Here is a 142,782-nt window from a genome sequence, read left to right as displayed (position 1 = left end):
GGTTCCTCTGAGATCAGGAACAAGACAAGGATGTCTGCTCTCACCACTACTCTTCAACATAGTTTTAGGAGTCCTATCCATGGCAATCAGAGAAGAAAAAGAAATAAAAGGAATCCAAATTGGAAAGGAAGAAGTAAAACTATCACTATTTGCAGATGACATGATACTATACCTAGAGAATCCTAAAGACGCTACCAGAAAACTTTTAGAGCTCCTCAGTGAATTTGGCAGTCAAGCATACAAAATTAATACACAGAAATCGACTGCATTTCTATGTACTAACAACAAAGGATCAGAAAGAGAAATTAGGGAAACAATTGCATATACCATCATATCAAAAAGAATAAAATACCTAGGGATAAACCTAACTAAAGAGACAAAAGACCTGTACTCTGAAAACTCTAAGATGCTGATGAAAGAAATCAAAGATGACAGAAACAGATGGAATGACATACCATGCTCTTGGATTGGAACAATCAACACTGTCAAAAGGACTATACCACCCAAGGCAATCTACAGATTCAATGCAATCCCTATCAAATTACCAAGGACATTTTTCACAGAACTCGAACAAAATATTTTAAAGTTTGTTTGGAAGCACAAAAGACCCAGGATAGCCAAAGCCATCCTGAGAAAGAAAAATGGAGTTGGAGGAATCAGGCTCCCTGACTTCAGACTATACTATAAAGCTACAGTCATCTGGAGTTCCCATCATGGCACAGTGGTTAACGAATCCAACTAAGAACCATGAGGTTGTGGCTTCGATCCCTGGCCTTGTTCAGTGGGTTAAGGATCTGACGTTGCTGTGAGCTGTGGTATAGGTTGCAGATGTGGCTCAGATCCCACGCTGCTGTGGCTCTGGTGTAGGCCGGTGGCTACAGCTCCGATTAGACCCCTATCCTGGGAACCCCCATATGCCGCAGGAGCGACCCTAGAAATGGCAAAAAAGACAAAAAAAAAAAAAAAGCTACAGTCATCAAAACCATGTGGTACCGGCACAAAGACAGAAATATAGATCAGTGGAACAGGATAGAAAGCCCAGAATTAAACCCATGCACCTACATCCAACTAATCTATGACAAAAGAGGCAAGTATATACAATGGAGAAAAGACAGCCCTTTCAATAAGTGGTGCTGGGAAAACTGGATAGCCACATGTTAAAGAATGAAATTAGAACACTTCCTAAGACCATACACAAAAATAAACTCAAAACGGATTAAAGACCTAAATATAAGGCCAGATACTATAAAAACTCTTAGAGGAAAACATAAGCCAAACACTCTGACAAAACCACAGCAAGAATCTTCTCAGATCCACCTCCTAGAGTAATGACAATAAAAACAAAAAAAGACAAATGGGACTTAATTAAAAGTTTATGCACAGCAAAGGAAACCCTAAACAAAACAAAAAGACAACCCACAGAATGGGAGAAAATATTTGCAAATGAAGTGACTGACAAGGGATTAATCTCCAAAATATATAAACAGCTTCTGCAGTTCAATACCAAAAAAACAAACAACCCCATCAAAAAATGGGCAGAAGATCTACATAGACAATTCTCCAAAGAAGACATACACACAGCCAAAAAACACATGAAAAGATGTTCAACATCACTCATTATTAGAGAAATGCAAATCAAAACTACTATGAGCTACCACCTTACACTGGCCAGAATGGCCATCATCAAAAAGTCTACAAATAACAAATGCTAGAGAGAGTGTGGAGAAAATGGAATCCTATTACACTGTTGGTGGTAATGTAAATTGGTGCAACCACTGTGGAAAACAGTATGGAGACTACTTAGAAAACTAAAAGTAGAATTACCATTTGATCCAGCAATCCCACTCCTGGACATATCCAGAGAAAAACATGACTCAAAATGATACATGTACTCCAATGTTCATTGCAGCACTATATACAACAGCCAAGACATGGAAACAATCTAAGTGCCTGTCGACAGAGGAGTGGATCAAGAAGATGTGGTACATATACACAATGGAATATTACTCAGCCATTAAAAGGAAGGAAATAGCAGCATTTGTAGCAATATGGATGGACCTAGAAATTATCATGCTAAGTGAAGTCAGTCAGACAGTGAGACACCATCATATGCTATCACTTACATGTGGAATATAAAAAAAAGACCCAATGAACTTCTTTGCAGAACAGATACTGACTCATAGACTTTGAAAAACTTATGGTTTCCAAATGAGACAGGTTGTGGGGTGGGGAGGATGAGCTGGGGGTTGGGGATGGAAATGCTATAATTTGGTTGTGATGACCATTGTACAACTATAAATGTAATAAAATTCATTGAGTAACAAAAAGATCATAAATGGGTATTGAGGAGTTCCCGTCGTGGTGCAGTGGTTAACGAATCTGACTAGGAACCATGAGGTTGCGGGTTCGGTCCCTGCCCTTGCTCAGTGGGTTAACGATCCGGTGTTGCCGTGAGCTGTGGTGTAGGTTGCAGATGCGGCTCAGATCCCGTGTTGATGTGGCTCTGGCGTAGGCCGGTGGCTACAGCTCCGATTCGACCCCTAGCCTGGGAACCTCCATATGCCGCGGGAGCGGCCCAAGAAATAGCAACAACAACAACAAAAATAAATAAAATAAAAAAAATATATAAAGAAATGGACAATAAAAAGTGAAGAAATCTTTAAAAAAATAAATAAATGGGTATTGAATTTTGTCAAATGATTTTTATGCACCAACTAACATGTTCATTTGATTGTTCTTCTTTAGCCTGTAAATAGAGTAGAATACATTGACTGATTTTAAAATATTTAACCAGCATCTCATGCCTGGAACTCCAATTGGTCAGGGCATGTAATTTTTTTTATACACTGCTATATTTTCTTTGCTAGTATTTTGTCAAGGACTTTTGCATATATTCATGAGGGATATTGGTTTGTAGTTTCCTCTTTTTTGGATACTATCTTTGTCTGGTGTTATTCAGGTAATATTAGCTTTACAAAACTAATTTGGAATTGTTCCCTCCTCTTTATTCTTTAAACATTTGGTAGAATTCTACAGTGAAAATCTTTGGGCCTGGAGATTTCTTTTATAGAAGTTTTAAAATTATTTTTAAAAGTCATTTCAACTAGTTTATTTAGGGCTTCCACTTTTACTTCCCAATAGATTTTACGAATTATATGCTTCTTCACTCATCAGTTCTTCAAGTTCTGAAGGGTTACTGATTAACATCTTTTTAAAAATGGTTTTTATTTTTTCATTATAGTTGGTTTACCGCATTCTGTCAATTTCTACTGTACAGCAAAATGACCCAGTTACACACACACATATATATTCTGTGAGTACCATCTTGATCAGCCAACCATCTTCATAACAAGATTTGTTGAAAAATCCTGGATTTTCTGCTAGAGTTTCATTAATTTCAGTTGCTTTTCCTGATAGAGGAACACAGGTAGTTCACTAACAGCTTTCACACTTTCCAAAGCATCAAACTCCTCGGTGTTCAATTTTGTTCCAACTTCAAGCAGATTACAGTAAACATCTCCCAAAGCTTCCTGTGCAAAATTGCTAAATCAACACTTCCCAAGGTTCCAACACCGTTTTCTGTTCATGTTTGTCTGAATTTGTGCATGGAGAGTAGAGTGGGGCCAATGCACTGCACCTAGAAGATGTCAGCTTGCAGCCCCCAGGGCCATGGCACACACAGAGACTGTGCATGGACTGTGACCTGCAAGCTCCACACTGCTCACATGCCATGTTCGCAAAGGCTAGGAGTTTTAATATTTTTAATTCAATTTCCTTAATAGCAAGAATGCTATTAGAAATTATCTATTCCATAGTTAGTGAGTTGAGGTAGTTTGTGTTTTTCAATATATGTAGAATTGTTCATATTATTCCCTTATCTATTTGATGTCTGCAGGGTCTGTAGTGATATCTCCTGTTCATTCTTGATATTGATAATTTGTGTCTTCTCTCCCCCCTCCTTTTTTTGTTGGTCTTGCTAAATGTTTGTCAATTTTATTGATCTCTTCAAAGAACCAGATCTTTGTTTTACTGATTTTACTGTTTCCAATTTCATTGATTTCTGCTTTTGTATTTATTATTTCCTTCTCCTGCTTGTCTTATGTTTATTTTGCTATTCTTTCTCTAGATTCTGGAAGTGGGAGCTTATATTTTTCTTTTTATAGCCGCACCTATAGCATATGGAAGTTCCCGGGCTAGGGGTCAAATCAGAGCTGTAGCTGCTGGCCTGCACCACGGTCACAGCAATGTGGGATCTGAGCCATGTGTGCCACCTACACCACAGCTCATGGCAATGCCAGATCCTTAACCCACTGAGTGAGGCCCGGATCGAATACCCTCAATGTATTTTTAAAGTTTCCATTGAGATTTCCTTTTTAAAAAATTTTACTGAAGTATAATTTATTTACAACGTTGTATTAATTTCTGCCATACAGCAAAGTGACTCAGTTATACACATATATATTCTTCTTCATATTCTTTTCCATCATCGTTTATCAAATGATATTGAATATAACTCCTGTGCCATACAGTAGGACTTTGTTGTTTATCCATCCTACACATGGCTAGTTTGGAGGCTTCCTTTTTGACCTATGGATTATATACAGTGTGTTGTTTTGTTTCTAAATGTTTGAAGAATTTCTTAGCTTTATGTTATCAGTTCCATTTTTATAAAATTCCATTTGTGTTTAGTGAATACACCGTGTACGATTTCGATTCTTTTATATCTGTTGAGGTTTGTTTTATGCCCCAGGATATGGTCTACCTTGGTGTATGTCCCAGGTACACTTGAAAATAATGTGTATTCTGCTGTTGTTGGATAGAGTGTTTTGTAAACATTAGTCAGATTCTGTTGGTTGGTGCTGGTGTTGAGTTCCGATTTTCTTTCTAGTTGTTCTATCAGTTATTGTGAGAGAGGATGTTGAAGTGTTGGACAATAGTTTCAATTACAACTATAGGTTTGTATTTGTCTATTTCTCCTTTCGGTTCTACCAGTTTTTGCCTTCACATATTTTGTAGCTCTGTTGCTTGGTGCACACACACACATCTTCTTGATGAATTGACTCTTTTATCATTATATTACCTCCCTGTCCCAGGTAATTTTATTTACTCCGAAGTCTACTTCATCTGATATTAATATGGCACATGGACTGATATACATATGAACTTCTGCTTTTAATTTTTTTTATTTTTTGCTTTTTAGGGCTGCACTTGCGGCATATGGAAGATCCCAAGCTAGGGGCTGAATTGGAGCTGCTGCTGCTGGTCTACACCACAGCCACAGCCACATGGGATCTGAGTCACATCTGCAACCTATACCATAGCTCACAGCAACACTGAATCCTTAACCTACTGAGCAAGGCCAGGGATAGAACCTGCATCCTCATGGATACTTGTCAGGTTCACCACCTGGTGAGCCACCATGGGAACTCCTGCTTTTTAATGTTTTTATGACATACCTTTTCCCAGCCTTTTGCTTTCAATCTACCTCTATATGTATGAGATACACTTGAAGTGAATTCCTTGTAGACAGCTAGTATATAATTAAGTCATGATTTTTAATCATTCTGCCAATCTGTCTTCTTTCTTTCTTTCTTTTTTTTGGGTGGGGGGGGTGCTGCACCTGAGGCATATGGAAGTTCCCAGGTTAGGGGTCGAATCAGAGCTGCAGCTGCTGGTCTACACCAGAGGTCATGGCAATGCCAGATCCTTACCCCACTGAACGAGGCCAGGGATTGAGCCTACATCCTCACGGATACTAGTTGGGTTCGTTTCCACTGAGCCACAATGGGAACTCCCCAATCTGTCTTTTAATTTGTCTATTTATACCATTTACATCTAGTGAAATTATATATTAAAGCCTATCTACCTTTTTATTTTCTGTTTTGTTTGTTCTGTTTTTCTTTCCTGTTTTCATTTCTGAATTCTGCTTTTTTTCTTTCTTCTTTTTTTGGTCTTTTTAGGGCCTCACCAGTGGCATGTGGAGGTTCCCAGCCTAGGGGTCAAATTGTAGCTGTAGCTGCTGGCCTACATCACAGCCATAGCAACATGGATTCCAAGCCATATCTGTGGCCTACACCACAACTCATGACAACGCCAGATCCTTAACCCACTGAGCAAGGCCAGGGATTGAACTTGCATCCTCATGGATGCTAGTCAGATTTGTTTCCACTGAGCCACGAGGGGAACTCCCTATTTTCTTTTCTTTTCTTTAGGGCTGTACCCAAAGCATATGGAAGTTCCCAGGCTAAGGGTCAAATTGGAGCTGTAGCTGGCCTACACCACGGCCACAGCAACACCAGATATGAGCAGTGTCTGCAATCTACATCATAGCTCATGGCAATGCTGGATCCTTAACCCACTGAGCAGGGCCAGGGATTGAACCCATGTCCTCATGGATAATAGTCAGGTTCCTTACTGCTGGACCACAATGGGAACTCCTTGGCTTTTATTTTTCTATGGTGTTTTTCAGGGTATCTCTTTGTACAGCTTTTTTAAAAGTGGTTTCTTTAGGTATTGGACTATATATGCATAACTTATCACAGTCTACTGGTGTCATTATTTTACCAGTTCAAATAAACTATAGAAACTTTACTTCATTCAACATCCCTTTATCCTCTCTCACTTATATCACAGACTTAAATATTTCCTTTACATACATCAGACAGTGTTATTACATTTTTTTTTCTTCAAAAGACATAATTTAGAAAATTCAAGAGGAGGAGTTCCCGTCATGGCGCAGTGGTTAGCGAATCCGACTAGGAACCATGAGGTTGAGGGTTCGATCCTGCCCTTGCTCAGTGGGTTAACGATCCAGCGTTGCCGTGAGCTGTGGTGTAGATTGCAGACGCGGCTCGGATCCTGTGTGCTGTGGCTCTGGCGTAGGCTGGTGGCCACAGCTCTGATTAGACCCTAGCCTGGAACCTCCATATGCCGCGGGAGCGGCCAAAAGAAATAGCAAAAAGACAAAAAAAAAAAAAAAAAAAAAATTCAAGAGGAGAAGGAAAATCTATTGTATTTGTCCCTTTTTTATCCTTCCTCCACCCCAACATGCCAGCCGCTTGATATGGGATTTCAGTTCTCAGACCAGGGATTGAACCCGGGTCTTTCCATACCTTTGCTGAAACTTGCAGTGGTAAAAGTGCCAAGACCTAACCACTAGATCACCAGGGGACTCCCATTTATTCATATTTTTGCTTAGCATGTTCTTTCTTCCTTCCTGATATTCCAGGGATTCCTTCTTTTATCAGTTTCTATTTTGAGTATTTCCTGTAGCCATTCTTTTAGCACAGGTCTGCTAGTAGTGATGCATTCTCTTAGTTTTCCTTCATCTGAAAATATCTTCATTTCCCCTTCATTTCTAAAAGATATTTTCACTGGGTATTATAGGTTGACAGTTCTTTTCTTTCAGCACTTAAAAAAATGTTTTGCCACTTGTTTCTCGCCTGTATATTTTCTGATGTGAAATCCATTGCTTTTGAATTGATTTTCCTCTATAGGTACCATTTCTAACTTCTTTCAAGAGTTTTGTCTTCAGTGTTTAGAAGTCTGACTATGATGTCTTGGTGTGGATTTCTTCGGGTTTATGTTGTTTGGAATTCACTCAGCTTCTTATATCTGTATATTTATATCTTTTGCCAAATTTGGGGGAGTTTCTGCCACTTTGAGTATTTTTTCAGCCTTGCTCTTTCTTTTCTCTGTCAGAAAATCCAATGACAAAAATGTGCAACTTTTTGTTATAGTCCTGCAGTCTATTTTCTTTGTTGTTCAGATTGGGTAATTTCTACCATTCTTTCATCCAGTTAACTGATTCTTTCCTCTATTCTCTCCATTCTGTGTTTGCATTTTTGAGCCTATACACTGAGGTCTTTAGTTTCAAAGTATTTCAAAGACCTTTAGTTTAATAGTATTTTTGAATTCTAAAATTTCCATTTGTTTCTCCTTTATGTTTTTTATTTCTTTGCTAAAGCTTTCCATACCTTTGCTGAAACTTTCTATTTTTTCATTTGTTTCAAGTGTGTTCCTAATGGTTCCCTGAGGCATTTTTGTAATGGTTGCTTTAAAATTTTTTGTTGGATAATTCTAACATTTTTTTCATCTTAGTACTGGCATTATTTAATGTCTTTTTTCATTTTGTTTGGGATTTTCCTTATTCTTGGCATTATGAATGATTTTTTAATTGAAACTTAAACGTTTTGGGTATTATAAGACTTGATTTTATTTAAATCTTTGGTTTTTGCTGGCTTCCTTTGACACTTCTCTAGCCAAAGAAGGGGGAGAGCACAGCTTTCTAATTGCAATGCAGAGCAGAAGTTCAGGTTCCCCACTTGGCTTCTCTCTTTGTTAGTGCTGGATGGAGGTGAAGGCTCCAGCTCTCCACTAGGCCTCCTCTGATACCTCCCTGGCTGCAAGGTAGGGTAGGAGTGCTTTGTTACTGCTACCTACATGGCTTCCACTGACACCACGGAGGCATAAAAGTCCTTACTCTCTACTAGGCCTCTTCTAATACCACCCCAGTGTTGTGGGGCGGACGTGTTGCTTCACTGCTGCTGGGTGTGGATGGAAGTCCAGCCTCTACATGTGGTCTCTGAGGACACTATGCAGTGAGGGTAGGGAGCTTGTTACCACTAGTGGGTATGAACATCCAGGCTCCCTTCTTAGCCTTCTCTGACACCATCCTGCAGGTGGGGGGGATGCCTCTTTACAGACTGGTGAAAGTAGAAGTCTACTTGCAGGCATGGGTGGGAGTGGGGTCACAGGTTTTTCTGTGGCACTCAGCTGGAGTTGAGCAGGTATTGTCTAAAAGCTGTGTTGCTAGTCTGCTCCTTTCCCAGTCCTTTGATGAAAGAGCAGGCTTTCACTGAACTTTTTTTTTTTAAATCCATACTTTCTTTTTTTTTGGTCTTTGTGTCTATTTTCTAGGGCCGCACCCACAGCATATGGAGGTTCCCAGGCTAGGGGTCCAGTCGGAGCTGTAGCTGCTGGCCTAGGCCACAGCCACAGCAATGCCAGATCTGAGCCACGTCTGCCACCTACGCCACAGCTCATGGCAACGCCAGATCCTTAACCCACTGAGCGAGGCCAGGGATCAAACCCGCAACCTCATGGTTCCTAGTCAGATTCCTTAACCACTGAGCCACGATGGGAACTCCGAGAATCCATACTTATTGATGCTTCTGGGTTGCTGGCTTCTCTATCTCCAGGTCTGAGATATGTGAGGTGAAACAAAAAGAAAACACTAGGAACTCACCACCATGTTGTTCCTTGGGTTTCAAATTCCATAGCTGGTCTGCCTTCTTCCCTCTACCTTCCAGAGTTTTCTGATGTTTCTTTTATGCATTGTGTCCAGGGTTTTTAGTTGTAATTAATGGAAGAAATAGGGGAAAGTATTTCTCGGATAGAAACCTCCTTTTTTTTTTTTTTTTTTTATAACTTTGGGGTTTTTTTTGCCATGTCAATGGCACTCAGAAGTTTCCATACCACAGATCAAACCCAGGCCACAGCACTGACTCAGGCTACAGCAGAGATGATGCCAGATCCTTAACCTGCTAGGCTACCAGGGAACTCCAATAGTTTTGATGCCAATCAATTAGCTAAGCCTTCAGGACATAGCAGACACTGCATAGACACTGTAGGGTGGCAGAAATACATAAATCCTGGCTCCTATATACCAGCACCTTACCACTTAGTAGGATAGACAACCATGTCCTGTTTAGTCTGGAACATAGTTAGAAGCATGGTTTGGAATTAGATAGGACTGATCCCAATTCCAGCTCTGCCACTTCTAAGCTCTGTGACCCTGAATAAATGAGTTAACCTCTCTGAACCTCAGTCTCCACACTTGTAAAATATGGCATAGATTAGCACTGATCTCATAGGCTCTTAGTGGATTAAATGAAATAGTACATGTAAATCACTTTGCGTAGTGTCAACACATAGCAAGTACTTAGTAAATATTAGTTGGTGTTGTTGTCATTATTACAAGGCAGACTGGGCCAAGTGTAATAATTCTCCCTTAGCCTTGTCCTCTCTAGACAGAGGAGGCCTTCTGGCTTACTTCATGCCCACTGCCTATCTCCTTGATCAATTGTGGGAACATTTTCAACCTCATGAAGGGAATGAGATGGATGTTGCATGGAATGAAGAGGGAATATAATATTTACTATTTGTTTTCACTCATTCATTGCTTTATTTATTCATGAATTTCCTCAGCAAATCTTTGTTGAATAATAACCCTGTGCTTAGAACCATGTGGGAGCTTATAATCTAGCATGATAGCCATCTAAGTAATGATAATTTGGGGCAAACTCGAAGTGCCAAGAAGGATACAATTAGAATATTCTGAGAGTTCAGAAGAGAGAGAAATCACATTTGGATGGAAGAATGAAGAAGGGATTTCGGAGTTCCCGTCATGGCGCAGTGGTTAACAAATCCGACTAGGAACCATGAGGTTACGGGTTCGGTCCCTGCCCTTGCTCAGTGGGTTAAGGATCTGGCGTTACCGTGAGCTGCGGTGTAGGTTGCAGATGCGGCTCGGATCCCGCGTTGATGTGGCTCTGGCGTAGGCCAGTGGCTACAGCTCCGATTCGACCCCTAGCCTGGGAACCTCCATATGCCTCGGGAGTGGCCCAAAGAAATAGCAAAAAGACAAAAAAAAAAAAAAAAAAAAAAAAAAAAAAGAAGGGATTTCATGGAGGAGGGCATATCTGAGCTTGACTTCAATAAGCAGACATGGAGGAAGAGCATAAGATGAGCAGAGGAACAGAGAAGGAAGGTACAAACTACCCTTAAAAAAAAGAAAATAGTATGGTTTGACTAGAACGTGGTGTATTTGTAGGGGTTAGAAAGAGAGGTGACTGGAAAGTATGTTGGGGCTAATATTTGGAGAGCTTTGAACATCAGGTATATCAGTCAGGGTTAGGGTTGACCACAAGCAGTCAAATTATAGTAGTTTAAACTCATAAGGCCTTATTTTTTTCTTAGTTAAATAACTTCAGAGTTTGGTGATCTGAGATTGGTATGGCAGCTCTACTGCCACCAGGGACCCTGTCTCCTTCTATCATAAGCAAGTGTTTTCATCTTTAAAGTTGTCTCATGGTCCAAGATGGCTCCTGAAGCTCTAGCATTCCAGACATGGGGAAAAAAGTAAGGGATGACATAGACTCTGTCCAGCTATCTTCCCTCTTTATGGAACCTTTCTGGAAGTGGCACCAACAATTTGCATTCACATCTTTTTGGTCAGAATTTAATCACATGACCATTTATTTGCAAGGATACCAAGAAATATAAGTTTTAAAACTCTGGGCATATTGCTCTCCTGGATAAGATGTGGTTTCTACTGCTAGAGGTAAAAGGAGAATGAATATCAAATAGGCAACTGGAAGTCTCTGCAACATCAGAGTAAGGGGTTTGGACTTAATTCATCTGGCAATGAAACCCTATAGGGGATTATTTAGCAGGAGCCTGGCATAATTCTAGTTGCTGACTTCAAAGATTGGTCTGGGAGTATGTAGAACAGACTGTAGTAAAATAAGACTAGAGAAAGAGAGATCCAGTTAGAAGGCGACTTCACTGGGCAAGGAGGAAAGTGATGAAGATATGAAAGGAAAAGTGAAGATGACAGAGCAGAGACATATTTCAGGAGTATATTATGGCAGTTGATTGGATGTGAGAGTTAAAATAAACCACAGATTACTTTTGCAGAGGGAAATTCAAACCGTTGACAATGGACTTGGAATTGGATGTGGGGCCAATTCCGCATCCAAGAGGGAGGTCAGAAGAAGAACTTAACTGGGTCCAGGTGATGAGCTTGGTTTGGAACAATAGGTTCAGGCATAAAACTTATGTCAACAGTTCTCAGAGTGTGGTCCCCAGACAAACAGCATTAGCATCACCTTGGAACTTGTTAGAAATGCAAATTCTGGGACCATATACCAGACCTACTGAATCAGAAACTGTGGAGCTGAGGCCTACCAATCTGTTTTAACAAACATATATTGTATTTCTATAAACTAGCAATAAACAACAGGAAATAGAAAATCTTATAGTACCATCAAAAATATTACTTAGGGCCTAAGTTGACCAAAGATATGCAAGGCTATACTCTGAAAACTATAAAATATTGCTCAGCGAAATTAAAGAAAACCCAAATAAATAAATATTAGGTCCATAATGGAAGACTCAATATTGTTAAGCTGTCAATACTCACCAAATTGATCTATAGACAAAAAGCATTTCAATATCCCAGCAGGTTTTTTATTTGCAGATATTGACAAATGGATCTAAAATGCATATGGAAACATAACAGTCCTAGAAAAGTGAAAACACCTTTGAAAAAGAACAAAGATGGAAGGCTTACATTACCTGATTTCAAGACTTATCAAGATACAGCAATACAGTGTGCCACTGGTATAAAGATAGAAAAATAGATCAATGAAGCAGAATACAGAGTCCAGAAATAAGCCCATGCATTAATGCTCAATTGATTTTGGGCAAAAACACCAAAATTCAATGGAGGAAAACAGAATCTTTTCAACAAATGATGCTTGAATATTTGGATAGCCATATGCAATAAATAAAAAATACATACATACATACATAACCAACCTTGATCTTTACCTCACACCACATAATTAAGTCTCACAGACCTAATAAAAGAGCTAAAACCTTTAAATTTCTATAAGAAGATGCAGGGGAAAATATTAGTGATCTTGGGTTTGGCAAAGCTTTCTTCAAAAAAGTGCAAATAATTTTTAAAAACAAAAAATAAGACTTCATCAAGTTTGCTCTTCAAAAGATATTGTTTAAAGAATGAAAAAGAAATATATATATATATGAGAGAAATTATTTGTAAAACATACAGTGACAAAGCACATGTGTTCTAGAATATATAAAGAATAACTAATGGCCCAACAGTAAAAAGACAACAATTTAATGTTTAAGATAAGCAAAAGAGGAGTTCCCGTTGTAGCTCAGTGGTTAACAAATCCAACTAGGAACCATGAGGTTGCAGGTTCGATTCCTGGCCTTGCTCAGTGGGTTAAGGATCCTGCGTTGCTGTGAGCTGTGGTGTAGGATGCAGATTCAGCTCAGATCACGCATTGCTGTGGTTCTGGCACAGGCTGGTGGCTACAGCTCTGATTGGACCCCTAGCCTAGGAACCTCCATATGCCGCAGATGCAGCCCTAGAAAAGACAAAAAACAAAACAAACAAAATAAGCAAAAGAGGGAGTTCCCTTGTGGCTCAGTGGATTAAGGATCTGGCGTCATCACTGCTACAGCTTGGGTTGCTGTGGCATGAGTTTGATCCCTAGCCTGGGAACTTCCACATGCCTTAGGTGCAGCCAAAGAGAAGGAAAAAAAGAAAAAGATCCAAACATTTAACCCAAGAAGATAAATAGATGGAAAACATGCACCTGAAATGCTGCTCAATATCATTAGTTATTAAAGAAATACAAATTAAAACTACAGTGAGGTACCACTACATACCCACTGGAAGACTAAGATTAAAAAGACTGATCATACCAGACACTGACAAAGATGTGGATCAAATGAAATTCTCATACACCGCATGTAGCTGTGTAAAACAGTGTGACCAATTTGAAAAATAGTCTGGCAGTTCCTTAAAAAGTCAAACATACACTTACCATATGACCCAGCCATTTCACTTCCAAGAGAAATAAATGCACAAAGATTTTTATGCAAATATTCTCAGCAGCTTTATTTGTAATAGCCCCAAACTAGAAAACCAAATGTCTATCAACTAGTGAATGGAGAGACAAACTGCTATACATTCATACAGCAGACTACTACTCAGTAAGAAAAAGGAATGAGCTCCTGATACATGCAACAAAATAATTATGATGAGTGAAATAAGCCAGAAATAAAAAAGAGTACATATTTTATGATTCTATTTACGCAAAACTCTAGAAAATGCAAACTAATCTATAGTGACACAAATAGGTTAACGGTTGCCTGGGGATGAGAATAGAGATTGAGGAGAGAGAAAGAAGGGATTATAAAGGGAAACAAGGAGCCTTTTGCAGATAGAGATATGGTCATTATCTTGGTTGTGGTGCTGGTTTCATGAGGGTATTCACCTGTCAAAACTTATCCAATTGTTCACTTTAGGTTTGTGCAGTTTATTGTATGTCAAATATACCTTGAATAGTGCTGTAAAAAACATTCTCAGACTCCACCCCAGGCCTGCCGAATCAGAAACAGTGGGAGTGTGCCCCGAAATTTGTGTTTCAACAAATACTGCAGGCGATTCTGATGCATGGCAATGTCTGAGACACATGACTTAGGTGATAAACTTTCCATCAGGTGGTTGAAATAAGGCTCTGGACTGGAGTATAGATTTGAGAGTCACCCGCTCGAAGGTCATCGCTGAAATTGTAGGATGACAGGATTTAGGGTGTAAAAAACAGAAAGCAAGAGGTGGGGACTAGAAAAAACCTATCCTCAGGAAACAGAAGGAAAAGGAGAAGCAGGTGAAAGAAGCAAGGAAGGACTAACAGATGCCAAGGAAGGTATTTTGAGATAGGGGGTGATCAATACCGAGGATACCATTGAGGTTAACATATCTGCATAAGTGCTGTCCAGAAATTAGTGCATTAATCATGCCAGGACTGGGCAGGCAGACATTAATAATAGTACACCTGGAAGGCAGCACAGTTGCAGGGAGGAGCCCAGGATTTGGAGTTGAACAGGTCTGGGTAGAATCTAGCTCCTTCGATTACTCATGTGTCTATTTTGCTAAGTTTCTTGCAGTGAGTCTCTATTTTCTTGTTTTCAAAATGGAGATCATTCTACCCACTAACAGGATGGAATATGTGTGGTATGTAAAATACTCAAACCGAATGACTTGCAAAGTTGTTCGTTTCTTTATGTTCTTCACCTCCTTCTCATGATTCCTCATCTTACATAAAAAGAAACGGAGGTCCAGAGCGAGGGAGTGATATACCTCAGGTCGCAGGACTCAATTTGGAAGCACATTCCTGAACTGAAACCCATGGGAGCACTGGACAGATCCACAGATGTGCCAGGTGTGAGACTCCTGAGATTATACGCAGACTGGATATGAATGCATGATGCATGTTTTTCCTGGAGCAAATGTTCATTATTTTCATTGGCATCTCCAAGGGATCCAGTATCTGGAAAGGTTAAGAACTGCTGCCTCCTCATATTCTCAGCCATCCTTCTTTCCATCACACATCTTCCAGAGCATAGTTTTACTATTTCTCTGTGACTGACCAGTCTGCACATCAGGAAACTTGCTTCATGGTCTCGCCTCAGATCATTCATTCACTCCGTAAACAGCTGCTGATCACCTGCAGGTCCAGTCGGCACCATATATCTGGTACAGGGAAGGACCCCAACATGGAAGAGGATCCCAGCTTGAAGGAGCTTGCAGTAGGTAGAGGAGGAGGCCAGGGACAGAGATAACTATGAGAGGTAGAGTCAGTCTATGATGGAAACATGAGAGAAGGGGCACAAGCAAAGGTCATCTGGGAAGACTGCATTTGGACTGTCCCGGCATGCACTTTGGTGGCTCTCTCCATCCATAGGTCTGTCCACTCAGAGATGTACAGCCCTCAGCTTCATTTTTATTCTTCAAACCATCACAATTTGCCTTCCACCTACCACTTTGATGAAATGCTCTCTTCAAGGTCAACCTCCAGGAAACCCTTGCTCTCTTCAACAGACCTTGCCACTTTGGAGCTCTGAGACACTGACCTGTATTGGCTGATACATGTGGGGTCTCCTTCCTCCCTTGGCTTTCATGAAGCAGCATCTGCTTCTTTCTCCTGCTCCTCTGGGATCACTTCTGTCTCACTCCCAAGCTCCCTTTAATGATGGTGTTTGCCCTACTTCATCCACAGCCCACAACTCATCCCTTTCCATGTGCTCACCCCAGTGACCTCATCCAGGGCCATGGCTCCCCTGACCACATTCACACAGTCCCCACAATTTTTTTCTCATCCAGCCTTTCTCAAAGCTCAATTCTGAACACCTTATCAGCATCTCCAGCTGAATTCCTTAAGAATCTCCATTTCGACTCATCCACCATGAGCTTACCACTTCCCCCAAATGCATTTGTGTTTCCCAGAATCTTTCACCCAACCAGAAACCTTGGAGTCATTGTGAATGCCATCTTTTTCATCACCTCGTTCCTCCAAGCAATCACTAAGTCCTATGACTTTTACCTCTCAGAAGCTTTTAAACTGGTTTCTCCTTTTACACCTCTGCGGCCTGTCCTAGTTATGGCCTTACCATATCTTTTTTGAATATCTGCAGTAGCCAGCTCTTTCTCCTGGCCTCTGCTCATCCCAATCCAGCCTGTAACAGCTAATAACAGCAGCTAATCTTCACCAGGGGTTGCCACATGCCAGTTCTCTCCATGTTATGTCACTTCATTCTTAACAACTCAAAGAGACAGGTACTATTATTATCCCCTTTTACAGATGAATAAATTGAGGCACTGAGAGGTTAAGTCATTTTTTAGTACCATAGATAGTACGTTGCATGCCAAGATTATTCTAAAATGCAAATTTATTTATTTAGGGCCACATGTGCAGCATATGGAAGTTCCCAGGCTAGGGTCAAATTGGAGCCACAGCCACAGTCACAGCTACGCTGGATCCAAGCCACGTCTGTGACCTACACTGTAGCTCTCAGTAATACCACATCCTTAACCCACTGAGTGGGGCCAGGGATCGAACCTGCATCCTCATGGATACCAGTCTGTTCATTTCCACTGATCAACAATGAGAACTCCCCTAAAACACAAATTTTAATTATGCTATACATTGTTCTAAAACCCTTAAAGACTCCCCATCCTCTTAATACAAAAACTCAAATTCTTTAGCACAGTGGTACAGATCATAAGATCCAAGTTCCCTGTGCCAGCTTTGCCTCTGGGTTTTTGTACATGCTGTTTTTTCAGCCAGAAGCTCCCCTTCCCCTACATGTTTCCCCTCCTGACTTTTCTCTATGCCTTATAACCCCTATTCATTCTTCTAAAAGAATTGTCTCATAGGTGGATGCCTTGCTCTGCCCTCTGCAGCTCAGGTAGCTGCCTGTGGTAGACACTGTGTGCTGCCCGATCCCCTTTGATGAAGGACTTAGCCCAGTTACTGGGGGTGCTAGCAGACAGTCCTCAGCTATCAGCTCTGTGGGAGAATGGCTTCAGCTGAAGAAAGCTGTCCAACCCAAAGTCATTCCCACTTCTGGGGCTACTCTTGTCCCAAGATGCAACAAATAGGGGTGTAAAAGCTGAGACCCCTGGCCCCAACCTGGGGAAAAGTTGAACGGCCATTCCAGGCCCTGAGTTACCCAAAGGGTCAGCCTTTGACCAGTCCCAATTCCTCCCTCTTCTTCCCTAAGTTTTGATCCCAAGATCTTCTGAACACCCTGCACATTAATCTCTATCTCTGAATCTGCTTCCTAGGGAAGCCCTCAGTGCTCATGTCTCCCCAGCTAGGCTCCCTGAGGACTCAGTGACCCAGGGCTGGGGCACTACTGGAAAAAGGCACCAGTTCCCAGGAGCCCCAACCCCAGGGGTGCAGCTCTTTAAATGCAGGGCAGTAAGTGACAAAACCTTCTGCCTCCATTGATCCACCTGGTCATGGCTTCTTAACCAGATAATTCATCTCCAGGTGGCCCTGGACTTCCTGACCCCAGGCAGGCCATTAATTTGGTGACTCTTGCTGACCTCCAGTACTCACCTGCCCCCTAACCCCCACCCCGGAAACCCCGTACTGTGAGGCCAGAGCATTCATTTCAGAAGGCAGAGGGTGGGGATATATGGCAGTGGGTTGTAATCCCAATCACACACTGTGACGTCTCTGAAAAAAAGTTACTCATACTCCAACTGCTCTCAGTCAAGATAATGTGGACCCCCTCCCTCAGACCTCACATCCTTGAATTGTTAACTTCAAATCCTGAACTCTTGATCCTCGAATTAAAGAAATAGCACAGTGTCTTGAAAAGGCACAGCTTTGGAATCAACTAAATCTGAGTTCAACTCCTAAGTCTTCCCTGTATGAGTCACTTCAGCTACCTAAAGCCTCATTTCCTTGTTCATGGAACAGATGTGGTGACAATCCTATCTCACAAGGTTGTTGTTTGTTCATTTCTTTGTTTTGCTTAAGGGCCATAACCGTGGCATAGGAGTTCCCAGGCTAGGGGTTGAATCAGAGCTACAGTTGCCAGCCTACACTACAGCAATGCCAGATCCAAGCTGTGCCTGCAATCTATACCATAGCTCATGGCAATGCCAGATCCTTAACCCATGAGTGAGGCCAGGGATCGAACCTGCATCCTCATGGATACTGGGTGGGTTCCAAACTTGCCGAGCCACAACAAGAACTCCCATTGTTTTGTTTTTAATCGAGGCACCACATGTAAGACACTCAGCACACAGGGGCTGCTCAGTAGCTGATAGATCTTGTCTTCTAAACTTGAGAATTCTGTATCCCTAAAGCCGGAAGCATAATAAAGTCAGAAGCAGAACTCTCACTTTCATAGAGTTGTGAAACTATGTATCAGGCACTGTTCTAAGCACCCTACTAATTCCAAGTCAATCCTATCAACAATCCTGTGAGGTAGGTACCACTATTAATCTCATCTTGTCGATGAGGAAATGTGGCACAGAGAAATTAAGGAATTTGCCTGAGGTCACACAGCTAGGATGAGGTGGAGCCAGAATTATAACCGAGGCAGTTGGCTCTGGATCAATGCACTGAGGGTGGAAGGAGCACATTCTACACCCAGTAGGCTCTCAAGGAAGCTTGTTGATGTTGAGAAGGAAGAGGAGGAGGAAGGAAGGGTCACTGGGCAGATAAGAAGGGAAGTTGAGGGAACAGGTGAAGGGCTATCAACCAAAAAATATACTTGGCAAGAGTGGGACTGAGAATATGAAAGGTCTTGGGGATGGGCCATCTCTGGGCCTGGAGGAGCTGGGACTCTGACCAGAGCAGGGCAGAGAGCACAAGGCATTGTGGTGGAATGTCTTGGTGATATAATCAACATTTGTAAGTTGGAGGTCAGTATGCATGCATGTATTTAGTGCCTGTGGTCTCAACTGGAGCCTCTTGCAGGGGGAAATCAGGGAAGGCTTCCTGGAAGAGGCAGCATCTGAATGTGGCTTTAAAAGATATAGAATGTGTTTGGTGGGAAAGCAGGAAACTGCAGACCTGTCAAGGAAGGTGGCCAGTCCTGAAAGGCTTGTGGGGGGTGGGAGTGAGAGTGGTGGAAGGGGTAAGTTGCAGCCCACTGTGGAGAGTTCTGAATGCCATGCTGAATTGTCTTGGTCAATAGAGCACTTGCTCAGAGTAATGCTTCAGAAAGAATAATCAGGCAGCAGCAGATGAAGGGCAAAGATGAGGAGGAGGGGCTCTGACAGGGGAATACCCTGAGGACCACCCACTCCCTGCATCTGTATGAAGTCCTCTCCCCCCCTTCCCTGGTCCTCTGACTGAATGGTTATCCTGGGGGAAAGGAGAAGGGGGCACCACAGAGTCAGTCTCCTGGGTCTCCTATTCTTGGAAAGTGCCTGCCACACTGGCTGCAGCCCAAGTGGGAACTGGAGCCTGAGAGTGCAGGTGGGACGGGTGTGGAAAGACGGGAGTAGAGAGAGCCTAAGTGTGGCATATAGTGGCCACATTGTATCTTGATCCATTAACTAACAGACAGAGATACTCAGAGAGATGCAGAAAGGGAAGAAGAAGAAAAGGTGCCTCCAGGAGAGGGAGTTGTCTTATTCCCCATTTGGTTCCTGCAGCACCAGGCAGTACCTTATACACCATAGCAGCTCAAGAATTATTTGTGTGTGTATGTTTGCTTTTTTGTTTGTTTGTTTTGTTTTTTGGCCACCCTGTGGAATATGGAAATTCCTCGTCCAGGGATTGACCTATGCCACAGCTGCAGCAACACCAGATCCCTAACCCACTGCACTGGGCTGGGGATTGAGCTAGTGCCTCCACAGAGATGAGCCAGGTAAGAATTATTTGTTGAGGGAGATCCTGTCATGGCTAATGACATGGTGGTTAATGAACCAGCTTAGTATCCATAAAGATGAGGGTTCGACCCCTGGCCTTGCTCAGTGAGTTGAGGATCTAGCGTTGCCATGAGCTGTGGTGTAGGTTGCAGATGCAGCTCAGATCCCGAGGTGCTGTGGCTCTGGTGTAGGCCAGCACCTATAGTTCTGATTTGACCCCTAGCCTGGGAACCTCCATATGCCACAGGTGTGGCCCCCAAAAGACAAAAAAAAAAAAAAAAAAGAAAGAAGAGACTAAAAGGAGACTCAGAAAGGGGCCAATACCTGAGATGGACACAAAAGGTGGAAAGAAGGAGGTTTGGGGTAGAGGAGCCTGGTGGATCTCCCTTCCCTGCGGCCATTTATATTTGCCACTATTTCCCTGCCTTAACAAAAAAGTAAGTCCTGAGTCTGCTCCCTTTCCTCAAACCTGGAAAGTGAAGAGATCTCAGAGGAAGACTTCAAAGGCCTAACCCCAGGTTCTTGGACTCAGGGAGCGGGCAGGGATGGGGAGGGACAGTCAGGAAAAGAACCCTAAGCCAGGACTTCGTTGTCAGATTTTGGAGAGATCCTACCTGGGGTGGCCGAGGGTGGGGTGGGAGTGAAAACTGGCTCTCTGCCTTCCATGGTTCCCATGCTTCTTCACCATCCCAAATCCTAGCCCAGCTCAGAGGCAGCCTCTGTCACACAGGTAACGTGACTTCTCATGGGAGGCAGAGGGTCAGCTATGAGTATGGGGACTTTTAAGGACAGAAGCAGGTGAGGTGGGGGAAGAAAGCAGAGGTGGGAGGACATGGGGGAACAAGAAAAAGAGTGGAAAAGAGGGAATAGGGACAAGATGGGAGAGAGTATGGGGAAAAAGGGAGATAAGGGAGGGAGGGGGGTGGGCAGAAAGACAGAATTTTCCCCCAGAAATAAAATTACATAGTTAATGGAAGTAGGTAGGTAACTAACAGGTGATAAACACTGGGGTCACTGAGCCTGATGGCCGTTCAAACTGTCTGCTGCCCACTTTATCTGTTTACTTCTGTCCATCTCTATCTATCCATTAATGTACTCATTTCTCTCTTTTTACTCTTACATTTGTCTAGCCAGATATCTACATGTCCTAGGTTTGACTACCTGTCTGTCTTTGTTCATCTGCCCATTTGTTTTTCTACCTGTTTTTGAGCTACCTAACCATTTGTCTGCCAGCTTGTCAATTGATTTGTGAAACAATTAGGATGCTTTTGGCTGCAAGTGACAGATGACCCTATCAAAAGTGGCTTTGATGATAAGAAAAATATTATCTCACATAACAAGAAGTTTGGGAGCAGAGAGATTCCAAAATTGGTTAATGTGGCCCAGGGGCATCATTTGGCACCCAGATTTTCCCAGCTGTCCTCTGTCATCCCTGGCAATCAGCTTTTGACTCAAGAGGAAGCTCAGTGTTTCAAAAAGGCTGTTTCAACTCAGTACATGACAACTTCACATAGCAAAGTCCAAAATCGTAAAGGAGAGAAGTGGGCACAGCTCATCCATGAGTCTTTATATAAGTTGGAGGTGAATTTTCCCCAAAGTCTCCTTAAGACTTTCAATGATAAGAATTGTATCATATATCCATTCCTAAATCAATTCTCCAAGGATTTTCCTGGAGAAACTGAGATTTACCTCTAGGGCAAGGAAGAGGTTCAACCTTCCCCAAAGCGCTCGGTCTCCTAACACCAAACAAAAGAGTGGTTCCACCAGAAAGGAGGGAGGACGAGTGTGGGGCATGGCTGTTGGGTAGGCCCGTTCTATATGCTGAGGTACACATCCATCTGCTCTGTGCAATCAGCTGTCCATCCGGCTGTCTATCGATTGGTCTGCCTGTCTGTTGGTCTGCCAGTCATTCCTCGAGACTGTCTGCCTGCCAGACGATCCACATCAGTCTGTGTGTCTATCTGTACATCTATTTATCTGTGTCTCTATTTGTCTTTTGGTCTATAAATAAATCGTTTATTGAGTTTATGTTTAGTCAGTATGTCTACCTGTCTCTGTCCATCCATCCATCTTGAATTTCTGTCCACCACTGCCCTTCTCTCCCTTACTCGTCCCATATTTTTTAAATGGATAGCGCATTCCTTTTTTTCACCACAGAACAGTGTGAAGTAAGTCTTGAAACTCATCACTCTGGACAAAGCACAGCCCACTGGGCCGACATCTCCTAGCAAGAGACATGGCAGCAGGGAAAGATGACCAGAGCTCCCACCTCTCCACCCATGGAGCACCTCCCCTCTTCCCAGGTCCTGCCGGAAGCTGGGCTGCTCATGGTCTCTATCTGTGATGATCAGGCCTTCCTAAGCTCCCCGAGTTCCCAAAGTGACTTTGTTCATTCATTCCTTCTTGAATATCTATTGAGTATCTACTGTGTGCCAGGCCTTTCTTAGTGATGGGGATCCAGAGGGGATACACAGTTCCCGCCTCTGTGGGGCTTACTGTCTATGCATAGACACAGCCATACTTACACAGGATTATATACCAAATGGACATTCCCCTGCCTGTGCACACACAGGTTCTCAAACACATATTTGAAGACAAACACAGACATGCCCAGGCCCTGCCAGCCTCTGCAAACATGCGTTGAGCCTAATATGTATATGGTACTTAAGTTAGTATTGTTTAAAAGCACGTCTCACACACACATGAGTGCACATGCCCAGAGTTTACTGCCCTGGGATCCCAAAGGCAGGGCACAGGATTCTTATTTCTGTCCCCACATCTAGGCTTGACTTCCTTCGTGACTTTGAGTAATCACTTCTTGACCTCACAGTATCCCCTTGTACAAAATGGGCAACGCCTGGCCCAGAGATGATCAACTTCGCCTCATTCCCTTGAACTACTCACGTTCCTTTGTGGCACGAAAGTTGCTTCTGATCTGTCTGTCACTGGCAGTATGTCTCTCTCCTGCCTCCCCTCTCTGCTTGTCTGGTTCCCTTCATGTCTCCAGAGGGTATCCCCTGACAGTGCCCCTGCTTTTTTGTTTCCCTTCAGAGTGTGACTGTTTCTGGGTCTCTGTCTTTGTGTGGTGTTTGAGTGTTAGGATAGAGTGTTTGAATTCCTGTCTGAGTATATGGTTGGGCGTGTGTATTCCGATGTGTGTCTGCTGTGGGTCTCTGTGTTTTTATCCAAGTGTGTGTGTGTATGTGTGTGTGTGCGTGAGACACACACACACAGGCACGCGCTTGGCTCCCCTAATATGCTGAACGGGCCATTACACCTCTTGCATGTGGGGCTGGGGGTGGATGGGGACGGGGGACAGAGGGAGGCAGCAGGATTCTGTAAGAACATTAAATCCCAAATAAAGTAGAAAATATTTTTTAAAATTACCGACTTCCCGTTTTCTCCGAAATGGAGTGAAACGAGGCTGGTCCCGAGGCGGGGGCTCCGCAGGGCCAGCCACTGGAAAGGGGCAGCGCTTTATTTTTTATTTTTGTAATAAGAGGAACTGAATTAGAAAAAACGGGGAAGGAAGAGCAGAGTCAGATTGTTAAAGGATTCAATGAGCTGTGGCCAATGTATTCGAAAGGTGCTTAAGGCAGCAGAGCCGCTCACCAAACACACGCTCGCACGCATGCACACACACACACTGTCACACACAGCCACACCAAGGCACCACATACCGCCATCACACTCACACGACTGAGACAAAGGCACATTCAACCACACTTGCATTGGGACACACACCCAGAGAAAGACACACAAACCCATCCCCACACGTCCCCCATTCAGCCAGGGTACACTCCAAGACACACATATCCATTTCGGGTGCCAGGGAAACTCGGATACACCCCGAGACCCCGAATCACCTCGTGCAAACAGATGCATGCAATGATGCAGATACCCAAAGACAAACACACATTCACACAAAAACACTCGCAATCCCACTCTTGGATCCGCACAGATATTACTGCAACTACCAAATACACTTCAAACACCTGTATGCTCACTCCCGCCACAAACTCGTCGCTAATAAAGTTCCCATTTCTGAACACACCTGTTCTCTCACCCACACACCCACGATGACTGATACACAAAGACACTCAGGCCTCCAGACACACCCACACCTTCACACACAGCCACCCAACATGCCCCCTGTGCAATTATTAACAATGATTCTGAGCGTTTATAGAGAGGTTTACAGTTGAACGTTTATTTCACTCTATTTAAGGCCCACAATCATCCTGTGAAAGATACCCTTATCCCTACTTTAGAGATGCAGTAACAGAGCTCAGGGAGGTTAATGACCTGCCCAAAGCCACACACCCGCAAGAGGCTAAGCCAGGACAAGAGCCCCCTGTTTAAAAATTTAAATTGCCACCCGCAGAGAGCTGAACAAACACAAACACACAGGGTCTTGGTCTTGTTCACACGTTCTCATGAACTCAGCCTCACACTCATTTACATACTCAGGTTCCATTTCACACACACAAAACACAGTAAACTGCACGTGCTGTGCCCACTGTCACCCCCTTCTCTACTCCCTTTCTGGTTTTCTGTTTCTCCAGCTACTCCCTAATCCTGTCGCCCCTGGAAAGCCTGAGCTAAGATAAGGTTTTAGGGGACAGAGATGGGGCAAGAGCCAGGCTCTTCCTCTCTGTTACACCTATGACCACATTCCTCCCATCCCACTGAGAGCAACCCCACCTCCTGGCTGCCCCAGCCCCCCTCCAGGGCCTGGGAAAGGTGAGCTCCAGCTTCCCTCGCCCCATTCCTCCCACACACTCTAACCAAGGGGACATTAAAAAGTGCTGACAGGGCAGGGGAGAGGCCACCTGCCTGCTTGCCAGTCTGGCCACTTTCATCTCAGCCGCCTCCTGCCTTAGCCACTGCCCTGCCCTTCCCTCCCCCAGGTCCCTCTTTATTAATCTGGCCCTGTCTAGTCAGCCTCACCCCACCCAGTTGCCCCCATCACCCCTCTTCCCTCCAGCACCAGTGGGGGAGGCTCTGGCTCCCCAGCATCCCAGGGCTGCACCAGGCGGAGTCTCTGTTCCTTGCATCAATCATCCCAGAGGCCACAGAGAGTGCCTCCAACAATCCAGGGAAGCTTGTTCTCCTCCAGATTTACGGCAGGAGATGGGGGGTCTCCCATGCCCCCCGCCGACACACAGACACATCACACACTAAGCCACATACCGACAGACTTACATTCACACAGCACAGCAACACACCCACACCCTCAGCCATACCCTGCTGCTGTTACATTGAGTTACACACAACACCCACAGTGACAGTCACACACAAGGTCACCAAGAGGAGATGGACACCGGTAGCCATATGATAACACAGCCAGCTGCAGTGGCTATCATTTGGAGTACAGGGTTCAAGACAATCACACACAGGCACCCACACATAATGACACAATGCACCAACATCACACACTAGAACACAGGATCACCCAGTCTGTTGGTTGCCCATAGCAATAATCAAATGGTACCTGGCCCCATAGTTGCACTTAAAAACTTAACATTTATTGAATGAACAAATGATACAGTAGCAGCACATTCACACACGACAATGTACACATATACCTTAGAGCCAAAAAATGTCATAAAAAGTGGAAACAAGCCCTGCTAAGAACACCCCAAGCAGCATGTGACTGATGTCAGAAAAGCAGACAGAAGGAGGAGATGGAATAAAAGGAATCCAGCTGGGACAGGGTTTGGGATGGGGCATTCAGTTACCCTTTGCAACTGGAGACAGCTTTTCAAAACACAAAATCTAGGGAGTTCTCGTCGTGGCTCAGTGGTTAACAGCTCCGACTAAGAACCATGAGGTTGTGGGTTCAATCCCTGGCCTAGCTCAGTGAGTTAAGGATCTGGCGCTGCCGTGAGTTGCGGTGTAGGTCACAGATGTGGCTAAGATCCTGAGTTGCTGGTGGCCCTGGCGTAGGCCGGTGACTACAGCTCCAATTAGAACCCTAGCCTGGGAACCTCCATATGCCACAGGAAACAGCCCTAGAAAAGGCAAAAAGCCAAAAAAAAAAAAAAAAAAAAAAAAAAAAGAAAAACCCACAAATCTAAAGAATAAACCTAGACTAAAGCCCCAGCACTTGGCAACAGTCTGTGCAGCCCTGTCTTGAACAGTCTGTGCAGCCTGCCAGGCCAAGGCTTCCCTGCCTGCATTCCAGCCACACCTGCCTCTTCTCATCCTCTCGTTTCTCATCCCACCTTGATCCCTCCTGCCACAGGGCTTTGTGTACACCACTCCCTCCACCAGGAACACCCTTCTCTCCTCGGTTCTCCTAGTTTGCCTTTAGCTCTTGGTTGCAAGTCACTTCCTAAGTTGAGTCCCCCGTGCTATGGACTGAAGGTGTGCATTCCCCTCAAACCCATCTGTTGAAACCTAATCCCTAACATGATGGTATTTTGAGGTGGGGCCTTTGCAAGGCAATTAGTGCCTGTATGAGAGGGACTCAAGTGAGCTCCCTTGCCCCTTCTGCTATGAGAGGACCAGGTGAGAAGATGGTCATCTATGAATGAGGAAATGGGCCTTCACCAGACACCAAATCTCTCAAAGCTAGATCTTGAACTTCCCAGCCTCTGGAACTATGAGAAATTTGTTGTTTAAAAGCCACTCAGCCTATGTTTTGTTTGTTTGTTCTAACAGCCCCAAAGGACCCCACTTATAAGCCCACCTTATCACACCATTGATCTCTTCTTTACGGCACTTTTCACAGATACAGCTGTTCTGCCCCCAATACTAGACTGACATCCCTCTAAGGGCAGACAAGTTCTACTTTTGCTTCCATTGATTTCCAAGACTGGTACCTAATAGTCCTGAGGGCCTACCCAGTACCCAAAGCATAGTAGGTATTCAATAAATATCTAAATGAGTGAATGACAAACACAACGTACCTAAAAGAACACTAGAGAGACAGATTGGCTAGAAGTTAATAAGTCCTAGATGCTAGAACAGGGAGGAATATGGGGAAATCCTGAGATTTTGCTCCTGCTATGTGGCTCTAGGCAAGTCTCTCCATCTCTCTGGGCCTCAGTTTCCTCACCTGTAAGTGAAGGTATCAGACTTTCAGAATGTGCTCTGTGGAGCTCTAGGGGTTCAGGAGCGTTCAAGCTGCTATACAAGGGTGGGAGTGAAGATGAGCAAGCTTCAGTCACAGCATTTCTGCTTTTATCTGTATATGTGTGTGTTTTCAGAATTAAATAGAAAGATATGAAGTTTAAAATATTCTTTGAGGAGTTCCCGTCATGGCGCAGTAGTTAACAAACCCGACTAGGAACCATGAGGTTGCGGGTTCCAGCCCTGGCCTCACTCAGTGGATTAAGGATCTAGCGTTCCCTGAGCTGTGGTGTAGGTTGCAGACGTGGCTTGGATCCTGCGTTGCTGTGGCTGTGGCGTAGGTTGGAGGTTACAGCTCCGATTAGACCCCTAGCCTGGGAACCTCCGTATGCCACTGGTGCGGCCCTAAAAAGACAAAAATAAATAAAATATTCTTTGAAATCCCTGAACTAGGTGATCTCTAGGTGCCTTTCAGAATGTTACAATGCAACAGAAGCAGAAGGATTCCAAGACAGGAAAATGCCAGAGCACACGCTGTTTTATCTGCAAAGTTATCTAAGTGGACCCCCATCTGCAGAATCGGCAGAGGAAAGGAGCAATAAGAATTGAATGAGCCCAATTGGAGGAGGATTCCTTGAGGAGAGGAGTTTTCAACATCCTCTGCTGATTCCTAACTCTGGTGACAGACTCAAAGGGACCAGGGAGTTGGTGGGGGAGGGATCAGGGAACCACTTCCCCAAAGGGACTGTGATCAAAGCAACTGAGAAAAAACAGGCAAGTCTTGCCTGAATAGGAGGAGCAGAAGACAATGGAGGGAGGGGGAGAAGGGCACAGGGTGGTCTTCAAGCTTTCTGAAAAGCCCACATGCACTGAGGATGGCAAACAGGAAAAAACCTCTACAGTCAAGTCTCCTTATAGGAGCTGAACTTTATCCTGGGAAGGGAAGGCTGAAGGCACAGGAGTTAAGAATCGCTGAGTGTGGAAGGCAGGATAGGAAAGCCAGATAAATCAGGATAGCTCAGGATGTGAGCTGTTTTTCTGTGTTCCCTGAGCCTGGGGCAGATGAAAGAGCCTAAACTGGGGGCTGAGAAAGGGGAGCAGAAAAAAGCCAGAGAATGGAACCTGGAGAAATCCCCTGCCTTATGCGAAAGGGAGGCGTGGTTCCTTGGGAACCCCTCAGCTCAGAGAAGAACCTCTCCTCCTGCTCCACCCCTTCTGCAGCCTCAGGGTTTCCTCTCTATCACACACACCCTCTTCCATCTACCTTGGGAACCTCGGTTCTCTCCCTCGCTCCTGGAACTCCCAAATTTCCTCAGCCCACCAGCCATCTTCACCCACTGCCTCCTTCCTTCAGAAGCTCCATTGCCTGTCTCGGGCCCCACTGGCTGCTGTCCTGAAGTCACCAGCTCCTCAGCTTCTCTCTGGGGTACCTGGTGCCAGCAATACCCTCCTGGAAGCTCTCTGCCCTCTCCTAGTTCTCCAACCTCTGAGACTCTCCCCCAACAACTCTTCTTCTCCGTTAGCTACAGAAGGGGCCCAGGCTCAGCCTGAAGGTTTTTAGTGCTTTCCCCTCCACACTCTTTCCCATGACGAACTTAAAAGCAGGACTTGATTCAACTAGCAACCCCAGAGGAATGACCCTCAAAGGGGTCCTATTTCATATGTGTATTGAGTATCATGAGGACTCAATAGACATGGATTAATGACTCCCAAATTGGCACTTCAGCCCTGACCTCCAAGCAGCATCTCTAGTTCCTTGCCAGACATCTCCCAGTCTCCCTATCATTACATTATATTTGCTGTGATCACCTTGAGTCTCAAACCAACCGATCTCTCCCAGAATTCTCCACCCAGGTCATGTAGCTGCTAGATCAGGCCCAGCCCACTCTCCATTCATAAATCTTCACAATGGAAATTTCCTTTCAAACATGCCTTAGTGTTACCCTCATGTGTACACTTCCACCCCAAACCCAGTTCAACTCATGTGCCTTTCCTCCAGGGTTTGGCCCAGATTCTCCTCCTCTCACCCAGTGTCTTCCGACTGCATTTGTGGTCTTCCTAAATATGCTGTGTCCTTGTCCAGAACCACACATGTCGCCGTTTCTCTGCTTAGTGTCCAGAGCCCTCAGCCTGGCCTTCTGGGATGTGCTCCTGTCTCCTTTGCAGCCCTAACCCTGCCTTTCCCTCTAGGGAAGCTTGCCTCCAACAAGGTCTAATTCTTCCCAGCCCAACAGATCTTCAAGCTGCTCCCATCCCTGTAATTGCTACTCTTCTGAGGAGTCAAATTCCAAACATCCTTCCTGAGTTTCTCCTGCACATTCTCAACTGGGACATTACTGATCGCTGTTAACACCCCTGGTTCCTGCCCACCAAAGCCCAGTAGCTCCTCCAGGCCACATCAACGAAAATATCCCTCATTGAGAACCACTGGTCAGATCCTATTCTTTTACCTTCCCCCAATTAGCTGTCCCTCTCTAAATTTCCAGGATGCTCCAGGACCTTCTTTCACCTTCCTCGAAGTGCCTGGCTTCTGACTGGAGGCTATGAGGAGTAATGACAATAATAATGATGATAATAAAAATAATGGCCCCTTAAGTAGCACCATGTACCAGACACTGTTTTAAGTCCTTTACTTAAATTAGTTTATTTAATTGTCACAAAAATCTATAACATTATTATTATACCCACTTTTCAGATGAGGAGAGTGAAGAAAAAATTAGGTATCTGTTCAAGGTCACTGACTAGTTAGTAGCTAATTAAAAGGCATAGCAGAAAGCATACACTTTGGAGTCAGAAAAACAATTCAAATACTAACTCTGACACCAACTGGCTGTGTGATCTCAGCCAAGCTACTTCTCTTCTCTGGACCTCAACTTCCTCCTTTGTAAAATGTTAATAGTACCTATCTAATTCATGGACGGTCTTGTGAGGGTTAAACGAGTTAATCTAGAACGGTGTTTGGCACACAGCAGTGCTCCCTTTCTGCATCTCCTTGTGTTCATCTCTCCACTCAGACTCATCTCAGATACTTAAAAATAGTAACAATGATAATGCCTCACATCTGAACTCAGGCTCTTCCCCCGTCCACTGGCTGCCCCTGTTCCATCAAGCCCTCCCAGGCCTGTTCTGGCAGCTGTCCCTCCCTTCCCCAGTGAGGCCCCTCTTAGATTTCATGCCAGCCTGGCCTCTAGGCCCCTGAGACTGTTGTAATTTGTCACACCATGGATTGCTTGCTCTACCCTGCCCCCAGAAGCACAGCATCAGACCTGATCCAAGGCAAAACCCCAACCTGCCCACCATTACTTGAAGGAAAAGACTTCAACCTTGGCTCCTACTTCCAAGGGGTCAAAGTCTAGGTCCAACTGGAGTGCCACAACTTCACCCCTTTCTTCCCACCTGCAGCTTTGACCCTTTCCAGGACCTGGCGTCCTGTCCTTTCCTTCCTGTCTGTAACTTGGCCCTTCCCAGTGTCTGCTCAATCTCTTCCTCTCCAACAGCTCCTTCTGCCCTGTCCATAAGTTTGTTCCTCTCCCCCTGGCTAATAAAGTTTTGCTGCAGTTTCTTTTTTTCAAAATACTGCTCTTCTCCAGTCCTCTGTGTATTTCTCAAAGGATAACCTAGAGTAGTAGTCTACATTGGTTCCCATTTCTTCTCCACCAACTCACTCCTTAACCCTTACTGTCCTGCTGACCTCTTAATCACAAACTCTAATGGCCTTCACTGGGTCCTCACTCTCACCTCCTACCCCAAAGTACTCTCCCTAGTTTAAGCCTGCAACCCCCTCTCCTGTGATCCCCTCTATTTCAATGACCTCCACTCTCTGGGTTCCACTCCTGCACACTTGGGCAGTGCTTCTCTGACACGCATGTTCACGCCTGCCTCTGGAACCCTCTTCTCTGTCTCTTTGGATGTTCTCATCTGCTCCTCAAGCCTCAATCCTGTGTCCCTACTCTGAGTCCAACCCTGAGTTTCTTTCCTCTGGCTTCCAGCCTCGTTCCTCGCCACAGCCAGACTTCTCTGACCTTCTCTCTTACTTTGCCCTGACAGGGGTTCCAGCCCTCTAACCAAGCTGGTCTCCCTACTGGCTCGAAACCTGAGATGGTTTCAGACCTCTGTAGCTTTCCTTCCCTACAGATGGAGGAAGATGCCTCACCCTCTCATTGCAGTATTTTTCGTTTCCTTCATTTTTCATAAAATCATAGTAAAAACAAAAGTTAACTAAAAATAACTTCTACACATTTTAATGTGCAGCTCCAGCTGCCCTGCTCTAGGGAGACTTCTGTAGGCGCTCACCCACCTCTGACTTCCTGGCGTTCACCAGCAGAACACAGAGCCCTACCTGACTCTGCTGTCTCCCTTTCCCTAGATGATGCATGAGTCTTGTCTCCCACACCAGACTCTGGGATGCCCAAAGGCTCAGAAAGCAGGGTGTCCTCACAAGGTGTCGATTCCCTAGGAACAAGTTGAGGGAGATGGCATCAGATGGCATCTAAGTTCTCTCCAATTCCATTGTTCAAGGAGTTGAAATTTGAAGATTCTTTCTAGAATGTTCCTCTAGGAAGGTCTTCAGAGTTTCTGGAAGGTGTTTTCAGTTAGCAGACACCCACATGTTCATGAACTGCCAACAAGAGTGCCCCCTTTTGGAGAGTTGAGCCCCAAGAGAAACCAGGCATGTCCAACATTATTTTGTATGTGAAGGTAGAGGGGAGGAGAGTGTCCTGGAGACTGACTTCCTCTCCTCAAGTCAGTCAGGAAATCCAGAAAAGGACTTTTGAAAATCTCATTGCATAAGCTCACCTTCCCCTCCCCATTCTCATTCTCTCTCTTTCTCTCTCACACACACACATACACAAATGCACACTTGACCTATACACCCTGGGGGCAGGAAAGTTCTCCCAGAAGCTTACGGAGCATCTTCCTTCCCTCTTATGCCAGAAAACAGAAGCCTGGGCTCAATGTCTCACCATAAATCACAAAGCATGGCTGCCCCCGTGGGGTTTCAATGAGCATCACAGTCTCCGCCACTTTGTCTTCTTGGCGCCATCATGATACAAAAAACCTTCTCTAGCCTCTCAAGAAAACCCCAAAGGACACCTTCCCATCTTTCAGCTCCCTCCCCTCCCAGTACACTCTCACCCCAATCCCTTCAACAGCACATTACGCTCAGCACACCAATACACTGTCACGGTCCCATCACCCCACCACTGTGCCCCTATCCCTGGGGCCAGCGCCCCAACTCCTCTATGGCCTGTAGTACACCCAACCTCCCCAAGTATCAAACATCCGTTTGGAGCTTAAATAATTGTCCCCATCTCCAGACCCATCCTTCTCCCCCCGCCATCTGGCTACAGTCATCTGGAGAGCAAATCAGTGTATTCTGTCCTTCTATGGGCTCTGAGAAAGAGAATTAATGCATACTAGGTAGCTTCATATGACCTAGGTCAGTTTCTCAGAATGTGGCCAGAGAGCCACGGACATCAGAAACACCGGGGCAGCTGGTTAAAATAGATTACTGAGCTCCCTCTAGAACTACTAAATGACTGGTAGTGGAACCCCAAACTTGCACTTCCTACAGCAGTTCAGAGTCATTGCCCTAGATACCGGAATCATTCATTTCTACAATTCTATGAACTTGGCAGTGTTATTCTACTTCAAACAGTTAAGAAACCCAAGAAAAACGGAATTCAGTTTAGGTAAACTGGTGACAGCCATTCAGCCAGCCAGTAGCAGTGGATTCTCGCTGGACCATGACTCCACAGAGATGGCATTTAGAGCCAGGGAATCCTCTTGCCATAGGAGTAGGCCTGTGCACTGTGGGCTCTGTGCCAAGGCAGACAATAGGCATGTGTAGTGTTACTCAGGCCTGAATGTGTGGCCCTAACAGGAGCTACACTGGGCTCCATGTGCCTTTGTGCCAAGAACAAGCTCTTCCAGGGATCGAACCTGCACCACAGCAGCGACCTGTGCTGCTGCAGTGACAGGCGGGATCCTTAACTTGCTGCACTGCAGGGGAACCCCCCCCCCCCACGCCCAGTCTTCTTGCTGCACAGGAGACCCAGGCCAGGTGGGCCTAAGAAGAATGGCCCCTCGGGCTCCCCGCAGTGGGGAGTGCGGGAAGCGCACCTGCGGCCTCGCTACCCACTCTGCTCCCGCCATTGACTCAGGATCCCCGCATGGAGCGAGGGCGCCACACTGTGACCGAAGTGAGGACTGCACGTCCCGGGGGAGGGCACTGGAAGTGCTTGAGGTCCAAATTTGCAGGTTTCTTCCTACTATACTGCCCGGTTTTCTACCCACTCCCACACTGATCCCCATCTTTAGACCCCTTCTAAGAAACCCCTAATCTTGACTTCAGGAAAGCCTGGGATGAAATTCACAGACCAATACCTCTGGGTGCCCATGGGAAGTAAGGAAAAGCAGGCCCTGTATTTTCTCCCAAATAACAGAATAGTGCTCCAGATACAACTGATTTTGCCTGGGGTCAGACCATACCCTCCTGCTCTTCATCCCAGACCCTTCAGCACCACAGAATTTCTGGTAGTATTCAGGGCCAAGGCCATACTGGCTGCTTGTCCAAAATATTCTCTCATTTGTCACTGAAATCCTTTTGAAAAAGAACCACAGAATTGGACCCAGTAGTCCAGAGGTGGCCTATCAATCTCAGAAAGCAGTAGGGTAAGCGCCTCCCTTGATCTGGCTGCTCCTTTTTGGTTAATGCAATTCGTGATTGTATTAGAGGTTTTAGCAGTCACATCACACATCTGACCCATATTGAGCTTGCAGTCAACTAAACCCCCCAGGTCTTTTCTTCATGAACTGCTGTCAAGTGGGTCCACCACCCACCCGGTACTTATGTCATTGATTTTGTTTTAACCTAAGTGCAGGACTCTACATTTATCCCTGTTAAATTTAATCTTGTTGGTTCCAGCCCAGTGTTCCAGCCTGTTGAAATCATTTTGAATCCTGACTCTTTCATGCAAAGTATTAGCTGCCCCTTCCTTGCTCTATCACCTGCAAATTTGATGAGCCTGCCACCTTGGTCAGTTGTCAATAAAAATGTCAGACAGGACACAGGCCCAGATTGAGCCCGAAGGCATAGTGCTGGAGATATCCCTCTAGTCTAGGCTGACATGGATGTATTAATCAGCCCTCACTGGGTCTTGTTTCTCACCAAGCTTCATGACCATTTGGTTCAGATTGTTTGTGTGTGTCTACAGATACTGTGAGAGACTGTCAGCAGCATTGCTGGAAATCTCTCCTGCCCCAAGCTATGGTCCATGGTCCATCATGGCCATGCCCTCTTCCTACTCCCCAAACCCCTAGCATCATTTACGTAACCCGAACTCCAGGGAATTAAAGACTTCCAACAGTGCCCACTCCTGCGTCTCTGGAGGTGTTGTTTCTGAACTTTGAATCCTGACTCAGGAATTCAGAAACCTCTCTCCTGCTGCCTTCTCCTCTGCCTACAAATATGTGCAGTGGCCTCTCTCAACTAAAAAGCCTTCTACTGGCTGCCTCCTTAAACTGTGGTTGGTTTCTGCCTCTGCCCTTCTCTTGAATATGCAAACACTTCCAACCTTACTTCCCATATCTCCTGAACCTTCGACAATCTTCTATCCCTCAGCCAGTAACCAGATTACCCAGAGAGTGAGCAGTGATGGTGGAGATGGGGTTGGTTTTGGGAGTCTGAGTCAGAAGGTTCACAACCAAGCCTGACAGACCAGGTATAATCAGGTATGAGAGCTTCACAAAGCAGAGCCTGGGAGCCCTCACACTCCAAAGTGAGGCTGCAGTCAAATAATGAAAGTAAGCAGGAAGTTCGTAGGAACTGAGACATGAAGTTAGAGCCCAAATTGTCTGGGCAAGAGAAGATCTGGAACCAGTCTGGTTACAGACAAGAGCAGCACATAGAAGTCTGAGCCTAGGAACTTCCTGCATATTTCCCCTGGGACCAGGTGGATGGGAAAAGATCGCCACCTGAAATGGGGATGATGAGAAGTGGGGGCCAGGGGGGTTGGAGTGCTGCACTTTTCCTGAGCTCTTATCCCAGGCTATAAATCAGCTGTTAGGATCCTCAGAAAAACTCCAGTTCAAGGGTCACATGCAAAAACCTATGTGGGTCAGACAAGCCACAAAAGTGAGATAAACCAGGTATTAAGTACCAAAATGAAGAGAGGTGACTGTGGCAAACTGGAAGGAACATGCCCAAAGGGATGGTAGCTACTCGGCTTGAGAAAACTGTTGTCATATGGGAAATGTGATTTTCTCATTGCCAGAGCTTCTAATTTTCTAGAGAAGCGAAAAGCTTTTGAACTTTTTTTTTCCAAAGAAAATTTAATCCAATAAAAAAAATTCAAAAACATGTCTGTAGTTATGATTTGACCCATGGTGGCCATCTTGACTGCTGCCAGTTGCCTTGAGAACAACTGACTTGGGTTTTTTTTTTGCTTTTTTTTTCCGCCTTTTTGTCTTCTAGGGCCACATCCACAGCATATGGCGGTTCCCAGGCTAGGGGTCTAATTGGAGCTGTAGCTGCCGCCCTACACCACAGCCACAGCAACGCCAGATCCGAGCCACATCTGTAACCCTCACCACAGCTCACTGAAATGCTGATCCTTAACCCACTGAGAGAGGCCAGGGATAGAACCTGCAACCTCATGGTTCCTAGTCGGATTCATTTCCACTGCACCACAAAGGGAACTCCTGACTTGGGTTTGTGATAACACTACATGTAGAGTTTCTCTGAATGAAAGACCTGTTTTTGATATCCGTGAGGAATCCTTTTGTGTATAGAAATAATTATCCAGAAATTACTTTGATTTTTAGAGCTACACTCAATTTTCAAACTTACATATTCAAAATTCTAGTTCTTGTCTAAGCTTTTAAAAAGTTCAGATTATAAATCTTATTGTTTATAAAACAAAGGAGCTTAAAGTTCATATCTTTAAGTATTTCATTTATCTGACTAAAACAAACCCTCCGAAGTACTTATTACACCTCCAATAAATTAGGTTCACAAATACAGCAAATCTCAAATCATTTTAAATGTTCCAAAATATATATAGAAACTTTGCAAGATTTCAACTTAAAATTCATGTCTAGACAAATTATTCAACACTCTTTAGTTGGTATTACTAGGTAAACTTATCAAACTAAAAGGCAAATGCTCCTCCATGTCAAGGATTTAAGAAAAAAAACAAAAACAAAAAAACACTGCAGGAGTTCCCACGGTGGCACAGCAGAAACGAATCCGACTAGTAACCATGAGGTTGTGGGCTCGACCCCCGGCCTCGCTCAGTGGGTTAAGGATCGGGCATTGCTATGAGCTGTGTTGTAGGCAGGCAGCTACAGCTCCGATTTGACCTCTAGCCCGGGAACCTCCATATGCTGTGGGTGCAGCCCTAAAAAGCAAAACAATAAAAAAATAAAAACAAACTGTGTTGATTCCTTAGTGAAAACACAGTAATGCTATAGGTTCCAGGTTCTTAAACATGACTATCCTTCATTCAAAGTTCTCCAGGGTTAAAAGATGCTTAATAACAACTGATGCTGCCCCATGTATTTTGGTGGTTGCCTCCTCAGATGGCTGAGGTGGCAAAATAACCAGGAACATTGATTGGGCTCCTGGCTGGATTCTAAGAAGGGACCCAGAAATTCCTATTTGTGGTCTCTGAAACCCCTATCACAGGGCCTCCATTACCTAAGAAGATGGTCACCCAGCCCACATCCCTGAGATTGATGCACTTTGTACCTAACTGCATTTTCTCAGACATCCCCTCCTAGGCTGCCATATACCCTGACTGGGTGGTACATTTCCTTGGCTCCATCTTGAAGATCTCTGCTTTCTTTTTACATTTTTCCTTTCTGGGAGGAGCCCAACTCTTAGAGACAACAGTTGGTTGAATGTAGGACTTTTCTATCAACTTTGACTTACAGTCATACTTCCTAAGGTTCTCCTGGCAGAACTCTGGTTTCATCTGTTCTATCCACTCTGCCCCTCCTTGACTGGTTCTTCCCTCTATCACTCGGCACCTACTTCTTGCTTCAAACTCACTTCTCAACATCATGCTTCTTCAACCACCTCCATGCCAACTAGATGACCAGAGGACCTCTGCTCCATCTCCAACATAGTGGAGTCCTGCCCCCTTATCCCATGACTTTTCCATACTCACACTCTCACTCCTTTAGGGCAACTGAGCTCACCCTAGAAAAGGGAATTTTTTTTTTTTTCTTTTTCTTTTTGCCTTTTCGAGGGCTGCTTCCCACGCATGTGGAGGTTCCCAGGCTAGCGGTTGAATCAGAGCCGTAGTCACTGGCCTACGCCAGAGCCACAGCAACGCGGGATCCAAGCCTCGTCTGCAACCTACACCACAGCCCACGGCAACGCCGGATCCTTAACTCGCTGAGCAAGGCCAGGGATCGAACCTGCAACCTCATGGTTCCTAGTCAGATTCGTTAACCGCTGCACCACGACAGGAACTCTGGGAATTCTGATATTATTTGTTCACACTGAGGCACAGACAACTGAGTCTCTTTTATGCTGCATAAAATAGATGCTTCCTAAGGGAAAAAGAAAGCAAACCCGTATTTATTGGGCAATAGGCACTCAGTTTCACTTGTAATGTCTCATCCATTCCCAACAGCCACATGAAAGGGCCTGTTAAGAAAGCAAAGCTCAGAGACATTACGTAATCTGACAGTCTCAATGTTGGCTATGGTGAAACCAACATCCATAGAACTCCACAACCTATGCTCTTTCTCAGCACACTGCTTTTCCTTCTTAAATCAAAATAAAATCCTTATCAGTAAAATGTTGGCAGAATGAAAGGACAATGTCTGGGTGGGAAATGCTGCTTTACTATTTCCTGCTGGAAATGTAGGAGGCTCTTATCTGCGAACTTCAGTAATTCTATGACCCACTCACTCTGGAAAAGCTTCCCTAAACCCTCATCCCAACCACCTCTCAACATACAGTGCTCAATTTACAAAGCATTTTCACATATATTGTCCCATCCACCCTGCAAGGAAGGCAGTAGTAGTATAACCACCTTTAAAGATGAGGGGACTGAAGCACAGAGACAAATGTCACCCAGCCTGTAAAAAGGACATCTAAGATTTACACACAGGTTCATGCCCCTGAACCCTGCGTCCTTTCCACTTAGCAGCACAGTGTCCTTCCCAGATACCCTCCTGCCCTATTCCCTTTGTTCTTATGGGGATCAGGTGTAACCCAGAGCCTAGGTCTCTGCTTCTGCTCCTCCAGACCCCACCTGAGCAAAAGCATCTCTGTGCTCAGCCCTGCCTTCCACAGACTTCCAGTCTCTTCCACAAGCTGGTGATCTTTTCCATTTTGCACCCTCCACCCCCACAGAAGTCATCTCTTCTGTGATTCCACTTCAAGCATCATTATCTTGAGAGAGTAGGACCAAAAAAGCCCAGCTCTCCAAGCAGTAGATACTGGGTCTTCATAACAAACCATTTCCTGAGTGCGCCCACTGAATTTGGTGCTTTAGAATCATCACAAGTACTCATTAAAAACGAAAAAAAAAAAAAAAAGAGAGAGAGAGAGAGAAACCAAATTCTCATAGCAGTGCTGCAAGCCATGTGCCATTTTCCACCCAACATGGTGAGTGGCAGAGACCTAGGGACTAAATTTAGGATATGAGGTTACAGTTAGAAAGTGGCCAATAGGAATTCAAACCCAGGAATCACACTTATACTTCCATTCTTGCCAAGACATCATATAAACCCTTGTAGGAACAATGACCACACTGATTGTAAAGTGGGTGCGGTTTTGCTCAAACATAATCAAAAGCTCAATTCAAAAACATGGAGGGAAGCTTTGCAAGCCTATGGTCCTGCTGCCTCTAGACTAGCACGATAGCTCTTTGCTCCTCTCATCTCCTGTGTCTCTGCTTACTGCAACCCCTTCACGACTGCTGTACCATCAGCTCGTACACACTTCTAGTGCCTTTTATCCCCTTGGTGGCAGCAGGTCTGATGTCTTCTACGTTCCCTGACAACATGTTTCTTTTTTCTTTCTTTGTCTTTTTTTTTTTGGGCCACACCTGTGGCATATGGAAGTTCCCAAGCTAGGGGTCAAATCAGCTGCAGCTGCCGGCCTATGCCACAGCCACGCCAGATTCAAGCCACATCTGTGACCTACACCACAGCTCACAGTAACATAGGATCCTGAACCCACTGAATGAGGACAGGGATAGAACCCTCATCCTCATGTATACTAATGGAGTTCGTTAACACTGAGCCACAACTGGAAGTTCTATTTCAGGTATTTTTAATACCATAAAAAATTTAGGAAGATTACTCCCTAGTGATGGCAGTATGAGAGTCCTTGTGAGCTGGTGTCACTGAGCAGGGGTAGAGACTGCTAACACGAGCAGAAAATCTATGCTCATACCTCTGCTCTGCCTATGACTTGACAACAAGACTTGCTCTGGGAGTAGAAGCAGTACTTTTTTCAGAAAGCTGGATGGGGAAGAGAAGTAAACGGTCTGGAAGCAAGGGCTGGACCGCCAGAAGCCAATGACAACCGAGCCTTTGCTCAGAACAGTCACCCTGCTCAGTCTTTCTTTACATACCTTACGTCATATAACCCTGGCAAGATAGGGTTATCCCCACATATATGAAATTGAGTTTCAGGCAGTTTGTCATTTGCCCAAGGTCACACAGGATGAAGGTCTAAGATTCAAAGCTAAATAAAAGCCTTCATTCTTAACCATTACTCCATACTGCACCCTTCACTATACATTCAGGAAGTAATAAAAACCTAGCCCCGAAGCAGCTTGGATTTGGAATCATGAATCAGAGCTTCCCTGAAGCGCAGGATTGACCTCAATGACCAAGTGATTAAGCTTTAAGCAAACTGAATAAACACAGTAACATTCTCTGGGGGAAAAGAGAAAGCTTCCAAGCCCAGAGCCCAAGAGATGACTGCAAAGTGACTACAGAATGGCCTGCAGTCCAGAGATGGTGTAGCACTAGCTAGAGAGGGGTCTTCTTCACCCAAGGGGCTGGAGACCACAGCCAGAGGCAAGAGGACATGAGTGGTTAGAGGGAAGCCGAAGAGAGGCATGGCTCACATGGGGGTGAGGGGAGCAACTAGGGGTAGACTATCAGTGTGGAAGAGGCTGAGAATTTCAGGCAGTCACCTCGGGCTGGTGACTGAGAAACTGGATCTAGCACTCTTCCAAGCAGGGTGGCAGGGTGAGACTTCAGAGGCCAGAATGTAGTCTTCCGAGGAAGCAGTGAAGGGGTTACAAATGAGCAAGTCCAATCTATCTGTACTCCAGGACAAAAGGGCTGACAACCAAAATGATTTTCAAAAGTTTCTGTGGCTAACCTAAGGGTTGTGTGTGTGTGTGTGGGGGGGGGGTGTCTGGCTCTTTCCTAGGAGTGATTTGTGAAAACCTTAAACATGGAGGAATAGAGTGCTTGCTTTGGGATTGGGAGAGAGACAGAAGCTAGAGGAGAACCATGTCTTTTACTACTCACCAATTCCTGGTTATCTTCCAGATACCAGCTTAGACCTTGTGACTTCTTGCAGGAAGCCTATCGTGAACGCCTGAGCTTTCAGATGCTTCTCCTCCGCCGACCTTGTAACAGATTGTCTGTTCGACACCCCAGTGAACTGGGAGCACATGGGTAGAGACCAGCACTGGCTCTAGAACAGAAATGCTCAAGGCTCCACAAATGATAGCTCTTAAGACCTCACCTTTAAATTTTTCAGAATTCTCTTCTGAATGCCCCTCTCACATAGAATAGTCTCAACCCATATATAACTTGAATACACAGAAGGGCATGAAATAAAACTGAACCATAGGGGCCTGATTTGTTTCACAGTATATGAGGCTGGCAACAGCTTCTCCAGGTGTAATGGGCACATTCAGCTGCCTTCACCCACCTCACAGTGTAAGAAGGGCTCACACCTGCCAGCTTCTCATGGTGGCCCTGGGCTGGTGTGGACAGTGGGAAAGGCTGGCTGACCAAGCACAAGGCATCAGACTCTTCCCTGTTTCCCTCCCTCTCAGGGGGGTTTAAGTACGAAGGCTCTTCTGTTTGCCCCCAACTCAATATGAGTTTCTCCAGCATAATTTCCTTATTTCCCCCTATGCTTCAGAGGGAAGGAATCACTGAGATCAGGTTTCTGAATAAGCCATATAATAAATGTAACAACCACCACCACAGCCATTTATTAAGTGCTTTCCAGGCACTGTGCTAAAGCTTTACAAACATTGTTTCAATCAATTCATCAGCCCTGAGGTAGACATTTTCAACACCCCCCTTCCCCTATACACATAGCATTACAGTTGAGGAAACTTGAGGCTCAGAGAGGTCAAGTCAATCAACAAGGTCAAACCCAGCTGGTAAGTAGCAAAGCTAGAAATCTGAACCAAATACATCTAACTCCCAAATCCATGGTATAAACACTATAGACTGTTTCTCAGTGAAGTTAAAGACACAGGCTCCTTCTCAAAATACTCCTGAGGAACAGATTTTAGGTGGCGAAGAAGTTAAGGCCCAGTTTTTTTAAACGTCTTTAATCAGCTATTGTACTGAACATTGGAGGAGTGAAGCAAGTCTGAGTAAATAAGCTAAGCACTGGGTCCCTTTCTCCTGCTACCACACCTTCCAAGGCCTTTTTCATCTAAGACCTCCACTCCTGACACATGACTACTCGATATGCTATTTTCCTTCCATCAAACAGTGAAATGCAGAAGTCAGCCAAATTTGGTGACTTGGAGCATCACCAAAGACACCTGAGAAAAATTAGGCGACATTCACAAAACACCCACCATCCCTGAACTGTTGGACGCTAAGGCACACAGATGCATTAGACAGAAACACAAAATTCAGTTCTCCCCTGCTCCTGGCTTCCCAGGCCCAGCCTCCCTCCCAGGGAGTCTCCTGCTCAATCTCCCCTTACTGGTTCTCCACTGCCTACAACTCTCTACGTTCCCCCCCTCACTCATCTCTGGAGGCCCAACCACAGATTTCTGGGCCTCAAGGCTGCTGGTATTTGAGGCTTCACTTCCCAGAAATGCATCAAATGTGCTCATCAGGGTTCCACTGAGGATCCTAAGCCCTATGAGGATTAAACAAACTGGCTGAAGACTAGCAGAAAGGGCCCCCAGAGTGAGAAAAGCTAAAGCAGGATGTACAGAAGTGACAAAAGAATAGCAACAGAGCAGACACAGAACAGATGGACTAACCCAGAGTAAATAAAATATTGCCGATCAGAAAAGGAAGATGAGAGTTCCCTTGTGGCACTGCAGGTTAAGGATCCAGCATTGCCACTATAGTGGCATGCATCACTGCTGTGGCGTGGGTTTGATCCCTGGCCCAGGAAATTCTACATAAATGCAGGTGCAACCAAAAAAAAAAAAGATGAATGGATCCTAAAGAAAATATTTAACCACTTGCACCCATGGAACTTCTGAGGAAAAATGACCTTGGTGAAGGGGCTGCTGGAGAGACCAGGCAGAAGTAGGAAAAACTGGGGTGCCCTGGAAAAGGAAAATGGTACATCTCTTCAGAGCAGGCAACTTGAGAGGATACCAGAGAACTGGGCAGGGATTTGTGGGTGGGGGGAGCATTGGAGGTCCCAGAAAAAGGGAAGACAACATGGACAGAAAACCATGGCCTCTGGAACCTCATGATCACTTCTGGGTGCATCCCAGTATTCACCCTGTTTGGGTAAAACTGGTCAGAGGGCCATGCCCTGCAGTCCCACCAAACCCTGCACTGTATCTGAAGGGGAGAAGACCCACAGGTACGGAACTTCCCAGGAGAAGACACAGCCCTGTCCACAGAAGTTCACATTCTGAGAGGAGACAAAGTACCGCCACTGCTGCCTCCAATCCTTGAGGGAGCCCAACAAGTCACAAAGCTGAGAAACAAATAATTGATGCAAATACTGTCCTTGATGTTTGAAGAGATGGATGAGAGGTGGGGTGACACGGAGACCTAGGAAGATCCAAGTTGGGCCTCTCCACACCGTAACGCTCAGCCTGTTCATCTCATCACCTGCTCACACATTTGGGAAGGGGTGGGGAGTGTAAGAACAACGTTGCTGGGAGGCCTAGGATGGAGAGTCCTTCCTGGAGGGCCCAGGGGCTTGGGGGGTGGGAGTGGAAGCTGAGCTCTGCTCCCTCCTGACCTTCCTCCTCTCTCAACAGTCTCTAATCTTGTCCTCACAGGATACACAATACATGGCTTCATAACCTCTGCCTGTTTTGTGTGGTTTCCTCTCCAATTAAGCAGAAGCTCCTAGAGGATAAAGAGCAGGTTGTCTCCACACCCTGCAGTGTTGGAAAGTAACAAATACTTGCCACAGGTGGGGTATTTAGTGTTGATTATAAAAATATTTTCCACAAACATCAAACACATGTCAAAACCATTCTACTGTCATTCTTTGCCCTATCACCTGCATTTGACACCTTTCTGTTTTTGTTGGTTCGGGCCTCTAGATGTCTGTTCCATCAACCACCTCAAACCGGAGACTGGGCCCACCTAATCTTTGTTAAGAAGCATCAGTTCAGCCTGCTGTGGGGACAAAGAGAGGGTTTATGGCCCCAAAGTCTCTGAAGGGCAGGAAGGTCTCCTCACGTTGGGCTGGCCCATTGATAAGGATCCTTCCCCTGTCTCCTAACAGATTCAGATTAATGATTGCTCATTCCTAATTGTCAAATTTCTTTTCCTTCATCCTGTGTCTAATCACCAGTGACAGAAACCATTACGCAAATGAGAGCAGACGACTTCCCCCAACTGTTCGCGTTGGTAAAAACCTTGTAATTTAGAGCTCTGATTTGTAGGGGAAGCTGGTCTCCCCCAGGCATCCTGGGCATCTGCTCAACTGATGCCCAGAACAGCCCCTCCTCCACCACCCAAATTCCAACCCCCCAACAAATATTTGACTTCACAAGACAGTAGCTTCTTCTGTACCTGCTGGTGTAACAAACAGGCGCTTGCAACATGGCTAACCCTCATCCAGGCCCATCTTCCCTTGGTATGTCTGCCTTCCCACTGCCAGATAGGACTAAGCAACAGAGGAAATGTTTCCCCCGCTATGAGCAGTTTGAGCTTGAACAGCCCTAACCTAGGTATGTGAAGGAAAGAGCCTCAATCACTTTCATTTGGAGAAATGGAGGCAGAACATGCATCAAAAGTTCTTAGTATCTAGATCCACATCTTCAATCCTATAGATGCAGAAGCCTACTGGGAGCAATTATGGGACCTATTCAAGGACACACAAGTAATTCAGTGGGATCCAGAACTCAGTTTCCCCAAGAAGTCTTTAGCTGGAGCCCAGAAGAGCATTCGTCTTGAGCTATACCTTCTATATTGTTTTGGCCTAAGTCTATCTGCACTAGATACTGCTCAGTAGGTGAGACCTGAGAACAGCCTATAGTCCAAAGGAGGTAAGGTAGGAGAATCAACATAGTTTGGTGGAAAAGAGCAGCAGGGGGGTTTGTAGCCAAACAGTACTAGGAGTGAATCCTGACTGACACTCATCACTTATTTTTCAGCTGTAAAATGAGAATACCTACCTTGCAGCATAGTGAAGGATAAAGATAAAAGCACTAGGTACGTATGAAGTGTCTATTAAGTTGGGGTCGCTATTATACTATCCAAGGATCAGGACCCATTTGTGAAGGACCCTCCCCTTCGGTGTGGCTAGCATAGCACCCAGAGAGGACCAGCTGAGTAGCACATGCTTCCCTGCCACCCAACACCCACATCTTTAAGGAATAAGCCAGGAATGCAGCAGACCTGCTGAGGAGAAAGAAATAATCTGCTATCTTTCCAAGTGTGATTGTGGTCAAGTTTACCGTCTGCCTTGTTTTCTGTGCTGCGGTCCTTTCGCAAAAGAGATGTAGGGAGGGATGGAGATCACTGCAATCACATTTTCCAGCATTGGCTATATTTGAAAGAACTACACTTGAGAAGGTACCGTGTTTGCACACCCACACTGCATCAGAGACCCCCAGGATGGGGTACTAAAAATAAACACCCCTCCCCAAAATACACACAGGTGCACACATGCACACACACGTATCCTCTCAGTCGGTCAGTGCACTGTAACTGTAAACTGAGCTGTGGGGGTAAGGGCCAAAGCTCAGACACTGGAAGTAAACCTTTGGCCAAAAAAAAAAAAAAAAAAGGAGAAAAATGAACCCAGACACTTCCAATTCCTTTTTCTTTCCAGAGAGTAGGGGCATGGAGATGGGGATGGAGGTGAGGAGACGCAGGGCCACCACACTGCCCAATTCCAGGGGACCCACTTTCACTGAACAGCTGTGACAAATGGCCCTTTGAGTTGCGCAGTGCACAGCTGCCTCGCTGTAAGCTGCAGCCCTGAGAGGGGTTCCCGTGAGTAGCGATTAACAGAAAAGGAAGTTCAACTCCATGCTCCACAAGTTGCCCTGACTTCTGAGGGTGTTGTTGGAACACTGCAGTGGGGTCTGACGGAGGCGCTGGCTTTAAGACGCAAGGCTACATTTTTGCCCTTGCCATGAGGTGGATGACAGGGTGGTGAGTTAGATGCCCAGGCTTGACCCCATTTTGTCTACTCGGCCAAGAAGCTCGGCAGACGTAGAGGACGTGGCCTGGCCCGAAAGGGTCATAGGACCTGCAGGCTCTAGCCAGTCAGCCTCAGGCAGGTTGTAGTGAGACCTGACCAACACCCAATGGCTAAAAATGAGTTTAAAAGCTTTAGATCAGGCCAGGCAGTACTGCCTTGGGGCTCCCGTTGTATGTCCCACTGCACGAGGTGAAGTAGTACAAACATGGTAAGGAGAAGAGGCAGGCCAGTGTGGACACACATGAACACACACAGGCACACACATCCACACAGAGGCTTGCACTCCTAGAACCTAGAGAAGCCACTGCTAGGAGGGCTCTCCTGACACCCAGGACAGAGAGCAAGAGCTGGTGCTGGAAGAGAGAAGCTTATGTGTCTGTAATCTGGAAGCTATGCACAATCCTTGGTTCCTGTGTCCCAAGGCGCTTTTCTGTGTATGGCTTGAGTTTGAAGGTCCAAGTTGGAACCCAGTCTGATTCGCTCTCCTAGGACACTATCTAGGCTCTCAAAAGCAAGCCACCCTCCCGCTCCTCAATGGAGTCCCAGCAACCATCCTCACCAGCCTGGAACCTCACTCTGGGAAACCTGGGAGGGGGGCAGACTGACTGCATGGTTACGGTACTGTGGCCCTGCAGCCCAGATGTAGTGGGTGTACAAGAGGCTCTCCTCTCTCTCAGGCTGAGGCACTGAGGTTGCAGGAGACAGAGCTGAGAGCCAGAAGTGGCATCCTGACCCAGAGGGGGAGACCAAGGAACAAATACATCCACGCGTGTGCACGCACACACACCCCGAGGTCGACAGACTGAAACACAGACATGATGACAACCGGAAGCTGGGGACTCCACACACTGAATGCAGGACTTTAGGGGGCAGAGGGGGAAGGTGCTGGGGCACAGGGGCAAGGGTAAGAAGTCCCTCCGAATGGGAGTGGAGTGCCAACCACCCTGCCTTGCCCCGAACACCTGCCTCCAGGGCCATGGCAAGAGTCCAGTCCATTAAGTGCAGCGTGCAATACTAGCGCTTGGAGTCTCCTGTCCTCATCAATGAAGCGGTGTGGACGGGCTAGCAGTCACCTGGCAGGAGGCCTCGACTCCTGGCAGGCTAGTTGTATCGGCCCTTGATCATTGTGTTCAACAAGGGCCCCACCTGTGAAAAGACATGAGGAGCCAGTCAGAACTGCCTGTCCCCTGGCCCCTGGCCCCAGAGCCGGATGGGGTGCATCTGGAGGCATAGATGTCCAGCCAAGGTCAAGGACAAGGCTTTCATTTAATCTTGTAAAGCCTCCAACCAACTCTCTTCCTGGAGGTCAACTCAGTTCTGTGGGGCATGGCCCTCTCCTCTGGGTCCATCTCTCTTACCTTCCCTCTCACAACACCCAACATCTGTAAGCAGCACCAAACTGACAGAAAGTCAGAGGAGCTAATAATCCCCAAACAGCCCAGACTGTTTGTCTGCATGTTTCATTAATGTGCCTTAAGAATGTTAAATGGCTCTACATCCTGGAAAGGTCACTTGGAATGGGGGCTGATGCTATCGCCCACCCCCACGGGTGCTCTGGATGCTGAGGCTGTCCCCAGGACGGAGGCAAGAGCACTACAAACACAAAACCTCCCTCATTTACCCAATGGGCCACTGGCTCACCTGCATGGGAAGCAGGTCTAACCATTATCTAGAGCAGCCTTGGCACAGCTGAGAGAATGTGAGGAGATGTGTTACTGTACGCTTCCCGTTCCAGAAGAATCCCCTCAGGGGTCCCCAGCTGGCACACAAGCCCCATGGGGAACATTACTACTAGCATGGAACAGATTATAATTGATCCGCCAGTCAAACCCAGCTCTCACCAGAAAATAAGGGTTTTCTAAACATACCCATAACCTCTAATGGAGAGAGAGGACAGCAAATACTGAAATAGAAGAGCTACAGACAATGTGACACCAATCCTGACTTTTCCTGGTCACTCTGCCCAATGAGCCACAGGAGTGCAACCTTGGGGCAGCCACATACCTCTTGTGGGTTCCCCAAGGCCTCTCCAAGCATCTTCTCAATGTTCCTCATTATGGCCACTTTCTGATGGGCTTTGAGAGGATATTCAATTCTCTTAGGGGTGGGGGCCCCCTGCAAAGGAAGCAGCAGCTCAGGAAATGTCTTTAGCAGGCTTCAGTGTCACCCACTGTTCCTAGCACCATCTTCCCTTAAGAAACCCAGTTTAACCCCATCCCTATTCATCTCCCCAAAGACCTTGGGATCCTTCCAGAGATATCCAACCTCCCTGCCCTGCCCCAAATAATTTATTATATCTACCTCACACCAGTCCCATCTAGTAAAAAAAAAAAAAAAAAAAAAACCCATATTCACCTTATACCAGAAGTTCACAGTGATGGTAATCCCCCCATTTAGTAATGACTCTATGTGATGCCACCTGCAAGAAAATAAACAAGCTCCTGTTTGCCACCAGTACTTTTCAGAGGGAGGGAACCTCTGAAACTGGGTAGAGTCCAGTTAAGGGAAATAATTAAGATAGTATCTTCACACTCATCCTATCAAACACACCCTGGGCTAAAGGCAATCACGTTCAGTCTCCAAATACCAAAGAGCCAGTAACAGTTTTTCCAGCTTCAAATCTGGGAACCTCTTTGGACTTGAGGAACTGTCATGTCTAGAGACATGGCTGTCATTTCCCCCACATCCAGTATGCTTACCATCTGGATATGCCAACCTGCCTGTCTATTGCCTAAGACCAATCCTGCCATAACTCAAAAGAAAAGATACGGATAAGGCTTTCCAGGGCATGCAAAAGAAAGCTCCCCAGAAAGCCCCAGTCCTAGCCCCATCCTCACCAGTACATTGGGATGTAAAGAACATCACCAGGGCCAACCACTGTCTCGTAACCAACCACGTTCTGGAAATTGGGGAACCTCTCGTAGTCAGGATTGTCAAAGTCCACCTGAGAGGTTCAAGAGAAGAAAAAAAAAAAAAAAAAAAAAAAATCAGTCAATCACCAAATTTTTAATCAGTTACTTTGGTAATCAAGAAAGATGCCTTAAAAAGTCTTTAGAATTTATATCTGGCAAAGACACAACATACAATAAACATACACAAACTCCTTCTCCCTCTCTCAGACAATGTTAGAAGGCAGACATTGCTGAATGTTAAATGATAAAGAATTCCAGGCCTCAGTGCTCCTGAGGTCAGAAGATCATCATCGGTTTGCAAGACCAAGGTACACCTGCTCATGGCATGTAGAGCTGAGCAATTAGGACTCACCTTTCACCCAAACCTTCAGAAACGTGCTCCCAAACACATATTCTAACCAGCAAGGACTCCGACAATGAGGTAGCTAAGCAGTCCTCTCCTCAAGAAAGGAGAAGAGGAGTTCCCGTCGTGGCGCAGTGGTTAACGAATCCAACTAGGAACCATGAGGTTGCGGGTTCAATCCCTGCCCTTGCTCAGTGGGTTAACGATCTGGCGTTGCCGTGAGCTGTGGTGTAGGTCGCAGACGCGGCTCGGATCCTGCGTTGCTCTGGCTCTGGCTCTGGCTGGCAGCTACAGCTCCGATTAGACCCCTAGCCTGGGAACCTCCATATGCCGCAGGAGCGGCCCAAGAAATGGCAAAAAAGACAAAAAAAAAAAAAAAAAAGAAAGAAAGGAGAAGAGCTCTCTGGTTGGCCACAAAGTCAACACATACCTCACTGAGATCCAGAAAAGACACTGACATACCCCAATTCTATTTATCCTTCTGTAATCAAAAAGAAGCACCCATGACAAATGAAAACATTATTAAATCCAATGGAGATGTACACATTTTGTTCCATAAATTTATAATATAATCAAACAGAGTGACCACAGTCCACCAACATCAGTGATGGGGTCTGCCCTAAACATCTGGGGTCCACCACAGGGAGCTGGAATTTGCAAGCCATACAGTGAAATTATCTTCTGAGTTTGTTTAAATCTGGCATGCCACCACAGAGAAGGGGAGACAGTCCTGCCTTTGATCCCAAAGGAGTTCGACACCTTCCTCAGACCACATGAACTCACCTGGCTCTGTCTGTCACACGGGTGATGAACAGGATACGGGTAGAGGCATTCAAACTGATCCGGAGGGAACAAAATGCATCGCTTGTAGCCTTTTATCTGAGCAAAGAAGTTCTGTTGCTCATCATAGTGAGCAGGTGTCACATTTCCTAAGGGAAGAAAAACATTTTCTAATTAGGAGTGGTAGCTCTATTGCACAGGCTGGAAGACAGGCCCCAATGCTGAAGAGAAACCCAACCTGCCCTCTAAGCAAAGGGTTCCAAATCAAAATTTCAAGCAAAATCAGGGAGACTGTCATTATGACTCTGAGCAAATTAGGTATCATACTTTTAATGGGTGATATAAGTCTAGCAGCAAACAACACTGGCAAAGCGTTTACCATCAATTAGCAAAGTAAACTTAAATGATGCCTGTGCCCTTAATGGAAGCAACTGCACATCAAATGACACAAATGCAGAGTTCCCGTCGTGGCTCAGTGGTTAATGAATCCGACTAGGAACCATGAAGTTGCGGGTTCGATCCCTGGCCTTGCTCAGTGGGTTAAGGATCTGGTGTTGCCATGAGCTATGGTGTAGGTCGCAGAGGAAGCTGGGATCTGGCATTGCTGTGGCTGTGGTGTAGGCTGGTGGCTACAGCTCCAATTGGACCCCTAGCCTGGGAGCAGCCCTAGAAAAGGCAAACAAACAAACAAAAAAACCAAAATGACACAAATATGACAAAATAATACACTCTGCATACAGGTATGCCCTGCTTTTCAAAAGTTCACTTTATTCCACTTTGCTTTTACAAAGACTTACATTAGTACCTGTCTTTGCTAACAATAACAACAAGAAACCAAATGGGATTTTCATTTTTACCAAAAAAAAAAAAAAAAAAAAAAAAAAGCACAAACATCACTCAGTGCTTTGCAGCAAGCCATTATATTAGCACTGCCGATCTCCTTCCCTGGCAACTACACTCAGCATCTCAGCATCAAGCCAGCATCTCTCAGTATCAAGGCACCATAGCTTTGAACTGTGTCTGTGAGCATCTGTGCTTATCTCAATTTACACTGTGCATCCATTAGCGAGATGCGTCCTAAAGTAATTGCTTCTTTTACACCATCTCAACTTACAGAAGGTTTCGCAGGAATGCTCTACTTTTGGGTAGCGGGGGGAGTCTGTACTTGCACTTTTCTTGACTATGGGAAGCAAAACAAGCTAGAACCAACTGAAATGACTGATATCAATAATGCATGCACAATCTTCTTTGATAGAGTGAACTAGTCATTTTAAGTTGAATGAGTATGTACTCGCTTTGGGTAGCTCTTCTACAGCTCAAAGATACTCAAACTTTGCTCCACTTCAACACACCTATAGGATGCACTCCTTTAGATCAGCACCAGAGTTGTTGACTCTCATCAAGGGGAAGCATATCAGATTCCTGAAGAATGTTGTATACTTTCAATAAGGCAAATTATTTAAAATGCCATCTTGAAATAGTTCTGCCCAAGTGTATGTATGCTCCATCCACTATAACTGGAACTGCATCTGATGTTTATCCTTTGCATAATCCTTGAGAGCTCAAGGGCCCTCTGCAGGGCATGGGGTTTAGGAAACATTCCCAGGTCTGCCTGGGCGAGCCAAGACGCTGCCTTCCCGAATGCAGAGAGTCCAGGCATATCCTCAAAGGAGATGTGTTCTCTCACCTCTACCTGAGGGATCTGCTTCCCTGTCCTCTACCACAGGACAGAAAGGGAACATAAAAATTCAGAGTCAAGTGGAGTTCCCGCTGTGGCACAAAAGCATGCCACCATGCTTTTGGTGGTGTCTCTTCAGTGCTAGGATGCAGGTTCGATCCCTGGCCTGGCACAGTGGGTTAAGGATCTAGCATTGCCGCAGCTGCAACACAGTTTGCAACTGTGCCTTGGATCTGATCCCTGGCCCAAGAACTCCATATGCTGCAGGTAAGGAAAGGGAAGGGAAGGAGAGGGGAGGGAAGAAGGAAGGAGGGAGGAGGAAGGGAAAGGGAAGAAATTCAGTCAAGTAAACAAGAACCGGCTCTCGGCAAGTCAACCAGGAGTTTCAAAATGGCAGGTTAAGGGTCAGTTCATAAGCCGCAACGCTGAAAATGTTTATTAATACTGGCAGCAAAGGATATAAATGTGAAGAATCAAAGAAGAAGAGACTTCAGAGCCCAGTGATGAATAACAATCAATAATTATTCTGCTACCTTGTTCAATCCAATTTACTCACCATTTACTAAATACAGACTATGGGCGGGGCACTGAGCTAGGGACAGAAATAAAAATAAGAATAAGACGATGACACTGGCTGGTAAAGCCAATGACAATGGAGTTTAAAGGCTTCTCTTTTTACTCAAAAGAAATAGTAGTCACGTATTTGCTTATGTATGCATTAACTCCTCTAGCAAGGTACAAAAGCAACTAATAACATACAGTGCCTCCAGGGAGGGAAGAAAACTGGAAGGCTGGAAAACAGAAGTGGAAAAGAGACTTATCACTATTTACCTATTCATACCTTTTGAATATAACCCCATGAATGTATCATCTGTTCAAAAGATAAGGTTCCTGGAGTTCCCGTGGTGGCGCAGTGGTTAACGAATCCGACTAGGAACCATGAGGTTGCGGGTTCAGTCCCTGCCCTTCCTCAGTGGGTTAACGATCCGGCCTTGCCGTGAGCTGTGGTGTAGGTTCCCGTGTTGCTGTGGCTCTGGCGTAGGCCGGCAGCTACAGCTCCGATCGGACCCCTAGCCTGGGAACCGCCATATGCCTCGGGAGCAGCCCAAGAAATAGCAAAAAGACAAAAAAAAAAAAAAAAAAAAAAGATAAGGTTCAACTTATACTGGAAAAAATGTTCCCTCTTCTACTAGGATTAAAAAAAAAAAAAAAATCTTCTGAATACAGACAGCTCCAATAGAAAAACAGCAGGATTTTAGAGCTCCTTAATATCTGTGTATATGCACTCACACAGCAGCTGAGGAAGGAAAAAGGAAACCTTCTTTTTAGAGTGCCTGAAACCAGCTTAAAGATGTAACATTTGTTACATCTCACTGAATCTTCATAGTTCATTATATCACTGTGTTCCTTTTATATTCAGGAGGCTGAGACTTAAAGTTACACGACTCGGAGTTCCCACTGTGACTCAGTGATAATGAACCCGACTAGTATTCATGAGGACTCAGGTTTGATCCCTGGCCTTGCTCAATGGATTAAGAATCTGGCGTTGCTGAGAGCTGTGGTGTAGGTCACAGATGCAGCATGGATCCTGTGTTGCTGTGGCCGTGGTGTAGGCCGGCAGCTACAGCTCTGATTCGACCCCTAGTCTGGGAACTTCCATGTGCCGCAGGTGTGGTCCTTAAAAAAAAAAAAATTACATGACTTGTTCAAAGTCATGGAGCAAATAAGTGGTGGAGAAAGGATTAGAAATCTGTTCATAGGACTCCAAGCCATGCTGCTTTCTGAAAGATTTCTTACCTTCCATGCCAATGAGCAGCAGGTTAGAGGTCAGCTGTCCCCAGCCACGCTTTCCCTGTTGCTTATTAATCCAGTTCCAGTTAAAACCCAAGAAGTCCATGACAATCTTCCTGCCCACAGTGTCATTGAGTGTTTGCTGCAGATACAACCTATGTTCCCCAAGAAAAAAAAATCCCATTAGCGCATATACACTGTCCCTGGCATGGCCTCCCTACCCCTGGAAATCCAAACCCAAGCCCACACCAGCATTTCCTACAGAGAAGAGCTGCAGTCATGGGAACCTCACAGAACTGAATCCTTAGCTATCCTTCTCTGAGCTCTGTTCAACCCCAAATTTTGTATTTTCAAGAAGTGATTCTTAACCTTTTCTAGGTCACAGCATGAATCCTTTCAAGAATCGGGGGCGGGGCAGGGGGGGCAGAATCCAAGGAAGGTTCCCCATAAAAATGCACACACACATGAAACTTTCATTTAATTTCACAGGCCTTAAGGCCTGCCCATAGACCCTAGAATGAAGGGACTCTGCCTTGTTCCAGAAACTCTCAGAGCCCAAGACATCCTCTTCAACCCTTGACAGCTACTGTGGCAGATTGTTATCACTGTTTACCAAGAGCTAGTTCTCTCCCTGTGGAGTCATTCTTCTGTACCCCCTTGAAGCCAGGCTTGCTTATTTAACTTGCTTTGCCAATAAAATGTCCACAGAAGTGACTGGTGCTGCTTCCAAACCGTAATTTTAAGAACCAGTACAAACTACCACATCACTTTCCCTCTGCCACAGCCACTTCAAAGTTTCAGTCAGCAACTACTGGAGCAATCTGGGTCCCAAACTAGAGAAGATATAAAAATAGAGTCTCCAGGTCATCTGAGATGGACATGTAGCATGAGTGAGAAATAAACCTTTGTTGCTTCAAGTCACCAAGCTCTGGCCCGAACCCTAGTTTATCTTAACTGATTCAGCCACCTATCTACAGCAGCCATCTATAGCAGGATATCTCACCCAGATTTCTGCAGACCTAAAGCTCCTAACATGTCTGAGGAAGGGCAGAAGCTACTTGAGGGATGTGAAGACCCAGACACACCTGGTCAAGCCCTTGATCAAGAAACATTGATTAGGAGACAAACATGAAGAAAAGTAACAGAAACACTCCCTCCTGGTCCTGAGAACATTACTTCAAAAGGCTCAAAGGTGGACTTCCCGATGTGGTACAGGGGGTTAAGAATCTAACCACAGCTGCTGAGGTCACTACAGAGGCACAGGTTTGATCCCTGGCCTGGCACAGTGGGTTAAAGGATCCAGCATTGCTGTAGCAGTGGCAAAGGATTCAATCCCTGGCCCAGGAACTTCCATATGCTGAGGGTGTGGCCATTTAAAAAAAAAAAGGCTCAAAGGTATCTCACTGCCTGAAATTATGATGTTTAAAGCAACATTAATTAAAAATCTTGCTAATTTGGAAACAGCTGTCTGTCTGGGGACAAGAAACCCTCAAGACTCAAATGCAATCTTGCAACTCTCCTTAGAAATTATGATGTATGTATGTTCATACAAATATTTTTCAAGTAACTTTGAAAGAGTCAGGAATACCCCCCAAAAATGAATCTAAGCAATCCTATTAAAACTTAACAGTCAATGCTCAAAATAACATAAAGAGGATCCTAATACTCTTTACCCCAGAATCATAACAACCTGTTCGTAGTTATATAATGGAGTTGGCTGGTGCTAAAGTCAGCTGGTAGAGCAAAACTTTTACACAGTAAAAAAAAAAAAAAAAAAAAAAGTTTCCTTAAATCAGTCATAAAGTACAGATTACATCCATAGCTCATACTTAGGCAAAATGCTCACTATGGAAAGCAAGAAACTTAAAGTGACTGAGTAACCAAAGGATTCATGCGTCTCATCTCATGCTCATTCCAGTGCATACATTCATTCAATAAATAGATTTACACTGCACCAGCACCATTTAAATCAATCTCTCTTCTTAATTGGGTGCATGTGCATAAATGCACATGTATGCTATGGTAAACTTGAGGACATTAATAATGTCTGAGATGGGTCAACAGAACCAGTCTCTATAAAACATAAAGAAACAAATCAATCATAGTTCAGATCCTAGAAACTATTTTGGTCAAAGTCCTATCAAGACAACTGCTAAGGAGTTCCTGTTGTGAAGCAGTGGTTAACAAATCCAACTAGGAACCATGAGGTTGCAGGTTCAATCCCTGGCTTTGCTCAGAGGGTTAAGGATCTGGCGTTGCAGCAAGCTGTGGTGTAGGTCACAGACGAGGCTCAGATCTCACGTTGCTGTGGCTCTGGCGTAAGCTGGTACTACAGCTCCGATTCGACCCCTAGCCTGGGAACCTCCATGTGCCACGGGAGCGGCCCTAGAAAAGGCAAAGGAAAAAAAAAAAAAAAAAAAAAAAAGACAACTGCTAAGAGTCAAGAAGCTAGGGGGGAAAAAAAAGGGAGTTCCCGTCATGGTACAGCAGAAATGAATCTGAACAGGAACACAGGAACCATGAGGTTGCAGGTTAGATCCCTGGCCTCACTCAGTGGGTTCAGGATCCGGCATTGCCATGAGCTGTGGTGTAGGTTACAGACGTGGCTCCAATTAGACCCCTAGCCTGGGAACCTCCATATGCCACAGGTGTGGCTCCCAAAAGACAAAAGACGGGGGGGGGGTAATTTCAAATCCTCTCACTCTGCCACATTTTGCTAACAGGGTTAGGAAAAAAACTGAGGCAGGAAAATGAAGAAAAGCCCAGGGTTGGGCACCAAAAGTGACAAGGAGCTGGTTATTCACCATGAAGTACTCAGTGACTGCCAATTTCCCAGAGACAATGTTATAGTGTGGGACTGAATGCTGTCTGGGACCTACAAAAGAGGCAGCCCTCATAAAGAGATCAAGAGGGAGTTAAGGAATCAGCCCTGTGTGTGGGTGTTCTGTTTACTATCAATAAAATGCAGGATATCAATATTCCTCACCCTCACCTGTACAACTTTCCAGCCTACACTGCCTCCAGTGCCTTAGGACAAAAGCTACAAACCCGCAATCTCAAAAAACCCAACGACAAACATTTTTAATTGCCCCCTTGTAGCATTTTAGAAAAACCTGAATTAGTTGCCCATATTTAGACGTCAAAAAGACTTTAAATAAACATCCTGACTTCTGACTTCTTATGAAAAATCAAACTATCTGGCAACACTGGACTGCACTCCCAAATGAGAGTCAAGTAATGATTTCTCACTCTGAATAGGACATGTGCCTTAAGCTTCATCATGGTTTTCACCCCAACGACTTCACTCATTCCATTCACCCCCGCCCCCACCCAGATTCTGCTAGGTAATTCCTGACTCTCATTGTATGGATACGATAAATTTGAGAATCGAAACTCACGTCTAACCATTCCCTCATTCCTCAAGCTAGAGAACACATCCTCAAATAAGTACAAGAAAGGAAAATGGATGCCCCACATCCAATGGAAAACCATGATCTGGGAACTTACCTCTCTTCACCTCCTCGCCGCTGAATATCCTGCAATTTCTCAACAAACTCATGAAATTTCATTTCTTCCCTGTTGGACCTTGGCTTAAAGTTCTGGAAATTAGCCATCTTCTTCTCATCGTAGTACAAGAATTTGTGGGTGCTGGCACTGTACACAGAGAAGTCTCCGTTGCCAATATTCTCTTGCAGGTATTCCAGGTCCCATTTTAGGGCAGGATATACAAGATTTGTGTCGGTCAGCACCACAGGCTCCTAAGAAGGAAAAAAAAAAACAAGTGAAGTCGTGCCAAAGAGTTGATGGGTTTTGGTCCAAGATTCCAACAACTTCCCAACTTCAAAATAATTTCTCCTGTTAACAAGCACGAACCCCGCAAGTCCCATTTCTCCTCGCTTCCCTCTCCATCTCCCTTTAGGCCCTACTCCTCAGCCCGGCTAGTCCCACGCTTCCAGCACCGCTCGCCTTTGACCTCTCCTCCCATCCTGGTCCCTTCCCCCTCCTTGTTCGGACACGGCCCCGCCCCCTACCTCATTCTCGATAAGCTCCTCCGCCCGGGGGTCGCTATGACTCAGACGCGGGATAGGCCGGGTCGGGAAGCTGTAACTGCGCAGCTGGGACTCATCCCAGGCGGGGCCGGGGGCTTCAGCCTCTTCCCGGGGTTCTCCTGAGCCCGAGGCCGCGAGCTCCGCCGCCGTCGCCGCCATCTCCGCCGCTGGGGCCGGCCCCACCGGAACCGGAAGCTCCGCCCATTCCGAAGAAAAACAACGGAAACCATAGAGATAGGCTGCGCGCGCGCGCGCGCGCGAGAGAGAGGCCCAGAGACACTAAGAACGCGGCGCCGAGTCCTGGGGAGCGCCTCCTAATGGTGACCTACAGCTCTACACCCTACAATCGGCCCCGGAAGACGGGGACTAAATATTATTCCCACTGATTAGGGGTGATCATTGGGTTAACCAACTCACAATTTTTTTTTTTTTTTTTTTTTTTTTTTTTTGCTGCAAGGCATACACAACAGGCAAAGAAGGAGGCAAGTTTAGTGAGGCATTAAATTTTACACTCATGGATGGGGAGAGACACAAACTTGACCTACCTAAGTCAGAAGGAAAAGCAAAGAAGAATGGAAAAGCGATGGATAGACGTTGGGCAAAGAAAGGTTGCTCTGAAGGCCTCAGCAAAAGATATATGGCAAGAGCCCAGGAGTCACTGGTGAATTCCATCAAACATTTAAAAAAGTATTCTTTTTTTGTTTGGTTGGTTGGTTTGTTCGCCTTTTAGGGCCGCACCCACAGCATATGGAGGTTCCCAGGCTAGAGGTCTAATCAGAGCTACAGTTGCCAGCCTACACCACAGCCACAGCAACGGCAGATCCAAGCGGGTCTTCCACCTACATCACAGCTCACAGCAATGCCGGATCCTTAACCCACTGAGCAAGGCCAGGGATGGAACCCACAATCTCATGGTTCCTAGTTGGATTCGTGTCTGCTGCACCAAGACGGGAACTACTAAAAAAGTATTCTAAAAAAAAAAATTGGAGTTCCCATCATGGCTCAGCAGAAACAAATCTGAATAGTATTCATGAGGACGCACGTTTGATCCCTGGCCTGGCTTAGTGGGCTAAGGATCCAGTATTGCTGTGAGCTGTGGTGTAGGTTGCAGATGCTACTCGGATCCCATGTTGCTGTGGCTGTGGTATAGGGCAGCAGCTATAGCTCTGATTTGACCCCTAGCCTGGGAACCTCCATACGCTGCAGGTGCAGCCCTAAAAAAAACAAAAACAAAAAAACAAAAAAAGCACGTGAATAGATGCTCAATATCTTTAATCACCAGGGTAATGCAAATCAAAACCACAATGAGAAACCATTTATACTCACTAGAATGGCTATGATAACAAAGACAGATTAATAACAAATGTTGGTGAGAATGTAGAGAAGTTTGAACTCTCATACACTGCTAATGGAAATGTAAAATGGTGCAACTTCTTTGAAAAATAGTTTTTATAGTTTTGCACAAAGTTAAACACAGAATTACCCTATGACCCAGCAATTCCACTACTGGGTTTATACCCAAGAGAATTAAGAAAATACATCCACACAAAAACTTCTACAAGAATGTTCATAGCAGCATTGTTCATAATAGCCAAAAAGTTGAAAGAACCCAATGTCCATCAACTAATGAACATATAAACAAAATGTTATATATCCATATAATGGAATATTATTTGGCCATAAAAAGTAATGAAGAAATGAAACATGCTACAACATGAACAAACCCTGAAAACACTAAGTAAAATAAGTCAGACACAAAAAGCCACATATTGTATGATTCCATTTATATAAAATGTCCAGAACAAGCAAGTCCTCAGAGATAAAAGGTAAGTTAGTGGTTGCCAGGGGGTGGAAGAAGGAAGAATACTCTATGTGTATATAGGGTTTCTTTTGGGGGTTGAAAAAAAAGTCTTAGAATTAGAGAGTAGTGGTAATTGTGCAACTTTGTAAACATATTAAAAATCACTTTATTGTCCACTTTAAAGGGATGAATTTTTTGGTATGTGAATTATATATTAATAAAAATAAACAATTTAGACCAACTCTGTTTCTTTACCAAATTAGTCAGAAATTGCTATTGATTGAATACAAATGTCATCCAACCATTCCGAACTTTTAATTAGATGCTCATTTACAAGAGGGCAAGTTGCTGTGAAGCAGTTCTTCCTCCAAATTCATATACCGAATACTACATAACAGTTCTTATTGCGCTGATAAATATGAGAATGTCTTTAATTTTGGGCTCTGCTCCAAATAAAAATCACCCTAAAAGTTCCTGGAAATATCAGCATATTTATACTGTGTAAATTAAATCCCATTTAAGTACATAAAAACATTCATATGCAAACCATAATGCCCCCTATTCTTTTGTTAGGCTAGTGTTTGTTAATTGTGGTTTGGCTTTAAGTGAAAGCCAAGTCCTAGCAAATCTGAGGCAGGTTCAGATGATAGGAAAGGTTGAGGTAAACATGGACTGAAACTGAAGAACCAGTTCGGCGCCGATTTTTGTGTTGCACTGTACATCTAACAGAAGGAGGTAACTAATCTAGAAAGCCGAACAAGAACAAACGAGACCAAGGGCTGAATTTCAATAATGATCATGTTGGGAAATGGAAGGAGAAACGGCCAGTGAAGGAGAGGAAAAAGGCAAGCAGCTAGAGATTAAGGAAGGGTCATTTTACTTGTAGAGCTCCTGGGAAAGGTGGGTCAGCCGTCCACCTGTGATGCCCCGGTTCTGAGTTCCTGTTATCCCTGGATGCCTCTGATTTCAACTGAGGGAGAAAAAGGACACAACAATCTTAAATGTCAAAGCAATGGTTGGCTTGTTTTTCTCTCCTTCCTGCCCTCCCTCTCTGCCTCAATCCATCCGCTCACCTTCCCCCGGGCTTCCCAGCACCATTTAAGCCACGCCCTTATGGAACCTTTGAGATGTTTCTCCTTTATCGTGTTTGGCCCAGCTCAGCCGCCGTGACAGGCCTTTGCGCATGTGCGGGGTGAAACTGGAAGAAGGTGAAGATGGCGGCGGCCAAGGCGGGGGTACTGGGAGTACGATGGCTGCAAAGGGCAGCCCGGAAAGTGGTGCCGTTGGGTGCACGTACAGGTCCGCGAGAATCACCGAGGTCTCAGTGTGGGGAGGGGTCGCCTGAGGTTTGGTGTGTCGAATGGAGGGTGCCTATCGTGGATACTGAGGCGGCTGAGTCCGGGCGGGGGCGGAGGTGGAGTTGGTACTTTTAAGAAAAACAGGTAGCGGGTCTGCTGGTCCTCTGAAGTCTCGGGCTTCGACCTCTGCAGCCACTGCACCTCGAAGCCTTCACAGCGGCAGGAGGAATGGGGGCGCTTCTGACTTACCCTCTTTTGCTCTCTAGCCTCCCATGTTACCAAGGACATGTTCCCAGGACCCTATCCCAAGACCCCGGAAGAACGGGCTGCCGCCGCCAAGAAGTATAATATGCGGGTAGAAGACTACGAGCCTTACCCAGATGATGGCATGGGGTGAGACAGGGTCTCCTCGCCCTTGGGCAGTTGTGGAAGAAGGTCGGCTGGGTTGGGTGGCTCTACTCTGACCCTTTTCCCCCGAACCTTCTCTTGATCCCTCAAAGTCAGTGGTGTGGGTGCCTTTCTCTATCTGTCGGGAGGTGGGAGGGGATGGGTGAGCAGCTGCAGCCGAGAGGACTTTAATTTTCTCCTTGGCTCAGGCAGTTTCCTCAAATGAGGAAGCCGAGGTTTTAATAGCTCCCTTGAGGGCCCCTGAATAGCAGGAACCTTCCTTGGCTCCATCCAGAGCGCAAGGTTTCATTTAGATTGAGCATCTGCTGGGCTCAGGTGCTGTCATCCAAGCACTTGACCAGGCTGGAGCTGGACTCCTGTCATGAGAGCTTTATTTATAGATGGAATACGCTACATTTATGTGTATATCTTTTTTTTTTTAACAATATCTTTGCCATAAGGCCGTGGAAATCATAACGACTTTAAAGCAGATTAAATAGCCAATCCCTTACTACAGTTGATAGTATTCCCCTGAACCCCATAATATCCCTATGGTTAATTATCTGAGGTGATTACCAGCACCGTCCTCTTCTGTCCTAGAATCACTCTTTTCAGTCGTGGTTTTAGCAGCTCCTATTCATCTTGTTGTTTTCCAATCACTTTCTGTGACACATATCTAGTTGTCATCATTTCCTATGTATTTTATTGTGCTGTGGAGAAGACTAGCCTCTTGATCAGTCTGTATAAGTTGAACCTGGAATTATTGGGGGGAAAACCCATCTTATCAAGAAATCCCATGAAGTGTTTGAGATATGGAGATGTATGCCAACTCCGTGGTTGAGGAACATAGTTGTAATGAAATGAGTGTTCTTCTTATCTGTATTATTTATTCTGATTAGCTGGGTGAACTTATGTTTAGACTCTAAACTTCAGTTTTATTTTATAATGACGGAAACAGTGATTTCGCACTAAATTTCCTTCCAGTGCTAACATTACAACATTGTGTTCCTTTTGTTCTTTTTATTGAACGAGGTAAGAAAAGCTTATGTAGGGGGTTCCCCTTGTGGCTCAGCAGTAATGAATCTGACTAGCATCCATGTGGATCGAGTTCGGTCCCTGGTCCTGCTCAGTGGGTTAAGGATCGGTGCTGCTGTGAGCTGTGGTGTAGGTCATAGACAAGGCTGGCCTGGGAAATTTCATATGCCACAGGTGCAGCCCCACAAAGCAAAAAAAAAAAAAAAGGCTCATGTACATTAAAATGTTTCAGAGTTTGACATGAATTCTTTTTTTTTTTTTTCCCCAGTCCCTGATTCAATCCATAGTCCAGGAACTTCCATATGCTGTGGATGCAGCAATTTAAAAATAAATAGGAGTTCCCATCATGGCTCAGTGGTTAATGAACCCGACTAGTATTTGTGAGCACCCAGGTTCGATCTCTGGCCTCGCTTATTGGGGTGAGGATCTGGAGTTGCTGTGAGCTGTGGTGTAAGCTGCAGATGCAGCTTGGATCCTACCTGGCTGTGGTTGTGGCTGTGGCCAGCAACTACAAGTCCAATTTGACCCCTAGTCTGGGAACTTCCCTATGCCGTGGCCCTAAAAAAAAAAAAAATAGAAGTTCCTGTCGTGGCGCAATGGTTAACGAATCCGACTAGGAACCATGAGGTTGCGGGTTCGGTCCCTGCCCTTGCTCAGTGGGTTAACGATCCAGCGTTGCCGTGAGCTGTGGTGTAGGTTGCAGATGTGGCTCAGATCTTGTGTTGCTGTGGCTCTGGCGTAGGCTAGTGGCTACAGCTCCGATTCGACCCCTAGCCTGGGAACCTCCATATGCCACAGGAGCGGCCCAAGAAATAGCAAAAAAGACAAAAAAATAAAAAAATAAAGTTTGTGTATATCCTTTTTTTTTGGCTGTGCCTGTGGCATGTGGAAGTTCCTGGGCCAGGGATTGAACCCACACCACAGCAGTAACCCAAGCCACAGCAGTGACAATGCTGAATCCTTACCCACTAGGCCACCAGGTAACTCCTTGACATGAATTCTTTTTTTTTTTCTTTTTGCAGCCACACCTGCAGCATGTGGAAGTTTCCGGGTTAGGGGTTGAATCAGAACTGCAGCTGCCGGCCTGTGCTACAGCCACAGCAATGCCAGATCCAAGCCACATCTGATCTGTGCCTCATCTTGCGGCAACACTGAATCTTTAACCCACTGAGTGAGGCCAGGGATTGAAACCACATCCTCACAGACACCATGTCAGGTTCTTACCACTGAGCCACAATGGGAACTCCCTGACATGAATTTTTTTTTTTTTTTTTTTTTGGTCTTTTTGCCTTTTCGAGGGCCGCTTCCTGCGGCATATGGAGGTTCCCAGGCTAGGGGTCGAATCGGAGCTGTAGTCACTGGCCTACGCCAGAGCTACAGCAACTCGGGATCCGAGCCTCATCTGCAACCTGCACCACAGCTCACGGCAACGCCGGATCCTTAACCCGCTGAGCAAGGCCAGGGATCGAACCCACAACCCCATGGTTCCTAGTCGGATTCGTTAACCACTGTGCCAGAACGGGAACTCCCCTGACATGAATTCTTAATGACAGCTTGGACTTCTACAGTTAGTTCTGTGTTTAGTAAAAATTGAGATCTTGGAGTTCCCGTCGTGGCGCAGTGGTTGACGAATCCCGACTAGGGATCATCATGAGGTTGCGGGTTCGATCCCTGGCCTTGCTCAGCGGGTTAAGGATCCGGCGTTGCCGTGGGCTGTGGTGTAGGTTGCAGACGTGGATTGGATCCCGCATTGCTGCGGCTCTGGCGTAGGCTGGCGGCTACAGCTCTGATTAGACCCCTAACCTGGGAACCTCCATATGCCTCGGGAGTGGCCCTAGAAAATGCAAAAAGACAAAAAAAAAAATACTGAGATCTTGACTTGAAGATCATATCTTCTGTCCCTGAGTGAGGCAGTTATCTCTATCATTTGGTTTCTCATCTCTGAGATGAGGTGAGGTGACTGAATTGTCTAAGTGAGGCTACTCTTTTGAGCCTTGTCCAGAAGTTCTTGCTGTCTCTCAGGTATGGTGACTACCCGAAGCTCCCTGACCGCTCACAGCAAGAGAGGGATCCATGGTATGACTGGGACCACCCAGACCTGCGGTTGAACTGGGGTGAACCGGTGAGAGAAACATATCCCATTCGACCTTCTTTCCTTTTCCTTAAGGTCTTCCTGTAGCTCAGATGTCACTTTCCCGCCCAAGTAACACTGAGTCTTTTCTGCCAAAGGAAACAAAGTCCAGCTATCTGAGATCTGAGGTTCCGTGTGGCATGAGGAATGGGACTTCTGGGGATTAGCAAAGCTCTATATTGTGCATTCCCATGGTTGGGCTGTCTCTGGTCAGCTGAACCTAGACATAAGTCAGCATCCAGTCCTGTGGGCCACAGTATCTCAGATGTAGCTCTCCGAATACTGATAGGAGTATTGCTACTCCAGCTTTCTTTTGAACCCCGTTTGCATGAAATATTTTAGCTCTCCAAATACTGCCCAGGGTAGTAGAATGCCTTTCAAGCCTTGGATGAGGCCCTGATCACTCTGACTGCCTGCCTTTTGCAGGAAGAGCAGTGTGTGACCATTATCTGCCTTTCTGCCTCAGATACACTGGGACCTAGACATGTATATCAGGAACCGTGTGGATACATCCCCGACTCCTGTTTCTTGGAATACTATGTGTAAGCACCTCTTCGGTTTCGTGGCCTTCATGCTGTTCATGTTTTGGGTAGGAGAGATTTACCCCAGCTACCAGCCTGTGGTGAGTATCTGAGAAGTGCTTCCTCAGCCTCATTTACTTAGCCCATTTCCTGAGGGAATGAAGACTCCAAAGTAGGGATCCAGCCCATACCAAGCTTGGCTTCCTGGGAAGACCTGTTGAGCTCCTCACCCACTGGCCTGGTGCAAACACCAGAGGACTGCTCCTGCCTACATCCTGGGTCAGTCTGAGTGAGAAAGAATTTAGGACTAGGTGAGGAATGAGAATGGGGAAGCCAACTAGTCTCTGGAGTTGTCATGTGGGGCCTCTGCTTACCGATAATATTTCAGCAAGTGATCTTTCAAAGAATCTAGAGTCAATCTAGAGTTCACACCTTTGTTGGTGTGAAGGGCACTTCCTGTAGGGTATTGGAAGCAATTGTTTACTACAGCATGTATCATTAGATTTTAGAACGTAAAGGACATAGAACATATACTATCTAGTTTGAAGAAAGTTTAATTTGGATAAGAAGAAAATTTAGATAAATGACATGAGCAACAATGGAACATATATGTAGGAATTTGGCACATTTTTATGCATATGTGTGGTGAATGTGTGCTGGGGGCTATCAGGTGCAATTAAGGACAAGGATTATATTAGAAGGCTATGTACACACACACACACACACACACATTTATATTTTTTGCCTTTTTTTTTTTTTAGGGCCACACACATGGCATATGGAAGGTCCCAGGCTAGGGGTTGCAGCTGCCGGCCTGTACCACAGCCATAGCAATGCAGGATCCAAGCCACATCTGTGATCTACACCACAGCTCACGGCAACACTGGATCTTTAACCCAGTGAGCAAGGCCAGGGATCAAACCCGTGCCCTCATGGATACTAGTCAGGTTCATTACCGTTGAGCCATGACGGTAACTCTTTATATTTTTTTTTAAGATGGTGGGGCGAAGTTGAAGAGAACATTTGAGGCAGGAGAAAATAGAATGAAGGAAGGAAGAGGACAGGGAATTAGCTGGAGTGGAATAGGCTTATAAAGAGTTCCTAGATAACCAACTGTATTGGTTACCTGGAGAGCTGCTAAAAATTCAGATTCCTAGGCTCCATTTCCTGGAGAGCCTAATTCAGTGCCTCTACCATGGGGTTCTAGAATCAATATTTAACAAGTTCCCAGGTAATTCTGATGTCCTGGAAAATCAGGTGTAGAAACTGCTGTGTTAAAAAATATCTTGAATTGACTTGATCATTTAGGTTAGGTTGGGTGCCTTTTATTGCATGGCTAAGAGATCTGGACTTGATAGTATAGTAATGCATTAATTCAGTAAATGTTTATGAAGCCCCTATCACTTAGCAAGTACAGAAGGTGCTATTGGGGTTGGGGATACAGTGATGAGGTCTGTCTCTAGGCAGCAGGGAGCCATGTTGGGTTTTTGAAGAGAAGAATGCCATAATGAAGGCTAGGTTTTTAGGAGGGTTAATCTGGAAGTAGTCTACAGGGTAGATTGTGAGGAAAGGAACTTGGAAGCAAGAGGCTGCTGTGTTTGCAGCTGGCTGCACACTGCTACCTCTGCAGAGAGAATCAGTGTCCTAACGGTAGCGGGTCTGTCTGTGTGCACTGACACAAGCCTTCCTACCGAGCCCCAGGGGCCCCAGGCTAGAGAGTGCACATAGGGCTGGTGTGAGCACTAACTTCTTTCAGGAGAGCAAGAAACACAGTGTGGCTCTCCCATCTTTCGGTTCTGTAAGCACATCACCCTTCTCTCCTCCTCTTGAGCTGTGTTCTCTGACAGCTGTTTGTTGGTAAAGCCAGCAGCCCCTAAAGCACGTCCCAGTCGTGTCTCCTCTGTGCTTTCCCCCACTGCTGCTCCTGCACGCCTCATTTGCTAGGCCACTTTAGTGGTGGAACCATTAGAGGCTGAGTGACTTAAAGGAGATTGAGTCTGTCTCGACCCCGAGAGAGAGTGGGATGGATGGATGCATCGTCTCATTTAGAAAGCTCTCCCTCACACTCCCTCTCTCTCTCCTTTCTCCCCCCACCCATCTCTCTCTGTCTCTCTCTCTCTCTCTCTTCACACACACACACACACACACTCACACACACACAATGTAGGCAGCACTTCTCTTACAGTCTAGGCTTTCACTCTGCCTTGGGCTGAGCGGAGAAGAGGAGTGCTGTGCCTGCTGTTCTAGCCAGGCCAGGTCTGACCAGAGGCTACTACGTACCCAAGTACTGTGTGTAATTCTTCCCCAGAGTAAGGTGTAGCCAGGCCAATACCTGGATATATGTTGTTCTTGCTGACCTGTGTTTTTTCCCTTAGGGGCCAAAGCAATATCCTTACAATGATCTGTACCTGGAACGAGGCGGCGATCCTACCAAAGAACCTGAGCCAGTGGTTCACTATGAGATCTGAGGAGGCTTTGTGGGCTTTGTGCCCCTGGACTGACTCCCTCAATCCTAGAGATTTAACCTTAGTGAAATCCCTAATAAAACATAGTGCTGTGCTATCTGTGCCTCATTTTCCCAGGAGTAGCCACTGCTGTGAGGAACTTCACTCTGTTCCTTTTTTTTTCTTCCCCTGCCTGCTGTCTCCAAGATTGGAAGGATAGGGGATGGGGGCGGGGGTAACACAAGAAGATGTTCATTTGTTAATTTTGCTGGGAAAGGTAGCTGAAGATTCCAGTTGTACAGCAGGTGTAAGGGTAGCTCCTTCCCCAATTTACAGGGTTGAGGAAGAAGGAAGATAAGTTGCTGACTTCTCATGTTGGAACAGATTTCCCATTAAAACAAACAAACAAACAAAAAAACCTTTAAATAATAATACATACTCTAACATGTTTCAAGTATATTATAGAATATATAGTTGTTTTGAGACTGCCCTAGGGCTGTGACTGCCTCTAATCTTAACATCTCTTAAAAGAGTATGTTTTTATTCCAAAGCAACTTCTGAATCCTAGACTTAAAAGTTGACATTCCATATATTTATGAATTAAAGGATAGTCATTGAAGTTATTGAGTCATTGAGGAGGTTATTACTGAACCTATGCATGGTTTTCATTACCTTAATGATTCATCCAAGCTCCTGTAATAGTCTTAGAGAAAAACCATGTTTTTGAGGGTCTAGCTCTAATGCATCTGTTTTAAAGAGAACCCATTTATGTTCTTCCCTTTGGTGATGTCTTAAATTACAATCATATTGCCTGAAAACGTGTCCTATAAAACATACATTCAGGAGTTCCTGTTGTGGCATAGTGAGTTAATGATCCGGCTTGTTTATGTGGTGCTGCTGGTTCTATCTCTGGCCCAGCACAGTGGGTTAAGGATCTACCGTTGCCACAGCTGTGACTAGGGCACAGCTACAGCTCAGATGCAGTCCCTGGCTCAGGAACTGCCATATGCCACAGGTGTGGCCAAGAAAGAGAAAAAAAACCCATACACATACATCCAACATGATCTGTGGAAGCAGGTCCTTTAGTAGTGAAAAGTCCATGCAGTGCAAGACCTTCATAAGGTCAGGATGTAGGTACTTCTACAGAAATGCCTCTCTGAAGGTCTCCACTGCTTTTTGTGTGTCTTCATTTTCTGTCCTTTAGCGCATTTGATGATTATTTAACCAACATCTATCTGCCTAATCTCAGACATTGATGGGCCCTGGGAATGTAAAGTTGAACAAAAGATTGCCTTCTAGAAGTTACCTAGAAGAGGAGACTGGCAAGTTACAAAACAAAGTGAAAAGAGTTAATAAGATGTTTGAGTTGAGGGAAGAGTGCACTTCTTGTTTTTGGCCTGGTCCATGGCATGTGGAAGTATCTTGGCCAGGGGTCGAACCCAGTCCACCTAAGTGAGGAGGCCTGATCCCTAAGCTGTTGCTGCTCTATAAGAGAACTTTCTCTTCCTTTTTTTTTTTTTTTAAATCATGTCCTACTTGAAACTGACCTTATGTCTTTGGTTCAGCTATCTTTCAGAGCATTCCAGTGACACCTAGGCCTCATTCCCTACTTCAGGGTGTTGCCTGAGGTTGTTTCTCACCCATTGCTATAGAGCTAAGAAGTCAAGAAGTACTTAGTGCGTAGAAAGAGCAGGCAGGTACCACCAATACCCTAAATTGTTTTCTGTCCTGATTTAAAAACTCCCAAGTCCACACAAAAAGGAAATCGAGAGCTGTGTCAATGACTTGGAGCCCCGTGATAAGACAGCCAGCTCACCATCTTTGGAGGTATATCAAGTGGGAATACAGTAAAATTCATGCATTAGAGTTTTGAATCAACTTAGGTCTAAGATTTTCAGCTGCTTACAAAACATTGTTTGGAAATGCCATAATTCAGTCAACAAAAAAATATGTGATACCCCCCTCCCCACACTCCTCACCTTAATCAGTCACAAGAGTTTATAGAGCTTTCTTTTACAGTCATTGCCGCTAAATTAATTCAGGTGACTTTTCATCACCTGGTACCTGGATTCTTCTATTGTAAGTCTCCTAATTTGATTCCCTGTCTCCAGATCTGTTCTCTCGCCAAAAGGATCCATGTTGTTAGTCTGATATAATCTTAATGCATTTCTTCCCATAACTTTCAGTAACTCCCAATTACCTGCAGCGTTGAATTGGTAGTCCATAATCTGTATCCAGCTCACTCCTCCAACTGTAACCTCTTTCATTCATGGTATGGGAAATGCCAGGGTGTCTATTAGCTTGTTTGTCCTCTTCCTCCTTGCTGGGACTTCACCTGTCTTCTTGTAGCTTCAACGAATAGCACTTTTCTCTTGTCCCTGAGATACAGGAAGTCCCTGGTCTGCAGTACCTCGCCCTCCACCCATCTATAGCCCTTAATTCATTCAACCAGCGGCTTGAGGGCTCCAGTTGTTGCTGGGATGCGGTGCACCACTCACCGCTATTTATGGTCTAGATTGCTTTTTACCTTTTCAAGTAAGTGGATTCCACCAAGAGCTCCTGGAGCTAGGGCCACCTCTTCTCGGCTTCAGTAAGTAAATGATGAGTTACTATTTTCCCTTTTAAGAGGCTGCTCCTGGAGCCTGACTCAAATTGAATAGGCCAGAACATACTGGTCACAAGATCTGACCCACTGCGTGATCACAGGTCAGGTGAGGGAGGGTCGACTAAAAGCCATAATTCTATTAGGGAACGTGCTCCATTAAGTCAACCTGGACCTAGGACCTGGGCCCCAAACTCAGCGGCGTGTGGGCGGCGGCGCCCTGCAGGCCAGGACTACTTTTGGCCCTTCGCAGCCGCCGTCCACAGCGCCCCGCTGAGCCCCAAAGCCCTTGGAGAGGACCGGCTCACGCTCCGCACTGCCAGGCCCCCACCACGGCTCTCCGTGCAGGTTGGTTTTCCCCGCCTGTCCGGGGCCCCTGAGAGCAGAGGCCGGCCCCGACCGCCGCTCCTCTGTCGGGAGAGCGCCGGGGGTGAAGCGCTTTCCCTCCGCGGAGACCCCCGCCCCAGGCGCTCCGGCCAGTGCGCTTCTCAGGGGCGCCCACGACGCCGGCCGTCGGATTGCACCCGGTTCCGCTCCCGCTGCTGCGCGCCCAGGCTTCCCCAGCCCGACGAGGGTCTCTCTCTAGCGCTGCCCTCGCGCCTCCCTGTCCGTCCTGGGCCCAGACCAGGCCTGGGTTCAGAGACAGCAACGGGTGTCTGCGTCCTGCCCGGACTGGTAGGCCTGTGAGTGCTGACGCTCGCGCGCCGCGCTTCGGGGAAGGCTGACCGCCCTCTGGAGGGACTGGAGGTAGCTGGCCAGCTCTTGGTTAAAGGGTCGTAGATGCCCACTTTTAACGCCCCCGGCCCCCGCCATTCTGACCAAAGCGAGGGACCTTCCTTGTGAACACGTCTGAACAGGGTTGATTAAAAGCTCACCTGCCCAATTTCTAGGCTGTCTATGAATTAAGCACCTTATGGAATTGAGTTTAGACTGGTATAAGGTTAAAAGCACTGGGCTCTGAAGGCTGGTTAGGGCTCACATCTTGGCCTAGACAGTTTTCTTTGTAAAATGGGGATGGTAATAGGATGGACAGCACAGAACCGTTGTGAGAATTAAGAAATACGCAAGTCAAGTGCACAGTGCTAATTACAGCTCCCACTTATCAGAGGCTTTCTTTCCAGAAACGTGAAAATGGTTTTGACCGGCAGGTGGCACTGGTGACTGTATGGTATGATGTGCAGACTTGTTCAAAGATTCCTTCTGTAAAAAAGGGTTTAAAGGCCCCCAGGAAATCTTGGCCGAGTTGGCAGCTTTAAACTTTCTTCAAGCTAGAAAGTACATTTGAGATTAAGTAATACTAATCTTGTTTTTGTAGGTTGGGACTAACCTGGCTATGGCTTGCTCAAGCAGGTCACAGTGGGTCTCAAGTTTGCTCCTTCAAGTTCAGTGTTACTTTTTTTTTTTTTTTTTTTTTAACCTCTGATGCTTTGCTAGCCTGTTGGGATGGCACCTTGAGTATGCCTTAGAATTGGTTTGGAAACTACAGAGTTAAAATAGATGTCTACATTCATTCATCAAATATTGTAGAGCACTTACGATGTGCCAGACATTGTTCTGACACTAGTTATAACATGGTGAACAAAACAGATACAGTGCTAGCTAGCTCTCATTGAGTTTACTTATTAGTGGACAACACCAACAATATGACTGTAAATAAGTATAGAATTATAAATTGCTAAGAAGAAAAAAAAGGAGGCTGTTTTGGATCCGGTGGTTCACTTTGTTGAGGAGGTGAGAAGCTGAGCCCAGAAAGATGTGATAAGGAGCCAGTAATGCGGAGAATGAAATGAAAAGCCTTCAAAGGATAGGAAACAATTTACAAAAGCTCTAAAGTGGGAAAAAAGCCAGGAAATGAAAAAAGGCTAATGCAGCTGAACACAATGAGTAAAGGGGAAAAAGTAGCAAGAGATGAAATTGAAGTGGTGGCTGGAACCTTTGAGCAAAGTTCAAAGGGGTTTGCATTCCATTCTGAGTGTGTTAGAAGCCACTGAAAAATCTCTAAGCGTGGACTACCAAAATCCTGTTTTTGATTTAAAAAGTACTCCAGCTGCTATGCAGAGAATGAATTAGGTGATGGAAATGAGTAGCAGGGAAATGACCAGTAATCTAGATGCGAGATGGTAATATCTTCAAGTAGAGGGGTGGTGGTGAAGATGGAGAAAAATAGACAGATTAAGATATATTTTGGAGGTAAAATCTGGAAGACTTAATGATGGATTAGATGAGAATTAAGAGAAAAAAGGATCTATGATGATTTTCAGGTTTTGGGGTTGAACAGTTGGGTGGATAGTGATACCGTTTGCTGAAATGGAGAAAACTGGAGGAAGAACAGGTTCAGGGTGGAGTGGGGAGATGGTGGACTAGAGAATTCCATCTTAGACTAATTTTTTTATATATATTTGATTAGCAATTGTATATAAGAACTTGTAGCTCAGAGGAGAGCTTTCTGTTGGTGATGTAAACTTGAGAGTCGTCAGCATATGGATGGTATTTAAAGCCAAGGGAATGGATAAAGTCACGGAAATTATCTGTTTTCTCATTATCATCACCGTTGGGCCTGTGGCCACCAATGCAGTTGTGTATCTTTGGGGGTTTAAAGCACTAGATTTCAGTAATTAAGTATGAACTGTCATTACAGCTGTGCAGTCATGTATTTGTCACCCCATATTGCCCCCACTTTCCCCACCCTATGGTAGAGAAACAAGCTCTTGTGTCCACAGGTGCTTCTTTGACCTGGCCCTTAAGCTTGCTTGTGAAACGTTTGTAGTAGGCGGAGGACCATGACAGTTTTCTGCTTACCTACAGGACAGACGATGAAGTTGAAGGAACTTGAGCGACCAGCTGTCCAAGTGTGGAGCCCAGCCAGCCAGTACCCTGTGTATCTGGCCACAGGTATGGTGATACAGTAGATGAGGGTCTGCTGAAGTACATAGGTTGAGGGGAACTTCATGTCCAGAATTGTTTATTGTGCTTCAGAGAAAACTTTAGAGTCCTGGAAAGGTGGGACTGGCTAGCAGCATAAGCAAGGGGATACTAGGGGGTTTTGGTACCTGGGAGCAGCCTTGGATTATGACTCAAGGCTAAGCATGTCACGCGTTCTTGCTTTCTCTAGAAAAACCATTTGAAAAAAGGGTATTTCCACTCCTCTTTTGTTCCTGCTCTTCCCTACTGTCTAACCATTTATACATCAAATCCATACATAGATTGTTGTTCATATGCTGCCTCTTCCTGACTTTTCTTATGCCTAGGAACATCTGCGCAGCAGCTAGATGCCTCCTTTAGCACAAATGGCACATTGGAAATCTTTGAGGTTGATTTCAGGGACCCCTCTCTGGACTTGAAACGCAAGGGCATCCTTTCTGCCTCCAGCAGGTACTATGTCTGACCTGTTAATGGGTATGCAGGGTGGATCCTGACGTAGACCGTGATGGGGCCTGGGAGTCACGTGTGCTTCTCAGGGCTCATGAGGAGACAGGTGAGGGGAGAAGATTCTTTAATTTGAAGAGACGTTAACTCTGGGTTAATTTTGCAAAAGAGTGGTGAAAACAACCCCCCCCCCCCCCCCGCCGTGGTCACAGCAGCAGTGTCAGGCAGAATCATGCAGTAGAGATGCCGCACACAAGCCTGGACCCACGAGTACCTGGTCTCTCTCTGAACCCAGATATGTTGGCTCCTTCCTCCCTTGGTTCTTGTGAAGATAACAGCCTTACACAATATCTTTCTTTTCTGCCAATGGCAGATGAATGAATGATCCTCTCCTCATTGCTGTTGGGCACTGATTAGGCCCTCAAGGAGTTCCTGGCTCTGGCAGGCTTACAGGGTTGGGTTCCAGCATTCACTGAGCACATGTATACATGCCAGGCACTGGGCTAGAGGCTCTGCCTATCTTATTCATTCCTCAAAATGATCCTAAGCAGTAAATACCATGATTCCCATTTTACATAGAAGGGAACCAAAACTCTGAGAAGCTAGGATTTATGTCTGGGCCTGACTCCAAAACCTACCTTATTTCAACTGCTCTTTTGTAGGTTTTGTAAAGATGAGGCTTATGCTCTGAATCAATGGTCTCCTTATTTTTGTACCATCAGGAAAAATATAAATATTCACTATACTGAAGTATATATTCAATATAGATAATATGATATTACTCAACTATTTTTGAATATTAAACTTACAAATTTTTTTTTTATAGCCCAGAAAATTATCTTGCCCATCCCAGTTTAGAGATTGCTGGTCTAGAATGTTGCTGTCCATCCTCTTGTGCATTTTTTGGTTCCATCTGAGTAATTAGGTTAAGATATTTAGACAGAAGTATCCTTTCTTTTCATAGTTTAACCTAATAATGAAATTTAGTTATTCGTCTCCCTTTCTTGAGCTCCTATATCACTTTATGCACTTTATGAGAATATCCCTTATTTTGCAGTTTTTTATATTTCTTGGTTTTTCCAGAACCTGTACCTTTTACCTTTTGAAGAGTAAGCCTTGGAGGGCTTACCAATAATGCTGAGATATTCTTAGCCTTCCTAAGCAAGCATTTCAGAGAGGGCTGCTGAAAGGGTTGAGCTAATTTAATAATGTTTATACTCTTGGAGATAAGATGGGAGCAGTGAGCAAAGACTCTTTTTTTTTTTTTAGATTTGTTTATTTACTTTTTAAGATTTATTTATTTATACGCACTCACGGCATATGGAGATTCTCAGGCCAGGGGTCTAATCGGAGGTACAGCTCCTGGCTTACACCACAGAAATGCCAGATCCGAGCCATGTCTGCAACCTACACCACAGCTCATGGCAACACTGAATCCTTAGCCCACTGAGAGAAGCCTGGAATCGAACCTGCAACCCCGTGATTCCTAGTTGGATTTGTTTCCACTCTGCCACAATGGGAACTCCAAAGGCTCTTTTCTTTGACAAGCCAAGCAGCAGCTTCAGCACAGTAATGGCTCTTTAGGGCTATGAGTTCTTAAGACAGAGGCAATGTAATTAATTGCTTAAGAAACCTTGAAACTGACTCCTGAGATCCATGTAGGTAGAGATTTTTATTCACTGCTTTAGTCACTGTTGTATCTCTAGCATCTAGAACAGTGCCTGAAATTAGGTGGTTAGTAAGTATCTGTTGAATAAATGAGTGATATCAGAGACTTCTAGATTACCAAACAGAGTGTTCATATCCATCACTTCAGTTAGTTATAGTTAGTCTTCAGTCAGTCTTAGTGCCTTAGGTGAAAGAGACCCTTTCTTTTCTTTTCTTTTCTTTTCTTTCTTTCTTTTTTTTTTTTTTTTGCTTTTTAGAGCCGCATTCAAGGCATATGGTAGTTCCCAGGCCAGGGGTGAAATTGGAGCTGTAGCTGCTGGCCTCCGCTACAGCCACAGCAACACCAAATCCAGGCTGTCTGCAACTTAAACCATAGCTCATGGTGATGCCAGATCCTTAACCTAACCCACTGAGCTAGGCCAGGAATCAAACCCACATCCTCATGGATACTAGTCAGATTTGTTACTACTGAACCATGACTGGATCTCTGAAGGGACCCTTTTTGAAATGTTAGTACGTATTCAGGAATCATGAAGCATCACCTCATACTCTTCCCTTCGGGAACTTGGGGGCTACAACCAAAACAAATACAGTTAACACTCTTGGTAGTATTTCATCTCTACTTTTTTTCCCCACCTCTATAATTGTGTCCAAAGATTGATTCTCATTCTCAAAGATCTAAGGTATTACCTTTGACACAGTCCTGTTGGGGCTTTCTTTTTCTTTTTAGTCTTTTTAGGGCTGCACCCAAGGCATACAGAAGTTCCCAGGCTAGGGGTAGAATCAGAGCTGCAGCTGCTGGCCTACTCCACACCCACAGCAATGCCAGATCCAAGCCTTGTCTGCAACCTACACTGCAACTCATGGCAACACCAGATCCTTAACCCACTGAGCGAGGTCAGGAATCGAACCTGTGTCCTCATGAATTCTGGTCAGATTCATTACCATGAGCCACAACAGGAACTCCCTGTTGGGGCTTTCTGGAGAAATCATCTTAGACACTCCAGGGCCTAGGACATCCACTTCTTTCCATTCCAACCTGGGTTAGGTCACTTTCTCAGAAGTAGCATCCCAAACAATTGAGATTATCAGGGTCAATAAAGGACAGCCCATTCTTTGCTTTATGCTTTCCTCTTTTCTGTGTCATCTTCTGCATGGTTTAAGGGAAAGCATAGTTGTGTTGGATTGCTGCCTTGGCTGAAACTATGTAACTTTGGGGAAATTGAGTTCCATCAGTTATCTTAGATTTCCTCACTTATATGTAAAAAAGAGGTTGTACAGGATGACTTGTAAGAACCTACTGAACTCCAAATTTAGGTTTTATATTCAGTCTCTCCTTCCCTTTTTCTAGCTTAGTCTCCTTTTTTTCCCCCAAAAACAAAAACCCACTCCTCTCTGTATCTTTTCATTATTAACTAAACATACTTTTCAAAATCTTCTCCTTTCCACTGTCTGCCCTTTTTACCAGATCCCTGCCTCAATCACATTTGGATCCCGATGAGTCCCTTATCTTCAATCCATGTTGCATCAGAGAAATTGAGAAATACCTGACTGAAAGGGAGATGTTCTGAAACACTAGTAGGATGTAGATGAGGGACAGCCTAGAGCTGTAAATAGGCTGAAGAGAGTGCGTGGATAAATGCCACTGGACGCAATCAGAATCAATATGGATTTGCATGTGCACTGAAGCAAGTGATATTTGGTTTGTTCAGTGAATCTCCCTCAAGAAGAAAGCTTTCTGGGAGAACAGTACATGGCTTATGTACTGACTTTTGAGCTGAGAACATTGCTGCTGTGGCTGAATGAGTTCAGAGGTAATGGGTGATTTGCTACTCTCTACCCTCTGTCTACACTGAGGTTCTAGATCTCTGAGTAGCCTCTGTAACCTATTCCTGACTCATCCTCTAGTAACATGGAGAAAGTAGATGAGCGATCTTTCAGTACGTTTATCTCATTTCTAGCTACTTGGGGTGCAGTTTGACCCCTCTTTAAGTGCATGTGTAGGGGATAGCACCAAGCAGTAAAAGATCATTTTGGCACAATTCCTAGTTTTCTTGTTTCAGAGACTTGCCTGCTGTCTCGAGGCATCAAGATCGCAGAGTAGGGAGTTCCTGTCATGGCTCGGCAGTTAACGGACCCCACTAGCATCCATGAGGACGTGGGTTCCATCCCTAGCCTCGCTCAATGGGTTAAGGATCTGGCATTGCTGTAAGCTGTGGTGTAGGTGGCAGATGCAGCTCAGATGGTGCTTTGCTGTGGCTGTGGTATAGGCTGGCGGCTACAGCTCCGATTAGACCCCTGGCCTGGGAGCCTCCATATGCTGCGGGTGCAGCCCTAAAGGACAAAAAAAAAAAAAAAAAAAAAAAAAGATCTCAGAGTAGAGAGCATGGGTGTTGTTGTTAGACAGATTTGGATTCAGATCCTAGCTCTGCTCTCAGCTCTCCTGGACACATTATTTCCACTTCTCTGACCCTGTTTTCTCTAGTGTAAATTTGGGATACGTAGTCAGCATGTAGTTGCCTGGTACACACTAGGCATTCAGAAAAGTAGTTCTCTCAAACAGCCATCCCTCCACCCCACTGTTTTCCTTCTCTAGCTTGGAGCACTGCCCTTAGTGCTCTGTTTAACTGTTTTTTTTTTTTTGCTTTCCAGGACCGCACCCGCGGCATATGGAGTGTCCCAGGCTAGGGACTGTAGCTGCTGGCCACAGCCACAGCCACGCAGGATCCAAGCCACGTCTGCAACCTACACCACAGCTCACGGCAACACCAGATCCTTAACCCGCTGAGTCAGGCCAGGGATGGAACCCGTAACCTCATGGTTCCTCGTTGGATTTATTTCCAGTGTGCCGCAACAGGAACTCCTGCTCTGTTTGACTTTTAAGGAAACTTAGATTTCCTTTAAAAACTAATTTTCACTTTGGTCCACTAACATGAGGTTGAGATTTTTCCAAAGGAACCTTTCTAAGCAAATGAACTCAAAATGCAAAACAAAGAAGAACAGAAATCATGGGAGCAAGAATTTGTAGAGCACGTATTTCCTAATCATGAGGTAGCTCAAGCTTGGCCTCAGATGAACTTAGCTGGTGTGATGTTCTGATCTCAGAGGTCTCAGTCTGTTTTCTCCAGCCTTATCTTTTTCTTCCTGTCAGGAGCATAGCCACTAGTTGGCTGTTGGGGCTAGTTCTATCTCTATGACATTCAGCATCTTCCTGTTGTTCTAGGCTGGTATGCAGTCTCATATATCTAGTTCAGTGCTTCTCAACCTTGGCAGCTTGTTAGAATCACCTTGGGGCTCTTGTTAGAAATATGGGTTCCGAGGACCTGTCTCTGGAAATTCTCCTTCACAAAGTCTGGGTATGAGTCAAAACCTATATTTTCTGTAGGTGCCACCCCCTCATTCTATGATGCTAGATGGTCTCCATCACTCCCATTGTTATCCTAGGAATCTCTTTAGCAGAGGATTTCACCTGTATTCTCATGTTTTCAAAGTTCCCACCGTCCTATGCAAACTCTTCTCCCTATACCTTCTCCTTAAATCTCCTAGTTCCTATTTGCCCTATACTTTTTTTAATTTTTAAAATATTCAAATTTGCAAATAGTACAGTGAATAATTATATACCTTCACGTAGACTCATCAATCATTAGCATTTTGCCACATTTGCTTACATGCTTGTGTGCTCTCTGTCGACACATGTGCACGCACGCGCGCACACACACACACACACACGGCTGTTTCTTGTTTCCTCATCCAGGGGCTAGAGCTAGAGTTCAGCATGGGCAGAGGGCAAGGCAATGGAATAGCCAGAGGAGCCCGTAATAGCTCAATGTCACAGAGATAGTACTAGCCCCAACAGCCAACTCATGGCTGTGCTTGTGCTCTTTTGTTTCCTGTCTATTTGCACAGCAGAGATGATTGCCATTCCTTGAGCCCACTGAGTGATCAAGTCTCTGCCCTTACCTGCCTGGTCCCAGGTGTGCCCCCTCTCCCAGGTGTTCTCTGTCACATCTATTAGGGCTCCAGTTTCACCCACACTAGGGGGGTGTTAACCATAGGAAGGTGCATGCTTCCAGGAAGAAAATCATTTGCCATGCCTGATAGTCTGCATTTGGGCCACTCTAAAGTAACTGGGCACTCTTCTCTGACCCTTTGGTGACTCCCTCTTGAGGTCTCAGGTACCTTTTACTCTGGTTTGTGTGTCATGTGTTCTGACCGTAGTGAGGTCACTGCATTCCCATACCAGTTTCCCTAGCCATACCTTCCTCTGGTTTCTGTGTGACCTATTATGGGCTCCCCTGGCTATTTCATTGCCTTGCCCTCTGCCCATGCTGAACTCTAGCTCTAGCCCCTGGATGACAAGGCAGCCTCTGGAGCCAGCATGGGACACATTTTTCTGCTCTGTTAAGGTCAGCGCAACCTTAGAAAACATAGCTTTTCTGACCGTGGCTTTAGATCCACCAATTGTTACATCTCTGCTCTTTTGTTCAGATGCTGACCTGGTTCTGAACTGTTACTCAACTCTTCACTTCTGACAGGCTAGCTCTGCTCTAATGACTGGCCAAACAGGTCCTGTCTGGTTATCCCATTCAGTTTCTTTGCTGACTGTTCCCGGGGTGTGGGAACATTTCCTTTTACTTAAGGATCTTATGACACCATTCATTGTGAAATCTCAGAAGGGCTGTGGAAATATCCTTGGCTAGCAGCTGTGAAGGAGGACAGATCACCATCTGTCTCTTGTGTACTGTACAAGAACTGGCAGTGTGAGATGCTCAGAAAGCCAGAAGAGTGTTTCCCAAGCAGTGCATTTATTCTTCATGCCTTTGTGTCTCTAGGGCTGGTCCACTGAATCCACATGGTAGCTCCAGTGGGCCAGCCACATGGGAGAGGCTTGGAATGGTAAGGTCCTTAGATCTTTTCTCACTTCCAGCTTAATAGGAAAGAGGGCACAGCAACTGTTGGCCTAGGGAACTTGCTTCTTCTTTTTAGAAAAATTTTATTGGAACATAGTTGACTTACAGAGTTGTGTTAATTTTAGGTATACAGAAAAGTAAATCAATTATGTGTATACAGATATCTATTCCTTTTCAGATTCTTTTCCCATAGAGGTTATTATACAGTATTGAGTAAATTTCCCTGTGTTATACAGTAGGTCCTTGTTACCCATCTATTTTATAAAGTAGGCAACTTCCTAGTTTATCTCTCCCCTCCACATTTCCCCTTTGGTAAACATAAGTTTGGTTTTGAAATCTTTGAGTCTGATTCTTTTTGTAAGGTCTATTGTATCATTTTTATTAGAGTCCACACATTAGTGATCTCATATGATATTTGTCTTTCTCTGTCTGACTTACTTTACTTAGTGTGATAATTTCTAGGTGGGAACCTACTTCTTTTCAGTTATGGAAGAGTTTGGCTCTTCCTCTAAGTAGAATACAGTGTTTTATGATGATTAGGAGCTCAGGCTCTGGAATAAGATAGGCCTGATTTTGGAGTTCGAGTTGTGGCTGCAATCCAACTAGTATCCATGAGAATGTGGGTTTGATCCCTGGCCTCGCTCAGTGAGTTAAGGATCCGGCGTTGCTGAGAGCTGTGGCATAGGCTGGCAGCTATAGCTCCAAATTCAACCCATAGCCTGGGAACTTCCATATACCCAAGTGCAGCCATAAAAAAAAACAAGAAACCTGTTGTTTTTTTTTTAAATGATTTTTATTTTTTCCATTATAGGTAGTTTACAATGTTCTGTCAATTTTCTACTGTACGGCGAAGTGACCCCCTCACGCATACATATATATATTCTTTTTCTCACATTGTCCTCCATCATGCTCCATCGCAAGTGACTAGATATAGTTCCCAGTGGATAAGCAGTGAGCTAGGCCTGATTTTGAACCTTGACTCCATCACTTCCTAGCTGTCAAATGGGAATACAATTACTAGCTATATATATACAGAAGTTTGTATTAACCCCCAATAATATTATCAACAACAAAGCACCCTTCCCCAAGCCCAAGGCGGTGGCTTCCTGCTTCTAGTGTAACATAAGTTGAATACTTTTTTAGGACCAGGCAAAGGAGACCTCCGTTCTGTGTCTGGGAAATGAGGGAGACAGGCAGGCCCTGATTAAGAGTGGGGATGCCTGCGTAATGGCAGAGGCTGACACAAATGCCCGGTCTCTACTTACTGACCTGGACGCGAGTTGGTGCTGATGCCAGTTCCTCCTCTTTGTAGGTTTCACAAGCTGATCTGGGGGAGCTTTGGCAATGGGCTTCTGGAAGGCTCCGGGGTTATTGCAGGCGGCGGGGACAATGGCATGCTTACTCTATACAATGTGACCCACATCCTGTCTTCGGGAAAGGAGCCTGTGATTGCCCAGAGGCAGAAGCACACGGGGGCTGTCAGAGCCCTTGACTTTAATCCTTTCCAGGTACTTCATTTCAGTTGATCAGACATGGCTGAGCCATGGAGCAACAGATCTGAAGGGAGGCATTCACTTGTGACCTCTGGTCTCTAACTCTGGGCCCTTCCCAGGTCGTTACGGGGGAGGCTTTGGAAGCCCCACATATGGGTCTCTTTCCTCCTTTTTTACTGTCATTTCTTCCTGGGATGTTGTGTCTCCAAAGGCCTATTCCTTTGTACAGGGCAACCTCCTAGCCTCAGGGGCCAATGATTCTGAAATCTTCATTTGGGATTTGAATAACTTGAGTGTGCCAATGACCCCGGGATCCAAGTCACAGGTGAGGAACCACCCGGTGCTGCTGCTTATGAGGGTGCAGCTGATTTTCCCTGGACTTGAATTCTAAGGGCACCGGAGATTGCAGTCTTTACCACTGGAGGGCAATAAAGCTCCACAGACTAACATGCTACCTACCAGCCAGTCCGGGGAGGGATAGAGGGGGGCCCCGGGGTGTGGAGGGGTGGGGTGGTTTGTAGTCATTAAGTGTCCTAGGGGTTTCTAGGAGGCAAGAGAAGGGTGAGGGGAGTGAAAGACGTTGAAAGAAGGAGTGAGAGTACTGTTCATTGTAGGATAGTTTAGGCGGGGTTGGGCCCTGGACTCAGCTGACCCAGTGCAAGGGGAGGACCCCCAGATATACCCCCTGCCCTTTTTGTGGGAGGATCAGCCTTGTCTTTGTATCTGGTTCTCGCATGCAGTTGGGGGTCTCCTGTGCTTCTGTCTGAGTGTACCTATTTTGTCAGTTGTAACCAAGTCCATCTTTTTCTTCCTGGCTTTTCCATCTTATGCTTACAGTATCGTGAGGTAAGTTCAGTGTGAATTTGATAGCACCTTGGGCCCTAAAAGTATCAATGACTTTTCTTTCTGTCTCACTCTCTCCGCGGGTCTCGAGTGTCTGTATTTCCCTCCCTCCCCTTCCTCCTCTCCTTCTCTTTGTCATAGACAGGAGGGCCCTTTTAAAATCTTGACTCTATGCCCTAGGAGCACCAAGGGTATCTGTCCTTCTCTCAGCTTCTACAACAGTTTCCTAAAGGATCCTCCACGGAAAACTCACCAGCTTCCTGGGACTGGCTTGGTTTGGGCAGCCCCATGTCTACCCTTGGTCTTCCTGTGGGTGGCTGGAGCAGTGGGAGATGAGCTGTCTCTTGGTCCAGGGGTGACGGCTTGTCCTCAACCCACCATCCCAATCCTGCCTCAGCAGCCCCTAGAAGACATCAAGGCACTCTCTTGGAACCGCCAAGTTCAACACATTCTGTCTTCTGCTCACCCCAGCGGCAAGGCAGTCGTGTGGGATCTCAGGAAGAATGAACCTATCATCAAAGTCAGTGATCACAGCAACAGGGTAAGTTGGATAAAGGCAGAATGTAGACTCAGGTTCTGCTGTCTCTCTCAGGCCTAGCACTGGAGCTGCTCTTCTCCAGGCCAGGGTTCTGCTTTCAGTTGTTACGCACGTGGATTCAGCCCCTTAGCAGATTTCCTGCTGAGGGTGAAAGCTTAGGGAAGCTAAACTGAGCTGATCTGGAGGTTTCTAGAGCTCCTTACTTGTGGTCATCACCTATTCCCTGATGGCTGTGGTGTTCCTAGTCACACAGAAGAAACACAAAACCTGCCCTCAGAGAGGTCCTATTTCACCTGGACAAGAAAGGTCATAACCAGAAGAGTCAGATTACACCATCCATTGGGGTCTGCTTTGTTCACAGATGCACTGCTCAGGCCTGGCCTGGCACCCAGACATAGCCACCCAGTTGGTGCTATGTTCAGAAGATGATCGTCTTCCAGTGATTCAGCTGTGGGACTTGCGCTTTGCCTCCTCGCCCCTCAAGGTGCTAGAGAGTCACAGCAGGTAACTCTGTCCACATCCCTGGTGGAGGGTGAGGGCATAACTGACCGATGCACGCCTCACTTTGGCTACCAGATTCCTCCCTCACTTCAGAGTCATCCCAGTGAACGAACACACAGTTACCTGGTTCTAGCTCTAGCTCCAACCAACCAGAGTTCCTTTAGACCCAGGGGTTATGGGAAAGAGCCTGTGATTCCATCTGACTTCCAGAGATGAGAGTGAGGACAGGGTCTAGAGAAATGTTGGAGCCAAGGTTTAGTCTCCCTGGAAGAGTCCCCAGGCTCTGATCTGAGGACCGTGCTCATTTGTTTAAGGTGATGAGGTTGCCTCCTCCAAGACTTCTCCTTAATTAAAGAACCTTGGCTTGGGCCTTTCTGTGAACAGGCTTGCCTCTGAAGTGGTAGCTCTTGGGCCCACAGCAGAGAAAGCAGCCCCACGGTCTGTTCCTAACTCAAGGGCCATGCCTTCCTCGCTCCTTGGGGACTTTAGAGAGTTAGATCCTCGTTATCCTCCTGGGCCAAAAGCACCTACAGAGATGGGTGCTTGCCTGATTCGTGCTGATTCACAGTTCCTACCCTACAGTCTGGGAAGAGAAGCAGGCCGTTGTGCAGTGACCTGTGGGAGGCAAAGTGTATGGTGCACAGGCCCTGGGATTGGACTTAGGTTTGGGCTGCATGACTGCTAAAAGTTTCTTAATTTCCTCCCAAGCCTTACTTTCCTCATTTGCATAGTGAAATCAGGCTGCTCATCTTGGGAAGATGAAATTTAGCCAAGATACACAAGGCATCCTACTCATAATAGGCATTCAACGAATGTTAGTTCCTCTTTCCTTTCCTTCTTAGGGGAATCTTGTCAGTGTCGTGGAGTCAGGCTGATGCTGAGCTGCTGCTCAGTAGTGCCAAGGACAGCCAGATCTTGTGCTGGAACCTTGGGAGCAGTGAGGTAGGCTGGGCCTTCCTTATGTGGGCATGCTGGGATGGTTAGGGAATCCTGGATGCACTCATGTGTTCTGGGTTGCCTTACCTAAGTCAAGATCTCCGTAATGGCTGTGTTCCCTCCTCTTAGGTGGTGTATAAGCTGCCCACACAGAGCAGCTGGTGCTTTGATGTGCAGTGGTGCCCTCGGGATCCTCCAGTGTTCTCTGCTGCCTCCTTTGACGGCTGGATCAGTTTATACTCCGTGATGGGTAGGAACTGGGAAGTCCAGCAGATGAGACAGGCTGACAAGGTTTGAACGGCTTGGCGGAGAATGCTGGAGGGAAGGGACTGTCTCTATTTTGGGGTGAGAAGGACACAAGCCTGGGAAGAGGTGGGGACTGTTGGAGACTTGGGAGACCAGGGCCCTGGGCTTGGGAGGGCTGAACCTTTGCTCCAGCTTTCACCTTCCTGGAAGGATGTCAGTTTCTGCCCAATACAAAGGACGCCTTTACCTTGACTCTTGGTCTTGGATGTTCCCTGTGGTAGATCAGGGAAATTGGACCTCCCATCATTGTTTTGGAAATATGAACTGTCTTACCTCCCTGTCTCCTATAGACCTATTTTATGTCACACTCCACGGTAGACATTGGATGTAGTAGGCTTTCCCAGAGCCTTATGCATGGGATTTCCATCCTCACTACCAGTCCCCTGGAATATGAGAGTCCTGCCTTTGTGGGCCAGATTGGGTATCTCAGGGATCCCCCTCAAGATGGAGTTTGTAGGTGGAGCTCCTGGCTAAGCCACCACTCCACATTGGTGATGCAGGTGTCCTCTTGCCCTCAGATCTCTTCTTCCTTCAGCAAAGGCCAGCCTCTCCCACCATTGCAGGTGCCAGAGCAAGTGGTCCAAGCATCACTGATACCTCCTCTGAAAAAACCCCCCAAATGGATGAGAAGGCCAGCAGGTGTTTCATTTGCTGTAAGTGTAGCAGTGTGTGTGTGTGTGTGTGTGTGTGTGTGTGTGTATGAAACCTGCTGGAGCCCGGAGTTATGTCCTGCAAGAGGTTTATTCACATTCCTGTGTCTCAGATCAGGTCCCTCTTTACCGCTCCAGCAGAGACTTGCTACAGTTTTCCTCTCTACCCCTTTACTCTGTGTCCTGTGCCAGTCCTGTCTAGATTGATTGCTCTAGAACTCTCAGTTATGGAGAACTGCCTGAGAGTCCATCTGACATCTCTCTAGCCTCGACATACCTGGACTGGTAGTGAGTCCAGACATATAAAGGTTAGAACACAAAGCAAGAAAATGGTGACTACAGAGCAGGAAAGAAAAAAATGTAGATTTCATTCTCTGCTCCAAACCTTTTCCCCCTGCCATTGCCTTATAGACTCAAGACCAGATATACACAGAGCCCCGCGTGTGTCCAGTTGTTAGTCCCCCCTTATTCTCGTGGGTTTGCTCTGCTCCAGGTCCATGTGACTGCTTTCTCTTCCATGAGTAACTCAGCTCTGCTGCCTCCAGATTCTCTTCAGCTTCTCTTCTGAACATTGACTCCTCCTGCAGCCTTTCAAGGTCCCTGCTTAAATGCCACCCCCTCCATGATGCCCATCTTTAACCCTTCAGAGGTGAAGAACTCCAAGGTCAAGATGCCCAAGTTCTTAGCTCTGTCTCTTAGCAGCTGGGTAACCTTGGCACGTCCCTTAACTCAGGACTTCTGTGTTCTTACCTGTAAAACAAGGATAGTAGTACCTGCCAAGGTTACGTTAGTGAATTGCCATGAACCTCAAATAAGAATATATGTAGGAACTTTGTAAAACTATCCAGTGTTTTACAAACCAAAAGTTAAGATGGTTCTGTTTCACACTCATCTGTAGTGTAGAAGTTGTGCTGTAGGAATCAAGAGAAGACTTCTGGCTGAAAATGTTCACTACGGAGGGGGTCGTAATGAATAGTTGGGGAGTAGAGCAGTAGTTGTCAAGAATGGCCGCAATTGGAATAACCTGAAGAACTGGAAAAACAAACAAACAAACAAAAAAACAAAACAAAACAAAAAAAAACCCCTATGCCCCGTACCACCCCTATGGCTTTGTCTGGGGTACAGCCTAGCGACTCGGGATAGTTCCCCAGGTGGTTGTAATGTGCAGTCAGGGCAAAGAACTGCTGGAGTAAAGGAACTTTACTGAGCTCTGCTTTTGTGCCAGGTGCTTTCTATAAAGTACCTCATTTGGTGAAAAAGATGCTCTTGTGGGGGGTGTTGTGATGTATGACGCAGGAATGAACCAGGCACTTTGGGGCTGTGGAGCGATCACATAAATGAATAGGGAGAGAGGTGCTGGCAAAACGGGTCTGGTCCTGATTCTGAAATATTTTGTGCGCTATGAGTGAAAGAGCTTAGGCTGTCTCCCATGGCTTTGTGAAACCAGTACCAGCTGGGAACACAAGGGTAGGATGGGAACAGGGGTAGGGTGATCACCTAAGGCTTGGAATGGAGGAGGTAAAACCCCAGAGCTTAGCAGCGTTTTCCAGTAATCTAGGTTTGCGAGCACTGAGCGTGAGGCACATTGAACAAGAGGTAAGACTTTGTTGTCGCTGGCTGTAGCGGGTGTAAAGACTGATGATCCCAAGGAGTTCAGTCCAGGTGACTGGGAGGATGGTGGTACCAGCACAGGTGAGGAAAAGATAAGTACTACGTCCTGAATTTCGGAGCTGTTGGTGCCACAACTGCAGAGGTGGTTTTGGGTTGGGAGCACATTCGCTCCTCACTTCCTGATCTTTTCTACCCCCAGGAGTTCTCTTATTTTTGCTGTCCTGTCCTAGGGTCAGCCAATAGAGAGCCTTCCCAGTGGTCCTGACCCAGTATTAATTTTTGGCTTTCCCTTCTTGTTTTTCCTCACCAGTTTGGGGGGAAGCTGGTTACCTTTGGCCTTCTCAGCACCACTGCCCATCAGGTGCCACAGCCTTGTCTCCACCTGGTGTTCATCAGTCAGGTCACCACGGAACCTGAATTCCTGACACGGTCAGCTGAGCTGCAGGAAGCCTTGGGATCAGGAAATGTCCTGAATTACTGTCAGAACAAGATCCAGCAAGTGACACTGCCAAGTGAAAAGATGCTCTGGCAGTTCCTGAAGGTAAGAAGCCTGAAGGCTGGCAGCTCAGAATTGTTTCCCCAAAGCCAGGTACTCCAGCCTTTGTCAACCCCAATCTCTGTCAACAGTCACCCTGTGACCAAGAGTCCAGAGGCCCTAACCCATCCCTGGACACAAAATCTTCACCCTTTACTAGAGGCTCAGAGACCATTTATGGCTAGGAAATGAGGAGTACAACTGACATTTGCCTTTTTTTTTCCTACTGTCGCTGATGTCCTAGATTCTACCACAGCCAAGGTGAAGGCTTTCATGGTGCCATGCCTTGGGACAGTTAAGGTGATGGGAAGGGAGAAGAAAGGGAGGGAAAGGCAGGGGAAAAATCAGCTGAAAGGCTTTGAGTTTTTTCAGGGAACCCAAAGCAAGTCATTGTGGTGGCCTCAGGACTCTCAAATCCCACTCTATTCTGGAGGCATATCTTCAGTTCCAGTATCAAGTTAATTTCAGGTTGCTTATGACACCAGGATGAATGCTCTACCTGTCAAAGGAAATGAGCCAAAGAGAGGAGAATGCTGGAGGAAGAAAGAGAAATAACTGGACAGGCAGTGATAGGATTAATCAGATTTGGGGGATTATAGAGAAGAATGCAAAAAAGAAAGACAGGGCCTGTCCCGGAGGGTCTGAGAAGAACTCGAGTCTGTGCTTCAGAGACAGTAGAACTTCATGAAGGTAGACACCCGGAATCTGAGAAGGAAAAAAGGATTGTGAAAGATCAACTGTAGAGGGAAGCAAGAAAAAAAAATGGGGGGAATAGTAAGAAATAATGCTTTTGTTATAAGCAGGAGGGAGAGAGGTAGTAGCTCCAGAGTGGTGGGTGGGAGAGAGTAGAGGGAATAAGCAGGAGGTCAGCCTTTACTCTGCTAAACAAAAAAGGTAGCGGCACCCACAGGACAGAGGGGGCATCTGAGTTGAAAAACTATCTAGGAGTTCCCGTCATGGCGCAGTGGTTAACGAATCCGACTAGGAACCATGAGGTTGCGGGTTCGGTCCCTGCCCTTGCTCAGTGGGTTAACGATCTGGCGTTGCCGTGAGCTGTGGTGTAGGTCGCAGACGCGGCTCGGATCCCGCGTTGCTGTGGCTCTGGCGTAGGCCGGTGGCTACAGCTCCGATTAGACCCCTAGCCTGGGAACCTCCATATGCCGCGGGAGCGGCCCAAGAAATAGCAAAAAGACAAAAAAAAAAAAAAAAAAAAAAAAAAAACTATCTAAGAGTTCCTGTCGTGGCACATGGTTAACGAATCAGACTAGGAACCATGAGGTTGCGGGTTCAATCCCTGGCCTCGCTCAGTGGGTTAAGGATCCAGCATTGCCGTGAGCTGTGGTGTAGGTTGCAGACGCAGCTCAGATCCCACATTGCTGTGACTCTGGCGTAGGCCTGCGGATACAGCTCCAATTGGACCCCTAGCCTGGGAACCTCCATATGCCGCAGGTGCGGCTCTAGAAAAGGCAAAAAGACAAAAAAAAAAAAAAAGCTATCTAAGAACCATCCATCGTGATGGTTCCGAAGCTGAGTACAGATGAACATTTCCAGGGGAAGGGCATGGAAGAAGGAGGGGCCCCTGAGGAACTATGAGAAAGATCATAGTCAGAATTCATGGTTCAGTGTGGGATGAACGAAGGGCCCAGACCAGCAAACCCATTAGGGCTTCAGGAGGCCTTGGCCCTCAGTATCTGGGACACTGAGTGGGTAAGCTGATTCTGTTTACTATATCTGTGCAGCTTCCAATAGGAGTCTTCTCACCTGGCCCTTTCGACTACCAAAGGCTCACTTGGCATCAGTCCCCTCAGAAGGACAGAGGGCAGGAACCACACCTTGTCAGCAGGGCAGCACCAGGGGGTTCTCTTCTGTGGGAGTCCTTGTAGCAGCCCATAGGGCAGCTTAGAGTTCTCTTCTTCAGTTCCCAGGAAGACAGGTCAGGTGCGAGAAGGTGAGATATAGATCAGGCTGATGTGTAATCTGCCCTGGTTTAGAAGCCTCAGGCCCTCAAGAGCCAATAATCTCTCTTGTACAGATTCCAAAACCATAACTTCTAGGATCCCTGCGAGGGTTCTGTTTAGTACAACAGCCCTCAACAGTCAGGGAAGCCTAGACCATGGTGTCCACTTCAGGTGTTTACGTAGTTTTACGTAGTTCCAGTCCAGATGCAGTTTACCAGTCACGAGCTCTGTTGCCCAGAAACATAGCTGACATCTTACTCTTACCAGGTTACAGGGTAACAGATCTAGGAAATCAACAGGAAGGTCCTGTTCTCATTCAGAAAGGGGAAAGGGTGTGTTAACACATCTGCCCACAGCCCAACGGGAATCAAATCCAGGGAGAAAAAGGAAGAGATGGCGGTGGCCTCAGGGGGCACTTAGGGTAGTACCAAGAACTGTATTTGAGGTACACTGGCACAGATGTCCAGCTGGTGTGGGAGACAATCATTCGTATTTGTTTAACGGAGACTGCTGTGTTCTGTGGTTCCTTAGGTGACCCTAGAGAAGGACTCCAGAATGAAATTCCTAAAGCTACTAGGATACAATAAAGATGAGCTTCAGAAGAAGGTAAGCTTTCACATCAGAAACATTTACTTGATGTGGAGAAGCGAATCCTGCCAGTGGAAGCCATCTCAGAATACCTCTTCCTGGGCTTCATGAATGCATATTTGGGCATTTTACCTCCTGGAGGTAGTTTCTTTCCCAGGAAAATTGCTCAAGGATCTTAGCAAGTCCATTTGGTGGAGTCTGGAAATCAGAAGAAAGTGTAATGCTTATTTGACCTTGTGCTGGGAAGAGAAGGACTCATAGATCTCTCCTTGCAGGTGGCCATGTGGTTGAAGAGTGATTTGGGGCTGGGTGAAAGCCCTCAGCCCAAGGAGGATGCCCCCAACAGTAGCAGACGACAGGCCTTCTGCAGCCAGGTCTGGTAGGAGCCCAGTCAGCCTGACATAGGGGAGCACAGAAGACCCGCCTTCAGGGCCTCTTCCCCTGCCTAGACCTTTGCCTTGCTGTGGCAGAGCTCTTCAGACTCCTCACTCACTTGGAACTAGAGTGACATACAGAGCCCAGAAGCTTTGGGCCGGGGGTGGAGCTGTATCTTAACCTTGAAGTAGAGCCCTTCCCAAACCTGACCTGGTTATTCTTTTAGCTTTACCCATTAAGGGCCAACTCTTACTAGCACTCCCAGAGAGAGCTACTAAACCAGCTCTGTCTTCTGGGCTCATTTCCTAAGTATCCACCTCTGTCTGTCTTTCTTTGTACAGACCTCTGAACATAGCGCAGAGGAAGCCTCTGCCTCCTCATCCTTCTTTGATGAGCTGGTCCCTCAGAACATAACTCCATGGGAGATCCCCATCACAGAAGGTACCCAGACCCTGAGGGAGAGGAACCCTCTGCGGAGGAGTTGGTGGGCTCAGGGTTCTCTTCTTGAGGACATTCCCTTGCCCCTGGCCTCCTGTCTCCCTCCGCAATCTCAAATGCTGGGTGGTTCTGTACTAGTTAGAGCTTTCTGTGGCTGTAGATTTTCACAGATGGGTCCTTCCTATGAAAGGTCTTATATCAAGGAGTTTTTTCCTATCCTTTTGTCTTCTTGCTTAAAGAACTGTGACCCTGTTCTTGTTGAGCAAGCGCACATCGTACCTCTGATACTGCCACGAGTCCCTCCCTTGTCCTGGGTCCTGTCCTTAGAGAGTTACCACTGGACCTGGGCACCCCAGGACACCCCACTACATTTCGTTGTGAACGAATGAATCTTGGGGGTTTGTCTGGGGCATGGGAGACAGGGACACAGAGTATAGGAGGCAGGCTGTGGCCCTTGCAGGGACATGAAGCTGGGGTCTGAAGGCGGGCTGATGCCGAGGGGATACCTCTGTCTGCAGACGCAGATGGACTCCTGAGCCAGGCTCTCCTGCTTGGAGAACTGGGCCCTGCCGTGGAGCTGTGTCTGAAGGAGGAGCGCTTTGCTGATGCCATCATCCTGGCCCAAGCTGGGGGTGCAGACCTGCTGAAGCAAACACAGGAGCGTTACTTGGCCAAAAAGAAAACCAGAATCGCCCCGGTAACTGCTCACCATGCAGGAGGGGAGGGCAGGGGATTACTTGGACCTTACCATGTAGATGCCTACACTGTGGAACTGATGTTTAGGGGATCTGCCTTTCTCTCTCTCCTGTTTTGCCCACCACTGCCTCACCCCTAGCCCCTCATCATTGGTCTAAACAGGAAGGCTGTTTATGAGGAGCTTTTGTCAGCACGGCGTGTGATCCAAGTGTGACCCCTGCTGCCTGTGCTGGAGATGGCTGATGGCCTCTTTCACTCTGCCCATTTACAGCTGCTAGCCTGTGTTACCCAGAAGAGTTGGAGAGATATGGTGTGTGCCTGTAGCCTGAAGAACTGGAGAGAGGCTCTGGCCTTGCTACTGACCTACTCAGGGCCAGAGAAATTCCCTGAGCTCTGTGGTAGGTGGCCCTCGGCTCCAGGATGGAGCAGTGTGGCTCTAGCATGGATTCAAGGGACATGCTGAGTGAGGAGGCAGAGGAACAGCTGAGCTCTGGGAAGCCAGGCCGTGTTGTCAGGGACTAGAGTGCATGCCCCAACTTTCAGTAGGGGTCGGTTGGTTTTTTTTGTTTTTTTTTTTTTTAACTTTTTCTTGTCACATCTCAGTGCAAGAGCTTTGCCCTTCACTGCAGAGCAGGATTAGCCTCAGTGTTGTCTTAAAGCCGCTATGGCTGCTTGTCCCATAGGTCATGGTCCCCTACCTATTTTCAAACAGGAGAAGAAGTGCAGGGAAGCTGTGCCATTTCAGAAGTTTCCATCTCTCTGCAGACATGCTGGGAACTCGCATGGAGCAGGAGGGCAGCAGAGCACTAACCTCCGAAGCCAGACTCTGTTACGTGTGCTCAGGGAGTGTGGAGCGGTTGGTGGAGTGCTGGGCAAAATGCCACCAGGCTTCATCCCCAATGGCTCTGCAGGTACCCCTTCTCTGCAGGGCCCTGGTCCCTCCACACCAGGCTTTTGCAGAGGCTAATGGTGGAGATGTGCAGGGACATGAGAGGCAAGTCTTCAGGGTACCCTAGCTGGAATCAGGGTATTAAGGAAGAGAGAAGGGCCCTCAAAGTCTAGGACCTTTTCCCGTGGATCAGCTGTCATCTCCTTCCCTCTTTCTCAGTCAGGGGAGACTGAGCAGCAGCTGCTTAGATATGAACCCTCATAATTTTTTTTCCCACTTCAGGTTTGATAAGTTTATATTTGAGAAATTGTGAGTTTGGGCCTTCTATTAGCTACCAGGGAAAGTCCTGTGGTTGTAAATTGTACCAGACACTCTGCGGGTATCCAGAGAAGGTGGGGGGGTCACAGACTCATGGGGAGACAAAATCACACATGAAATAAGAGTTCAACAGAAATTGAAATTGGTGATGCATTAGCATAAGGGGTAAAGAATCCAAAAAAGTAGAGGCAGAGATTACCAGAGTGTAGACCCAGACAGCTTGGGAGGTGAAGCCAAGTGGCCCTTCTCTGATTGTCATGTCTCGTGTATCATCACCCACTGCCGGTGCCTGGCTATGGCCAGGGGCCCTCATGCCCATAACAGGGACATCCTTGGATGAGCTACCCAGGTTTCGAGAACAGGATGTGCTTGGAAGAGGGCTGACTGCCCTTATCCTCGTCCCTGTAGGACCTGATGGAGAAGGTGATGGTCCTTAACAAGAGCTTGGAGCTACTGCGGGGTCCTGATGGGGTGAGCCCAGGCCCTGCCACAACCTCCAGGGTCACTCAGTATGCCCACCTCCTGGCAGCGCAGGGCAGCCTGAACGCTGCCATGAGCTACCTACCCAGTGACTGTGCTCAGGTGAGTGGGGCCCGGTGGAAAGAGTGAACCATTTCACTCCTCTCACACTGGCACTTCCATGTTCCAAGCACTATGGTCATGCTGAAAAAATCAGATGTCAGTGATTTATCATGTCGTAACAGTAGCTTATACAAAGCACTATGGGACGCCACAGCAAGGGGCTGGCTTTGTCTGGAGAAGTCAAAAAGGGCTTTCCAATGGTTAAAACTGTTGAGGGGGACCTTCAGAGAGAAGTGGCTCATCAGCAGGTGGTGTCAGACATTCCAGGCAGAAACAGCAAGGAGGAAGGTTTGGCAGGGATTAGAAGACCTTTGAGTTGCGTATGGCGGGTGAAGTGTAGCGGGTCAGCTGAAAAGGTGAAAGATTTATGCAACCTGAAGGAAACCCAGACTATAGAGGGTCAGCTGACGTTTGAATGCTGGAGGGGGCCAGGCTTGTAGGAGAAGATATTTGCTTGTTTTCATTTTATTTAACAGTTCTTTGTTATTATAACTTTTATAGCCACCAATTCAGCAGCTCAGAGATCGGCTTTTTCATGCCCAGGGTTCTGGTGTCTTGGGCCAGCAGTCTCCCCCTTTCCCCTTCCCCCGGGTTGTTGTGGGAGCTATCCCCACCTCTCAAGAGACATCATCTCACAGACTGGGATTCCAGTCTTCTCACCAGGTAAGACTGGAATTCATTTAAAAACACCTTGTTCATTCATTTAAAAACACCTATTAAGTGTCTACCAAGTGTCAGGCATGGATCAAGGCACTTGGAATATATATATATATAGTAGGAGAAAAAAAAGATGAAAATTCTGGCCTTCATAAAGCATAGATTCAGTTATTTTTCTTTTTCTTTTTGTTTTGTCTTTTCTAGGCCCGCCCCAGTGGCATATGGAGGTTCCCAGGCCAGGGGTCTAATCAAAGCTGCAGCTGTCGGCCTACACCAGAGCCACAGTGATGAGGGATCCAAGCCGTGTCTGTGACCTACACCACAGCTCACGACAACACCGGATCCTTAACTCACTGAGCAAGGCCAGGGATCGAACCCGAAACCTCATGGTTCCTAGTCGGATTCGTTAACCACTGAGTCATGACGAGAACTCCCAGTTATTTTTTGATTAACTGTTTATTGAACAAATGCTAGGCACCCAGAACAGAAAGGCACACAAACCATGATTCTTGCCCTTAATTAGCTTATAGTCTAGTAGAAAGATGGTTATGTAAAAAATAACTACAGTAAAATTCGTAAATGCCATGATTAGAGTATGAAAAAGATCCATGAGATCACACAGAAGGAAGCAACTTGCTAAGGGATGAGGGAAGTTTAGAGAATGCTTCAGAATGAGTATGAGGTTGATCAGAATCTTGAAGATTAAAAGTTATTTCGGCAAAGGAGGAGGTAAGGAAGGGTATTTCAGGCAGAGGGAATGGCATGTACAAGTCACTGAAGGAAAAGTTAGAGCCCATTTGAGGAACGACTAATATTTTAATGGGGCTACAAAACAGCTCTTTATGGTAGTAGAGTGAGTTAGATGAAGCTGGGGTAACAGGTAGTAGTTAGATCAGGGGAGACCTGGCCTTCTGTGTTCAAGAGTTTAGACTTGACCCTGAAGGCAGGAGCTATTGGTCTTATGCATAGGAAAGGCTAGCTATGTGTCTAGAAAGGGCAGGCTAGAGGCAGTTAGGAGGCTATAGCAAGAGATGATTAGGGCATGAGATGATCTAAAGCTGGAACTGAGGTTGGATTTGAGATACTTAGTAGGTAGAATGTACGGAAACTGGTGATGGTTTAGTGGAGTGTGGGGATTTGACACCAGTTTCTGTCCATTCTACCTACTAGCGGCGGGGACTGACCACAGTGCCCAGAATGATAGGATGCTGTTAACTCATGAGACCAGGAGCCTACTAAAGGGAAACAAAATCTAAGGAGATTGTAGATAGAGGTATCTATCTGGCAGAGGTCTGATTCATCCTGACCCACCTGTAATTCCCACCCTAATTTTCTTCCCTCCCTTGCCTTCCCAGTCCACCCTCTTCCTTCTCTGTCCTTACTTGCTCACTCTCAATCCCTCCATCCCTCCCTCTCACTCTCTCTTTTCTATTTTGAAACAATTATAGATTCACAGAAAGATACAATGAAATGTACTGGGAAGTCTTCTGCATCCCAAGCCCACCCCATCCCATGCCAGTGTCCCACACAACAGTACAATATGAAGACCAAGAAAATGACATTAGTATATAATCTAGATGCAGATTTCACTGGTTTTACACAGACTTATTTGTGTATCTATGTGTGTAACTGTGTAAGAATTTGTTTTTTCATCTCTTTAACAGAGTCCTTCACAGAGCAAACATTTTTAATTTTATAAGCTCCTTGGAGTTCCTGTCGTGGCTCAGTGGTTAACAAATCCGAATAGGAACCAGGAGGTTGCGGGTTCGATCCCTGGCCTTGCTCAGTGGGTTAAGGATCCGGCATTGCCGTGAGCTGTGTTTAGGTCACAGATGCAGCTCAGATCCCATGTTGCTGTATCTGTGGCGTAGGCTGGCAGCTACAGCTCTGATTCAACCCCTAGCCTGGGAACCTCCATATGCTGCGGGAGCAGCCCAAGAAATGGCAAAAGACCAAAAAAAAAAAAATTTTTATAAGCTCCAAGTTTTCCTCCTATGGATCATGCTTTTCATGTAAAGTCTAAGAAAGCTTAGTCTAGTCCAGGGTCCCCCAAATTTCCTATTATGTTCTTTCTAGACATTTTATAGTTTCATAGTTTTACCTTTAAGTCCATGTTCCACTTTGAGTTAATTTTTATATAAGATGTGAAGTTTGAGTCAAGGTTCATTTTTTTGCCAATGGATATCTAGAATCATTTATTGAAAAGGCTGCCCTTCTTCAATTGAATTGATTTTGCTCCTTTGTCAAAAATTAGTTGGACATATTTGTATGGACTTATTTCTCAGTTCCCTATTCTGTTCCATTTATCTGTGTGTCTGTTCCTGTGCCAGTACCACTCTGCCTTGATTACCACCTCTATATAAGAAAGTCTTAACGTGGGAAAAAGTAATTTCCCCTACTTTATTTTTCTGTTTCAAAATTGCTTTGGATATTCTAAGACCTTGTCCTTTTAACATAGATTTTAGAATGAGTTTATTTATATCTAAAAAGAAACTTGCTAAAATTGACAGGAATTGTATTAAAACTATAGCTTCGTGTAGGGAGAATTGATGTCTTTACTATGTTGAGTCTTTCTATCCATGAACATGGTAAATCTCTCTAGTACTGTCTCCATCAGCACTTTATAATTTTATTTTCTTCCTTTTTTTTTTCCTCTCTGCTTTTTAGGGCCACAAGTGTGGTACATGGAAGTTCCCAGGCTAGGAGTTGAATCACAGCAATGCTGGATCCTTAACCCACTGAGTGAGGCCAGGGATCAAACCTGCGTCCTCATGGATGATAGTTGGGTTCATTACTGCTGAGCCATGAAGGGAACTCCAGCACTTTATAATTTTCATGATACCACTCCTGACATGTTTTGTTCAATTTAAACAAATACGTAAGTTTTTAATTTGTCTTCAACAATTTGAAATTAAATGGTAATGCATTTTAAATTTTGGTTTCCACTTGTTGTTAGTACACAAGAAAATAATTGGTTTTTATGTGTTAATCCTGTATCCTGTGACTTTCCAGTGCTCAGAAATGAGATTCCTGAACTCATTAGTTCCAGGAGTGTTTAATGGATTCCTTGGGTTTTTGTTTTTTGCTTTTGTTTTTTGTTTTTTGCTTTTTTGGGCCGCACCTGCAGCACATGGAGGTTCTCAGGCTAGGGGTGCAGTTGGAGCTGTAGCTGCTGGCTTATGTCACAGCCACAGCAACACTAGACTCCAGCCATGTCTGTGACCTACACCACAGCTCACGGAAGCACCGAATCCTTAACCCACTGATCGAGGCCAGGGATCGAAACCACAACCTCATGGTGACTAGTCAGATTTGTTTCCACCGTGCCACGATGGGAACTCCCCTTGAGATTGTCTATGTAGATAGTCATGTTGTCTGCAAATAGAGACAGTTTTATTTCTTTTTTCTCCAAATTGTATATTTTTAATTTCTCTTGCCTTGTTATAGGCCTAAAATAAGAATAGTGAGTGTGAATACTATGACCTTGTTTCCCGTCTTAGAGGAAAAACATTCAGTCTTTCACCACTCAGTATGATGGTAGCTCTGCATTTTTTTTGTAGATGTTCTTTATGAGGCTAAGGAAAATTTCCCCTCTATTCCGTTCTGAATCATGAATCAGTGTTGAATTTTGACAAGTGTTTTTTTCTGCATCATTTTGTATGATCAAATGATTTTTTTCTTTAACCTATGGATTATGTTGATTGATTTTTAAATATATCATGGTATATATTGCATGACCTGGAATAAATCCCACCTTATTGTGGTATATTATTTTTATATACATTGTTGGATTTGATTTGCTGAAATTTTGCTGAGGATCTTTGTGTTTAAGTTCATGAGAAAATTGGTCTGTATTTTTTTTTTTTTTTTTTTTTTTTGTGTGGTATTGGTATCAGGAGTACTGACCTTAAAGTGAGTTAGGGAATGTTCCTTCCTTTATATTCTGGAAGAGATTATGTAAACTTTGTGTTAATTTTGCCAAACTTTGAATGTTTGGTAAAATTCTCCAGTGAAACTATCTAAGCCTAGAGATTTTTTTTGTGGGGATCTTTTTAATTACAAATTTAATCTCTTTAATAGTTATAGAACAGAAGTTCCTGTTGTGGCTCAGCAGGTTAAGAACCAAACATAGTGTCCATGAGAATATAGGTTTGATCCCTGGCCTCTCTCAGTGGGTTAAGGATCCATTATTGTCACAAGCTGCGGCAGCAGAGGTCACAAATGCAGCTTAAATTCAGTGTTGCTGTGGCTGTGGTGTAGGCCAGCAGCTGTAGCTCCAATTCGACTCCTAGCCTGGGAACTTTCACATGCCACAGGTGCAGCTGTAAAGAAACAAACACACACAAAAAATATAGTTATTGAACTATTCAGGTTTTCAATTTTATTTTGGCTGAGTTGGTAATTTGTGGTCCTTGAAGAATTGGTCCATTTTTTTTCTACATTGTCAAATTTATGATGTAATGTTATTTATAGTATTCCTTTATTATCTTTGCAGTGGCTATAGGGTCTATTGTAATGTTTCCTGCTTCATCCTTGATCTTAATGACTTGTATCTTCTCTCTACATCTGTGTCAGTCTTTATAAAGATTTATCAATTCTGTTAATTTTTTAAAATTAGCTTTTTGTTTCATTTTGTCTGTTGTTTTTCTGTTTTCAGTTACTTACCTTTCTTTTCCTTTCCAAATGTTGACTCATTTTTTTCTTTACAGGTTCCGACTCCATCTGTAAGGCCAAGGATTTCCACACCTCAGTCATCACTAGTGATGCCCTCGACATCTTCCCATCCTGTCCCTTATCAGGGCTCCCGAATGAAGAATACAAGTGACTATAGGCCACCTGGTTTCCAGGAATCCCAGCCTTTGCCCCTGGGCCCTGGGGTAAGGCCCGGTGAGTGACTGAGTGGAGTTCAGTCTAGGCAGAGGTCAGAGGAAAACAGTTGGCATGGCCAGCATGTATTGGGGGGATAGTATGTCTACTTAGTGAGAGGAGCTTGGATTTGAAGCCTGAATTCTCAGTATTATCAGTTACTGGCTTTGTACCTGTGGACAGGATACCTAGTCACTTCGTATCTTTTGAAAATAGTAGTCGTTCTATAGTCATTTCAACCCCACAGGATTGTTTTGAGAGTCAAATAAGGAATATAGTAAAATGACGTGGTAATTGGTAGATCTCCATTCACATGTGTTAATCATTTATTGTTACGGATTTTTTTATATCACTACCTTACTCCTCCCTGAGGTGCTCTGAGTCTCTTCCACATTGAAATTTGGTGACAAATGGCCTGTTACTGTCCCATTTCAGCTTCCTCTCAGCCACGGCTGTTAGGAAGGCCACGGGTGCAAGCTCCTAACCCTGTGAGATTCCCTGGAACATGGCCTCTTCCTGGTCCCCCTCCTCCCATGGCACCCGCAGACATCATGCCACCTGGCTCTGCCTCCCTGCCTGAGACTCCTCGACTGGTCCCTCTGCTTCCTGTGAGAACACCAGGCCTCGGTCCCATGAACTCCCAGCCGCCAGCCCCTCCTGTCAGCCTCCCTGCAGCACACCCCTCAGGAGGCCCAGGCGCTCCATGTGCTAGCGCCCCACCAGCCACCGACCTCTTGACCCCTCAGCCAGGTCAGTCTTCCCCCATGGCCTTCCCCTTCCGCGTCATGGCCTCTCTCTCCTCCCTCCCCCACTACCACCTTGAGAGTCTCTTTCCTCAAGCCCATGAGCTGGGATTGGAGAGTGTCAACTGAGAGTGTGCTGGTCCACAGAGAGACCTGTGGCACACTCCAACTAACATAAGGTTGCTGCCCTTCAGACCAGAAATCTCGGTGTTCCTGATCATGCCCCTAAATACCTCTATATTTTACTCTCCAGGGCCTCAAGATTCCTTGAAAAATGCTCCAGTGCCCAGGGGAAGCCTTCAGAGGAAAAAGGTCAGTGCATCTCTCCCCACCTAACCCCTCGTACATTCCGCGACGGCTCACACGCTAGATGCTTACAGAAAGCAGCCCAGTCCTTCCCATTCTCAGGCATACACTCTGTCCTCTCTATTTCCCCACCCACTCTTCTCCTCCCAGCCCCCTCCTCTTTCCTTCTTACAGGCAGTCCCCATCTTCCCACTTCCAGGTCCCCCACTCACTGTTCTGTCCCCTTGTTCACCCATAATTTCTACTGCTCCCTCAAAGCAGGGCCGAAGGAGTCTTGCAGCTTAAACTCATGTGCCTTTCTTTTCTCTCTCTCTAGTTGCCAGAGACATTTATGCCCCCAGCACCAATTACTGCTCCAGTTATGTGCCTCACCCCTGAGCCACGAGGGCTCCTTTCCTCACAGCCAGCTGTCCCCAGTGTGAGTCAGGCTCCCTCTGGAGCCCCAGGAGAACTCGGCCTGCAGGTGACAGGAGCGATGTTCCCCTCCTACTTTTCTTGGGTGTAGAAAAGCAGGGCGCATGGTAGATGGTTTCATTCCTCAAGGTGCAGGCAGACTCTGGGCCGAAGGAGATGGGGGGTGAGGGGCAGGTACCAGGTGTCCCTACTGCAGAGAACGGTGGGTGCCCCCTCCCCAGCTCTGCCCTGCCTGAGTGGGAGCAGTGTGACACTGAGTCATTGAGGACTCGTCCTGAGATGAGCCATGGGAAGGACAGCTTGCTCAATCTCTCCTACTCCCTGCTCCCTCCTCAGCGGCTTCAGCAGCCACCTGAGAAGATGGACATGAAGGAGCTGCCCCCCGAACATGAGTCCTTGAAGATCAGCTTCGAGGCACTTCTGCAACGCTGCTCCCTTTCTGCCACTGACTTAGTGAGTCTAAACCTTTCCCATGACGCCCCCACTCATACCCCAGCTGGACCCAGGACCACTTAGTTATAGACCAGTTCCTTGTGTGACTCTTCTTACTGTCCCTGGACATGCTGCCTGTATCTTATACCTATTTGGTGTCCATGCAGAATCAGGAAGGACCTGTCTGGTCTGGAGCTTAGCCCCTTGGTAGCAGGGCCAGCGGCACTGAGACTTAGCTCTTGGAGAGGCAGCAGGGAGTACTGGAAGAAGGGTGAGACCAGGGGTAAGGAAGCCTGCCGCTCCTTCCTGGCTGTTTCTGCCTGAGCGAGTCACGTACCCTCTTTGGGTCTCCATTTCTTCCCCTGTGAAGTGAAAGAAGGAACATTAAGCCATTCTAGCTCTAAGGTACCGTGCTTCTTTAGAGCCCTGTGTAGTGTTAGGGGCTGGAATCGGAATCCATTTCCCTCCTTGCAGAAGACAAAACGGAAGCTGGATGAGGCAGCCCAACGCCTAGAATGTCTGTATGAGAAGCTCCGTGAGAGGACAGTAAGTGTGCTCAGTGGTGCTCCTCCACCTTCCGCCCTTCCACCCTCGCCCATGGCCAAAGGGCATCCAGTATCCCTTCCACAGGCCTCAGTGGCCCTGAGTCCCCACAGAATATGGACACCTTGCCCGGCCTGGGCTCCAGAACTTGTCCTCTCTTCTCCCTCCTGGGCCTCCGAGGCAGGGGCTGGGCTGGGCTGATTAACCTCTGGGCCAATCCCCCCACAGCTCTCGCCTCCTGTCCTGACTGGGCTCCACGAGGTTGCCCGATGTGCGGACACAGGAAGCTTTGAGCAGGGCCTCGCCGTGCATGCCCAGGTGGTGGGCTACAGCAGCTTCAGCGAGGTCTCCAGCTTCATGCCTGCCCTCAAGTCTATCCTCACCATTGCTCTTAAGCTGCACGTCTGAACTAGCAGCTCCTCCTGCCAGGAGGCCACTTCGACTGTTCCTTAACTCCTGCCTTCAGGGGAGGAGAATAGATTCCGTTTGTTTTTCCCTTGCTGCGGGTGTATGATGCTGTAGGCTTGGCTCCAAACCAGCAGAATGCCTGTTCTCCACCCCTTAATACCTGGCCCTCTGGGAGCTGCCCCGGGCTCTCTCAGCCTGTTCTTCTTCACTTTCCCTCAAACTGTACTTCGACAAAGCTCGGCACAGGATGTATTCTCCCCAGGGATATTCTAACCGGCTTCTGAATTCTCCCCAGGGATATTCTAAACGGCTTCTGAGGGGGTAAGCAGGATCGTTGCTTCCAAGTCTACCTCTGCAGTACCCACCATGTGGGTCTTTTGTTTTACCCCTTCTATGGACCATGAGCCTGACCTTACATTTCCAGGTCCGTATTTCTCTGAGCCTGGAGGCTGGGGTAGAGTTGACTGTTCATCCTTTGAACAAATCATAGATGTGAGGGATGGGTGCTGAGCAGAACCGAGAAAAGGATCTTAGTCCCTTTGGGGAAGGGGCTTCTCATCTGCCAGCATTGTGAAGGGTGGGCTAAGTGAGATGGAAGGTGGAAGGGGTGCACTGCCTTTCGCCGAGAGCTGTCTTAGGCTATGGAATAGGAGCAGAAGGACCACACTGCCTGTGGGGAATGGCCCCTGACTTAGCCTGAGCCCTGGCCCAAGGCCTAGACCATTCATTCTGTGTTAGAATCCCAGTTCTGGAATAAGAGCCATATTAATGACTCTTCTGGCACTGCTTCTCAAGGCTTGGAGACCCTTCTCCCCCACCCCCCACTCATCTCAGGGCTGCCTTCTCTGGCTGCACTTTCTTGGTTGGACTCTGCGTTTGAAGCACTGATGTACTTAATGTGCAATAAAGCTGCTTTAATTTGGTTTCCTCAGTTATCTCCCAATTATTATGTCCTCTGGGTCCTATTTTGCCCTTACCTGTCTTCCCAGGCTCCTTTGTTCTTGTTCCCTGTGCCCTGATAAGGCAAGAGAGAGGCTTGGGACAGATGGGAAGTCAGGAGATTGAAGAAAGGAGGTGGCACTGAATTAGGCTCTCTCCTTGCAACATATATGGTCAGCCTGGGGTGTGTGTATGTGTGTGTGTGTGTGTGTGTGTCTGTCTGTCTGTCTGTCTATCTGTCTGTCTCCATCCGTGCCTGATGTTCAGCTCCAGGGTTTTCCCCATACCACTTCAGGGCTGAGCTCAGCTGCACAAAGGGGCTGGGTGTGAAGCCTGGGGTACTATCTCTAATCCTGTTGTAGATCCCATCATGTCTGCGGGCTAGATGGTGTGTGTTTGGGAGGAAGGGATTGTTAGGCAGTATTTGTTTGTAAAGCCACTTGCTCTTCAGATAATACTTGCACTAACTTCTATTGATGAAGCAGTGTGAGCCCCAGCAAAGTCCTTTCCCAAAGTGTCTTTGAAGCCAAGAGCCCATTGAAGGGAAGAAAGGCCGGGAGAGGGGATTAGTTTGTTCAGCAGCTGTGAATTTCAGTGGGAGGTTGATGAACTCCGAAGTCTTTGTTTAAATTAAAGGGGGGGAGAAAAAAGCCGCTGCTGGAGCGAGAGCCCCACTTGGGGCCCTGAACTAACACAAGGAGAAGTCTGAGCTGCGGGGAGCTGTGTACTGACTGCGAAGACTTTTCCCAAACACTTTCGGGAAAGGTGTTGTGAGAAGAGAAGGGGGCGGAGTGGGGGATTAGCATGTGAAATGAAGTTTTCATTGACTCCGGCGGGGGTAGAAGGCTATTTTAATGGCATTTTGTTCTCTTATTTTCCCTTCCTGAGCTCTTTAGAGATATTGTTTTGCTAAGGCAGGCTTTCTCTTCCCCCTTCTTTCCAGTCTGCAGATTGCCTCTATGGGAGCCAACATAAATATTTCTCCTCAAGGAATGCGGGTTAATTAAAAGGAAATGAATGAGTGGAAGCATCCAATCCAGACCCACAATAGGCGAGTGCCCTGGCCTGCCCTTCCCTCCCACCACCACCAGCGCTGCCAGCGCTGAGCGCGACCCTGTCTCTGTCTTTGCCCTAACCTGCTGCTAAGGCCAGTTGAGGCTGGGATTCTTTTCAAGAAAAGAAAGCCCTGCCTGTGTCTAGGCTCACAGGCCAGGGACAGGAAGGAGACAGTGTTTTGTCCCCTCCACCCAGCATCCTTGTCACTTCTCAGGACCTCCCTCTGCTTCTGTCCCCTGGCTGAGACAGATGGACTTCTACCAAAGAACACACAGGAGGAGGGAAAGGGCCTGGGTTCCAGGACCCACCCCATGGTTACTTACTAGTTGGTGGAACAAGCCACACATCTTTCTCTGTGACAGTTTAAATCTGTAAAACAGGAGTGCCCGTTGTGGCTCAGTGGGTTAACAACTGGACTAGCATCCGAGAGGATGTGGGTTCTATCCCTGCCCTCTCTCAGTGGGTTAGGGACCTGGTGTTGCCATGAACTATGGTGTAGGTCACAGATGAGGCTTGGATCTGGCATGGCTGTGGCTTTGGCGCAGGCCAGCAGCTGCAGCTCCGATTCCACCCCTAGCCTGGGAACTTCCATATGCCACAGGTGCAGCTCTAAAAAATAAAAATAAAAAAAAAAAGGAAAAAAAAAATCTGTAAAACAGGTTTCACTAGCTGACCACGAAGGTGTCTTCCCAAGCAACCGGTCTGGTTGTCCACGTTTGTAAAGGAGAATATAGCACAGGAGACTGATTATAAGAGAGAATCTAAACTCTGTGAAAGAGGAGGTCAGTGTGTTGTTCACCACTGTATTTCCACTCCAGAGTTTGTTGAATGAATAAATGAATGGATAATGCAAGAGGAGGAAAAAAGCAATCCAGATCTAAGGTAGCTCAGCCATGTTTTCTTTATAGATGCAAATGAATCATATCAATCATATCCATTTGGGAATATAAAACAAGAACCAATGAAAGAACTTTATGACAGCATGACATGTTTTGAGTACCACCTGGAATTATCATATGTGAAGCACAGTAGTTCTCCTACTTGTATGCTGAGAGACCTCCTGGAAAATGCAGCTTTCCTTTCCAACATTGTATTTTTATATTTTCTAGCTGCCTTGCCAGATTTTCTTACTGTACACTATCAAGTAATTTTGCCAAGTGGAACAGCTGCTTGAGGGATGGAGGGCAAGTTGGGAGATTCAAGAGGCCCAGATCAAAGCTGACAGAAGGAGCAAAAGGCCTTTTGCTGGCTGAACTGGGAATGAAGCACTAGGAGTCCCTGAAAGGAAGCGTGTCCCCTGTAAGGAGGGAAGGGGAATCTCTCTCCTCGGTGTTAGTGGGACCAGAAGATGTGTAGGGATGAGGCCAGGGGCTTGGGCTGTTTCTCAATTCGGAACATGGCAGCCCTTCCACTCTCACAGGTTCGCCCCTAGAGCCTTTGCCCCTTTTAGCCACTTGGAGCCATACCTCCTCTATGCTCGCCTCTCCTCTGCAAGAGTTGAGATGAGGGTGTCTAGCATTTGACCAGTTCTGCTCTGGAAGAGCTACCTGGTGCCTAGACTCAGGAATTATTTCCGGGAGGGAAGATGACTGGGAAGCTCTTTGGGCTGCAGAGGGTCCTTCAGGGATTAGTTTGTCCCTTCCCAGAGCCCTATTTCATCAAGTCCCTGGTGCACTGCTTCCTTCTGAGAAGAGAACCAGAAAACTCAAGCACCACAAGCAGCAAGATCCTAACTACTGAGTGAATGTATTAGTGGAAGATTTATGGGGATGATTTGTTAAACCTTGGCAGATTAGCCTCAGTCAGGCCAGGAGTACTACTTAGGCCATCAGGGAAGTGAGGCTTATGGGAGGATGGTATCCTGGCAGGGTTGGAGGGAGGAGAGGGCCTAGAGGTTATGTCTTCCATGTGCCCTTCCCTATATCCCCAAGAACAAGTTCAATACCTAGGGAGTGGGGGGATGTGTATATCACAGTCACTGCAATAAATTAAGGTTCAAGGTGCTGAAATTCCTATTAGCAACAGTTTTATTGCAAGGTTTTACCTAATGAAGGAAGGTATCCAATGCCTTGAATCCTGCCTGTTTGAGAATCAGGTTAGTGAAAAGGAAGGGGTCACAGCTTCTCTTTCTTCATGACCTGTCTTCAGAGGTGCAAATTCTCAATGGGAAATTGCCTTTATTTATCTCAGTCTTGACTCAGGGGAATAAGATACTTGGGGGAAAAGAAGGGGTAAAGTTGATTGCTAGGAGGATATAGGTTAGAAATATAAAGAAGTTTACTTTAAAGGGTAGGAAATGACTGACAGTTTGGTCTTACATCATTCCTAGATGTGGGGATGTGTCTGGAGCACCTTGGGTGATTGTCTAGGAAGGTCATTTCTCCCACTGGCAAAGTCCCTTAGAAGCATGTTATCACAAGTGGCATCCTTGGTTTTCTGCAGGTCCACACTGTAGGGTCCCCACCTCCTCCACCTTCAGCCCGTCCCTCTGGGGACCGACTCCCAAAGACATGCTTATGCCTGGGTCAGTTTCCTCAGTATCCCTTCAAGGAAAGAGGGAAGAAGAAGAAGGGAGAAGGCAGAGATTCCTGGAAAGCCTGTGCCAGCAGAGGGCCTCTGCAGAAGGAAGACGTGGCTACAGCGGAGACCTTTCAGCAGAAACTTGGGGCGGGGAGAGATGAGTAAATGCGAAAAGCCATGCTTTCCCGGACCCTGCATATCTCAGAAGCATTCTTCCAGTTTCTAAGATCCACAGGCTTTAGGGCAACGAGGACAGAGAGGAGGAACGCCTGTACACATCCTGGTCTGAGAAAAATCACTAGCTCAGACTCTCAAAACGGTTCCCAGAGCTAAGTGTGGTGAGCGGACGATGCAGATAGCTCGAGGAGAGCGCAGAGGAATTGTGGAAACAGGTTGGGAAGTGGCAAGCATCGGAGAGAATGCAGAGTCTCTCCCTCTCGGGATCCCTGGCCTTGGTAGTGTGGAGTCCCTATTCCCTAGATTCCTCTATTTGGGGTCTCTAAAAGAAGCCAAGGACAAATAAGGAAACAAGAAGGGAGAGAGGAGGCCCTTAGGGTTTTCTCCCAGGTTTGTGAGCCGCGCCCCCCGGCGGCCGCTCCGCGCGACTGCAGAAGTATTTGGTAACCCGCCGGCGGCACTGCTCGCAGCGGACCGCGCAGCACCAGTGGAACTTGCAGTTGCAGCTGGACACTGTCTCCGCGCGGCGCTCCTCCACCGACAGGCCGCAGTCGCCGCAGAGCCGACGGCAGCTGCGACGCTCCCAGCGGCCCAGGGCCCGGCCGCGCCGCAGGCACTCTCTGCCTTCGGTGCCCAGCAGTCCTAGAGTTTTGTTCTCCAGGCAGTAGTCCGGGGAGTCCTCCAGGTGCACCAGCTCCCGCGTGGAGATGGAGCGAAAGGTGTCGGCGATGGCGCCGCGGCCCGCCGCGCTGTTGCCAGCACCCTGCAGCAGATCCACCTTGAGAGCTGCGTGGTACTTCTCTTTCAAGTGCGCGCCCACCTCTCGGAACTCGGGCAACTGCAGCCAGCAGGTCTGCGTGGTGCAGCTGCCAGAAACGCCGTGGCATTTACATGTGCGTTTCATGGTGCCCTTTACTGCCTGAGGAGAGAGCTAGGAGTGAGCAAGCCAGGAATTAAGCGCGTGAGGAGCCTCGGCCTCAAGGGGGTTGCGAAGCGTCTAGCTAGTCTACGTGGCCAGCCGGCCTGGTACCTCATTTCCCCAGTCTGATAAATGAATTGATGAGCTGTCCGCACCTAGCTCTGGCAGTGGGTTCATGGAGCCAGCTGCCTGATTCCAGGGGCTGCGGGACTCACCTTGCGACCAGCCTCGTTGTTGTGTAGATTCATGGCTGCCCGGGCATCCTGTCCTGTCTCCAGGGCATCTACGAACTGTTTGGATATTGCCTCTCCGAAGCCCACGTTGTCGCTGCAGCCTCCCCACAGCCAGCCTTGGCCCCCTGGAAGCGTGCGGTGGGAAAAAAGGCCGTTACGGCGGGCGGGCGCGGAGCCTCCTGGGCTACTGATTCTAAGTGGGTTTGGGGAAGGATTCAGGTGGGGCGAGTGCTCTGTCTCCAGGTTACTGTCACCCTAGATTTGTTTTTGCCACCTTTGTGCTCCTATTTCCAGCCTCAGCCAATCCCCTGCGCAGGGCCGTATGACGTAAGTAGCTGACAAGGGAATTCTCAGCCAGGTGCTTGCCCGCCCTCCTCAGTGTTTCGGGCCCTTGCGCACAGCGTGCACGTGCTCCGCCAGCGATGGCCGGGACAAAATGGCGCGGAAAAAGGTGAGGAAAGCGCGAGTCCTGAGGGGGAGAGAGAGGCGCAATTGAAATTATATGGAACAAAGAACTATGTCTAGTCACTTATGAGGGAGCATGACAATGGGAGAAAAAAGAATGTATACATGTATGTGTAACTGGGTCACCATGCTGTACAGTAGGGAAAAACTGTATTGGGGAAATAACAATAAAAAATTAAAAAAAAAAGAAATAGTATGGAGCAGCAGTTGGAAGGTGAGCTGGAGGGCAGAGGATTGGACAAGGCAGTGAAGGTAAACAGTGGAAAGGAGACAGGGAGAGGCGGCGTAGAAGGGCGTTCGTTTCCCCTATGTTCGAGATCATACTAGGATAGAGTCCGCAGAGAGTGTTCTTTTATCATTATTGTGTTTAAATTAGGGAAACCACACAGTCAGAGAAGGGCCCTCACCTACATTTAGCCTGGTTTGTCCCTGTAGGGTTTGAGGCCAAACTGGTTCGCCCTGATTTTCCTCAGATTTAGAAGAATAAAACGCTTCTTCACCACACCAAGTACCCACCAAGTTTTTCCTTAGGTGGACTTTACTGGGCCACCCTCCCCACCCCCAGTATCACTACTCACCCAGTTGCCCATTGCGGGAATCATCACAGCCACAATTGTCAAAATCCCCAAGGCTGCAGTTTCTAGTCAGAGTGTACATGACCCCAGCAGAACTGATAGCATGCACGAATGCCGTTTCCCGATTAGCTGGCAGGAACCAAAAATGGAGCGAGTTAGAGGGAGGAGTTACTGCCCAAAGACACGCCTCTAATACCATCCTGATACCCTCCTTTCCCTACTCCATCCTAATAGCCTCTGCTCCAGCCCTGTTCCTTTCCCTTTCCATCTTTTATGACTAGGTGGCTAGATTGTTGTTCATGTGAGTGGGATTTAGGTGGGAAAGAGCCGGAGAAAGAAATGGGGGAGACTCTGAAGGCCAGGTTGTGAAGAACCCATCCCCAATTCCTCCTGGAACACTGAAGTCTGAGAGGCAGGTGGTAACTAGTCCTGAAAAGAATCCCTGATTGGCAGCTCTTTCACTAACCGGTTGGCCACTTTTTCTCTTCTCCATGGGAACCTGGTCTCCAAGTCAGTTCCCACTTGCCCTGTCTGTCTGTACCTTGCTGCTGAGCCTGTGGAAGAAAGGGGCTAAGGGAGTGCCCATTGTGGCTCAGTGGAAATGAATCAGAATAGTATCCATGAGGACGCAGGTTTGATCCCTGGCCTCGCTCAGTGGGTTAAGGATCCAGTGTTGCCGTGAGCTGGGGTGTAGGTCGCAGATGTGGCTGGGAATCCCACATTGCCGTGGCTGTGGCATAGCTGTGGCTTCGACCCGTAGCCTGGGAACCTCCATATGCCGAGGGTGCGGCCCTAAAAAGACAAAAAAAGGGAAAAAAAAGAAAGAGGCTAAGAAGCATGGAGATTTATGACCCCTACCTACCTCCTGATGTTATATTTTGAGAAAGCCTTTAGCCAACTGGGAGGCTGAGGATGTATGGGATTGGGGCTGAGACAAGGTCCACTTGTTGAGTAGTGAGGGTGTTGAGAAAGAAAGAAAAAAGCCCTATACATAGGAAGGAGGACCTGGAGAAGGAACCGAAGATCCCAGAGAGGGAGATGACCTGGAAGCAGAGACCAGCTGAGGAACAAGGCGAGAGAGGAGGCAGGGGGCCATCCCTGGAGAGTGGAGGTCTAACCTGTGGCCAGGGGGTCCAGGGAGCTGTGGCCAAGGCTTTCCTTACCACTTCGAAGTCCACCATGGCTGGACAGCTGCAGGGCTCTCTCAGGGCAGTTCCAGCGATCCCATGCAAACTGGTATTTGCATTCTTCAATGCCACTCTGAGCGCCAGCAGCTACACTGCTGGAGTAGATCAGGTAAGCCTGCAGGGACACAAACTTCAGACTTGCAGCAGCTGACCTTGGGAGGCATTTGCACTAAAGTGGCCAAGTGCTTTTCCTGGGCACGTTCCCATCCCTCCAGAGTTAGGAGAGTGAGCACTTTCCATATGCTGTCTCATTTAACATCACAAATAACCTTGTGAAATAGGTACCATTTTATAGATTCGAAACCTGAGGCTCAGGGAAATGATGTAAAGCAGTTTGCTCAAAGTCCCACCACTAGCAAATGGTAGAAGTAGGAATGAAAATCGGTTTCAGTTAGACCGATCTCACTACCTCTATTCACTATAGTGTTCTGTCACTCCAAAATGAGCCCCAATTACATCGTTCACAAATTTTTAGGTGTTCTCATTCTATTACTAGTTTAGAAAGAGCATTTTGGTAGTTCTCTTGTGGTTCAGTGGGTTAAAGATTCAGTGGCTCGGGTTGCTGCTGTGGTGTGGGTCCAGTCCCTGCCCCAGGGACTTCTGCGTGCCACAGGAGCAACCAAAAACAAAAAAAAAAAAGAGCATTTGTAGCTGGAAATGTACTTAAAGATCATGCAGTACAGTGCCAGCATCTTTTTTTTTTTTTTTTTTTTTTTAGGGCCACACTTGCAGCATATGGAGGTTCCCAGGCTAGGGGTCGAATCAAGAGCTACAGCTGCCAGCCTACACCACAGCCACAGCAACGCAGGATCTGAGCCACATCTGAGACCTACACCATAGCTCACGCTCACAACAATGCAGGAGCTTTAACCCACTGAGCGAGGCCAGGGATCAAACCTGCAACCTCATGGTTCCTAGTCAGATTTGTTTCTGCTGTGCCACAACGGGAACTCCACCAGTACCAGCATTTTAAAGATGGAAGACTGCATCCCACCCAGTGCTGAGAAGGATGGCCAACTGTAACCTGACACTGTAAAAAAAAACTTTTCTGGCTCTGGAAATTCTGGCCATAAATTCAGAATCAGTATTCCTGAGTTCTTGTCCTAGCTCTGACACTAATTTGCTGTGTGGTTTGCAGTGTGTCCCTAACCCTTTCTGTGCGACAGTTTTTCTCCCTGTAATATATCCAGCATAATAAGAGGTATGGATATAATGAAGAAAAATTGACATGTATAGTCTCCAGTTAAGAAGCTAAGATGAGGAGTTCCCATTGTGGTGCAGCGGAAACGAATCTGACTAGTATCCATGAAGATGCACTGGCCTTGCTCAGTGGGTCAGGGATTCAGCATTGCTGTGGGCTGTGGTGTAGGTCTCAGATGTGGCTCAGATCCTGCGTTGCTGTGGCTGTGGCTCCGATTTGACCCCTAGCCTGGGAACTTCCATAAGCCTCAGGTGAGGCCCTAAAAAAAAAAAAAAGCAGCAGCAGCTGAGTGAAATCCAAATAAATCAAAAGAATTTTTTTCTTACCTTTGGACCAGTCATCAGGAAATTGTTCACTGACCTAGAAGGGAGAAAAACCACAGAACATAAAAGAGATACACCAATTCATTTCTGCTGCCAAAAGGATTACTTCAGCAAATATACAGGCGTGCTTCAGAGAGATTACTGGTTTGGTTCCAGACCACTGTAATCAAGCAAATACTGCAGTAAAGCCAGTAACTGAATTTTTTTGTTTCCTGGTGCATATAAAAGTTATGTTTACACTATACTGTAGCCTATTAAATGTGCAATAGCATTATGTCTTTAAAAAACAGGAGTTCTCCTGTGGCACAGTGGGTTAAGGATCCAGCATTGTCACTGCAGTGGCTTGGGTTGCTGCTTCGGCATGTTTGTTCCCTGACCTGGGAACTTCCACATGCTGTAGGCACAGCCAAAACAAACAAAAAGCAATGTACATGCCTTAATTTAAAAATAGTTTATTGTGGAGTTCCATTGTGGTGCAGTGGAAAGGAATCTGACTAGGAACCATGAGGTTGTGGGTTCGATCCCTGGCCTTGCTCAGTAGCAAGGATCTGGCATTGCCATGATCTGTGGTATGGGTCACAGACTCAGCTTGGATCCTGGGCTGCTGTGGCTGGGGCATAGGTTGGAAGCTGTAGCTCCGATATGACCCCTAAGCTGGGAACTTCCATGTGCCTTGGGTGCAGCCCTAAAAAGAAAAAAAAAAAAAAGTATATTGCTAAAAAGTGCTAACCATCATCCTGAGTCTTCTTTGACTGACTGAGCAAGGCAACCTCATGGTTACTACTCAGATGCATTTCTACTGGGCCACAATGGGAACTCCCGTCATCTGAGTCTTGAGCAAGTCTTAATCTTTTTTTCTTTCTTTCTTTTTTTTTTTTTTTTTTTTTTGCTATTTTAGGGCTGCATCCAAGGAATATGGAGGTTACCAGCCTAGGAGTCCAATTGGAGCTGTAGCTGCCGGCCTACACCACAGCTCACTGCAATGCCGGATCCTTAACCCACTGAGCAAGGCCAGGGATTGAACCTGAATCCTCATGGATCCTAGCTGGGTTTGTTAACCAGTGAGCCACAAAGGGAACTCCAAATCTTAATCTTTTTCCTAATAGAGGGTCAGGACTCGTTGATGGCTGCTGACTGATCCAGGTGGTGGTTGCTGAAGCTGGGGTGGCTGCAGCAATTTTTTAAAATAAGACAATAAATTTTGTCAGGTCAATTGGCTCTTCCTTTCACAAATGATTCCTCTGTAGTATGCAATGCTCTTTGATAGCATTTTGTCTACAGTAGAGTTTCTTTCAAAGTTGGAGTCAAAAAGAAAAACAAACAAAAAAGGAAATTGGAGTCAATCCTCTCAAACTCTGCCACTGTTTTATCTACTAAGTCTATGTAATATTCTAAATACTTTATTGTCATTTCAACAATCTTCGCAGCCTCTTTATCCTGGGTAGATTTCAACTCAAGAAACACTTTCTTTGCTCATCCAGAAAAAACAACTTCTCATCCATTCAAGTTTTATCCTGAGATGGCGGCAATTCAGTCACATCTTCAGGCTCCACTTCTAATCTAGTTCTCTTGCCATTTCCACCACATCTGCAGTTACCTCCTCTGCTGAAGGCTTGAACTCCTCAAAGTCATCCAGAAGGGTCGGAATCAACCTCTTCCAAACTCCTGTTAATATTAGTATTTTGACTTCTTCCCATGAGTTATGAACGTTCATAATGGCATCTAGAATGGTGAATCCTTCCCAGAAGGTTTTGATTTACTTTACTGAAGTCCATTAGAGGACTCACTATCTATGTCAATTCTACCCTTGTAAAATGTATTTCTTAAAGAAGACCGGAAAGTTGAAGTGACTCCTTGATCCATGGACTGCAGAATGGATGTTGTGTTAGCAGGTGTGAAAACAACCTTCATCTCATGGTACATCTCCATCAGAGATCTCAGGTGACCAAGGGCATTGTCAGTGAGCAGTAATATTTTGAAAGGAGTCTTTTTTTCCCTGAGTAGTAGTTATCAAAAGTGAGCTTAAAATATTCAGTAAACCATGTTGTAAACAGAGGTGCTGTCATTCAGGCTTTGTTGCTCCATTTATGGACCATAGGCAGAGTAGGTTTAGCATAATTCTTAAGGGCCCTAGGATTTTCAAAATGGTAAATGAACATTGGCTTTAGCTAAAATCACTAGTTGCCTTAGTCCCTAACAAGAGAGTCAGCTTGTCCTCTTAAGCTTTGAAGCCAAGCATTGACTTCTCCATTCAAGCTCTGAAAGTCCTAGATGGCATCTTCTTCTAGTAGAAGGCTCTTTCCTCTACATTGAAAATCTATTGTTTAGTGTAGCTTCCTTCATTAATTTTCTTACCTTGATCTGGAATCTGGATAACTTACTGCAGCTTCTATGTAAGCATTTGCCGTTTCCTGTTGCATTTTTATTTTATGAAGATTGCTTCTTTCCTTATGCCTCATGAACTGACCTCTGCTAGCTTTGGACTTTCCTTCTGCAACTTCCTTACCTCTCCCAGCCCTCATAGGATTAAAAAAAGTAAGATTGCTCTGGGATAGGCTTTGGCTTAAGGAAGGGTTGTGGGTGGTTTAATCTTCAATCCAGACCACTGAAACTTTCTCTATATCAACAATAAGGCCATTTCACTTTCTTGTCATTTGAGCCAATCTCAAAAGGATACATACTGCACGATTTCATTTATGTAACAGCAGTGAAATACATCATTTTGTGGAGCTAAAGAATAGATTAATGGTTGCTAGGGGTTATGAATGCGGGTGGATACCCCCATAAAGTGGTAATACCAGACAGTCTATGGCGATAGTAAAGTGTCTTGATTGTGGTGTGGTTTTGCAAAGCTATACATGTGGCAAAGTTGCATTAAGCTATACACATACCTACATTAATATATACATACACACATAAATGAGTGAGTATATGCAAAACTGGTGAAGTCTGAATAAACTTCACGGATATCGTTCTATCCATTGTAAGATGTTAACGCTGGGGGAGGCTGGGGAAAGGGTGTATGGGACTTTCCTGCATGTTTCTTTGCAACCTTCCGCAAATCTATAATTATATAAAATTAAAAATTAAATACATAATGAAGAGTGCTGGAGATTTGGCAAATGAACTTCAGTATGGGCACTTGAAAATTAATCCAAATATGTCACCTATTATCTTTCTTTTTCTATTATAAAAAGTAACATGGGAATTGTTATGTATTATTCCGTGAAAGTTGGTGTAATCTGTGTGTCTAAAGGCCAGTAAGGTTCTGGCCATCATCAGAAAGCAAATTGGAAATGAAATAGGCTGAGAAATTTCAGTCTCTCATCAGGGGCCAAAATAGCTTGGCTGGCTTCATACAGAACACACACAACACCTAAAGTGTGGGGAGTTTTTGAAAAACAGTATTGATGATCTGTGGGGCTGCCATATGAGAAAAGATGGAAAAGATTCAGAAAGAAATATAAGAGAATTTTAGAAAAATCACAAAAGACTAGAGTCTAGCCAAACCAAGGCCTACTTTTTAAAGCTTGGCACACAAAATTAAGTTGAATTAAAAGAAGCACTATTATCTTCGGGGCAGTAGCACCAGCAGAGCACAAAAAATAAATTCAAAACTATTTGAATGGGTTTGGAGATAAATTTCTTTTTTTTCTTTTTGTGCTCTTGATTGTGATTATTTCCTTTTTTAGAAAAGTTTCTCATTATAGTTGATTTACAATGTTCTGTCAATTTCTGCTGTACAGCAGAGTAACCCAGTTATGCATATATATACATTCTTCTTCTCATATTATCTTCCATCATGTTCTATCACAAGTGATTTGATATAGTTCTCTGTGCTATACAGCAGTACCTCATTGCTTATCTCTTCTAAAAGTAATTTTTTGCATGGAGATAAATTTCTGATCCTTAATGGCTGGTATCAGAGAAGTCAGCCAAGTCCTGTGCCTCAGAGAAAGGAACCTGAGCTTACTATGGCTCAGAAGGGCAATCTTTATGTGAGGGATAACTTTCAAAGACTTTTGGACATTTCCAGGCCAAACAGAGGCTGGTTGCCATTCCACAAGAGTGAAGGAAGGAAAACAGAGCAGCAAAACAAAAACTGAATGGCAACCATAGGTAAAAGCTTTGCTGTGAGCCTGGGTCAAGGAACTTCCTGTAAGAGGGTACTGAGTTGGAGTCACGCGGCGTGATGGGCAGAGATGCTAGAGGATTCTTCTTTCCTTGAAGATCCTACAGTATGTGAAGATTTGTGCGATATGCTGGTCTAGCCCAGTTGATTAATCAGTCGGATTTAATTGAGCATCTGCCATGGGACACGACTGTAGGCCTTATATGGAAAAATATTCCCATGAGTTGACTTGGGTTGTTAACCCCCAAGGTATTTGTAGACATATTTGAAACACGTGGTAGGCGTTACTTTTATCCAAAATATCCAGTATGAAGAAAAGACTGTATATCCTTGGCCTGATCACCAAAGGAAGAGGACTTTGTTCTTGGTGAATCAAACAGTGGCAAGATGTCCTTTTGGAGATTAAGGTTATGGAGAGCACAGAGAGTGTGTAATGTGAGAAGGTGGGAGGAGAGTCAAAGAAGGAGGAATTTAAGTGTTTGTAGGGGTGCCACCTAGGGACAGTTATATGATTAAAGGAAAGATGTTAATAAACAGTGAAAGATGGAGGCAGCTCTTTGCAACATGGTCCAAGCAGTATACTACTCAATAGATGCACAAGCTTCCCCTTCCCCCTATATACATTTGCTGATGGTCCTACCCCCCAGGTTGGGTGTCAGTCAAAAGGTATATGTCCTTCTGGACCCTCCCAACTCTTTTCAGACCTTTGATTAAATGCAAGACTTGCGTATCCAACTATACTGTTGATATCTCCACTTTAGTCTTTAATAGGCAGCTCAAACTTAACACATCCAAAACTGAACTCCTGATCTTCGCTGCCACCACTTCAAACCTGCTCCTTCTGTTGTCTTCCCCATCTAAGGAAAGGACAGTTCTTTTTTCCAGCTGCCAGACAAAAATCTTAGAGTCATTTTTGACTCCTTCCTTTTACAGCCTGTATACAATCTGTCACCAGCTCTTGCCAGCTCCGGCTCAAAATATATTCATATTTTAACCAGTTCTCAGCACCTTCACTGCTGTCACCTTGGTCCAAGTTGTCATCATTTCTTACCTGGATTATTGTTAAGGCTTCCTAACCGATCTCCCAGCTTCCATCCTATTCTCACATATCCTGTGTTCAAAATGACTTGTCCCTTTAAAGAGTGATCCATTTAAAATATAAGTCAAATTTTGCCCATATCTGCTCAAAATCCTCTCATTTGTGTGTGTTTTCATCTCACATAGAGTGCAAACAAATTCTTACTGTGATTTATAAGATCCTATACAATCTGGGAGTTCCCTGGTGGCTCAGCAGGTTGAGGATTCAGTATTATCACTACTGTGGCTTGGGTCACTTCTGTGGCACAGGTTTGATCCCAGGACCAGGAACTTCTGCATGCCATGGGCACAGCCAAAAAAAAAAAAAAAAAAAAAAAAAAAGATTTTATGCAATCTGGCCCCCAGTTATGCCTCTGGCCTAATCTCCTGGTACTTTCCCCTCTCCCCTCACTTACTCTGCTCCAACTGCACTGGTGCCCTTGTTCCTCCAAAACACCCGGCCCTCTCCAGCCTCTGACCATTTCACTTGCTGCCTTTTCTGCCTGGAATGCTTTTTACTCATATATCCACATAGCTTGTTCCTCCACCTGCAGCTGCCTCTTAATCAAATGTGTCATTCTCTCTAAGGCTTTACTGAATCATCCACTTAAAACTGCAACTTCCCCACCCTCTTTCTCTGCTTCATTTTCCTCCATGGCACTTTTCATCATTAGAACACTAGGTTTTACATCTCTATTTGTATATTCTTTGTCTCTTTCCACTCGACTGTAAGCTTCGTTAGGCAGTTTCTTGTGAGTTTTTTGGTCTGTTTTATTCACCAAGTATTATCAATGCCTTGAACAGTGCTTGAGGATAGTCAGCATTTAGTAAATATTTGTTGAATGAAAGAGCAAAGGAACTCACATTTAGGGGTGAGAGCAGGAAGAAGTATCATCTGAGGAAACTCAGAAGGAACAGCAATCTAGAGAGATGGGGGAAAGGAGAGAATCCTTCATTCATGCCCAAAGTCTTACGCCATGATTATGCAACGTCTCCCAAATCTTTACCTCCAGCCCTGTCTTTGATCTTGAGGTCCAGGTCTGCATTGTCAAATGAATGTTAGACTTCTCTACTGGAAATGTTTCAAATTATAAGGACAGTATGTTTAAAAGTTAACTCTTCTTCCCTGTCAAACCAGGCCCCTTCTGACTTTACTGTCTTAACTCTCTCTGAATCCATTCTTAACATGCAATCAGTTATTAAGACCTGTATCTTACCTCTGTACCATTTCCCTATTTTCTTCCTTACTGTCTCAGTGACTTTCATTATCACAGCCTTAGTTGTGACCTCTGACCCAGACGCTCCACTAACTGACCTCTCTACTTAGAGTTTTTATCCCTTTCTGATTCAGTGTGTAGTCTACAGCTAGATCACTTTTCTGAAAGCCCAATTCTGATGTCATCCTGCTCAAGAATCTTTTGTTGTTCTCCAGCTCTGGATGCTCAAGGCCCTCCATAATCTGACCCATGTATCTTTCCAGCCTCATTTCCCATTAACTATCCTTCATTGTCCAATCTTCTAGTCAAATTGAACAAGTTGCTATTCCTAGAAATCCATGCATTCATGCCTGTGTGCATTTGCTCATACTGTTCTGTTAAATCTTTTTTTCTTTTTTTTTCTTTTTTCTATTTCTTGGGCCGCTCCCAAGGCACATGGAGGTTCCCAGGCTAGGGGTCTAGTCAGAGCTGTAGCCACCAGCCTACGCCAGAGCCACAGCAACGTGGGATCCGAGCCGTGTCTGCGACGTACACCACAGTTCACGGCAACACCAGATCGTTAACCCACTGAGCAAGGGCAGGGACCGAACCCGCAACCTCGTGGTTCCTAGTCGGATTCGTTAAACACTGCGCCACGACGGGAACTCCTGTTCTGTTAAATCTTATCTCTTCTTAGTATTTTTAACCATTGGTGCTGGGACAACTGGATATCCACATGCAAAACAATGAAGTTGGACCCCTATTTGACACCATATGAAAATTAACTAAAAGTGGATTACAGCCCTAAATGTAAGAGCTAAAACTGTAAAACTCTGAGAAGAAAATAGGTGTAATTTTTCATGTCCTGTCAGGGAATGGTGCTTTAGATATACCAAAAGTACACATAACCAAAGAAAACATAGATAAAATGGACTTTATCAAAATTAAAAACTTCAGTGCTTCAGAAGACATCATTAAGAAAGTAAAAAGATAACCCACAGAATGGGAAAAAATATTTGCAAATCATATATCTGGTTAGACACTTGTATCTAGAACATGTAAAGAACACTTACAACCAAAGAATGTTTAAAGCAAATAACCCAATTTGAAAGTGGACAAAGGATCTGAGTAGACATTTCTCCAAAGAAGACATACACATGTCCACTAAGTATATGATAAGATATTGAACGTCATTAGTTACCATGGAAATACAAATAAAAAATATAATCAGAATTCATGCCCACTAAACTAAAATTAAAAAAACAACAACAACACTGTAACAAGTGTTGTCAAGGATGTGGAAAAATGAGAACCTTCATACATTGCTGGTGGGATTACAAAAATGGTACAGCTACTTTGCAGTACTAGTCTAGCAATTCCTCAAAAGATTAAACATGGAGTTACCCAATGACTGAGAAATTCCACTCCTAGGTATTTACTCAAGAAAATTTTAAACATGGGTCCAGCAAAAAACTTATACATGAGCATTCATAGCAGCATTATTCATGATAGCCAAAGAGTAAAAACAACCCAATGTCTATCAGCTGATGAATGGATGAGTAAATTGTGGTCTGTTCATACAATGGAATATTATTTGGCTATAAAAATAAATCAAGTACTGACAAATGCTACAATTTGGATAAACCTTGAAAATAGTATTCTCAGTGAAAGAAGCCAGATACAAAAAGCTTTATATACAAAATATCCAGAATAAGCAATTCCATAGAAACTGAAGTAGATCAGCAGCTGCCAGGGGTTGAGGGGTGGAAGAATGGCATGTGACTGATAATGGATATGGGTTTTTTTTAGGGTGTTGAAAATGTTCTAAAATTGATTGTGATGAGCATTGCACAAATTTGTGAACATACTAAAACCCATCGATCTGTACATTCTAAGAGGTAAGTTTTATAATGTGTGAATTATATCTCAATAAATGTTAGGTAGGACTGCCTTAATTATTATTGTATCTCCTCCAGCTCCCAATATAGTACCTGAACATAGTAAATTCTCTATAAAAACAAATTAAAGGGTTTTGAAAAAATAATGGAAGAATCATCAGAATCAACAGAAATTTCTAGGATAATACGGACTGAAAAAAGACTGGGTGGGGGTAGATATGACAAGGAGGTTTGTGGCAAGGCAGTGTTCCCATTAGTTGTCTAGCGTTGTGAGCAGAGGACCAGAAGATTGTTCCATAAGAGCAACAGACAATAAACACGGAGCATATATACACAGAGGCTGATGTTATAATCAAAACTTTTAGCAAAGTTAATCTGACACACTTAATGCCATATATAATTGTCATTGGGCTTCATAGTAAGTAGGCATATGTAGCAAGCAATTTACATAAATAACTGTAGTTAATTTTGTTTTCATACTGCCAAATAAAAATTTTATAATTATTTCTTCTCCTTTTGTTAATCTTCCAAGTATATATACTGATACCATATAAAATTTAATTTCTATCACACAGTAATATCTAACATTTATTGGCTATATTGGCTATGCTAGGAGCTCTTCTGAGTGCTTAACCTGTATCATCATTTTCAATTTTTATACATATATAACTGTACAACTTATTGAGTATTTATTCTTCGCACACAGACTACTATTTTTAGTGCTTTACATGTTTTAAGCTCACATAATTATTATAGCAATTATAAGGGTGCCTGGGGCTTCCCTGTACATTTCTTTGCACCCTTTTGCAAATCTGTAATTATGTAAAAATAAAAATGTGACATACATTCAGATATACGTAATCTGGAGTGCCAGAGATTTGGGGAATGGACTTCATTAAAGGCATTTGGAAAGCAATCTGGACATATTATCTGTAGAGTGCATGAGACTCTTCTGGGGAATTTATTAAACATGAAAGATCCCAGCTCCAGAGACTTTTGCTGAGCAGTGGTAATGGGGGAGTAGGTGGTAGGAATCTGTATGCACATTTTCCTGAGATAATTATATTGCAGATGATTCTGAGAGTCCAACTTGAGGAACATTGATTCAGAGGGAGAAGAGGGAGGTACCTACAAGCATCTGATACCTAGGTATAAAGTGAGGGCCTGGAAGGCTCAAATTATTGCCTCATTATTCTGGAAAATGGCTACTCCAACTGCAACAGTAACAAATAGGTAGACGTTTTCTTCTTTTGTATCTGGATGGAGCACCTTCTGGTTTCTGTAGCTTCCAAAGCTCTCACTGGTCACTGCCTTGAGGGACTGAGTCTCTGATTGTATTCAGCATTAAAACTGTGGACCTCTTTCCTTCCCTGCCGTTTTTTCCTTGGTTTCTATAGTATTTTCCTGGCAATTATAGCTGCCCTGTTTATGCCCACATTCCCATACCAAGACACAAATATTGGGGAGGAAGGAAAATGCCTGCAAGGATTCTGAATCTTTGTCCAGGGCTCTCTGTCCTCTAGGAAATATGTTAACTACTTCTACTCATGGAAGTCTTTAATCAACCCTGCAGTGAGTCTTTAACTCTTTTTTTTTTTTTTTTTTTTTTGATCTACGGTTTTCCCTACAAGCTTCTAATGCTATTTTATTCTTCTCCCAAGTTAATTTACCAACAGTAAGAATTTGAGACAGCAATCTGATCTCTCTCTCTTTCTCTCTCTCTGCCTCCCTCTCCCTCTCCCTCCTCCTCTACTTGTCATTCACTCTGAGCTCTCACAGTAATGTTTCACTGTTTCACCATAAGCAGCTTCGGTTGTCACTTGCTCCCATCTGGGCAGATTGGCCAAATTGTGTCCTTTTGTCCTATCTTCACTACCTGTAGCCACAGTTCCTCTAATGGCAACAGTAAAAGTTCCTTCCCACTTCCTTTTAATGTGTGTTTAAGTCTTTGCTATTTTCTTCGTTACTAAATATCTTTTGAACGCTGGTTAAGGAACCATCCACACATACATGTGTTGATGGTTTTGAAGTTGTGGCTGACGGCTAAAGCAGAGCCCTGTGGACTTTCCTTTTCCCATTGCTTCTCTAATCTAGAGATCTTCTAGCCTTGCCTCACCTCATTGGCTGTAATCTGGCTACAATCTGACCGCAATTCAAAATTCTTTCATCTAGGGCACCAACACCCATAGCTTTCAACCATGTACAGCTTTTTCTCTTGGGCGACATGGCCTCCTGAATTGTCTGTTGCACAATTCAGCCTGATCACCAGCAAAACTTTTTCCCAGGGAGCTGGGGCAGGAGGGGAGGGACTTTGGATTAACCCAAATACAAATGCCACAGCTTCTCTTTTAGCTCTTGGAAAACCTCCAACTTTCTTTTGTTTGTTTGTTTATCTTTTTTTAACTAACATTTATTACCCATAAATCCATACACTAAAATTTGCAAAGCCCTTCTTCATCTGATACCATTTGAAGAAATTTATTTTACCCCCTTAGGAAGTGCAAGTTCCAATTCTCTGTCAGTTATGGCTAATTATGGATGAGCTGGTAAAGCCACTATCTAATTAGTGTGACCCATATCTTCCTTTTGGGGGGCTTTCTCCAAGCCAGCATAGCCCATGAAGCAGTCTGTAGCACATCACCTTGTACAGTGAGCTGTTTGGCAGCCATGGTGAGGACACATGCCCGATTCTGTAGAGCCCGTGGCACAGATAGGCACAGGACCAGCAGCCCCCAGCACCGTGCTATCTGCAGACTTACTTCTCCCTTTTCATGACCAGGACCTTGTTACTGGGCCAAGTTTATGTGCATGACTCCCTCTTTTCTCAGTATCCGAGTTCCCTCCCAGGAAAGCCTCTTGTAGGCTAGCCTTACTCGTTTGCCAAGTGTTCCCAGATACATTCGAATTCCAGTGGTTGATGTAGCTTCCATTTAACTTAGGATTCCCCTTTTCCTTCCCCCTACATATTTTAAAAAACAAAGGTTCTGAATGTAATTCTCCAGAACTTGTTTTCCTCTCAACGCCCAGGACTTGCATCTCAGCACCCTCTGATCCCATCCTTTGTTCTGTCTCCCTTCACTTTCCCCACGAGTCCTTGAATAACAGGTTGGGCTTCTCCTTACCCTTGGAAGGCCATAAAAAGTCTCTGGGTCATGAAGCTCTAGTTGGCTTGCATTAGGAGGGATCTTCTGATATTACAATTTTGGGTGATGGCCCAGAGAAAAGGAGAAGTGGTTTTGAATAAATGTAGGTACAGATCTCCATCTGGTGATTTGGTACAGAAAGTATAGGGGAAAAGGGTGAAAAGATTAAGGGGAGAGTCCAGAGCAGGGGAGCTGCCTGGAGCTGCAGCAGAAGGTGCTCCAGTAAAACAACTTTCTCTTAGAATAAATGCCTGATGGCTAGGTTTTTCACCTCATAGAACTCATGAGATGCCTTGGGACGTGGAAAGCCCAAAGACAGCTCTTTCTGAGCTGGTTTCACTGTGACTCTAGTCTCTATAACGTCTGACCCACAGACAGAGCGCATGCGCGTGCACACACACACACACACACACACACGCTCACACAGATGTGTACACACACACACAGTTATGTACATAGAAGGCAAGCCTTACTAATGACTGTGAAATAATATCTCATTGGCCCCAAAATTTTCACTAGCTTTGTTGACAATGCCTGAGGATATTTAAGCTAGAAACAATTCACTGTACAATTAGAGAGAGATGCAGCTTTTTCTAAGAGAGACCAGCATGACTGATTCTTATCCATTGTAAAGTAGAAATAATTGAAATCAGGCTCTTTCCTATTTAGTTAGGGGAAGGGATTAGGAAATAGAAGGCACAAGATAGCCGAAGTCTTGAAGGAAAGAGAAGTATTCAGAATTTCAAAGACAAGTTTCCTCCTACTTAAAAATTTGTCAAGAGGGAACAAAGGTGATATCAGTGGAGGGATCTGTTTCAATCAAGAAATAGAACAGAGGCCAGAGTAAAGCAAGGAAGCAGTTATGAAATGAAAGGAGCTAGTATAGGTCCACTGAAAGAATACAGATGTGAAAGGAAAGAGAAATGATGCAGTGAAGAATGGGGCCGAGTGAAGGTTTTTTCAAGATGAGTATAAAAGGACAAATTAACAAATGTGCAGTTGTAGCCATATCCCCATAATCTATTTCACTGATTTAAATTCCCTTTCTTCAAAAGGAATTCAGCCCTATGAATAATTCTGTTTTATAGAAATGTAAATTTTCTATATTATAAGGCAGTACCCTAAAATATTAAGGAAAAAAGTCTTGTAAACCACTTGCCTAAGAAAGTTAAGCAGATGCCTCAGTTTTAGCAGCTGTCTTTACGTATCCTAAAATCCTATGTTATCTCCAGTCTAGCCCTTGCCAAGTAACTACCGGCAAAGACCATATAATGGCCCACAGGCCACTGTGTACCATGAGGCTCTCAGGCAGATTCCTTCCCAAGCAAATCACAAACTTTCAAGGGATAATCTTTTCCCTTGAAACTGAAAAGTCATTTGTATTCCAGGATATTTTATAGAGGATAGGCTGTCATTCCGTGTCCTCATTTCCTTCCTTCTTTCTGTATTGTAGCAAACTCTGCTGAGAAACACTAAGCTACAAAAAAGCATTTCAGCACTTAGCATGTCAATGAGGACTCTAACTGGGAATAAGCTGCACTCATTCTCTGTTCCGGGGTCTCTAAGAGAAAGCTTCTAAGGAACAGCTCAAACCACTGTTCCCAGAAAGCATGGGACTGCAGGAACCTCTTCCAGACTGTTATGGAGGCAAAGGATTTCTTTCTTTCTTTCTTTTGTAAGATACTGTAATGTTGGTTCCTATGGTGCAAACTTTAGAAAATATTCATGTTCTCAGTTGCATTGATGGATCAGTCAGTCTGTTTATACCAAGCTAAGAATTATCCTACAAAACACCCGATGACCAGTTTAAGGTAGCAAAATTGACAGGCTTTGGCACTTTGGTGCCATTTTCACTACTAAATCCAAATGGATGGTAGAATTTTTCTTTCCTCAATCTGACCCAACTATCAATTTTCTGATGCCTTTACTAACCAGCTACACAGCTCAGACAGAAATAAGCTCAAATATGTATTTGAATAAACTCTCTTTTATTAATTTTATTCTTGATCCCCCCCCCCAAGGGCAGTCATATCTGTATGATGTCCTCAAGATTCACTCTAATTACTGGCTCAAGATCTCTCTCAATTCAAGTTTCCTTTTCCTATCCTTCTTTTTCCTATTTAGAACCATGGTAACATTTGGAAGATTTAGACAAAGGGAAACATATGCAGTTGACAGTGCTACAAAAAGTATAGATGAAATAAGATTAGCCAACGGGTGATAACTGTTGAAACTGAGCTATGGGGGTTCATTATGTATGCTGTTCTGTCTTTGTAAGAAAATGAAAATGTTCATAATATAAAATTAAACAACAGAATTATAATCTGAGCAGAATCAATACTCTGTGCAATCTAGGCTCTACCAGATGACTTGGATTAACATGAAGAAATGCCGAACAGAATAAAATGGTTCACTATTTATTATCTTGGGTATTAGTGTGAAATGAAACCTTCGAAGTCTGATACGGTGAATCTGGAGAGCCTGAGTAAAGCAAAAGCACTGCGATTTATGGTAGCAAAAAAGAATTACAGTTTTGAATGAAGGGAAATTTCTTTTAATACTGGCTGGTTTAAGCTTAGCCTAGCAAACATAAGGATTTCATCTATGGAGTAGCACAGAAAGATTGAACTAATGGTTCACTTACAGGGTCTTATTGAAACTACTGGCACATAGCCTTGTACTGTGCTGGAACCAGAGGATGCTGCAGTTGGGAAAACAACCTATTAAGAAAAGTGAATTCAAACTGGTCAGATAATGGTGAATTAAAATGATCCCCCTATGGTCGGATTTCTCTTGGCCTGGAGAAAACTCTGACCTTAGAAGCATACAGTGAAATGATATGATCAATAACAAGAGCCGACAATAAAGATTGAGAAAAACAAACCATAAAAGTTTGGCTTATGAGAGTTGTCCAAAGTGGATGGTAGTTTCTTTCGAGAGGCCCTCAGAGTGTAGGTATATTTCAAATGGGAGGCAGTGAGGAATGTTATTTATGTGAACCAAGCTCAGAGTTCCCCCAACTGTTAACCCAGCCTGATCTTTTACCAAGGAAGAAAAATCCGCTTTCTGAAAAATGAGGGCTTGTCTTCAGAAAAATTGTATTGACCTCTTTCTCTAGGCCCTATGAATTCTCCTCTGCCTTTCTGATGGAAATAGGAAAGAGGGTTTTTGGTTTTGATTGTTTTGTTTTTTTGTTTTGAAGGCCAACACTATACTTTTATTCTACACATCTCTCCATCATGTGCCTGAATTAGGGATCCTGGGGAATTTAGTTTTACCATTGGCTAGTTACTCTGATAAGCAAAAGGCAAAAGAGCTCTAAAGATTCCAAGTGTCTATTTAAAAGCTGTTAAATGAAAAACAATGAAATGGAGTGTACCCATAATAACTCTTGGACTCCTGGAAATCCTAAGAGATGCAACAAATATAGGTCTTTATTCTTAGGAAAATATAAGCAGAGCTTCCTTATGCTATACGTAAACTTTTAACATCAGAGGCAGTACAGATAGTTTTTGTACTGATCTCCAAACGAACGCAAATCCACTATGTTGAAAAGAACAGGTAATTTGAGGTTTGGGGCAAAAGCCAGTTTATTTAATCTAATCCCAATCAAAGAAATTGCAGACAGTTTTCAGTGAGATGAAAGAAATGAAATAAGTATCAATTCTATGGATAAATACATGTAAGAGACAATTTAAATAAGCTAACAGAAGAAATACTTTTTAAAAGAAAAATACTCATTAGGGACAAGCTTTTGTTTCTCAGTGTCAGACTTCTGCATGTTTATTAGACTAAACTGTTAAAAATTCCCAGAAGAATTGGAGTGCCAGACAGAGAAAGATGTCTGGCCATAACAAGAAAGAACATGGTCCAGTGTTCTGGTTACTGAGCTACAAGTCATGGGCAGAGGAAACAAAGCAGGGTTCTGTCTGATGCAGGATGGTTTAGTGGCTCAGAGTAGCAGGTGGTATAGAGTCAAATTCCTGACTCACCAAAGACAAGCTGTGTATCTTTGGCCAAGTTACATAGTGAATGCTCACTAAATGTTGGTTCACGTTATTACTATTCCTGAGTATAGATTTTGTCCCAGGATATGGGGCAGAACCAAGGCTAATCATAAATTACTCTTTCTCAGGTCTACAGCAGTATGGCAGTAAGAACTTCAGCAAACTAGGAAACTTCTGCTTTTAAACTAGAAAACGAAAAAGGTGTACTTCTGAGACTTGATACCTATTCGTGAAAATTTCTGAACTCAGGAAAAGATTCAGCTTAAATTGTGGTTAAAATTTTCCTGTCATGGTTCTCACCTCATGTAAAATAGTTTATATGAGTAGTTCAATTCAAAATGCATGTGCTGCTGGTAGGGTAGAATGGTTAAACTTGCAGGCTCCACAATCCTGTTTTCTGTGTTCACATTCCGTCTGGATCATTACTAGCTGAGTGATCTTACCAAGTTACTTAAGATCTCTGGACCTCAGTTTCATCATCCATAAAATGGAGATGTTCATAGTACCTACTTCAGAGGATCAGCATAAGGATTTGTAGAGCACTTGTAACAGCGCTTGCCTGCATAGCAAGTTACCCCTTATTACAATTGTCATTCATTTCCAGACATCATGATAGACATGAGACACAATGATAAATAATGCAAGGTGTCTGATCCTAGAGGAGTTTCTGGACTAGTGGAGAAGACATTCAAAAGCAAAATTCCAATAAAATGTGCCAAATACAACCATGGCTTAACCTACCACTGTATACAATGAGGGCAAAAGGAGGGGTAGCTAATTTGACCTGGACAGACTTCCTGGAGGAGGGAATGCCTGAACTAAGTCTATAGGATGAGTAGATGGCAAAGTTCTGGTGGAATTTTTGGAATGTTTTAGCTAAAAAATCATTTCCCCCAAATGGAAACAAATAAAATCCTTTCTAAATGTCTTGATTTATAATAGCAATAGTAATTAACCAGCAGATAAAGATAATTGGATCATATCAGTTGGAAAAAAAAAGAAAAGAAGAAATGGAATCCCAGGAAAAAGGGATTTTTTTTTTTAATAGTCCCAAGAGAAAACAGTACTACCCAGTATAGAGCAGCATTAAACTGATTTTCCCAGCTGGGGAAAAAAAAAAAAAAAAAAAAAGGAAACTTTCCATGGAAGAGAGAGTGTTTGGCTTGAAACTCCTTTTCTTCTTGCCCTTTCCAAAAATACCCCCATTTATATAATATCACAAAAAAGGAGATCCTTCTTTGTATCATATTAGCATCCACACATTAAAAAAAATTGAAGCTGGAGTTCCCGTCGTGGCGCAGTGGTTAACGAATCCGACTAGGAACCGTGAGGTCGCGGGTTCGGTTCCTGCCCTTGCTCAGTGGGTTAACGATCCGGCGTTGCCGTGAGCTGTGGTGTAGGTTGCAGACGCGGCTCGGATCCCGCGTTGCTGTGGCTCTGGCGTAGGCCAGTGGCTACAGCTCCGATTCAACCCCTAGCCTGGGAACCTCCATGTGCCGCGGAAGTGGCCCAAGAGATAGCAACAACAAAAAGACAAAAGACAAAAAAAATAAATAAATTAATTAAAAATAAATAAATAAAAATAAAAAAAAATTGAAGCTGCACCATGGAGCATCCTCCTCATCGCTTACAAACTGGTTTTGTAAGAAAAGCTGTAATGATATGTCTCCTCCCAGACCACACAGCCCTAGTAAATAATAATAATTATTAACATTATTATCCATGGCATGAGATACAGAGACTCTGAAAGGAAAAGCACAGGGCTCTGCTGTTAAGAAATCAATAAGAAAATGGGAATTAAATTTCAGTGATCATGTCTCCAGCCTTAGAAGGACTTCCTACAGTGCAGCTGCCAACCTAACCCTCCTCGGTGTTAGCCTATGAATCCCAGACCTTTTTTTTTTTTTTTCTCATGGACTATAACCTTTTTTTATTGAGCAGGGAAGCTATTAAGCATGTGAGTCTTTTATATTGGCATATTATCTTCATATTCCAAAGCAATTTCACACACTTTACTTTTTATTTTCTAAACTTTGGAGATTCCCAACCTCCGTAAGGATGAGAGTCCCTTTTTTAACCTGACAAAGTTTAGTGGATTCTCACTCGACTGCACCTGTTCCTTGTGTATCTGCCAGTGGGAAGAACTCAACAAAAACTTAATGTGACAACAAAGTACCTTGAATTCAACCATTTTAAATGAATGTGCATTTTATTGTTCATAATAGATATGAAAAATATTTTCACATATATGCAGAGAATAATAAACTGTAGATGATGTTTGGTGAGAATATGGATTCAACTTCCCCACCCCACCCACACAGTAATTGAAGTGCTTGTTAATTAGAGGTCTTGCATGACATTAGCAGATAAAATTTTGAGAGCCACAGAGGGGTTACCCTAAAAACATCCCTGAAGAGAACCAAGGAATTATGTATTCCAAAAGCCGCCTTAAAACCCAAAGATTTCAGATAAATTCTTGCTCTGTTGAACTCCGTTGGAAAGAAGTAGAGGTAGTGATCTCTGTTGAAGGATAGGGCAAAGCCAGGGTGGACTTCTGTGTCCTAGTGCATCTTTCTGATTTGGTGGTTGATTGGAGCAGCGAGAGAGAGAGAGAGAGAGAGAGAGAGAGAGAGAGAGAGAGAGAGAGAGAGAGAGAGAGAAATAGGCAGAACTGAACAAAACCCAGTATCATTATGAGACATCATTGGGAGTAAAAGAAAGGCAAGAGTTAAGGAAAAACACGTTCTAGGCCTGTTCATTCCAGATGAGTAAGGATATTGGAAGTGAAAAGTCAAATTGGTTCATCCCGGGCTACCACTGTAACCATCGCCATCTGCTTAGCTGTATCATGGGCTTGTGCATTCCCATTCTTTTATTTTTTTGGAGCCATTAAAATTAAAAAAGCAAATTCAAAGAGAAGATTTTTCTTAGGTTACTAAAGGAAATTATCCTCAGAAGTATCCCAACAAGAAGAAACTGTGGAGGATGCTCCCCCCCCAATTATCTTGCACTGAGATACCAAGTAAAACTGCACATTGTAGGTGAATGTCATCTTTATTCTCTCCTTTTCAAACCCAGGAATTTCTGTTGATGGGCTCTTTTAGACAGTAATTTCAGGAAAGCCTACAACTGAACAGCCAAGCAGAAATTGTGGTTTTCTATTTGTTAAATGCTTTTGAGGTCCTTACATAAAAGGTTGATAATGAAGTATTAAGAGAAACTCTGAAAGGCTGCGGTTGGTCAAATTTCTCTGCCTGGCACAAAGGCGAGGATGACCTTATGCAAAACCCTGATAGTTCCATTATAAGAATAATCAAGATTTAATGTGAAGTGTAAAAAATCGCTTTCCAGTGCTACCAAAACCAGACTCTTGGCAAAGTATAAATGTTTCATTCAAGCTGGGACTTATAGGGGAAAAGCAATTAAAATCTAATTGCATTATACAGGAGATTTGTACATTTTCTCCTCAAAGTCAGGCAAGGCGAGAAGGGGTTCTTAAACCCTGTTTTTAAATTAGAACTTTCTTTCACATCTCTTTTTTTCTTGTCTCTTTTTGAATCCAGACACTTGAATTTGGACAGACAAGCAACCCAGCCACCTTTCAGTGTGGCTGTGTCAGTATTGGAATGAAATGAACATGACCCCCTCCAGCAGGGAAGGAACACACAGTAAAGGTATTTTTTATAGAACAATTCTTCACACTGCCCTGGTGACTGGGGAGAGGAATCTCGTGTTTCTCTTTTGCTGATACTGAATCAGCTGAAGAATACCATGAACGTTAGTAGAAATGCTCTGAAATAGTCTCCTCTCCCTTTTGTCTTTTTGTTCTCAGAGAAGAGAGATTTTTTTAAAAAACGTGAAATATTTAATGAAAATGCCAATTAAAAATTGACCAGTTATTTGGTGGTTCAGTTTATAATCAGAAGTGTTGCTAATTATTGCATTAACTTGCAAATCGTTGTAGTAATTGGGCATACTTCTGATCCACTCTCTAATAAAGATGGCTATTCTCATTTACGATAAGAACACACTCTCAACTAGCAGAGAAAACTGATTTCAGCAAAGAAATTCCCATTCTTGTTTTCTCAACAGTTTATGTAGTGATTGGATTTATATCTTGGCAACATAGATTGGCAAAATTGGAACTGATAAAGAGAGAAACTGAGTTTATATCTTAACTGGGGAGAAATTCCAAACACCCTAGCAACATGCATCTCCCAGGTCTTACTTCTGTATGTTATTGCACACTTGCTTATTAACATTTCCTTATATAGATACTTATATGTTTTCCAAGAGCTTAATGAAAATGATGATAATATCATCTATCCTCTCTGCAATGGTTTATAGTTTACAAAGTACTTTCACACACATTTTCTCATTTTCTGAGCAATTTGGAAATATGTGTAAATGGAATAAAGTAAATAAATTTGTAGAGAAGTTTAAACTTCTAAAATAGCTTATTTTGAATATGTTTGTTAACCCAAAACCAACTCAATAGCTCAAATAAATTTTTAGTCTCTAGGAAGTGTCAATATGAGCAGTTACTTAGAATATTCTGAAAAAAATTAAAGTCCGAAAGTACAAAATAAGATCCTGTTGAATTCTGTCTCCAGTCTTTACCTCAAAGGTCAGATTCAACACACAGTAGAACTTGCTTTGAACCACCTTCTTCTTATCCGCAACGCTGACATCAGGATTTGATAATTAAAAAAAAAAAATCTACTGTCCATTTTCCCCAAGACTACTTAGAATATTTATGGTCCAGCAATTTATAAAAGTGAGACTGCTTCCATCTTTTAATCCATGCCTTTATTGCTAAAGCTTTACTAAAACCAGCCATAAATTTAGGAAGAACCTTAGTCCATAGAACAATTTTTTTTTTTTCCTAGAGGAGATCCCAAGGCTTCCTACAATTCTAGAAATGAAAATAAGCTCTCTCCAATAGATTACATACATGTACCTATTCCCAGTTCCAGGTAAGAGTCTAGGTTACTTACCAGGTGTGGCTGAGTTGGAGGACACAGGTAAAAAGAAAGATGCACACAGAAGGCTTCATAAGCAACATAATCCTCTGGAGTAACAAGGATAGAAAATTCTAAAAACTTGGGAGACGAGAGGTAAGATGGAAAAGTAGTCTCCTCAGTGGTAGTGGGGGAGAATTCTCCTCAAACCCCAACTTCCTTGGTGTAAGCGATCCCAAACAGAGTTAAGGGGAGGTGAAATGGAGCTGCCAAACTTCCAAAGAGGAGATTATCTACTTAATTAAAGTTTTTTTTCCCCTCTAAGTCCTTCGGCCAATCAGAACTCAAGTGCCAGAGAAAGATTGAGTCGATCAAAAGAACACTCCAGGATCCTCCCAGACAAATGCAGAAGAAGGGGACGAGGAAAGGGGGACAAAGAGAGGAACACGGAGAAAGAGGACAAAGAAAGAAGGGGGAGGAGGAAAAGGGACATAGCAAATCCCCTCCACATAATCACTGCGTGGAGTCTCTCTCCTCCCTCCTGCCCCCTGCCCTCCCCCACCCCAGCCCCCCCACCCACGCACACTCACCGCAGACACAGACACACGGAGAGGGGAGCCTGGTCCCCAAGGGGATTTAGAAGGGACCGTGCTTTCCTGGTTGTCCTTTGTAGGGCTTTGAGACTTAATTTGCATTCAGGGTAGCTTTCTTCAGAGCAAAATACACCATGTACTGGGTGAACCTCAGCCCTCCGATTTGAGAATACAGAAATATGACCCAACTGGCTCTGGTATTTGTTGTTAGAAAGATGCTTAGGAAGCTTTAAGGAGCCTGATGGTTTCTTCCTTTCAACTTTTCCATCAAACACTTACTTGTTGAGCACCTATTACGTTCTCAACCCTACACTAGGCATTGCAGACATTTTTAACACCAAAGTATGATTTCTGCCCTAAAGACGTTTACAAGCTAAGAAAGTCATAATGAAAGAATATAATCTAATGAGATAGTAAATTGCTACAAACTGACTATAAATCATATAGGCTTATGTGGAGAAGGTTTTCTGGAGAAGGTAGAATTTGAGCTTAAGAAAGGATGAGATTTCAATAGGCAGCCAAGTCCCTACCCCCTTAAACCTATGGTGAAGCCAGGAGGGCGCCTGAGCTTCTTGTTCTCACAGCCCTGAGAGACAGCCCTTTGCTGTCTCTTCTGTTTCAGTAGGAAGGAAGGGTCATCTGAGTCACAGTTGCAGGGGTCCCCAAAGGGCCCCCAACTTCCACATGATCACATCCTTTCCTCAGGGCTCCCCAGAGAAAAATGGCCTGTCTTTGTTTCCTTCCCTTTATCTTTATTTCGAACCCTCTCTGGCCAAATCTACACTGGCAAATGGAACTGGAAAATAAAGGATGATTAGATTATTTCATTGTCAGATTGTTCAGGCCAGATGATTTAGAGTTCTTGATTTGAACATTTTGAATGGATAACTTTGTTGTCCATTTGGAATCTTTATTTGAGAGTCCTTATTACGAGATGAACTCCATCAGTATTGACCCACACACAAACAACTTGAGGTCCTTCACCCTCATTTCTTTTCTCCTCAGCTTTATTGAGGTGTAATCAACAAAATTACACACATTTAAGGTGTCCGATGCGATGGTGTGATATGTATCTATGTTGTGAAATGATTACTACAATCAAGTTAATTCATACATCCATCACCACGTGGTTATGGGGGGGTGTAAGTGGTGGGGAGTGAGAACATTTAAGATCTACTTTCTTAGCAAATTTCAAGTATATAATGCAGTACTGTTGACTGCAGTCACCATGCTGTACATTAGATCCTCAGAACTTGTTCATCTTGTAACTGAAAGTTCGACCCTTTGTAGGGCCTTCTCTTCGTTCATCATTTGGAAAGGGAGGAGCTGCTGAGTCTATCCAAGACCCAGAGTCCAGCCTAGGAAAGTGAGGCATGATGACTCCTGAATTTCAATCTTGATTTCTTCCCTGATGACAGGGACAGTGTTCTCATCATTTACTTGACTAGGGGATGGAAAAACTTGAGGAGATAGAACAGACTTGGGTGATTTTTATGTGAAAAGGGAGAGCCAGTTTCTTGATGTGCTCTCCCACCCTCTCAGAATTTTTTCTCACAAAGCAAAAACTTAATACCCTTATTTTTTGTACCAAAAAAGTGGATGTCTTTCAAGTTTTAAAATATGCATATGTAAATATAAATACGTACACACACATTTTTCCTAAAAATGAGATTAGATTATATTTTGCAAGTTGCTTTTCTTATTTAATAATATATTATATAGCTTTCTATGTTAGGGCCGAAAGATCTCTCTCTTTTAAGAGTAGAGTAGTATAGGGAGTTCCCATCATGGCGTAGTGGTTAACAAATCCGACTAGGAACCATGAGGTTGCGGGTTCGGTCCCTGCCCTTGCTCAGTGGGTTAACAATCCGGCGTTGCCGTGAGCTGTGGTGTAGGTTGCAGATGCGGCTCGGATCCCGCGTTGCTGTGGCTCTGGCGTAGGCCGGTGGCTACAGCTCCAATTCAACCCCTAGCCTGGGAACCTCCATATGCTGAGGGAGCGGCCCAAAGAAATAGCAAAAAGACAAAAAAAAAAAAAAAAAAAAGTAGAGTGGTATAAATTTTTGGATATATAAATTGTCAGCACTCTTATTTTGCTGAATACGTAGGTTTTTTTCAGTTTAGCAAAGGAACTGACAATTTTTTTTTGCCACACCCGCCCGTGGCATGTGGACGTTTCCAGGCCAGGTGGACAACTTTTTAATTTATTTCAATGTGGAGTCAGGTATTGCTGTTTTAATCACTTCCATACTAGAGAATGGAGTTACCTTGATATCTGCGGTACAATGGATTATACATAAAGTTATAAGTTCCACGGTACCTTTGGGTTTGTTCCCAACCTTATAATCTTCTTTTGAAAACTGAAATATAATTGCCATGTAACTTCATGTAAATTTAAGGTGTACAACATGTTGATTTGATACATTGCAATAATTTTACCATCATAAGATTAGCTAATACCTACTATGAACAACTATACGGCAACAAGTTTGACAATCTGGAAGAAATGGACAATTTTCTAGAATCTTACAGCCTGCCAAAACTGAATCAAGTAGAAACAGACCAACTGAACAGACCGATCACTAGAAATGAAATTGAAGAGGTCATAAAATCACTCCCTACAAATAAAAGTCCAGGACCAGATGGCTTCACAGGTGAATTTTATCAAACATATAAAGAGGAATTGGTGCCCATCCTCCTTAAACTCTTTCAAAAGGTTGAAGAAGAAGGAATACTCCCAAAGACATTCTATGATGCCACCATCACCCTCATTCCAAAACCAGGCAGAGATACCACCAAAAAAGAAAACTATCGGCCAATATCATTGATGAATATAGATGCAAAAATTCTCAACAAAATCTTAGCCAACCGAATCCAACAACATACCAAAAAAATGATACACCATGACCAGGTTGGGTTCATCCCAGGTTCACAAGGATGGTTCAACATACGCAAATCAATCAGCATCATACACCACATTAACAAAAGAAAAGTCAAAAATCATATGATCATCTCAATAGACGCAGAAAAAGCACCTGACAAAGTCCAACATCCATTCATGATCAAGACCCTCACCAAAGAGGGTATAGAGGGAACATTCCTGAATATAATCAAAGCCATTTATGATAAACCCACAGCAAATATAATAGTCAATGGGGAAAAACTGAAAGCCTTCTCACTCAAATCTGGAACAAGACAGGGATGCCCACTCTCACCACTGCTCTTCAACATAGTTTTGGAAGTCCTAGCCACAGCAATTAGACAAACAAAAGAAATAAACGGCATCCATATAGGAAGAGAAGAGATAAAACTGTCACTGTATGCAGATGACGTGATACTATACCTAGAAAACCCTAAGGACTCAACCCCAAAACTCCTTGAACTGATTCATAAATTCAGCAAAGTAGCAGGATATAAGATTAACATTCAGAAGTCAGTTGCATTTCTGTATACCAGCAATGAAATATTAGAAAAGGAATACAAAAATACGATACCTTTTAAAATTGCACCTCACAAAATCAAATACCTTGGAATACACCTGACCAAGGAGGTAAAGGACCTATACGCCGAGAACTATAAAACTTTAATCAAAGAAATCAAAGAAGATGTAAAGAAATGGAAAGATATTCCATGTTCCTGGATTGGAAAAATCAATATTGTGAAAATGGCCATACTACCCAAAGCAATCTACAGATTCAATGCAATCCCTATCAAATGACCCATGACATTTTTCACAGAACTAGAACAAACAATCCAAACATTTATATGGAACCACAAAAGACCCAGAATCGCCAAAGCAATCCTGAGAAACAAAAACCAAGCAGGAGGCATAACTCTCCCAGACTTCAAGAAATACTACAAAGCCACAGTCATCAAAACAGTGTGGTACTGGTATCCAAACAGACAGACAGACCAATGGAACAGAATAGAGAATCCGGAAATAAACCCTGACACCTATGGTCAATTAATCTTTGACAAGGGAGGCAAGAACATAAAGTGGGAAAAAGAAAGTCTTTTCAGCAAGCATTGCTGGGAAACCTGGACAGCTGCATGCAAAGCAATGAAACTAGAACACACCCTCACACCATGCACAAAAATAAACTCCAAATGGCTGAAAGACTTAAATATACGACAGGACACCATCAAACTCCTAGAAGAAAACATAGGCAAAACACTCTCCGACATCAACATCATGAATATTTTCTCAGGTCAGTCTCCCAAAGCAATAGAAATCAGAGCAAAAATAAACGCATGGGACCTCATCAAACTGAAAAGCTTTTGCACAGCAAAGGAAACCCAAAAGAAAACAAAAAGACAACTTACAGAATGGGAGAAAACAGTTTCAAATGATGCAACTGACAAGGGCTTAATCTCTAGAATATATAAGCAACTTATACAACCCAACAGCAAAAAAACCAATCAATCAATGGAAAAATGGGCAAAAGACCTGAATAGACATTTCTCCAAAGAAGATATACAGATAGCCAGCAAACACATGAAAAAATGCTCAACATCGCTGATTATAAGAGAAATGCAAATCAAAACTACCATGAGATACCACCTCACACCAGTCAGAATGGCCATCATTAATAAATCCACAAATAACAAGTGCTGGAGGGGCTGTGGAGAAAAGGGAACCCTCCTGCACTGCTGGTGGGAATGTAAACTGGTACAGCCACTATGGAGAACAGTTTGGAGATACCTTAGAAATCTATACATAGAACTTCCATATGACCCCGCAATCCCACTCTTGGGCATCTATCCGGACAAAGCTCTACTTAAAAGAGACACGTGCACCCGCATGTTCATTGCAGCACTATTCACAATAGCCAGGACATGGAAACAACCCAAATGGCCATCGACAGATGATTGGATTCGGAAGATGTGGTATATATACACAATGGAATACTACTCAGCCATAAAAAAAGAATGACAATGCCATTTGCAATAACATGGATGGAACTAGAGACTCTCATCCTGAGTGAAATGAGCCAGAAAGACAAAGACAAATACCATATGATATCACTTATAACTGGAATCTAATATCCAGCACAAATGAACATCTCCTCAGAAAAGAAAATCATGGACTTGGAGAAGAGACTTGTGGCTGCCTGATGGGAGGGGGAGGGAGTGGGAGGGATCGGGAGCTTGGGCTTATCAGACACAACTTAGAATAGATTTACAAGGAGATCCTACTGAATAGCATTGAGAACTTTGTCTAGATACTCATGTTGCAACAGAAGAAAGGGTGGGGGAAAAATGTAATTGTAATGTATACATGTAAGGATAACCTGACCCCCTTGCTGTACAGTGGGAAAATTAAAAAAAAAAAAAAAAGATTAGCTAATACCTTTATTATGTCACATAATTATCATTTCTTTTTTATTGTGAGAACAATTTAGATCTGGTCTCTTAGCAACCTTGAAGTTTATACAACCTTTTTTTTTTGGCCACACCTGCAGCAAGCAGAGGTTGCCAGGCCAGGGATTTAAGCCGTGCCCCAGCAGTGACAATGCTGGATCCTCAACTGCTAGGCCACCAGGGAACTCCTATACAAACTTCTTAATCTCCTCCCATTTTTTTTTTTTTTTTTTTGCTTTTTAGGCCACACCCATGGCACATGGAGGTTCCTGGGCTGGGGTCCAATCGGAGCTACAGCTGCCAGCCACAGTCACAGCCATAGCAACGCAGGATCCGAGCCACGTCTGCAACCTACACCACAGCTCATGGCAGTGCCAGATCCTTAACCCACTGAGACCCTTAACCCACTGATCAAGGACAGGGATCAAATCCACAACCTCATGGTTCCTCATCGGATTCATTTCCACTGCTCCACTACGGGAACTCTTCCTCCCATCTTTTCTAAATCCTAGGTCTGGAGTTTCCTCTTAGTGTTCTCACATCAACTGTCCCAGGTAAAGGTGAACTACTTTTGCATTATTCCCTAAAAGTGAACTATTTTACATTACTCAATAACGTTCAGTATTACAGATATTTTAAAATAAGATGTTCTTAGGTCTCCTGGAATTTTATGCAAGCATCTGTTATATCAAAGAATTTTTCAACCAAATTTCTTAATTTTTTTATCTCCTAGTTTATCTTCTGAAGTTGTTTGCTTGATAATATTATTTTAGACCTAAAAATGTGGCAGTTGAAGCACAAGGCAGACCAGCAATATATCGAATACTCAAATGATAATGCATTTAAAAATGATTGTTATTGGGAGTTCCTGTCGTGGCTCAGTGGTTAACGAATCCAACTGGGAACGATGAGGTTGCAGGTTCGATCCCTGGCCTTGCTCAGTGGGTTAAGGATCTGGCGTTGCCGTGAGCTGTGGTGTAGGTCGCAGACTCGGCTCGGATCCCGCGTTGCTGTGGTTCTGGTGTAGGCCGGTGGCTACAGCTCCTTTTCGACTCCTAGCCTGGGAACCTCCACATGCCAAGGGAGCGGCCCAAGAAATGGCAAAAAAGACCAAAAAAAAAAAAAAAGAAAGAAAAAAGAAAAGAAAAGACAGCTTAGATGAGACTAGAGGCAGAGACAATTTAGGGCCACTTTCAGAAATCCACATGAGAAGAGACAAAGGCTGAATAAAAAAAGGATGCAATTTGATTGCTAGCAATATAACAGAGGTTGCTATGATTGCATATTTGCTTGGCACTTCATACTCATTAAGTATTCAAGCTTGTAATCTATTTCTAAAAATTAAAAAAAAGGTCATTAAAGTTGATCTGAGGACAGTTCATATTTAGGTAAAAGCATTGTTTTGGATTTATCCAAGCATCAAAAAAAAAAGCTCTATAAACAAAATAAAAATACTAATATAGATAGAAATATTTTCAACATAGATCTTGAAAAATAAATTTCTTATATATATATAAACAGACATTATGAGCCATTAGGATGAAAAAGAATAGCACTATTTTAAAATGGCTAATTTGTATGATTAGAGTCTTCAAAAATGCAGAAATATCCAAAAAGCAGATTAAAATATTCGGCTTTCCGGAGTTCCTGTTGTGACTCAGGGGTTAATGAAACCAACTAACATCCAAAAGGACGCAAGTTCCATCCCTGGCCTAGCTCAATGGGTTAAGGCTCCGGCGTTGTGGTGAGCTGTGGTGTAGGTTGCAGACACAGTTTGGATCTCAAGTTGCTATGGTTGTGGCATAGGCCTGTGGCTACAGCTCTGATTCCACCCCTAGCCTAGGAACCTCCATATGCCACAGGTGCGGCCCTAAAAAGACAAAAAGACAAAAAAAAAAAAAAAAATCAGCTTTCTTGATTATAAGAGAAAAGGCAGATAAAAACAGAGACACCACCTGCATTTATCAAACTGCCAAAAGTTAAAAAAAATGAGACCCAATATTAACAAAGGAATTGTGTTTTATCAAATGATCATTTTATATATTGCTGGTAGAGACTGAATGAATCCAGTGCTTTGGAGAGCAATTTAATAACATGAATTTAAAACTTTAATCATATTAATACATTTGACCTGATAATTTCACCTTTAGGAATTTGTTTAAAGGGAACAATCAAATAATGTTTATGAGGGTCTCTCCACAGGGTATTTACTGAACTATTATAAACAATAGTTTTAGTAGAAAACTTTCACAGTATCTGCCTAGCTCATAATGACTGCTTTTGTTTATTTATTTTTTGTCTTTCTAGGGCCACACCCATGGCATAGAGAGGTTCCCAGGCTAGGGGTCAAATCGGAGCTGTAGCTGCCAGCCTACACCACAGCTACAGCAACATGGAACCCGAGCCGTGTCTGCAACCTACAGGAGAGCTCACGGCATTGCCGATCCTTAACCCACTGAGCAAGGCCAGGGATCGAACCTGCGTCCCCATGGATGCTAGTCAGATTTGTTTCTGCTGAACCATGATGGGAACTCCAAGGACTATCTTTTTTCCAATGGAGGGCCTCCAGCAGCAATTTTGTACCCCTTGGCAGCCTTTTCCCACCCCTACCACAATGGTCATAACTAGGTCGGTACTCACCCCAGCTGAGTCAATCAGGTTTCCTTCCCTGGAAGTATGAATGGCAGAGATAAGGACAGAATACCTCTGTCAACCTGAACTGAATAGTCCAGTTTTTTTGTTTTTTTTTAAATGTCTTTTTGTTCTTTTCCAGTTTTGTTTTTTTTTTTTTTAATGTCTTTTTGTCTTTTTGCCTTTTCTAGGGCCACTCTCACAGGATATGGAGATTCCCAGGCTAGGGGTCTAATCAGAGCTGTAGCCACTGGCCTACACCAGAGCCACAGCAATGTGGGATCTGAGCCGCGTCTGTAACCTACACCGCAGCTCACGGCAATGCCGGATCCTCAACCCACTGAGCAAGGCCAGCGATCGAACCCGAAACCTCATGGTTTCTAGTTGAATTTGTTAACCACTGCGCCACGACAGGAACTCCAATAGTCCATGTTTTGTGGTTGTTTTCAAAAAGAGAAGAATGCTGAGAGCAGAAAGGAGAAGCATGAGATAGCAAAATGCTTTCTAAAGCAGATGACTTAGAGAATCTAGAAGTCCTGTAAGAGCTTGTGGCCGTACCGCTCCCACCTCTGCCTCTGTCCTACCATGGTGCTCTCCCTGTGTCTGTGTCTCTGTGTTTCTTCTCTTCTTGTAGGGACAACAGTCATTAGGTTTAGAGCCCACCATACTCCAGTATGACCTCATCTTAACTACACCAGCCATGACTATTTCCAAATAAGGTCACATTCTGAAGTACTGGGGGTTATAACTTCAAAATCTTTTAGGTGTCGCAATTGAACCTGTAACACATCACACACACACACACACATACACACACACACATACATATATACATATACACATATATTTAAGCATTTAATTCCAATAAACCTTGAACTCTTATTCAGGTGTTGTATAATCTCATATTTTAACATTTTGGATCCTTTCACTTGGGTGGTCAAATCCCACACATCAGATGTTGGAAAGTTTTCTGATTCTAGAGCCTGCACTTCCTCACTGAGGCATTTGATTTATTTTGAGGAGAATTCTTCACTTATTTGCCCAAAGGGTAGATACTTGGCTGATGGAGGGAGAGTGGAGTTAATGGCTTGGCTGTTGTGTATACAGACTTTTAATTAATAAACACCATATCTCACTTACTCCCTCCGTGGTACCTGGTGTTTCCCAGCTAAGAGCTTCTCCAGATTCCAAGGACCTGATAGTGCCCCTGGCGATATCACTCTCCACATACTTGGGCGGTAGCTTCCTCCCCCTGGCTTCATTAATTGCCTTTTCTTTTTCCATTCTCTAACTTCCACATATTTGCTGAAATCTTTCATTTACTTATGGGCTCCCTCCTTAGTTTCACCACTGTAAGTTTTATGTATGTGTGTGTTATTTATTTGTCATCTTTTTTTTTTTTTTTTGCTTTTTTTAGGGCCACACCCACAGCATATGGAGGTTCCCAGGGTGGGGGTCTAATCGAAGCTATAGCTGCAGGCCTATGCCACAGCCACAGCAGCTCGGGATCCAAGCTGCATCTGTGACCTATACCACAGTTTGTGGCAACACTGGATCCTTAACTCACTGAGCGTGGCCAGGGATCAAACCCACAACCTCATGTTTCCTAGTTGGATTCGTTTCTGCTGTGCCACAACGGGAAATCCTCTTTGCCATCCTTTTAATGGGCTGTTGTCCCAACAGGGAATGGGGAAAACTGTTTTCGCAGCCATCTAAAACCTGCGTATAGGAATTCTCAATGTGGCACAGTGAGTTAAGAATTCGACTGCAGCAGCTCTGGTCCCTGCAGAGGCATGGGTTCAATTCCTGGCCCCTCACAGTGGGCTAAAGGATCCAGCATTGCCATGGCTGTAGCTCATATTCAATTCTTGGCCCAGGAACTTCCATATATTATGGATGTGGCCATGAAAAATAAAAAATAAATAGGAGTTCCCATTGTGGCTCAGCGGTAATGAAACTGACCAGTAACCATGAGGATGCAAATTTGATCCCTGGCCCCGCTCAGTGGGTTAAGGATCCAGCTGTTGCCCTGAGCTGCAGTGTAGGTCACAGACTCTGCTCAGATCTGGTGTTGCTGTGGCTGTGGTGTAGGCCGGCAGCTGTAGCTCCCACTCTGACCCCTATCCCAGAAACTTCTATATGTTGCATGTGTGACCCTAAAAAGCAAAAAAGATAAATAAATAAATACATTGTGTATATACTTTTTTTTTTATGGCTGCATCCTAGGCATGCAGAAGTTCCAGGGCCAGGGATTGAACCCATGCCACAGCAGTAACAATGCCAGGTCTTTAACCTTCTGAACTGCTAGGGAACTCCATTAGCTTTTTGATAGATATTACCAAATTACTTTTCCTTTTTAATATTTATATTTGTCAATTCTTTTTCTTATTTTATTGCATTGAATAAACTTGAATAGTGAGCTGGTTGTGGTTGGCCTTATCCTATTTAGGTGGAAATGCTAATATTTCATCATGAAATATGATTTCTGTTGTAGATTAGTGTCCTTCATGAGGCTGAGAAGTTTTCTTAATATTTTCTGCTGAGTTTTAAAAAGATCTATGATGGGTTTTGATCTTACTAAATTATTTGGGTGGTGTCTATTGAGATGATGGGACTTCCTCCTTTAATATATTAATATAGTAAAGTATGTTAATATAGTTCCTAATTCAAAATTATTCATGGATTCTTGGGATGAACCTTTCTTGATCATGATATGTTATTACTTTACACATTGCAAGATTAATTTGCTAACACGTCATTTCAGATATTTCATCTATGCACATAAATTTGGCCTACCTCCCTGCTTTCTTAAAATGCCGTCATAGTTTGGTGTTGGTAGCAGAATTGTGCTAGATTTTTGGAACAAACTGGAGGACTGTTATCCTTTTCTAAGCCCCGATACAAATTATGTAACATAAAAATTATCATTTCTTTTTTCTTTTGGCCACCTCCCATGGCATATGAAGCTCCCAGGCCAGGGATCAGACCCAAATCCCACAATGGCAAGCCAGGGATCAGATCTGAGGCCCACAATGTCAGTGCCACATCTTTAATCCACTGTTCCTGGCTGGTGATTGAACCTGTCTGCCAACGCCCCCAAAATGAAGCCAATCCCATTTTGCACCACAGTGAGAACTCCAAAATTATCATTTCTTTGATTTGTTGGACT

General features: G+C 44.7%; 4 protein-coding genes and 2 long non-coding RNA genes across 29 annotated transcripts; 3 read left to right on the top strand and 3 right to left on the bottom strand.

Annotated features, from left to right (window-relative positions):
* On the bottom strand, positions 39,131 to 57,473 carry HIF1AN (hypoxia inducible factor 1 alpha subunit inhibitor). The gene is made up of 8 exons (XM_003125588.4): positions 57,213 to 57,473; positions 56,689 to 56,939; positions 53,188 to 53,336; positions 49,716 to 49,861; positions 48,515 to 48,621; positions 48,033 to 48,096; positions 47,682 to 47,792; positions 39,131 to 46,823 (listed from the first exon to the last, which is right to left on the bottom strand). The coding sequence occupies exons 1-8, from the start codon at positions 57,387 to 57,389 to the stop codon at positions 46,779 to 46,781; spliced, it is 1,050 nt and encodes a 349-aa protein (XP_003125636.1). The 5' UTR covers positions 57,390 to 57,473; the 3' UTR covers positions 39,131 to 46,778.
* LOC102158751 lies at positions 58,488 to 60,237 on the bottom strand. Its single transcript, XR_307758.3, has 2 exons — positions 60,105 to 60,237; positions 58,488 to 60,001 (listed from the first exon to the last, which is right to left on the bottom strand). It is a non-coding gene; the product is annotated as an uncharacterized LOC102158751 (long non-coding RNA).
* Positions 60,242 to 66,963, top strand: NDUFB8 (NADH:ubiquinone oxidoreductase subunit B8). The gene is given in 5 exon segments (NM_001144842.2): positions 60,242 to 60,330; positions 60,596 to 60,722; positions 63,774 to 63,873; positions 64,349 to 64,504; positions 66,779 to 66,963. Coding segments are annotated over 5 exon segments (561 nt in total). The 5' UTR covers positions 60,242 to 60,245; the 3' UTR covers positions 66,872 to 66,963.
* On the top strand, positions 67,099 to 107,873 carry SEC31B (SEC31 homolog B, COPII coat complex component). 23 transcript variants are annotated; one of them, XR_001306226.2, is made up of 28 exons: positions 67,099 to 69,797; positions 72,255 to 72,341; positions 72,698 to 72,821; positions 80,706 to 80,901; positions 81,116 to 81,211; positions 81,724 to 81,732; positions 82,127 to 82,270; positions 82,629 to 82,771; positions 83,611 to 83,710; positions 83,834 to 83,995; positions 84,529 to 84,663; positions 86,582 to 86,812; positions 89,296 to 89,370; positions 89,628 to 89,726; positions 90,069 to 90,168; positions 90,684 to 90,862; positions 91,133 to 91,259; positions 91,627 to 91,772; positions 92,477 to 92,650; positions 93,152 to 93,313; positions 98,017 to 98,194; positions 98,609 to 98,923; positions 99,170 to 99,228; positions 99,539 to 99,640; positions 99,973 to 100,089; positions 100,543 to 100,614; positions 100,840 to 101,281; positions 101,315 to 101,950. XR_001306226.2 is itself a non-coding variant. In XM_013993185.2 (27 exons), the coding sequence occupies exons 2-27, from the start codon at positions 72,263 to 72,265 to the stop codon at positions 105,697 to 105,699; spliced, it is 3,501 nt and encodes a 1,166-aa protein (XP_013848639.1). In that variant the 5' UTR covers positions 67,099 to 69,797; positions 72,255 to 72,262; the 3' UTR covers positions 105,700 to 107,873. The 23 variants fall into 23 exon arrangements, 22 of the variants coding, with proteins under 22 accessions (XP_013848639.1, XP_013848608.1, XP_013848621.1 ...); XM_013993185.2 differs by lacking the exons at positions 100,840 to 101,281; positions 101,315 to 101,950 and adding an exon at positions 105,457 to 107,873 and having other exon boundaries at positions 98,720 to 98,923; positions 99,539 to 99,685; XM_013993154.2 differs by lacking the exons at positions 100,840 to 101,281; positions 101,315 to 101,950 and adding an exon at positions 105,457 to 107,872 and having other exon boundaries at positions 82,130 to 82,270; positions 99,539 to 99,685.
* WNT8B (Wnt family member 8B) lies at positions 103,893 to 131,512 on the bottom strand. 2 transcript variants are annotated; one of them, XM_003125589.6, is made up of 6 exons: positions 131,065 to 131,512; positions 110,618 to 110,651; positions 109,067 to 109,205; positions 107,907 to 108,032; positions 106,846 to 106,988; positions 103,893 to 106,630 (listed from the first exon to the last, which is right to left on the bottom strand). In XM_003125589.6, the coding sequence occupies exons 1-6, from the start codon at positions 131,130 to 131,132 to the stop codon at positions 106,085 to 106,087; spliced, it is 1,056 nt and encodes a 351-aa protein (XP_003125637.4). In that variant the 5' UTR covers positions 131,133 to 131,512; the 3' UTR covers positions 103,893 to 106,084. The 2 variants fall into 2 exon arrangements, with proteins under 2 accessions (XP_003125637.4, XP_020928145.1); XM_021072486.1 differs by lacking the exon at positions 131,065 to 131,512 and adding an exon at positions 116,688 to 117,409.
* LOC106509031 lies at positions 117,666 to 130,656 on the top strand. Its single transcript, XR_002338380.1, has 2 exons — positions 117,666 to 118,917; positions 129,631 to 130,656. It is a non-coding gene; the product is annotated as an uncharacterized LOC106509031 (long non-coding RNA).

This window comes from Sus scrofa, chromosome 14, assembly GCF_000003025.6.
Source record: "Sus scrofa isolate TJ Tabasco breed Duroc chromosome 14, Sscrofa11.1, whole genome shotgun sequence".
NCBI lineage: Eukaryota > Metazoa > Chordata > Mammalia > Artiodactyla > Suidae > Sus > Sus scrofa.
The sequence above is the reverse complement of the archived record's forward strand: the minus strand, read 5'-3'. Positions and strand labels throughout refer to the sequence as shown.

What these genes read in the sequence shown, in the direction of transcription:
- HIF1AN (XM_003125588.4), bottom strand. Translation starts at nt 57,389, where the DNA reads ATGGCGGCGACGGCGGCGGAGCTCGCGGCCTCGGGCTCAGGAGAACCC. An exon ending in CGGCGAGGAGGTGAAGAGAG is followed by an intron (nt 53,337 to 56,688) that starts GTAAGTTCCCAG and finishes TGGGGAACATAG; the next exon opens with GTTGTATCTGCAGCAAACAC. An exon ending in CTGTGAACTTCTGGTATAAG is followed by an intron (nt 47,793 to 48,032) that starts GTGAATATGGGT and finishes CTTCCTTTGCAG; the next exon opens with GGGGCCCCCACCCCTAAGAG.
- SEC31B (XM_013993147.2), top strand. Translation starts at nt 72,263, where the DNA reads ATGAAGTTGAAGGAACTTGAGCGACCAGCTGTCCAAGTGTGGAGCCCA. An exon ending in TCAGTGATCACAGCAACAGG is followed by an intron (nt 82,271 to 82,628) that starts GTAAGTTGGATA and finishes CTTTGTTCACAG; the next exon opens with ATGCACTGCTCAGGCCTGGC. An exon ending in CATCCCCAATGGCTCTGCAG is followed by an intron (nt 91,773 to 92,476) that starts GTACCCCTTCTC and finishes TCGTCCCTGTAG; the next exon opens with GACCTGATGGAGAAGGTGAT.
- WNT8B (XM_003125589.6), bottom strand. Translation starts at nt 131,132, where the DNA reads ATGTTGCTTATGAAGCCTTCTGTGTGCATCTTTCTTTTTACCTGTGTC. An exon ending in CCATGGTGGACTTCGAAGTG is followed by an intron (nt 108,033 to 109,066) that starts GTAAGGAAAGCC and finishes GGTTCCTGCCAG; the next exon opens with CTAATCGGGAAACGGCATTC. An exon ending in ACAACGAGGCTGGTCGCAAG is followed by an intron (nt 106,631 to 106,845) that starts GTGAGTCCCGCA and finishes CTCTCTCCTCAG; the next exon opens with GCAGTAAAGGGCACCATGAA.